The sequence below is a fragment of the Lontra canadensis genome, unplaced genomic scaffold (genome assembly GCF_010015895.1).
Source record: "Lontra canadensis isolate GAN:19392208 unplaced genomic scaffold, GSC_riverotter_1.0 scaffold20, whole genome shotgun sequence".
Lineage (NCBI taxonomy): Eukaryota > Metazoa > Chordata > Mammalia > Carnivora > Mustelidae > Lontra > Lontra canadensis.
In genome coordinates, this window is record NW_022631014.1 from 18362849 (window position 1) to 18481347 (window position 118499).

At 52.5% G+C, this 118499-nt stretch overlaps 1 protein-coding gene across 7 annotated transcripts; it reads left to right on the forward strand.

The window, feature by feature from the left end:
- The first annotated feature begins 12799 nt into the window (after window positions 1-12799).
- SCN5A (sodium voltage-gated channel alpha subunit 5) lies at window positions 12800-107473 on the forward strand. 7 transcript variants are annotated; one of them, XM_032861173.1, is made up of 28 exons: window positions 12800-12963; window positions 29317-29631; window positions 31864-31982; window positions 39224-39313; window positions 40567-40695; window positions 46978-47069; window positions 50248-50478; window positions 52025-52088; window positions 53468-53609; window positions 54138-54335; window positions 55607-55786; window positions 56614-56985; window positions 61672-61804; window positions 62725-62963; window positions 71117-71290; window positions 72538-72894; window positions 76853-77293; window positions 78543-78698; window positions 81457-81577; window positions 82469-82623; window positions 90517-90690; window positions 94051-94173; window positions 96121-96402; window positions 98584-98637; window positions 99152-99289; window positions 99909-100013; window positions 101567-101837; window positions 105114-107473. In XM_032861173.1, the coding sequence occupies exons 2-28, from the start codon at window positions 29359-29361 to the stop codon at window positions 106352-106354; spliced, it is 6054 nt and encodes a 2017-aa protein (XP_032717064.1). In that variant the 5' UTR covers window positions 12800-12963; window positions 29317-29358; the 3' UTR covers window positions 106355-107473. The 7 variants fall into 7 exon arrangements, with proteins under 7 accessions (XP_032717064.1, XP_032717058.1, XP_032717060.1 ...); XM_032861167.1 differs by lacking the exon at window positions 46978-47069 and adding an exon at window positions 46751-46842 and having other exon boundaries at window positions 12857-12963; XM_032861169.1 differs by lacking the exon at window positions 46978-47069 and adding an exon at window positions 46751-46842 and having other exon boundaries at window positions 12857-12963; window positions 78546-78698.
- The last annotated feature ends 11026 nt before the right edge of the window (window positions 107474-118499 follow it).

The following is a 118499-nucleotide window of genomic DNA, read 5'->3' on the forward strand; positions in this document are numbered from 1 at the left end:
GATCTTCGACATATGGTGTAAGGGCTATCATAATAGAAAGCTCCTTTAACTTGTTGTCTTTGTCCAGAGAGTGAACCAAAAGCAGTATCACACCCCTGAGGGAATTTAAAAGACTGGTGCCACCAACAAAGACTTTAAAGATGCAGAAGTAATGATACCTATCACATTCCATTTAACTCACTAGTTTGTCCTGTGCAGGAGGCAAAAGGGGCTTGGAGAATTACTGTGGATTATTGTAAACCTAATGAGGAGGTGGTTTTAATGGCAGTTGATGTTTCACATTTAGTAGCTTTACAGCAATAAATCAACACAGCCCTTGGCCCCCATATGTAGCTACTGACCTTGCAAATGCTTTGTCCTCCATATCAATTTGTAAAGATTACCAAAAAGCAATTTGCTTTCACCTGGTATGGCTAACAATACTATTGCACAGTTTTGCCACAAGGCTAATAAATTTGCATGTTCTATGCAATGATACAGTTTGCAGAAATCTTCATCATATCGACATTCTACACAATAGCATACTTCATTCTTTTTTTTAATATTTTATTCATTTATTTGACAGAGACAGAGAGCACAAGCAGGCAGAGTGACAGGCAGAGAGAGAGAGAAGCAGGCTCTCCACAGCAGGAAGCCCAATGTGGGGCTTGACCCCAGGACCCTGAGATCATGACCTGAGCTGAGGGCAGATGTTTAACAGATTGAGCCACCCAGGCACCCCAGCAAACTTCATTCTTGATATGCTGATTAGATCTGATCAGCTGGAAATAGTAAGTTCTTTAGTTGCCTTAGCAAGACAAATGTGAACCAGAGGATGCAAGATAAACTCCACTAAAAGGAAAGGACATATAACCTCAGTAAAAATTTCCAAAAGATCTGAAGCTGTTGAGATATTTCCTCCAAGGTGAAATATAAATTGAAATTTTAAAATAATTTACAATAGTACCAACATCAAATACTTGGTATAAATATCACAAAATAATGTGTACAGGAGATGTAAATTAAAAACTACAAAACACAATGTAAGAAATCAAAGAAGAAATAAATAAATATTCATGAATTTAATTGTTCATGAATTAAAAGACTCAGTATTACTAAGATGTCAATTCTCCCCTGGACTGATAGGTAGATTCAACACATTCTCAATCAACCTCAGCATCATTTTTTGTGAGAATGGACAAGCTTGTTCCAAAATTTATATGAAGAAGCAAAGAAACTAGAATAGCCAAAATACTTTTCAAGAAAAAAAAGAAAAAGTTGGGAAGTTCTCATTACTGATTCATTTACTATAAATCATTAGTAATCAAAAAGTATAGTACTGATAACAGGAGACAAGTGTAGATTAATGGAACAGAATAGAGAGCCCAAAAATAGATCCATAGCAATTCAATGGAGAAAGAATGTTTTTTTTAAACAAACAGTGCTGGAACAATTGGACATTCATATGCAAAGAAAAAGAACCTCAATCCATACTTTGCATCATATATGAAGATTAAGTCTAAGTGGGCTATAAGCCCTATAAAAAACTATAAAATTCCTAGAAGAAAATCTAGAGGAAATATTTTTCGACCTCAGACTAGGCAAAGATTCCTTAGATACAACACAAAAAAAGCAATATATAAATTATATATATATATATATATATATAGAAAATAAATAAATTATACATCATTAAAATGTAAAGTTTCTATTCTGAAAAAGACATTTAAGAAAATGAAAGGACAATCCACACACTGGAAGAAAATGTCTGCAAAATGGAAATCTAATAAAGGACTCGGATCCAGAATATATATTTTTTTAAATCTCAACATTAAATAATAAACAAATAACAAACTAATACAAAGAATTGGCAAAAGAACTGAACAGACACTTTACAAAAAAAAAAAAAAGGTTTAAGGATAGCAAGTAAGCACACAAAAGGATACTCCACATCATTAGCCATTAGGGAAATACAAATTAAAACTACAATGATATACCATACATACAGAGTTGAAATTTTAAAAAACTAACCAGACCACGTGTTGGGAAGTATGTGGAGGAAGTGGAACTATCATACAGTGCTGGTGGGAATGTAAAATGGTACAACCACTTTGGAAAACAGTTTGATAATTTCTTAAAAACTTAAGTATACATCTACCATATGATCCAGCCATTTCACTCCTAGATATTTTTACTTAAGAAAAAAGCATATATTTATACAAAGACTTGTACCAAGTGTTCATAGCAACTTTATGAAAGCTAAAAACCAAAGACAAACCAAATTGTCCATCAACAGGATAAACAGACTATAATACAACCATACAGTGGAATACTACTCAGCAATAAAAAGGAATGAGATATTGATATATACAACAACATGGGTGAATTTCAAAATAATTATGCTTACAGGAGCCAGACTCCCCCCCCCCAAAAAAGAGTATGGCATGGACCTCTTTTTTTAAATAAACCTCTAGAAAAATGCAAATTAATCTATAGTGACAACAACAGATCAGTAGTTACTTGGTGATAGAGGTTAGGTGTAGAAAGGATCAGGAAGAAAGGATGGCAAAGGGCCATAAAGAAACTTTTGAAGGTAATGGATATGTTCACTATTTAACTGTGCAGTACTTTCATGTATACACATGTAAAAATTTATTAAATTGTGCACTTTTTTTTTTAAAGATTTTATTTAGTTATTTGACAGACAGAGATCACAAGTAGGCAGAGAGGCAGTCAGAGAGAGAGAGGAAGGGAAGCAGGCACCCTGCTGAGCAGAGAGCCCGATGTGGGGCTCGATCCCAGGACCCTGAGACCATGACCCGAGCTGAAGGCATAGGCTTAACCCACTGAGCCACCCAGGCGCCCCTAAATTGTGCACTTTAAATTTTATTCTATGTAAATAGCATTTCAGTTTAGAAAAGAGAACTCATCACAAAATGTGATCCAAGGATCAAAGTTTGAGTTGTCTACTAATACGTAACTCCCTTGCCCAAAACATCATGGGCTTAAAACAATGACCATTTAATTTGTTCATAAGTTTGAGGATCGGGAATCTGGGCAGGGCTCAGCTAGGTGGTTTGCTCCATGTGCCAAGGGCTGGGGTCATTCACCCAGCTACATTCAGCTGGTGGTTAGAGGAGCTGGAAGATCCAAGAAGGCTTTACCCACATCGTGGCATCTTGGTCCTCCTTCATGCAGACTATATCTTTCCACCTGTCAATCTTGGGCTTCCTCACAGCATGATAGTCAGACTTTTTCCATAGTGTTGACGTCCAAGAGAGGGTTCCAAAAGGAAGAAAACAGAAGCTCAGACCTCTTCAGGTGCAGCCCCTTGAAGTTACACAGCATCACTTCTGCTACATTCTATTGGTCAAAGCAAGTCACAGGACAACCCAGACTTCAGAGGAAGGAAAGCATACTTATCCCTTGATGGGGTTGTGCAAAGAATCTGCAGTCATTTTAATCCACTATGACCAGGGAGCCACAGTGACTGCTACATGTTGCCTCTTCCTACCCACAAATCAAGTCACATGTCACGGGAATAATGACAGAGAAAAGCCCAACATCTTCTTGACCATGCTTGCCAGTAGTAACAACCAAAGCATTAGGAAGATGGTTTCTGCTATTCAAATTTCCTAGAGCACGTCTAAATTCAAATCCAGAGTTCAATTTGCAAAAGAATCTAGGAAATCTAGTTTCTGGCTTGGGTAGAGAAAGGTACACCAGAAGGAGGCTAACAAGGAAGCCAAGTGCCTGACCCATTACATCCATCACAGCAGGGATTAGATGGCATCAGGAACCATCAAAAGCATCTTTTTTGCTCCTCATTGTGGACCAACAGGTATGGACTGGGCACGTGAGCCAGGAGGCAGGTGGAAAGCAGCTCCCTGCTCTCTACCCCCAGAGGCCTGGATACAACCATAGAAGGCATGCCTACTAGATGCTTATCTGCTGGGGAAGGGCTTCCCAGCTGGCAGCTGGGGCCTGGGTTTATAAATTGAAGAGATTCCTGATGAGGTCTGAACCCTGGGGACATGTGAGAGCCATTCAATATGAAATTCTGAAAAGACAAAAGCCAAGCCAGTGTTCATCCTTATCTTCCCCTCTGAAGGTCTGCTGATAGATGAGAGTGTGGCCCCTGTGTCAGCCAAGCCTGAAGCCAAGCCCCCTGGGAAGTGTGACTGATCTGGTCCCCAGCATTGCTCTCCTAGAATGGGGTGGCCATAGGGATCCTGTCTTCACAACCCTCAAAAATTACAAGGCTCCTCCATCAACAGATGAGTCCAGAGGAAGGTCACGCTCGTGCAGTGCACATCTGGGGTACTACATCCACAAGCCCCCTCCCCCAGGAACCCCAGCAGTGGCCTCAGCCCTTTACAGGCCCTTGGCAGATCACTGTTCATCCTGGGCCTGGCTCCCACCACGAAAGGCAAGGGACTGGAGTGCTTGCCGTCTCAGCCCTGGCAGCCAGGATGCTCCGAGCCTGTGAGAGTGGGAGGCAGCTCTTCTGCTCTCCTGTCAGCGCTCACTCGAGAAGCTAGCACTCCAGCCCCTGCCTCTTGATACGCTTACAGACAAGAGGCAGCTTTTGTAAGTTGCTGCCAGTTCTGAGCATTTTCTGGCTTGAAGTACTGACTTCCAGTGAAAAAAACAATTCCCCTACAAAGTCTTCTGAATTCTCTTGTCAGGTCTGGCACCTTTGTACATCCACTTCTCTTGAGAGCGTGAGGACGACGTGAGGTAGGCCTTATGCTGGCAAGGGCCACCCTGGACCCACACCACCCAGGGCAGAAATGAGGACAGAAGTCCCCAGCAGAGTCCCTCCTCGGTGCCTGCGGACCTAGGGTCTTCCTTCCTTCCTTACTGCTCACCGAGTATTAGAAGAGGATTTCATCATCCTCAGGCTTTTCTCTTAGAGATAGGGAAACTGAGGCCCAGAGGAGTGTGGCTGTTGTTCTGCACAGCACTAGGGGTTGAATCCATTGGAGCATCTGACCCCCACTCCGCATCCCGTCCTCTTCCTGTTAACATAACATTTTGTATTTTTAGGATGCTGTGGATGCTGGGGTAAGGTAGGTGCTGGGGAGGTTCAGAGGTTCCCTAAGTGCAATGGGGACTCACCTGCAGCCTCCCCCACCTCTTCTCTACCACTACAGAGAGGAAATATCTGACTGGAAAAACACCACCACCATATAACGAAGCATGACCAAAAATCAAACCAAAGATAAACAAACAAAACAACAACAACCAAAAAAAAAAAAAAAAAAAAAAAGGTCTTTTGCTTCAAAGTCCACAACCCCTGTTTCTGGGCAACCAGAGCCTCTAGTTCAGGCTCATATACAGAGCAGTAAAGGTAGAATTCCTGAAGTCCAGTGCCTGCTCCAGCAATCTGGGGCTCAGAACAGCGGCTCTGACCACCGTCTCTTCAAAAATCACACATACCTGTTTCTCCTCCACTCACACATTCCTGAAGGAAGTATCACTTCTGTTCATTTTTATTTTTAAATTTTTAGTTTATTTATATTTTCATTTACACGCAGGCAAATTCATGCTTTTTGGTGTACTGCTCTGAGTGTTGACAAATGCAGAGTCACACCACGGTCAAAAGACAGAATTCCATCATCCTGAAACCTTCTCTCCCTCATGCTATCCCTTTGTATTCAAGCCCACACCTCCCTCCACACCCAGCCACCTAGCAGTCACTGTTCCTTTCATTTTTCCTTCTCCAGAATATCATATAAATGGAATCATAGAGTATATATAACCTTTTGACGCTGGCTTCCTTCACCTAATATCACACATCTGAGATTCATCCATATTATGTATATCAATAAAAATGCTTCTTCAGCAATATAAAAATAAGGTGTGATAGAGAGTCAGTGGCCAAGGACAGTGCCCATCTGGTGACTGAGCATATACCCAGCTCTGAGCATAGTTCACCAGGTCCTCTCTAACTAGCATCATACCCCCAAACAACCACAATCCCATCCCTGCCCCTGACCTGCTTGCTCATCACAGCCCACAGCCTGCCCAAGCCCAGAATTCCCAGCCTTCCCATCACCATCTACCTCCTGCTGATTCTAGTTCATGTGACCATACTGGGTGCTCCAGAGTCCTTGTGGGGCTGCTTGGCCCTCCTCCAGGAAAGAAAGCCTCAAATGCCCGCAGAGCCATGCAGGTAATGTTAATAAACCTAATACAACAAGGAATGGTGGGAACCAAAAAGAACTGGAGAGTGTATGTCCCAGCGAAAGACATTCACAGCAGTATAAACTGTTTGACACACTGTACCTGCCTCTTGAAAAGAAACTACATCTATGGGCTGCATTCAGGGGCCAGGATACCATCAGCCACCTCTGAATCTCTCATATGTTCCTCCACTCACCACTGCACTGACAGGAACCATGACAGCACACAGGACAAACATGTCGCCGTTCTGAAGGAGGCAGAACTCAGAGGGACCACCACGTTCCCCACAGAATGTGATGGGACATGGGGGATCAGGTTGCCTTATGTGGACTTGGAATACTTCTCTGGGATATGCTGCATGCAGGTAAGGCTGTCAGAAAGACCGGCTGAGTGGAAGGGATAGTGCCAAGGAGATCCTGCCCCAGCCACAGCAGCCTGGATATGTACCTGGTGTGCAAAATCCATTGCTGGCTCTTTCCTTACTCCTGCCATGTCATAGCCACCAAAATCAACACACTCCCGGACATATACAACCCAGGGTAGGGGAATGTGGCGAGCTCCCCAGAACCCCTCTTGGGTAGAGCTCCTGTTGTCCCTCCAGCTGCCAGAAATGTGGCTGCTGAAAGCTCACAGCTGTGCCCCTTCCTGATGTCGCCCTTGCCTCAAGGGAGCTGCTTCACCCATGGTTATAGAGGCTCGGCGGGAGCAGCCCAACACCAGGACTGAGTAAAGTATAGGTAGTGAAGCTTGCTCCCTCTCCTCTGGTCTCAATTTTTGGGAAGACTCCAAGGGGGTTATCCAGCTCCAGGGTCTCCTGTGGGCTTAGCTGAGACCATTGCCGGTAACTCCTCCCTCTGCCCAACCCTGCTTCCCTCACACCCTACAGATGTGGTTCCCGAGAGCATCTCTAGAAGCCCCTTGTATGCAAGTCTCCACCTCAGAGTCTGTTTCTAGGGAACCCAACCTAAGGCAAAGGGCAAAGGGGCTTTCGTTAATACAAGTATCAATTTTACCCACGAAGCATTCCATTTCTCAAACAGTTTTCCAGATATTATTTCACTTGATCGTGTCAACAACTCAATGAGGTGGGTAGGTATATAGTTACTCCATTTATATATGAGTAAAGTAAGGTCCAGAAAGGATTTGTGTCTCATCCAAGGTCACATGGACAGTAATAATCTGTTTAAAATAAACTTCGGGCCCTCCAAGCCCGGCTCTATAGTTCCCTATAATGGCCAGAGCTGCTGATGGGAGAGGGGCATCATTTTGCAGGGAGAAGATGGGACAGGCAGTGGTAGGAGCAGGCTGCCCCATACACTTGGGCTTCATACAATCCTGGGGCGCGATGCACATTTCTAGACATCAGATTTTTATCTATCTTCTCTCAACTCTCCAGCAGATGGCAGTCGCGCGACTTGAGGAAGGGGCAGCTCTTCCTCATTTCTAGACCCAGCATCATTTGGGCTAATGGGGAGTCTACAACAGCAAGGGGTGCGCACATGCTTGTGTGTGTGTGTGTGTGTGTGTGTGTGTGTGTGTGAGAGAGAGAGAGAGAGAGAGAGAGAGAGAGACTAGGGCAGAGTGTACATGTGGGAGACAGTATATCCCACCTGGCAACTGTCCTTCAGATGAAAAAGGTAGCCTGTTCATCATTTAGGAATAGGAGGGATCAGGTCACCATCCCCATGGAAACACGTCCTTGACAGTGAATACATTTCTCTTTTTCTCTGCCCCTCCTAAGATAGAAGGTCTCAACTGCTCGAGCTCCAGAATAAAGCAAAATCTCTTCTGAGGAGAGCCCCAGCAACACACAGGGGTAACCTCTGATCACTCCTTACAATCATCTGGGGTGGGAACTGAAATGGAGGACTGCCTTCAAAATACAGCGGAGTGAAATAGCTCTTGCACTGCCATGAAAATGGCAATGCAATAGTTTAAAAAGGCATAAACATCACAAAAACAAAAAACGTGGAAGAGGAAGAAACAATGGTGTCAACCAGAACTTTTTGGAAATTGGAACATCAAATGACTTGGCAGAGCTGGAAGGCTGAGCTCAAAGTGCTCGCAGAGGGAGAGGTGCCAAAGGAAAACAAAGGACACCCTCGTTCCCCCTTGAAGTTCTAGCAAGTTTCTGGGACTCTTGCACAGGCACGGGCACTGGGGATACCTTTGGAAATGGGGAGGAGGGGTGCAGCTAAAAACAAGAGGGCTGGGCAACAGCCTGTACTGAGAGCATCTGGGCTTCCAGATCCCTCCCCAGCAGACACAATCCGGTTCCAACTTCAAAGAGTCAGTCTCACTCATTCACACGCAGAGTGGAAGAGAAGCATGAAGGTGCTGGCTTACAGTTGACTGTCCTTGGCGGCCAACATCTGCAAATCTCCTGGCCTTACCTCCATGTTTGTGCAATGATTTTGTCAGCTCCCAGCATGATGGTCTCGTTCAAGGCAGGAATAAGGAGAAGAAAGCTCTTCTAGCTGCTCCTGTCCTTTTATCAAGAAAGCACATGCTCTCCCAGAAACCATCCCACCCCAGGCAAACTGTGCTCCGGACTCGTGGCCAGTGTCCAGTCATGTGGCCAGCACTAGGCACAGGGGACATGAGAAGGCAGGTACTTACCTTGTACGGCCTTCCTGGGAGAGCCAGGCAAGGAGAAAGTGTGGGGATGAATGTGGAGCAAGCGGCACTCCTTGATAGGGAGGCTTTAGAGGGAGGGTGGTTGGGTGCCCAGGATCCAAGGTCTTTTCTCTCAGGCTGGTCATTTTCTCAGTGTGGAATTCCCCCATCTTTTGCCAGAGGTCCAGCACCTAGCAGGGATAGGGAACCAGGGTCCTACTAGATCCCACTACTCTCAATAAAGCCCCTCACTCCTACCAGATGCCCCTTCCCAGAGTCAGAGATAGTTAGCCACTGATGGGGGAGGGGGACCAGCCCCCGGCTGGGAGGACAGAGAGACACCTCTCGGGGTCTTCCTGGCTTCTGTGTAAGCGTTCCACCAGGCCTCCTGCTTTCAGCCCCAACCTGTACTTCTGCCTTCCAAGATGCCTAGTCCTGAGCGTTTGTGGGTTCTGAACCCCAGATCAGTTTGCATCTTTACCTCCCGGGACCCCAGGCATGAGCAGAGTGAAAACAAGAGAAACACGAGCTAGTTACCGCTCTTCCCACCGATTACCATCTCCTACCCTACCTGTCATCCCTCTCTAGGGGAATGGATAAATAAAGCGTGGTGGGTGCCTAACAGAGAACACACGGCAGCTGTCAGAAGCGAAGAACTGACTGCCCACACCGAAATGTGGCTAGAGCTCCAAAGCAGAGTGTTAGGGGAGAAACACAAGAAAAAGAATGGAAGTTAGAACAATAGCCATTTATATAAATGAAAAGCACATATACACAAATGGCCAATAAACCATGAAAAAGTGCCCAATTTCATTAGTCATCAGGAAAATGCCAATTAAAACCACAATGTAAAACCTCTGCACACCCACTCCAGTGGCTAAAATGAAAAAGATAAAAATACCAAATACTGGAGGATGCTGGAGGATAAACCAGAACTCTCATACAGTCACAGCTGATGGAGTATATATTGGTAGAACCACTTTGGAAGACTCTTTGGCAGTGTCTACTAAAAGCAAAAACACTCTCCCCCAGCAACTCTCTCTCAGAAATGCACACATACGCTCCCCAAAATTCATACACTACAATGCTCATAGCAGTGCTATATGTGGGAACCCCACATTAGAAACTACCGGACACCCATCTGCACTAGAATGGGGAAATAAATTGTGGTATATTCACATGATGAAATTCCAAAAAGCAATGAGAACAAATAGCAATATGGATGGATCTCACAAACTTAAATTTGTTCGAAAGAAGCCAGATACAAGAGTTTCTACTCAATGATTCCATTTTTGAAAATATCAAATCTAGGCAAAACTGTGGTGCCAGGGTGGCTCAGTTATGCGTCTGCCTTCGGCTCAGGTCACGAATACAGGGTCCTGAGATTGAGACCCACCTTGGGTTCCCTGCTGGCCGGGGAGTCTGCTTCTCCCTCTCCCTCTGCCCCTCCCCTGGTGCATGCTCCCTCTCTCTTAAATTAAATTAACTAGGCAAAACTAGCATAGGGAATCCAGTATAGTAGTTAACCCTGGAGGAGAAGCGGCTGTGAGAGTTAGAAGTCGTGGAGGGGGCTTCTGGGATGCTGGTGGTGCCTGGTGTCTTGATCTGTGTGCTGGCTACATAGAGGTTTTCAACTAGTGATAACCCTTGAGCTGAACACCTAGGGTCTGTGCTCTTTTCCATGTGAAAGTTATGAAAGAAAAGCTCAGGGCAATAAAAACAGAAAACACATAAGCGCAAACAACAATATTACACAATTTACATAGATGTGTACGTATTTAAAGACCTGCCTTTTCTCCTACAGAGGGAGCCTGTGTGGGCCAGAGAATGACAGTGAAGTGATGATGGTGACCAAGGGAAGAAAGACAAGGAAGTCATGCAAGAGAGGAATTGTGAATGGATGTGCAAACACAATGTTCTCAACCCAACTTTGAACTGGAAGAGGGGCGGGCAGATAAAGGAAAACACCTCACTTAAACTTTGATTGTTCTGGACTGCTGACTGTATGTTCTTGCTTCAATTAAATGGGGTCTGGGGCCCTTTCCAGCCTTTCCCTGCCCCTGCAGCCTCTCAGACCAGCAGATGGGTTAGCTGAATCTCCACGTGCTCAGAACTGATTCCTCCTTCTCATGGGCTTCCCTCCCCTCGTTTACATCTGGGGTGCCTGTAGAGTCACGCCTTAGCCTACCTACCCCTCTGGCAACATCCAAGTGTCCAACGCTAAGGAAGACAATGGGAACTCCAACTCTGCTGAAGCGAGGGTGCTCGCTAAGATCCCTTCCCCCACGCCCTGGCCCCAGCTGCCTCCGTCCTAGCTTGGTTTCCTGCTTGGCACGATGTCCATTTGTAAGTTTGAATTTTCATTCTGGGGTCCAGAATCTGGTAGTGGAAAACCTCGGGAGGACCCCCTTCTACAGCCCTCTCCTCGCACCAAGGGAAGGCGGTCAGGGAAGGCGGTCCCGCGCGCCCGGGGGCTGCCAAGTTGACACTGCCTGCACTTCCCGCTCTAGCCGCTAGTGGGAGATGCTGGCCAACCTGAGGCCCGCCAAGGGGCTACAGGCCGGCGTGCTGTTTTGTGATTCATCTGTCTGGCCAGGAAGCCATCCCACCCAATCCAGGGCCCGAAAGCGTCTTGTGTCTTAAGACTCTCCTGTAGACGGACTTTCTTACCGATTCCCCTCCCCTGGACTGGCTGTCCTGAAAGCACGGGTAGCTCCTCAGTGTATGTGTAAGGCCCCCAGTGACACCTGGAACCCCACACCCAGGTCTCAAAGGGACAATGGACTCATCATCACCTCTCCAGAGTCCCAGTGGAAGGGCAGGTCACAGTCTCTGAGATCTCCAACCCAGCACCTTGGAGCTTTCTGAGATACCAGCCCCCATTTTGCCCTCCAAGAGCAATTTTTGTATCTTGGGGCTTTGAAAGTGTCAGAAAAGTAAAGAAGATAGCTGTGAGCAGTGGCCACTGTGCAGGGCAAAACATACCGTCCCTTCCAACTATGTTACTGGCCTGTAGGGAAAATCTGGTAGCCCATTTTGTTTTAAAAACCTGCGTTCCTGGACATGTTTCCCTATGGGTCAGCCTGGGTATGTGAGCGATAATTTGTCACTGGTCTGTGTCCCTATGTGAGAGGCAGTGTCTGTCTCAGCATCCACATGTTTGAGCGTTTCTCTGTGTGTAAAGGTGTTGGTTGTATGTGTCCCAACAAGGTGTATGTATGTGAGCATATGTGTGAGTCCATTTCAGGGTGCGTGTCTCTGTATTTGTTGGTTGTGCCCTTATTTCTGGTCTGTGTGAGTGCGAGTGTCTACTATTGTGCAGAATTGTGTACTATCCGTGTTTCTCCAGCAGAATGTGGTCCCATGTAAGTGGGTGCCTCTGTGTCAGGGGATACGAGTCTCTGAGTCATGTATCACTGAGTTTGTCAGAGTGTGTCTGCCTCAGTGTGTGTGTCAATGATGTGTCTGCCTATGTCCGTGTGGGTGTCTGTGTGTCAGCGCAGGTGTGCGTGTGTCGAGTGTGTCTGTCAGCCTCAGGGAATGTCAGCATGGGTGTCTGTGTGTGTCAGTGAGCCCGCATCAGGGTCTGTCCGTGTCCAGGGGGCTGGTTCCCCAATGTAAGGTCCCCAGGTCAGGGAGGATGCCTGTGTGTATTCTCCCGTGTGTGCCGGGATGCGTGCCTGTCCGTGTCCGCGTGGGTGGCTATCTGTGGCGAAGCGTCCCTGGGTCGGTGAGTGTGTACCCCAGCGTGTGCCCGCGTCTGCGTATGTCTGTCTGTGCCCGCGTGGGCGGCTGTCTGTGGCGGGGCGCCCCCGGGTCAGTGTGGGGGTGTGCGCCCCGGCGGGTGCCCAGGGGTTCACCCTCTGAGCCGGCGGAGCGCCACGTGCGGAGTCCGGGGCGCGTCGCTCTGGGGCGGAGCCAGCCGGGGGCCCCAAGCCCCAGGCCGAGCCCAGGCGGGGCCCGCCCCCGACCCCGCCCCCAGCCCGAGCCCGCGCCGCCCGCCGAGCCCCGGAGCCCGAGCCGAGCGGCGGAGCCGAGACGGCGGCGGCGCCCGTAGGATGCGCGGATCGCGCCCCCGGGGCCGCTGAGCCTGCGCCCAGTACCCCGAGCCCCGCGCCAAGCCGAGTCCGCGCCGAGCCTCAGCCGCCCATCCCGGGGCCAGGACCGGGGGACCAGCAGGTGAGCGAGCGCCCCCGCGCCTGGGAGCACCGGCCGGGCCGGAGCCCCCTCCGCCTGCAGCCGCCCAACTTTCCTCCCCGAGGGTAGGAGCCTCCGGCCCCTGCGCACCCCCTCCCCTGCCCCGGGTGCGCCCGGCAGTTCCCTCCCCCATCGCTGCCCCCGAGGCGGGAGGGAGAGAAGAAAGGGTGCAGATCCTCCGGGCTGGAAGGGATTCCCCCGGGGGATGTGGGGCGTCTGTAATCGCCGTGCGCCCCCTCCCCATCCCTTTCCTTCCGGGTTTCCCGGTGCGCTGTCGAGGGCCCGGGGAGGAGGAGCTGCGGCCCCGGCTTCCCGGCCGACCCTGGCGCAGGCTCGGGGAGGGTCTGGGATTGGGACCCGGATTCCCGAGGCCGGAGACCCCAAGGTCAGAGCGGCGACTAGGCGCGCAGTGAGTGTGGTTCCAGAAAGCCGGGGAGCCGACCGAGCAGGGCTGGGAATGGGGGAAGGAGCCAATCACCCCCTTTCTCTGGGCCCCACTGAGCGGTCCTCTAGGGGTGTCTTCTTTGGGACCGGATCGCTGCCTGTCCTGACATGGGAAAGATCTCTGCGCCCTGAGGGAGCAGAGATCTAAATACGCGTCCTATCTCTGCGAGCTTCGAGCCCGAAGAGATCTCTGTGCCCTTTGACGCCCTAACGGGGCCGCATCTGGTCTCTGAGCGCCTTGAAGGAGGAGAGATCTCCTTGTGCTCTCAACAAGGGAGATCTCTGTGCGCTGGGATTGGAGAGAGTTCTCTGCCCTGCTCGTTCTCGCTCTTACCCGGGCAGATCCACTCGCCTTGACGGGAGGGAGGTGGCTTTCATCCTCTGTGTTATTCCATCGTCTTTGGTGGCACGGGGAGGAACGGGAGGAACAGTTGTACCTAGCCTTGTGGAGGCTGGAGGTGCAGAGAGCTGTAGTGGGGGAAATGCTGGGGACAAGGCCCTGGCCAAAGGCCTGCCTTGCAAACACCTGTTGGAGGCCAGGGCACAGATGAATCAGGAAGCCATGGCTGAGGTTGGGGCAGGAGTCAATCTTCTCTCCTTAAAACATTGAGACCAGTCCTAGGAGGGCAGGGTGAGCCGCCTCTTAGGGTCCTTGACTGGCATTTCATCCCCCCAGCTGTCTCCCCACCTCCCACTGAAACCCTAGTCACCTTACTCAGTGAGCCTGAACAGCGCGGTGGGAACAGACACACCATATGACCCCCACCATGCGGCAGCACCTCAGCCTTCTCGCAGATTCTCACCAAGCCCCTCATGATCTAGAGGGACCCCGAGTAGCAGAGGCCCAGGCCACTGGGAGCCCAGGCCCTTGCGGCTGTCCTCAACTCCATCTCCTCACCCTCAACTCCTCCCAGCTGGAATCGGGCAGGTGCACGTGAGTGGGTGGTAATGGAGCTGGAAGGCGGAAGGAGGGTGGCACAGGATGATAGCTCATACCATGCTGCTGTCACAGGAGCATCAGGAGGGGAGGGTCAGGGGACAGCCAGACCATGGAACACAGATTTGATGCTAGAATGTCCCACCCTGTGCTGAAATGAGACCCACTGAACTTTTAATCAAATTCTGCCATCACTGTCACATTGGACAGGAGAAAACCGAGGCCAAGAGTGGGTCAAGGACTTATCCAAGGTCATCTAGAGAGAGTCAGTAGATTTGGTGCACCATTCAGGATGAAGATTCCTTGAGAACTACTTCCTGGGGACCAAAATGAGCTAGGACTGACCGAAGAGGATCTGAGCAGAAAGGAAACAGGCTCTGGGGTGCCGACAATGAGCATTCAGCCCTGTGTGGCCTGGGCAGCTGCGGCGCCTCTGTGGTGCTTGGCCCATCCCTGGTTGGTGATCAAAGCTCTTCTGGAAAAGTTCCAGGATTGACTCACTCAGTATGAAGACCAAGCTCGCAGGAGTGGTGGGAAGCACCAGAGACAGCTGGGAGTTGTGGAGAAGAGGCTAGTGCCCAAGCCATTCCAAAAGGGAGTCCCACAAACATCCTGGGGCAGTGGTCAATGGCAATCTCTGTTCTGTTCACAGGAGGCTAGTTCCCACTGACCTTTGGGAAAGTTATTGGAAGGGTATGCACTGTCAGAAGTGTGACCCCATTGCCCCCCTGAAAGAGGAATAATTACCTTTGGCCAGAGGAGTCAAGAGTATCTCTCTAACAAAAATAACCTTCCTCATGGGTTTTGAAGGATGAATAGGAGTTTTCTAGATGGAGAAATTGCAGTCTAGCCATCAGGACCGGCATGAGCAGTGCAGATTTGTGAAAAACGCCGTTGTTATTTCGGCGACCCATTGGGTCTCATGGTGTGAGGGAGGGAAGAGTAGAAGCTAAAGCCAAGGTCACAGTCACGGGGGCCCTTGTGAGCTCTATACTCAGGAATTGGGAATTTATCCTCAGTAATGGTACTAAAAATAGCTAACATTCACTGAGTGCTTTCTGTCAGCCAGGCACAGCACTAATCACTTTATAAGGCTCATCTCAGGAATCCTTACATCAGCCCGGGAGGTGGGACCCCACTGATGACAATACTGCAGGTGGCGAAACTGAAGGCCCAACAAGGTGAACTAACTCGCTCACTGTCACACATCTACTAAGTAGCAGGTCTTGGGTTTGAGCCCAAGTGTCAGGTCTGCCCATGCAGACCACGAGTGCTATCAGAAGTCTTTCGGTTGAAGGAAAGGAACAGTCAGGTCACCACAGGTGGTGGAACCTGTGGCATCCCAGCTTTCTTCTCTGTTCAGAGACGCGCTGCTTCTTCCATCCCTGACTTTGATTGCTCATTAAATGAGATTCCCCACCACCCCACCACACTGCGAGAGTGAAGTTTAGGTTGGTAAGTTTGATAAAGAACAAAGGAGAAGTGACAGATATTTCGGGGTACTGAGCGGAACCGTTAGTACTTCCAAAGACAGATCCAACCATGCAGTGGTCAGTTGGAGGGGAGGGTCCAGTGTTTGACAGGAGACCGGGGCTGGAGGTGGAAACTAGGAATCATCTGCAGATGCTGGCCATGGGAGTCATGGCAGTGAACTAGATTGTCCAGCAAGAGTACAGACCAGTGGTCCTCAAGCCTGGCCACATTAGCATCACTTGGACAGCTTTTAAAAACTGAAAATTATGGGGCGCCTGGGTGGCTCAGTAGGTTAAAGCCTCTGCCTTCGGCTCAGGTCATGATCTCAGGGTCCTGGGATCGAGCCCTGCATCGGGCTCTCTGCGCAATGGGGAGCCTGCTTCCCCTCTCTCTCTGCCTGCCTCTCTGCCTACTTGTGATCTGTCTTTCTGTCAAATAAATAAATAAAACCTTTAAAAAGTAAAATAAAGGGGTGCCTGAGTGGCTCAGCGGGTTAAAGCCTCTGCCTTCAGCTCAGGTCATGATCCCAGGGTCCTGGGATCGAGCCCCACATAGGGCTCTCTGCTCACCAGGGAGCCTGCTTCCTCCTCTCTCTCTCTGCCTGCCTCTCTGCCTACTTGTGATCTCTGTCTGTCAAATAAATAAATAAAATCCTTAAAAAAATAATAAATAAATAAAAAGTAAAATAAAATAAAATAAAAATTGAAAAACAAAACAAAACAAAAAAACCTATGCCCAGGCTCCACTCCCTCCCCTCAAGGTTCTAATTCATGTGACTCCAGGCTGAGGCCTGGGCATCAGAAATTTTGAAAGCACCCAGGTGAGCCTGATGTGGAGGAGAGAGTGCAAGAGAACAGCTTTGGTCCAGAGCCCTGAGGCACTCCAACAATTGAGGCCGGAGAAGTCTGCAAAGGAGGCTGAGAAGGAGCAGTTGGAGAGGTGGGAGTCGAGCCAGGAGTGGGAGGTGTCACAGAAAGCAAGGAGAGAGCACATCCCAGAGGAAGGGGAGTCTTCTGTTTCTTTTCTTTCTGCTGAGAGTAAAGAAGATGCGTTCTGAGGAGTTCAGGCATAGATCAAGAAGAATGACTAATTTTAAAAAGGAGTGTCCATTAGATTGAGGATGCTGGTGACAGTGAGCACCAGAAACTTCCCTAACACCTACTGAGAGTAAAGAAGATGCGTTCTGAGGAGTTCAGGCATAGATCAAGAAGAATGCCTAATTTTAAAAGGAGTGTCCATTAGATTGAGGATGCTGGTGACAGTGAGCACCAGAAACTTCCTTAACACCTACAGAACGTGGTGCCCAACACAGATGGTTAGTTGTTGAATGAATGAATGAATGAATGAATGAATTGGTGAGAATAGGAGCCAGTTTGGAGTAGGTTCAGAAGTGAGCAGGAGGTGAGGACGTGGAGACAGCCCGTGTAGACAGCTCTTTGCAAGAGTTTGATGGTTTAAGAGGGAGGAAGGAGATAGAAGGGAGCTGGCCAGGGGTGGAGTCAAGGGGGGGATGTAGGGAGAGCCCAGAGTGGACTCTAGGCGTGTGTGTCCATGCAGTGCACCCACGGGCAGTACTTATAGGGCAAATACTTTTCCTGACAGTGAGGGGCCAGAGGTCTGAGTTGAAGTTGTGCCTCAGAGGGGGATTTTGATGGCAGGAATCATGGGGGTGGGGGACAGGAAGGGAAGGGAGATCTTGCTCTGAGATGAGAAGTGTTCCGGAAAGCAGTGTTTGGAGACACATTAAGGTCCTCAAGAGCAGATAACCAGGAGTAGAGGGACTAGGGTAGAAATCTTGTGGCAAACTCTATGAAGACGGCAGAGAGAGAAGGGATAAAGCCAGGGGGCAGGTTGTGGACAGAGACTGGATGCTGCAGAGAGTAGAGCAGGCATGGGGGGGCTACAGAGTAAGCCAGGACTGGATTCCCACTGCCTTCTGCCTCCCCAGGCTGACCTGAAGTGTTGGTCTGAGGCAGAGTTCAGCTTGGGGTGGCGGGAGAGGGCCTGGATAAGACATTCAGCATCTACTCGGTGCCACAGAAGATTCTAGAAGGTGTACAATTCAGATTCAGTAACTGCTCTCATGAAGTTCACATACTATCAGGGAAAGACAGACCGGATACCACTAAACAAATAGATACTGAAGGTAATTTTAGATCATGACCAGGGCTATGAAGGAATAAAACAGGATGATGTGGTGGACAGACAGGAATGACCCTAGACTGGCTGATCAGGGAAGACCTCTTGAAGGAGGAGATTGAACTGAGAACTGAATAACAAGAAAGAAGCAGGGACGCTGGGTGGCTAAATTGGTTAAGCGGGTGACTCATGATTTCCCGTCATAATCTCATGGGTCATGAGATCAAGCCTGGCTCTACACTCAGTGGTGAATCTGCTTGAGATTCTCTCCTTCTGTGCTGCTGCCCATTCGTGGGGTCTCTCTCTCTAAGATAAATCTAAAACAAACAAACAACAACAAAACAAGACAAAACAAAACAAACAAACAAACAAAAAACAAAACAAGGGAGAACCTATCCAGAGGAAATCTGGAGAAAGAATGTCTTAGAAAGAGGGAACTGCAAGTGCAAAGGCCCTGAGGCAGAGACAAGCTCCTGAGGCATGGTTGGCTTCTGTGACCAGAGCAGAGAAAATGAGGTGGAGACGGAGAGGTTCCATGCCTCAGTTTCCAACTGCCACCCTTTCTGTCATCTGCCCCCTTCAGACTGCCCCTTTTGTTATGCACTGCTTATATGACAGCCTGGGGCTGGCAGTGGTTCCTGGGGATGAGACTATTTTTAGACACAACTCTTCTCTCCATGGGCCTAGAATATTCCGTGTCTTTTTAAGATGATCAATATGGAATGGGTGCTATTTATGGAGATCCCACATCAATTATTGGGTCCAGGGACCCTCAAATGGGAGAGGGAGTCCAGGAGCAGACTTTTCTGGGGCAAGTGCCATAGCTGGCACAGCTTTGGCACCATGTGACTCGTGGGCTCTTTGAAACCTGTGTCACCACCCCTGCCAGGTCACCCTCACACCGTTCCGGAAGAGTCACAGCCATGGGCTGGGGAGCCGGGTACCCACAGCTTTCCTACCTCCAACTTCATTTCCTGGACAAGGTTCTGGCATGCCCCAAGCCCCACAGAAAATTTAGTGGTTATTGAAGCCGGGGTCCAGTGGGACAGATCTGTGACTCTCTTTGTCCATTCTTCACTCTGTTTACTACTCTGGTTAGGCAGAAAAGGAACCAAAGACCCTTGGGGCCTAGTGGGTTTACCCCTAGGGCCAGAGCAAAGGCTGCTTAGGACAGAGGAGATGGATGGCAGGAGTTGGGGGCTCAGCATGCTTGCGTGCATGCGTGTGCGCACACACACACACACACACACACACCGGTGGAGGTTCCTATAGCCCAGGGATGCCAGGGGAGGGTACCTGGAGGAGGTGGGATTAGAGCCCAGCCGTGGCAGATGCCCAGAATTGGGAGAGGCGAAAGGGATCAGACTGTGTTCGCGGGCCTGTTGTGGGAAGAGAGCATTTATGCTCAGCAACTGGAGTTCAGTTCTTTCTTTCTCCTCTTCAGTTTCTTCTTCTGACTAAATCTCCAGGGAGGCAGTGGGAAGTCGCGCCCCCACAAGGGTGTTAAGCAAGCGTAAGGACAGAGCCGCTCTGTGGCAGCTGTGTGGGCGCGGGAAGGTCTCTCACCCACTTGGAGATCCCTCCGTTGTCATCCCCAGGGTGTGTGCTCCCCTCCTTACAGCCCTGGAGGCCGGGGGCCAGCTCTGGTCAGCCTCTTGGCTCAAGGTCACTCGGGCACGCAGGTGGTGCTAAGGCCGGGGCCCGCAGTGCCCCGGCCCCACCTCCCGACGAGGCTGTGCCCAGGCAGTCCCCGTGCTTTCTGGGAATGGATTTTGAGCAGTAGAAAGGCTCTTCCTGGCATCAAGAGGGTGGTAAATGCCTTTCTGGCCGGTATTGATTCCTCGAAGTCCTGGGCAAAGGAAGGGCCTGGCTCCAGAGGCAGTGTTCAAAGGGATGGAGGGCAGGGAGAGGTTTGGCTGGAGCTGCTGATTTCAGTCCTTGGGCTTCATTAGCCATGCCTCCAGCTGGCCTGGCTGGGCCATCTAAGATGCCGGGGAACATCAGACCATGGGAGGGACCAGCCCAGCCCCATCAATACTTCTTGCATGGCCATCAAAGCCCCAGCCTCATCGACCTGGGCCAGGAGCAGGGAAGGGGTACAAAGAGCCCCTCTGAGCCAAAGTGCCTGCCCCTGCTGCCCAGCACTGCTGCCTGCCTTGGGGCCCACCCCTGTGAAGAATCCCAGCCCCTGAGTCTGTTACCCCACCCTCAGCCAGAGGACACCCAGCTGCGCGTGCGGGTGCAGGCAGGCAGAGGGGGCCCGCCACAGCCGGACTTGAGGGGAAGAAGGCGCAGGACGGGGGCCGGCCATTTGCAGCGCCAACCCCGCCGCCGCCACCACCACAGTGGTGGTTGGATGCGGCACAGACTGCCAGTTAAATAAAGCGACAGCTAGTTGCTAACAAAAGTGGAAATCCAGGGAAAGCCCCCACTCACTTGCTGAACTGGGTGTCGGTTAGATGTATAATTGCTGAGTTTCTGTTTCAGGAAATGTCTGAGGGAAGGAGAGAAAAATATTCCCTAAGGATCCCCCGGGGGCGGCTGTCCCCAGAGATAGCTGGACTTCGGGTCCTTCCCAGTACTCACCTTTTATGAGCGAGTGAAGGACTTGTCCCCAGCTGGGTCCCGTGTGGTCACAGCGCACTGCAAAGGGAAGTCATATGGCCGTCCCCGGCAAATGCAATGTAAAAGTCTCAGAAGCATTATGTCAAGCAGGAACACTTGACGCAAACAGCCCATACAGTGTGCTTCTATATATGCAAAGTTCTAGAACAGGTCAGACTCATCTATGATGATGGAAATCAGAAAAGCTGACCAGAAGGGGACACTCGGGAACTTTCTGGGGCGGTGGGAATGTTCGCTAGCTTAACTAAGGTGGTAGTTACACAAGTGTATACATTTGTTAAAACTCATTCACCTATACACTGAAAATCAGTGCATTTTCATATATATAGATGTGCCCATTCTGTCTCATAGACAATTTTGTGGCACAGATTTTGTGTGTGGATGGATTGGCTTACCTTTCTCTGGGGGTTAAGGGACCCTAAGCACCCTCAGGCTTCCCTAGGGCACTCCTGTCTCCCTAGTGCACATAGTAGGTACTCCATAAATGCTTTGGTTGCCATGACCTCAGTGTACAGTTCCCCTGTGAAACCATTTTTTTTTTTTTTAAGCCCAGGTGTTGAGAAAAATGAGTTGGAAGAAACGGGGCTAGAGACTTAGGATGCTGATTGCCAGCCATCTCGCAGGCACCTATGTGCTGGTCGGGTGCTTCCTGGGCCACCTTTCTGGCCCAACTGTGTGTGGTGTGTGGGTATAGACGGTACACGGTCTGGGCCAGCAGTGCCCTGGTTGACCGAGCCAGCTGTCTGACTTCTGAGTTTTGTGGTCACATAGTGGATCCTCCAAGCCCCCATCCTGGAGTCCCAGGACCCCTAGGCAGCCCTGGGCCGTGAGTAACATCTCAATGCCTGACATAACGTTCCAGACCCCTGTGCGTGGAGAAATAATTGGGCTTACAAGACAGACTCAGGCCTAGAAGGAAGCGGAAGCCAGGAGCCCTGTGCAGGGGGCCTTGAATGACCTGGGTCGTGTGTGTAGTTCCCCTGACCTGGCACCAGCAATACCAGGGAACTTGAGACGAGCAAGCCCTTTCCAGGCTCCCAAAGGGCCCTATCCCTACTGTGGGGAAGGTGGAGTTTGAAAAAACAGGGACTTTGGCTGAATCTAGGGCTCAAGCCAAAGGTGCCCCCACCCCATTCCAGCTCTCCCCTCAGCTCCCACTCCAGAAGGAGGGGTCTGGTCCCAGGGACCCCTTTTTATTCTGCCTGGGGAATCACTTAGCAAAGCAAACGGGTGGGGTTTTCTTGTCAGCTGAATTAGCCTCGGCTTCAGCCCGAGTGTTGGAATAAATGCGATGCAAATGTATGTAAATGAGGGCATCCCCGGCTTCTGGGGTGGGCGTGTTCGCCTCCAGAAGGGATGGGGGTGGGGATTCTGCAGGACTTCCCCAGATTGCTGGGGGCTGGGATCGGGACTGGAGAAGGAAAGCCCCCTGGGGATCATCCTCCCCCAAAGCTCGGGCTCTGGGCTAGACAGAGTTAATGTCTATGCAGCCTCAGAGGAGCGGAGCCTGCAGGGAGCCGGTTCGCTGAGGCCCTGCACAAGGACGTGCCAATGTGCCTTTGATCTGGGAGCAAGGACCTGAATGCACAGGCCACGAGCACCAGCTGGCACCCCCACTGAGCCTTTGTCCAAGCCGTTACCCTGGGAGAGCCAGGACTGTGCAGATAATTGCCTGGGCTGGAGAGATGCCGTTGACCCCTCCCACTTCCCCCTCTCCACCACCCCCATCCCCACCTGTGGCTCCAGTCAGCACAACCACCCACAAGCCACTGCCCCAAACCGGGGTGGCCACTTTCTGGGCTGCTGAAGACAACTCTCCTTCAACCCATCCCCGCCCCGTCCTCCCCCTCTGCTTCTCTCCCCTCCCCCACCCCAGGGCTAGCCTGAGGCCCAGCCCAAAGGCAGTGGAACTCTGTAGGGGTTTAGGGCCCAACAGCAGGGAGGGAATGCCATCCAGTAGAGAGGGAACGTGAACTACCCATGAGAGTCACATATGTAACTTGAAATTTTCTAGTAGCCACATTTTAAGAAGTCAAAAAAACAAGTGAGATTAATTGTAACATTTCATTTAACCCCAAAAATCCAAAATATTAACCAACATAAATTGTAATCAGTGTTTAAAAGTTAATAATGAAATTTGTGGGGACTGTACCACTCTGGATGGCCACTGGGATAGCCACATTCCAAGTGGTCAGTAGCCACGTGGGCTGGGTGGCTACCCTGTTGGACAGGGCCGTTCAACAGGGCCAGAGCTGGAGATAAAAAACTACTGGGGAATCGTTTCCAATGGGGAAACTGCTGAGTCCCTGGCCATTGGCAGAAATCGGCCAGGTCTCCCTGGGAGCAGCTGCCCACGCGTGGGCACAGGCAGGCCGGCCAGCCAGGCTGCTGAGAGGGAGGAAGGACCAGCCTTGGCTGGACTCCTCATTTTGTAGGGGGGTCACAGACATGCCCCGCCCTTGTCGCAGATTGACCTTACCCCTTCCTCCCAGCCCTCTGTGCCAGCAGAAGTAGGAGGGAATGTGAGTGCCTTGGTGAGACCTGGCTTTCACCAGACAGACTGGGGCCTGCTTACTTAACCTCGAAGCATCAGATTTCCTTCTGTGTAAAACAGATACTAACTTCCCCTCTCCCTAGAATTGTTGCAAGAATGAAATAAGGTGATCACAGCAGCACTTCCAGCAGTCCCAGACACATCATGAGCCTACAACCCTGCTGGATTGGCCCACCCAGCTTGTGGCTGAGAAAAACAAGGCCCAGAAAAAGGGGGCTTTGTGTCGTTCTTCTCCAAGCTCACAGGCTGGGCAATAGGAAGGTTAATCTGGCACTCATTCGTTCATTCATTCACTCATTCATTCACCAGGCCTTTAGAGGCACCTCCACTGGGCCAGACTGTGGTTCGGAAGCTCAGGACACAGCCGAAGGGAGAGGTAGATGTGGAAGGCAGTCAATTAACTGCATCCTGTGATGAAGTGGTATGAGAATGCAAGTGTGCTGAGAACACAGAGAAGGGAAAGCCAGCCAGGCAGGGAGGACTGGGAGTGGGGGGAAGAGGAGGCAGCAAGACAGGTCTTTCAAAGAGGGATCCTCTGAGTTGGATCTAGTAGGAAAAAAGTAGTGACCACAGCAACCACAATGATAAGAGCAACTGGCATTCATAAGATACTTCCTGTGTGCCGAGCATGTGCGAGTATTAATAATCTAAGCCTCAGAACGGCCCTGTGCAGCAGGTACAATTATGACCCCCATTTTACAGATGGGAAAACTGAGGCAGAAACACATCAGTTAACTTGCCCAAGGACATGTGAAAATAAGTGGACAGGACCAGATCCACACAGGCGTTTGAATCATGTCCCTATCCCATTTAGAAACAGAATATCCTGCAGAGAAGGACGTGGGGAGGCCAAAGGCGGAAGCAGAACCAGGCGCAGGTCTGGGTTCTCTGACCCAGGGCGTTTCCTCATGGCCCATCTTGGCAAGGCTGAGTGGAAATGTCCTCACAAGCCACCAGAGTCTCTTTGCTGATGGCTCGTCTTCATCTCCCCATCATCACCTGTTGATTTAGGATCCATTACCTTGGGAAGAAAAGTGTTCTATGAAGTCATTTGTAAGACCGTGTACACAGCGGGTGCTGATTACTGAACCATTCGATTAATAAAATGAGTCTATGAGTTGAGGTGTTAATTAGTTTTAACTCATTCTCCTCAAGGAAGAAATGAATTCACTCCTCCTGCCCTCACTGCCACCTGTGGGGAGTGAGCCCTGGCCTCATGGGCACCCACACGCTCTCCCTGAGCCTCTTGCTGAAGGACTGAGGAGCCGTGGAAGGCGGGGCCATGGGGCAAGGGCACAGGTGAGCTGAGTCTCCAGAGCGGGAGGGAGGAGGGAGGAGCCGAGGAAGCCAGCAGAGATTTTCTAGGAAGCCTGGGAACCACTTCCACAGAGTGCCTTGCATAAATTTACATAGCAAAGAATATTCTTTTGCATGCTGTGTTCCAGAGGCTGTGATTCCAAGGCGACCAAAATGCCAGAGGTGACTCAGGATGCCGGAGCATGCCTGCCTTGGGATCCGGGAGGGGAATGGGAAGGAAGGCTCCGCAAGGAGGGACTAGGCTGGAGTCAGGCTCCTCTTCACCCCTCAGGTGACCAACCTTTCTGGTTTGGTCCGGACCAAAGGGTATCGCCTCTCAGGATGCAGGAATCTTAGTGCTGAAGCCAGAGAAGTCCGGAGCGTCACTCCCTGGCCCTGGACCATACCCACAGCTACACTCTTTTCGTGTTCCACAACCTGGCATGGTGACCACCACGGATTGAGCCCCAGCTGTGTGCCCCGTACGTTCAGGAAAGTCTTCCTTCAGGAAGGCCAGCTGAAGAGACAATACGGAGACAAGTCCAGAGAGCTCCGGTGTCTAGTGCGGACAGTCGCTGCTCTCCCTCATGGCATCTCCACCTTGTTGTAATACCCATGTGTACAGGCCAGCAACTCAGAGGTTTTTGGGCTATTTGGTGAAATCAGACTGCCTGAGAGGCGATACCCTTTGATCCCAAACAAACCCAGGGACTATCAGGGAGCCTTTGTGGCCAGGAAGCAGGCAAGGGCTGGATGCCCAGAGGAGGGAGATCAGCATGGGTGGGCAACCATAGAAGGTGTTCTAGAGAAGGGGGTCGTGAGGAAAGCCTGAGATGGCCCTGCCTTCGCACAGGGCAGGGGCTGTGTTTGGGAAGGGCTAGGCCAGGGAGTGGTGGAACTGCAGAGTGGAGGGAAAGAGGGAGGAGGCCAGTGGCCATGAGGTCAGCATTGTCCCAGCTGGGGGGACAAGGTCTGCCCCTGGGCAGTAGCATTGGGATTGGAGGCTGGAATGTTTGATGGGGCTGGGGGTGTGTAGCCAGCAGGAAAGGATCAGATTGAAAAGGAAGCCTCACAGATTGGGCTCAGGAGCCAGCAGAACTTTGACAGAGAAGCCCCCGGTAACCAGAAACTGATAAACTTGGGACAGGATTGGGTTGGGGTCCCCCGGAGCTTGAGTCCGGCCGACAGAACAGGGGCAACCAGGTTGGGCAGGGTGGTCAGCTGGAAGAAGCCGTTCCAGCCCAGGGAGCATCTACAGGGCTAATGGGGACAAAGAAGCTAGCCTGGACGAGGGAAGAGAGTCATGAGGGTGCTGCTTCTAGAGGAACGGTCTCGGAATCAAATCAGGCCAGGCTTCTCCACACATTGGATCTGCATAAGACTGAGACGTGTTCTTTCCCCAGATTGCTGGGGGCCTGACCTCCTAGGCCTGCAGGAGATGGCTGGGTGTGAGCCTGGAGCGTCCTCGGGCCCTCCCACTCCAGCCCCCCAACCCTGGCATCACCAGAAACCTTGCAGCCAGGGCTCAGTCAGTCTCGGCCGCAGGCAGGGCGTGGGCCCTGAGCTGCTGAAGGAAGAGCAAGACCAAAGCCAGGTGCAGGCAGGGGGAGAACAAGGGAGAAAACGGATCCGTCCTGCCCGCCCACCCTGCACCGCCTGCGGGCCCAGAGACAAAGGACACTCTTGACTGGTTTACTTTGGAACCTGAGGCTGCCTGGCTGCTGGGCAACGGGGAACCTCACCTGGTTTCAGGAACCACAGAGTCCCAAGGATTCAGGTGCTCTACTGGAGCCCACGGGGAACAAGACCCTTCCTCAGACCTAGGCCCCCATTGTCAGTACTTCTTTATTAACATGCGAAATAATAAGATCTGGCAGCGGGTCTGATAAACCTTTTAATTGTGAACTATCAATGAGCGTTCATGATATATGAGATCCTGGGGGCACCGGTCACAGAACGGGAGAATGTCAGCAGGTTCTATGGGTCCCAGCACCGCTAACACAATCGCTTTGCTGCCTGTATTCGTGATTGAGGGAAGTGCTCAGTTGCATTTAAAAGTTAGTAAGAACAAGGAGCATTTCCTCCTACGCCGAAATCTTTCCCACCCATCCAAGAGGGCTTTAGGAACCCCTGAACTCCACAAACAAGGAAAGTTGTCTCTGCCATTAGCAGTCAGGAGAGTGGTCTCCCTTGGCCAGGGAGATAGCTGGTGACTGGAGGGGAATCCAAGTGTGAGGGACAGGTGATAATTTTTTCCTTGACCTGGGTGCTCTTTCCAGCTGTGTTTAGTTTGAGGAAATTCATCCACCTGCACGCTTAGAATATGTGCGCCAATCTACGTGAATCAATTGATTTCAATACACATTTTTTAACACCTTTACTAGAACAGACGGCTACGCAGGTGTGAGCTTGTATGTGCATGCACATTCTCTGTCTCTCTCACATACACACATGCATACACACACACACACACACACACACACACACACACACTCCCCAGTATATACCGGTGAGCCTCTGCAAGTCCATGGGCATACACGTGTCCCCAGAACCCTTGCAGGCATGTGGACACAGATGGATACAGTGAGACAGAGAACACTATTTTTAGGAAAAAATTCCAAGCCAAAGAGGAGGCTTTCTGATTTACTTAAATAGTGATTGCTGATGGTGGAGAGGATTGCCCTGGAAAGGGCCATTGTCATCCTGTCTGGCTTTTTTTCTTTTTTTCTTTTTTCAATAAGGACTAATGACTATTGTTTTTGTAAAAATAATATAAGATCATCCTAAGTAATTCAAGCACTAAAGAAAAGTACAAAAAGGAAAGTGTAACATGACCCACATTTTTACCAGCGAAGGAAAAAAAATCACCATTCACGGGGCGCTTGGGTGGCTCCGTGGGTCAGGTATCTGCCTTCGGCTCAGGTCATGATCTCAGGGTCCTGGGATGGAGCCCCGCATGGCATAGGGCTTCCTGCTCGGTGGGGAGTCTTCTTCTCCCTCTGCCACTCCCCCTGCTTGTGCTCTCTCTGTCTCTCTTTCTCTCTCTCTCAAATGAATAAATAAAAATCTTTAGGAAAAAAAATCACCATTCACCTTTGGCGATGAGTGTCACAGACACCTTTCTTATTCACTCAAAGATGGAAGCTGAACAGGGACACGCTTTTATAACAGGGGAACCTACTCCCTCACCTGCTGTTATTATCAAAGGTGTTCCTTTAACTTGTCTTGAGTGAAACCGAGGAACAAGACCCCGAAGGATGGAGTGGTTCTTAAAGTGCTAGGTCCTAGGACCTCTCCTCTGACCTCCCTTCACACCGGCCTCGTTGCCCTTCCCTGGGGACCAGAGGTGCCCTTTGGAGGCCTGGCTGTGTTATGCTTGCTCACCATTTACCTGTCAGCTGGCCAGGTGCCTACCTCCCAGCCATCCTGGGCCCGGGCCTGGGACCTTTGCCGGCAATGTGCAAGGGTTGGTGCGGCGGATCGCTGGGGTCATTGGTGACGTATTTCATGGGAGTGAGATCAAGGCAAAGCCTGCCTTTGGTTGACGGAAAGGGATTCTGTCCTGGCAGAGATCTCCAACAGGTGTCCGCCCTGCCCCCTTGAGCTGGTGCCCGGCCATTCCTGGGTTTGATGTAGTAATTGGCGACACTGCCTCCCCCTTGCCGGTGGCATCCCGGTCGGAGCTTCTGTGCCTACCACATCCTGTTTTGCTGGGACAGTCAGGAGTACATTCTTTGGTCTCCATGTCATAGGCAGAGCATGTTCGCACCAGGTCCCGGATCGGTTGAGGCCACGGGGGCCCACATTCTTGCAGTCTGGCGTGAGTCCCGTGCGTGTGCTGCTCGGACACCCCTGTGGAGGGTGGTCAGTTTTCCGGTTCTGCCAGCACCTGGGGCAGCCCTCATTTGTTCAGATTTGGGAGGAGGAGGCACGTGGAGAGGTGTGAAGAGCCCATGATGCTCTGTTTGAGCTTCCCGTCTTCGGAAGAATGCTCGCCCTGGGGATTTGGGGCGGGGGACCCTCCAGTAGGACATTACTGCAGTTGTGTACACCGCGGTGCTGACATCTGGATGACAGCTCTGAAGCTGGGCCCCTGCTGTTTCCAAACCCCCTGGCATTTGCCTGGGTCTCATTCGGCAGACACAGATGGCCCTTCAGGTGCCAGATGTTGGCACCTCCTTGCCCCAGGGAAAGTCTGGGCACCCTCCACCTGCAGGCACATGGTGCTGTGGGGAGATAGAGTACCCCCCTCCCACCCTTTGGCCCCACTGCCTGGGCTGCCTCTGCCCAGGAAAGAAGCCTGGGCATTGGCCCAGGACGCCTCTGATCACCTTCCACAGGGCTCCAGGGTTTCCTATAGAAGGGACAAGATTGAGAGGAGGGACGGCACTGGGTACCTTCCCATACCCTTCCCTCACCTACACATTCTTCATCATTCCTTCCATCATTCATTTGCTCAGGACCATCCTTGCCAAGGTCCTGGGACAAAAAGATGACAGGTCCCAGCCCTGCCCCAGCAAGTGTCCCTCCTAGTCCAGAGAGAGTCAGCACCTTTGTAGAAAGTGTATCAGTCGGCTCGGTTCAGGAACCCACAAGTGCAAATGTTCCCTTTTGTGGTGAGTGGGGCAGAACAAAGTCTTCAATGACACAGCCACTCTTGCCTAATTGCCATCAAATGTGCTCACTGGGACAGGAAAGGGACCCTCCTGTGGGTCCCCACACGGAGCCCACAGCCTGGAGGACACTGGGTTTGCCAGCACCAGCAAGGTGTGCCTCTGGAGATGTTGGGGACAGTGGCTGGGACCCTCTCTGCGAACCTCGTCCTTCCCTCCACCTGCACACCCCATGTTCTTTGGCTTCCCCACAGGCCACGCGAGGACTGCCTGGGCCCCAGAAGCAGGATGAGAAGATGGCAGACTTCCTGTTACCTCGGGGCACCAGCAGCTTCCGCAGGTTCACCCGGGAGTCCCTGGCGGCCATCGAGAAACGCATGGCGGAGAAGCAAGCCCGAGGCTCGGCCGCCTCACAGGAGAGCCGAGAAGGGCTGCCCGAGGAGGAGCCTCCCCGGCCCCAGCTGGACCTGCAGGCCTCCAAAAAGCTGCCAGATCTCTATGGCAACCCGCCCCGAGAGCTCATCGGGGAGCCCCTGGAGGACCTGGACCCCTTCTACAGCACCCAAAAGGTGACTGCCGCCCACCTCCCTGCCCACGCCTTCCTGCAGCTCCCCTCTCAGCGCAGCAGACAGGGAGGGGCCTCGCCTCCATATGGGGCTGCGTTTGGGGCGGGCTCCCTGGGCTTTGGGGGGGGGGTGAGTCACTGGGGATCTATATTCCAATCATTTTCATTTTATTCCCGAATAAAAGCCAGAATCACGCAGCCTGGTAATGTTTGGTGTTAGAAGAGAAGGAGCGGGCAGCCACAGTTGAAATCTTGCCTCCTTGGGGAGTGCCAGCTGTGGGGGTCATCTGTAGTTAGACTTTCCCCTCGGGCAGACTCCAGCCATCCTGCAGGGTGTATGATTTGGAGCTGGACCCCAGAGCACAGCATGTGGTCCCAGCTCCTACTAGGGACACATGTAGCCCGGAGGATTCACTGGGCCTGGCTGTGCCTGGGTAGCTCAGGCCGGGGGCCACAGCAGCAGCTCCTGGGCCTTGCAGGCTGGCAGTGGGGCGGTGAAGGCCAACGGGAAATCTCAGAAGGGTGGGGAGAGAGCTTGTTCTGCTGTTGTCCTTCTGAGTGTAGGGAGACGAAGTTGCTTTTGTCCACTAAGCAGGGTGACTCGGGCTCCCTCCCAGCAGGGATTTCCACCCAGGAGGTGGATTCCCCCATCTGGGTGCCCTGCCCCTGCCTCACCGCTCAGACCACAGGCACATGAGGCTCCCACAGAGGCCTGGTCCCCAGCTGGTTGCCCACTCTTCCAGGCCTCGCTGCTGGAGGAAGGCGGGTTTGCATTTGGTGGCAGCTTTTCCCCAGAAGGCCAGGTACAGAGGAAGAAGGTGGCTGCTCTCATTATTGGGGAAATGCCGGAGTGCAGACAGGGTCAGTGCTTCCAAGGCAAGTGTGAGTCCTGTGGGTCTGTATCACTAGGTGCCTGAGTGTGTGTGTGACCGTGCATTTCAGAGACCAAGAGCCTGGGGACAGGTGTGGTTGTCTCCTGTGTAGAAGAAGAGAGTTTGAACCCTGGTTCAGGTGATGCAAGTGGGGGTGGGGTCAGAGTTAGTCTGGAAGCTGGGATCCGTCAGGGCACAGGGGTCTAGGTCATGGTTGGTCACAGCTGGAAGTAACAATTAGGATCGAAGTGAAGGCCAAAGCCAGTGGCCGGTCCTGCTTTCAGTTGCAAATCCAAGTGGCAGCTACGTTTGAGTTGGCTAGGACAGGCAGAAGGCATGGCAGGAGGACCCAGTTGAGGCTGGAGTCAAGGCTGGGCTGGGTCAGGGACACTGTTTTCTATCCCTGTGATCAGGAATACTTGAACCATGGCCCAGGTATGACTCTGGCCTCTAAACTTCTGTCTCCTTGCTCACTCCTGGCGACACTGCCCCAAGTCCCAAGGGGTGGCACAGGCAGCACAGCAGAACTTTTGGTCCTGATATGCCCAGTCAGCTTATCTCCCCAGCTCAGATTAAATAGAACTTTGTCTCACCAGCTCAGCCTTTGGAGAAGCACAACCCCAGAGCTGTGCTCCCTCCACTGTTCCAGCCTTAGCCTGGGAAGCTGCGGTTGCACGGGGCTCAGCCTCCCGCACATACCGTCCACCCCCATGCCCCGCTGTACTGTGTGGACAGCATCTTCTGGAAGCTTGGGGAGAGGGTCCAGTTTGGGCTGCTCAAGATCCTCCCGGGGGAGATACTAGGTCATCTCCTCTGGGGTGAGGTAGGGCTGACACTTGTCCTGGGCCCCGAGACAGGGCCTCAGGGAAAGCTTCTCTCTTCTGGGCTGAGATCTCTGTTTTCCCATCCCTACTTCTCACCCATTAGTCTTCTCCACTGACCCAGCTCCCTCATTAGTGCATCACCACCAGCGGGCAGGGGGAGGGGGTCAGAAGGGAGCAGGGGAAGGAGCGGGCATCAGCCAGGTCCTGGCCTCTGCTGTGGAAACAGCTCGGCTAGAATCATGAGAGGCCCCTTCTTAGGACTGTCATTTTGAAACTGAACTAAGTCCCACCCAACCTGACATTCCCTTAAAGTTGACGTTATCCCACTATAGCCACAGGCACTGCAGCCACAGGCAACACCATAAGGGGCCACTGACCTGCCCTCTCCATGCCCTCCGCCTTTTTCTGTCCCTCTATTCCTTCCACTCCACCCCTTAGGCAGGGTTCTAGGGCTCTGAGTCAACCACTGCCCCCCAGAATCCTCCTTGTACAGGGGCTTAGGGGCCACCACCCCAACTTAAAGCCACTCTCTGTCCACAGACCTTCATCGTGCTGAATAAAGGCAAGACCATCTTCCGGTTCAGTGCCACCAATGCCTTGTATGTCCTCAGTCCCTTCCACCCTGTCCGGAGAGCTGCTGTGAAGATTCTGGTTCATTCATATCCTTTGCAGTGAGACCCTGCTGGGTGTCTCCTCTGGGCCCTACGCGGGGTGGGCAGGGTGTTTGGGGCTGAGAGTGGTGCGGGTCTCTGAAGACCTAAGCATCACGGTCATAGCCTAGTGGCTGGTCGGAAATGTAGGGCCCTTGGACCCCACCCCGGACCTGCCAAATAAGTGTCTGCATTTCAGCAACATCCTGGGGGATTCTTGGGCACGTGAAAGTTTGGGAAACCCAGCTTCAGCAGAGAAGCATCCTGGCAGCCAGGCTACTGAGGGTCCCAGAAGACAAGAGTTCTGCCAATGTCCCCTGGCTCTGCTTTGGCTCCCAAGTCCCCTGCCACTGCCTCCACATCCCTGCGCAGGGACCTCAAGCAGGGCACCAGGGCTGAGCCAAGGAGAAACCACTTCCCAGTAAAGAGGCCTCTGCTTGATTCACACGTGGGCACCCTTCTAGGGAGGCAACACTGGCTTTTTGATTAGGTGTTGACGAAATGTTTGCAGTTTCAGAGTTCTCTCAAAGAACTCTGGTTAGCATTAAATTATATAAACCACAGCCTAAAAAAGCTGCCGGCTGCGGAGGAACACTCTGGGAGTGCTGCAGTGTGACAAGGGACAGACTGACTGGCCTTTGGGCCCGAAGGGGGCCTCATTCAGGCCGCGTGGGATGTGGGACAGGACGCCAGCACCCAATCACGGCTGTTCAGTGGACTTCAGAAAGGGGGCCCCACAGATGAGGAGGCAACAGTGGGGAGGGTGGGGAGGCCGGTGTCCGGATGCAGTCAGAGGCATCTGTGTCTCGTGGTGCCGGCCTGGTCAGCCTTCCTTTGGCTGGCAGCTGGCTGGGCCATTAATCGAATCAGTGCTGCTGGGCTCTGCAGAGTGATTAGCCGTGGGCGCGGCAGGCTGGCCTGATAGAGCTCCCCAAGGTCCCCCCTCCATTCCCCACTCTGGGTGGACCTTTTCTGAGGCTGAGGCAAAGACCCATTAACCTCTGAGCAGGGCCGGAGGCTTCAGGAAAACAGCTGCCCCGTGAGGACCTAAGTCACCGAGACTGATGCTGACAGCTCAGGGGCTTTTCCTGGCCAGGCGGGGGTGAGGGATGCCCGTTCCAGGCTCCACTCACCTGTGCCCCAGTGCCCAATCCTCACCCCAGGGGTTAATTGGAGGAGTTCAGTGCCAAATCTGTTCTCTGCATGCAGACCCTTTCTCCCCGCCTCCGGCTCGCTCCTGCCTTTCCCCCAGGGTTCACTAGATGTGTGTGTCCAGGCAAAGTCCCATGTACAGCCACAGCCGTGGCAGCCTCGGAGAAGTCTCTGGGGTGGACAGACACCGAAGGGAGCGGTTCCGTTCAGGGAGCAGCCCGCCCTTCCTAGCTATATCTTCCTTTGTGAGGCAAGGGTAGTTCTGGATTGAATTTTGGGCCATTCTGCAACTGTTTCTAAACTTCCTGGAGACACCCAGCACTCTGCAGGGCACCCGGGGTGCATGGAGCTGAACAAGACCCTGTCCTTGCCCCCTTAGGAATTGTACCGTCCCCTAAGACTGATAAGACAGCTACAGGAATAGTTGTCATTCCTGCCAGCAGGTAGGCACGGGCTGGTGAGGACAGCACAAAGAGAGGAGGCAAGGCCGGCCTCCGCTCCAGCTCAGAGCTGGTCTCTGCCTCATTCCGTGGCCTCCCTGAAAGCATGCTCCAGCTCCCACCTGGGGCTTCTCCTCCAGGTATCTAACCAACCCAACACTGTTTGGCAGCTGGGGCGCCTCCAGGGATACAGCGGCAGGCCCAGGATTCCTGCAGGGCCCTGAGCTGGGCCCGGGGTGGGGGTGGCCAGATGAGGCTAGGGAGGTGGTTGGGGAGCACTGGCGCCCACAGCCTGGCCAGAGGGTCCCTTGAGCAGTGACTGAGGCTGTGCGATGCTGCTGGTGTCCCCCCTGCTTCCCCATCCCCACCACCACCCCCACCCCCACTCTGGCACGACCGACCCTGAGGCCTCAGAGCTGGCCTGTGTCCCCCAGGGCAGCTGCCCCAGGGAGGTGGCTTGCCATGGTTGAGGCCCTGAAGTGGGCTCCCAGGGGCTGCCTGGATCCTCCAGCTGCCAGGGATTGGAAGCACTCCGATGGCCCTCAGTAGCGCCCCTTAGTGGGCTCGGGGGCAGTGGGGAGAGGAAGGGTCTAGATCTTCGAGGTTTGGGAGCCGCAGCCCCTCTGTGCCCTTGAGCCTTGCCATTCAGTGTGGCACACAGACAAGTAGCAGCAGCACCATGAGGATCTCATAAGAATTGCCGAGTCTCAGGCCCCACCCCAGAACCTGCATTTTCTCGAGGGCCTGGTGATCCGTGCACACAGCGCCCTGGACAGGTGTTTCCAGGTGTGGGTCTCTGAGGGTCATCTCAGGCTCACCTGGTAGTTTATTCAAAATGAGGATTCCGGGCCCTTTCCAGACCAGAAGCTCCAGTGTGAAGCCTAGGAATCCACAAACTCTCCGTGTATTTCTTTTTTTCTTAGTTGAAATGTAATCCACATACCATACAACGTATTGTTTTGAGACGTCCAACTGAGTGGATTTTAGTATAGTCCTACAGTGGTACAACCGTCCCCGCTATCCAATTCCAGAGCATGTCATCACCCCAAAAAGGAGCCTCGTGCCCCTTAGCAGTCACTGTGAATCTGCATACAGATTTCGTGTTCTGAGTAGTGAACTTTCACTCTGCTTACATTCTTTTCTATTGTAGTGAGAAAAAAAAAAACACAGAACATAAAATTCACTGTCGTGCCACGTTTAAGTGTAGGGTGCAGTGGTGTTTATGTGGAGTAGGTTTATGTGTGTATTGTCTTGCAGCAGAGATCAAGCATTTCTGCCAAACTGAAACTCTGTCCCATGCTTGGCTTATGTTTTCATATCCACTCAGATACCTCTGAGCCACCCATGGGTGCCCTTTGGGGCTCGGCCCTTTGGAAAGGGCCAGGGGACAGAGATGAACAAAGCAAGGGGCAGGAGGGTGGCCCCTGCTCTCAAGGAAGAAAACCCACTCACTAGGAATGAGGCAGGCATTCCCAGCGATCTGCTAGCAAGTGCCCCGTAATTCCACTCAGCTTTGCTCTGAGCGCCACGCTTGTTCAGCATCCCTGGGAAGTGGCCTAAAAAGTAAATATGGGTATGTAGAATTATTTTTTTTCCAATGTATTTTTGTTATAATCCTGCAGAATGTGTTCCTGCCAGGATTAAATAAAAGAAACCAACTGAATTCCCAATTCTACTGCAGTCACATTCAGAGAGGCATCACGTTCACACCGAGAAGCTTTCTGCCTTCCTGGGTGCACAGGGTCTGTTCACAAAATCCTCCCACGTTTCTCTTGCAGATTCAAATGGGCAATCAAACCACATGTTTGTGTGTGTTTGTGTGCGTGCGTGTGTGTGTGTGTTCCCTGAATGGCACAGATATATGAAAATGCCCCTCACAGCATCCCTTCTGTTCTCGAGGTTTCGTTGTTGTTGTTGTTGTTGTTTTTGACTCCTCGGGATCCAAAGACAGGCAGGCCAAGTTTAAGGCATTCCCCACCACCCATGCAGGCAGTCCTTGCTGGCATTTTAATCATGAGGCTGGGAGTGGGTGTTTGGGGACAATGACATGACAGGATTGAAGATGTTCAGCAGAGCTCAGACCTAGAGAACTGGCCTTTGCCTCTGCCCACACATGGGGCCAGCACAGTCATTGGCCTGAAACTGCCAGGCAGTGCAAACAGGTGTTCCCGGGGCTGGAGTGCACTTGACTCATCTCTCCAGTATTGGCTGCCTGCCGGGCTCCATGGGGGACCCGGGGATGCTCTGAGCAGAGTCACGTGGACTGGAGGCACCTGTAGGCAGGAAGAGAACACACACATACAGGAGTGATGGAGAATAATGGAAAGGTCCTCAGGTTTGGGAGAGCCAGGCAGGGTTTCCAGTGGTCAAGCAGCTCACAGTCTAGGGTTTGCTGCACCTTCCCCTAAGCCGTTGCCTTTGGTCAAACAGCCAGAACCCAGGCAGGCAGCTCCTGTCATTCCCCACCATGGGATGCAGACCGTGGCTGGCAGCACTCCAAAGAGCAAGCCGTCTTCTCTGGCTCTTCCCTAAGTCTTGATGACAGAGTTCAACTCACCTGAACCCTAGCTGAGTCTTTTGGTCCAAGGCAGCCTTTCCACTGCTGTTCTTGCCCAGGGGCCTTTTCTTCGCTCTAGTGAGAGCTGTTGAGGGGGTCTCCCCAGGCAGCCCAGCTTGCTTCACCATGACCAGCAGGCTGATGGATTGCTAAAGGAACCCTGTCCAGCCTTGGGTACCTGTCTAAACGCCTCCTCGAGGAAGCCTCCTGCCCAGCCCTAGGCAGGCCCCGTTTCTCATAATGTCCCATCTGGGAGCTGTTCCCTCCCTGTCTCCCACCCAGGGCCAAGCACACATGCTCTTTAGGTCTCTTCTTAAAAATGACAATTTCATCCCCTAACCCCCAACCCGGCAGGGTGGCAGTCTGCACACACTTTACAAAGCCTTTCACTCATTGGTTTTACTGCCCTGTGGGTGACAGAGACCAAGTATGAGGAGCAATACCCATGAGGCAGTGTGACTTGCCCCAGGCCTTCTGTCTGGAGGCAGCAGGATGACCCCTTCGTGTTCTCATGCAGAGACAAGGCTCAGAGTAGGGGGCCCTGCGCTGGGCAGGTGGGGGCTTGGAGCAGGGCCAGGCCATTGACCGGCTTTGTACTGACAGTCTGTGTCCCCTTCAACAAATCACCACAAATATAGTGGTTTGAAACCACAAAATGTAGCATCATACACTTGTGGAGGTCAGGAGTCCAGAAGGGTCTCACTGAGGGCGTGTAGGCGGGGCTGCGTTCCTCCCTGGAGGTACCAGGGGAAACTCTGGGCCTAGTCTTTTCCAGTTTCTAGAGGCTGTGTGGACTCCTTGGCTTATGATAGCCCCGTGTGTGAAGTCAGCAACCGCTGGTGGGATTCTTCCCACAGACAAGGCTCTGCTGCCAACCCCCTGCCTACCTCCTTCGCTTAGAAGGAGCCTGTGCTGACACTGGGCCCGTCCGGACAGTTCAAGGTGATCTCCCATCTCAAGACCCATCATTTAATCACATCCACAAATCCCTTTTGCCATATAAATTAACACTTGTGCTTGTCCGGGATTCAAATGTGGTTGTCTGCGGGCTGGGGAGGGCTCTTATTCTACCAGCTGTAGGAATCTCCTGCCTGACCTTGTGCCTCAGTCTCCTCGGGCATAAAATGCAGACAAAGTCCCTCCCCTCCACTGACCCCGCATAGGGTTGTTGGGAGAATTGAATTAGTTAATGGTTACAGAGAGCAGAGCCTGGCACCTAGGAAAGGCTCAATAAATATTTACTCTTAGGGTCATTACTTTCATATTTCAGGAATCACCTGGGATCCCCAGTAGTGGATCAGGTGGGAGGTTGGTGAATAAAGCTGGTTGAGGGGCAAGTTAACTGTCTGCCCAATAAGGACAGCCTTGGCACAGAGTCTGGGTGTGGGGAACATGTGCATGTGTGAGGGTCAGCCAGGGAGACCTGCCCACAGGCAGAAGGATGGGCAGCTCTCCAGCGGAGGGACACCACTCCCCCTACTGCTCCCTCCACCCCACCCCCAGCCACACCCCTTGCCTGGAGAGGTGTCCTCCCACCAGCCAAGAACCAGGACTTCCTGCAGCCATCTGCTTTAACTGAGGGAGGTTCCCAAAGCCTGATCCTCTTTCATCTCAGGTGAGAAATTGGAGAATTCATTATAAACTGGGGGTGGGGTTTGGCAGGCTATTTCCTAATCCCCTCAGTTCCCTAGAAGGGGAACTAGAAGTGTGGAGGTCTCACGCCTGCATTCTTTGAGAGGCATCACTCACCTCTCCTCCCTCCCCAGCTGGGGCAGTCCTGCACTCTCCCAGAAGTCAGCACCCTGACTTGGCTGACTGCACTGGTCTCCCCCTCAGTCCTGAGGCCGGGCCAGGCCTTGAAAATTGGAGGAGCTCTGCTAGGAAGGAAAGAGGCAGGCCCCTAGGGCTCAATTACTTCAGCTTCCTGGCAGCCAGAGGGAATCTCAGGTGGGCAGCTGCTGTGCACAGGTCTGGGGCCGGGCGCCACGTCGCCATGAGCCTGGGGGCAGCCACAAGGGGCAGGAAGCCCAGCCTCTCTTCTTGGGCTGGGGAGGGAATTTGTGAGAGCAGCCAAGTGTTCCCCGTTCTGACTCAGGCCCCTTGGGGGTCCCCTGCCCTAGTCCCTCCATGGCCCCAGGGTCTGCCCCTTGCTCCCTTGTAGGTCTTGTGGAGGTGAGAGAGGCCAGGAGGTCAGTCAGGGCTTCATTTGGCGTAAAGCAGCATAGAAGGTAGCCAGAAAGTTAGGGATGAGCCAAGGTCTGGGGCAGTTCAGTTCAAGGCCAGGGGCCCAGAAGGATGCCCAAGACCCAACATCTGAAGAGCTCCCCTTCTGATGGAGAACAGATGGGCATTACCGCTTAGGGGGCAATGGCACATTTAAGGAGAGGTGCCCCATGCCCTGGGGGTGCAGTCCCCTAGGAGTGAAAGCAGGCTGCTCAGAGGGGGTGCTCCTGTTCAGAAGGGGTGCTCCTGCTCCGAGGGGTGCTCATTCTTACTCAAGGCGGGGAGGACAGGTGCCCCTGCTCAGAGGCGGTGCACCTGCTGAGGAGTTTCTTGAAGGATGGGGAGGAGAGCACTGGGTGGGGCACGCGCAAAGGGCAGGAAGCAGTACGAGGAGCCATCGCCTGCATCCTCAGGGTTGTTGGGACAGCAGAACCTTTCAGAGAGGTCCTAGACCAAAGGTAAAGAGCCCCCCGGGGAAGTAGGGGAAAGAACTGGGAGCCCCACTGCCTGGGCTTTCCTCTCCCTGCAAGCAAGTGGCCCCTGAGGAGCAGTTTCCAAATCCCATCTCCCTCCCACGAGGCTGTGGGTCAAAACTTCTGTACTCTGGGGGTCTTCCTCCCTGCCCTCCAGGATGGACCCTACGTGGAACTCTGCAAATGGTGCCATGTCAGCTGTCTGGTCCCTGAAGGGACTGCAGAGCAGGGCAGGGCTCCTGCTGCAAGTGCTGAGGGGAGAGGTGGGCAGGGCCTGGGCCCTGGATCCCCCGCCTTGTTGATCTGGTAGCAGTGGTATGGCAATGACAATCGCAAGGGCAGGACCCTCGGGTGCCAGTGGCCTGCCGGCCCACTGCACGCAGCTTTCCTTGACCTCCGCGCCATGCTGTTCAGTATGCTGATCATGTGTACCATCCTGACCAACTGTGTGTTCATGGCCCAGCACGACCCTCCACCCTGGACCAAGTATGTCGAGTGAGTATCTTCAGGGCCTCTGTGGCTGGCCTCTCCCTCCCTCCCTTTCTGTCCCATACTGTGGCCCCGAAAGTCACCCCAGAAGTCCCAGGCAGGACTCGCCCACATGGAGGGTCCTTGGCTCGGCCCCTTCCCTCTCTGGCCACTCTTGGTCCCACCAGCTCCTTGCCTTGAGCCATGTCCACAAGGGAGGAAGCTCTCCAGGTTGGCCAAGTGGGAGATTCCTTCCTGACCCACCCTAAAGAGCACTGAGCTGGCTGAGGAAGGCTCTGAAATAAAATCCCGACTTACCGAGCACTAGGTGTGTGCCGGGCGCTGCCGTGGAGCAGTAAACCACATCTCCTCTGACCCTCCGGGCGGCGCCATTGGATGGGGACAGCCACTGTCCCCCTTTGACGGACAGGAAGCTGGAAATTGGAGGCGCACCTTGTCCAGCAGGGCATGGTCCAGGGGTGTCCCCACTTCACTACTATCTCTGCTACCTCCTGGGACCATTTGCTCAATTTCAGAAAACAGCTTCCAGTCCATCCTTCTCAAATGAGAGTACGGTACCCATAAGTTTCAAACAGAGCCGATAGCCCCTTGGGGCGCTTGGTGCCTGTTTTCAGGGAACTGACGGAATGTCAGGGACAGCCTCTCTTACCAGAGCGGCTTGCCTTGTGGCTCTCTGCGTTCGCCCAGGACTGCGGGGATGAAGGAAGCAGCTCATGGTCCCGGCATCTAGGCATCACGATTCTTCACCCCACCTAGCCTCAGGCATTAGAATCTCAGCCCCCTTCCCGAGTGCACTGGAGACAGCTGTACCCACCCACCTGTAGGTAGTTAAGAATAGACCATGCTCCTGTCACTAGTTGCTGAGGACCGACCAGCAAGGATGAGGGAGTGACATGATCTGAGCATCCTTACAGGGTAGACCCAGTGACCACCATATGCCCATGTACATGGCCCCCAGGGCTGGAGTGAAGAGAGAAGTCGAGGGTCTTCTTACACCAAGACAAGAGGGAACATGGAAAGTTCAAAGGGGCACATGGTGGGCGCTCAGCAATGCTGAGTCATCACGTGCAAAGATGCCGTAATTAGTCCCACGTTTAGACCAAGCCTCCAGCTAGGCCAGGGGGCATGGCCAGGGGTCTGGCCTGAAGGCTACTTAAGAGCAGAGCTATCCAGGGCTCAGGCATGCACATGAGGAACCTGGCCAACCTGGTCTGCGGGCTGCAGCCTCCCTGAAAAACCTTGTGTGTCTCTCCTCCCAGATACACCTTCACTGCCATTTACACCTTTGAGTCTCTTGTCAAGATTCTGGCTCGAGGCTTTTGCCTGCATGCTTTCACCTTCCTCCGGGACCCGTGGAACTGGCTAGACTTCAGTGTGATCGTCATGGCGTGAGTACCTTGCTCTCTGCGCTGTACTGTGTCTTGCCAGGCCGTAGTCAGGGACGTGCGCCGCCAGGCCCTCTCACCCCCTCACTGCAGGCTGCATATGGCTGGGGAGCAACCGCCTCACTGCTATGGCAAGAGGAAGACAGGATGGAGGCCCCCAGCCCCTCCTGGTGGGCCATGGCAGTCAAGCCCGCTGGCTCAGCAGTGGCCCTGTGCAGCCCTGGGCTCAGAATCCATTAAGATTCTGGCTTAGCGTCCTCTGCCCCCTCCGCGGTGGGAAACCAGTGTTACAGCCCCAGATCTCTGGAGCACTGTGATCAATGACCTAGATTCCAAGGTGATTAAGAATGAGTCAGCAGGAAAGACAAGGAGCCTGTAGAAGTGACCGGGCATCCCCAGGAGCCCACGCCGGACACACCAGCACCTCCGCTCTCTCCACTCACGGACTCCATATTTGGCACATTCTAAGGCACCTGGTCACTGGCATGATCCAGTGAGGTATCCTGGATGGAGATTCCTTGTCCCCATTTTACAGATGACAAAACAGATGCCAAGGACCCACAAGGAGCCTGCCAGAGAGTGAATGGGAATATCCCCGGCCTGCTGCCACGCAGCATCCTTGTCTAGAAAGAGATCCTCGCTGAGGCTGGGTTGAGGCATTCCCCTCGGGATGTGTCCACAACAGAAGCTGCATTCTGGAGGCAGTGACTGATTAGGGTCGGCCTCCCGGGTGGGAGCTGTGGCCTGGGCTCAGCCATCAAACCCTTTCTGGAAGCCTGATGTGTGTGCAGGCCTGGGCACCACACCCTGGCAGGGAGCGGAGCTGGTGGGCCCAGTACTTTGCCCTTGCAGGGCCCCTGTTCCCTGACTCGTGGAAGGATAGTGCTGGCCTCGGTGGTGTTGGAGGTTCAGTTCAGCGCCTGCTTTGTAGGATTCTTGGATTCACTGAACGCACCTGTTCATGCTGGACAAGGTCCGCCTCACCCGGGACGTGAGCAGCCCTGGCTGTGAGCTCAGCCATGCTATGGGGAAGAGAGGGGAGAGCTGGCAGCCAGACCCTGCTGATGGGGTGCTTTCCGGTGAGAGGGAGAGTCTGCTGGTTAGAAAATGCATCAGGACATCTGTTTCTCGGTACTCTGCTTGTGAGCTGACACCAGCCCACCGCCTTACAGGCGGGGAAACTGAGGCTCCGAGAGACACTGCCATTTGCCCAAAGCCGTTGTAGACTTAGGCCTGGGCAGAGCCGAGTGAGCAAGGGAGAGTGTAGCCAGAGAGAAGGCAGGGTGGGGGACAGCCCTGTGGCATTGAGGGCCGTGAAAAGAGCCATCAGGGGTTGAAAGGCAGGGAGTGACGAGACCTGAGCTATGTATCATAAGTTTGCCCATAAGTTTGCCCATAAGCTATCTATCATAAGTTTGCTGGGGGGCTATTTTCCTAGCCAGGAGAGAGATGGTGGCAGGGACTGGGGTTTAAGTAGAGAAGCTGAGGGACATGGTCAGATTCTGAATGTACTTTGAGGGTAGGGCTGACGGGAGACCCCAAGGTGGGTTTGGCTTGAGCAGCTGGGTGAACAGAGTTCCCGTTTGTTAACATGGAGGCTGACGGGAGGAGCTAGCCGAGGGAGGAAGGAACTCAAGCACCTAGATTGGAATGCATTAAGTCTGAAAGCATCCAGGGTGAGATGCGGAATAGGTAACTGGATATTCCAGTCTGGACTTCAGGAAAGAAGTCCGAGGTAGGGATATATATTTAGAACCCATCAGGGCGCAGATGAGACTGGCAGCCAGGAGACCAGATAGATGAATGAATCATCTAGAGTGAGCGTGGCCAGAGAAGGGACGGCGCCTGGGGACTGTACCTCAGGATGCTCCAACATCTCGAGGTCGGAGAAGAAGGGGTGAGCCAAGGAGTCTGGAGGGCACCGCTATGGAAGGTGGAGGAAAATCTGGACAGGGGACTGGCTGAGTGTGGCTACCCTTGAAAGATGCCCTAGGGAGGCTGAAGAAATCCAAGGCATAGACCATGGCAGTCCGAGACGTGACACCGCCTATGACCTTGATGCCACTGAGATGACCGTGACCCTGCTGATTGCCTTGACCCGACATGGGGGTACAGACAGGGCTGATTAGACAGGGCTCAAGAGACTGGGGCAAGTATAGACATGCACTTTGCAGGGTTAGCTGTAAACAGGACTGAAACTAGGATGCTGGGAGTGGGGAAGACGGGCAGAGCACCACTGGAGGGGTCTTTGTAAAGGAGATGTGGTGCAGGGGAGAGGGAGGCCTGATGGCGGAGGAGGGTGATTTGCAGGAGCAAAACCCTTGAGCTGGCCTAAGGGCCAGGAATTTAGGGCCCACGTGGAACTCTGGCCGTCAGCAGGGAAGGAAGAATTTCAGGTGGGTTGGGAGAGTCGGTGATGAAAGAAGAGAATTTCTCTTCTGATTGCTCGTATCTTCTCCACGGTAAGAAGTGGGATCATCAGCTGAGAACATGGAGTAGGGAGGCTCCTGCTCTTGAGGAGAGAAGGAAACCTCTCCATGCCGAGGAAGGACATTGCACTGACTTTGGAAGGGGGCAGGAGTGTTACGCCAGGCCCAGGCTCCGGAGTGCCTTTAGGAGGGGAGAATTACTCTTTGAGCCACTGGGGGCCTGGTGTCACAGGAAGGGGGCTGTGACAGAACAGGACACAGCATCTACCTGTGTCTTTCCTACTTCCCATCCTGGAGCCCGAGCAGGACTGTGTCCACCGCAGGGATGCTCCCAGACCCTGGGTCCCTTACCTAACCGTAGGTCTTTGGAAGATGTTCTGAATGACCTCAGGCCCTTAGTGAGTCCTGCTGTCTTATCCCATGAGAGAGTCTCTGTCTCAGTCCCCATGGGAGTCCACAGGGAACTGCTTCTTCCGCTTGGAATCACAGAGCAGGTGTGCTTTCCTCACCAAGGCCTGTCTGCCTGCCTTTGCTCTGAACCAGAACCGGGGGTGACAAAGCAGAACAGAGCCTTAGAGGCCAGCACACCATTTCCAAGTTCCTGAGCATCTCCGGGAAACGGCACTTGCTTCCCCTGGGGCGCAGGGACCCACTGGAATGTCAGGGATCTGCTGTGGGCTGGATTGGCCTGGCAGCTCTGATTGGTGGTGGCCCTGCCTTCGGAGAACAGTGGTGCCCTGGTAATGCAGTGAAATGCATCCTCCTATGGTCAAATGACTCTGTAAGGTGTTGGGGCAGGGGCTTCTAGAATAATTGAAGGAGCCTTGGATGGCAGAAGTGGTTGATTCAATGAAACTCCCCCTCCCCCATTTTACAGATGGGGAACTGAGGCTCCGAGAGAGCCTACCTCTTGCCCAAATTTGTGCAATGAATCAGCAGCCATGCTGAAACTAAAACAGGTCCCCTTGCTCAAGAGGCAAGCCAGGTCTAACGTTCCCACCTGATCCCCCCTCCCACTCAACATAGAGACTGTAGGAGGGTCTGGGTTGCCAGGAGGCCTGCCAGGCAACCCTCCAGCCAGAGTTCTTTCCAGGGCCCCTCCCCGGCTGGGCATTACCTGCCCGTTAGCACAGCCTCCCACCTCTTGGGGTTGTTATGGAAACCGAACCTGGAGGGGAAAGGAGGCAGGGCAGAGAGGAGAGGGTGGGCTGTACCTCTCTGCCCAGCAGCCCTGGAGGCTCCTGCTGTATTGAATAGGAGGGCTGCACAGGAAGATGGGGGTGGAGCAGGAGGGGGTCTGCCCTTCCTCCAGGTTCCTCTGGCTTCCAGAAGGGCTTCCCCTGCCCTGGGGCTGGTGTGCAGAAGTAGAATGGCCTGGAGGAACATTTTGCCAGCCTCACAGGGGCAGAGCTCTCTCTACCTTCAACCCGGCCACTCCCGAACCTGGCCCTTTGCCAAATACAGGGTCTCTCTGGCCACACATCCTGGAGCCCCAGGAGAGGCCTCACTGGGGGGTCTAGGGCCCCCATGTGGAAAGCAGCCAGGCCAAAGTCTCGGAATCAGCTGAAAGGGGAGGAGCCTCCATGTCACAGGCATGGTCACGGACACACCAACACTTCACCCAGCCCTGTGTCTTACCTTTGAGACTTCCTTCTCCTCAGCATTGCTCTCCCACACGTGTCCTGGCTTCATGGGTGACCACCAGCCCTGCTCCCATTCTCAGCCACTCAGCTGGCCTTGCAAGCCTGCTAGGAGCACACACCTTGGGATCTTGGCTCCTCTGTGCTCAGTACCAGCTGCTGAGGAGGCGGACCATGAATGGAGGGCAAGCCTGAGGGTGTGGGAAGGCGAGTTCTGCCGTGGGACAGGCAGAGACAGGCAGAGTCCAAGCTTTAGACAGGCAGGGCTTCCCTGGAGTTGCGAGGGGACAGACAGGGTCTGTGAGGGACAAGAAGGGAGAAGCAAGGAGCGTTGGTTCCCTCTGATCTGCACAGTGTTCTACTCACTCCCTGGGACCAGAAGAGACACTCTTGGAACCAGTGTTCTGAGTAGAAAGACTGTTGTCCCAGGCCACACTTACTGGTCCATCAGCAGGAAATGGGGCCCAGGAACACTGCAGGCTGGACCCATGGCTTTGTGTCTCATGGCAACATGAGCAATGTTCTGAGATAAACCTGAAAGTCTTGTGGCAACACCATATCCAGATGGAAAGTAAAGCCTGAAAGAAGAATGTGGGACAGAGGTTTGAGAATCTGAGTCATCACAGAGGATGGAATAGCCAACAAAAGCAGAGAGGGAGCCTGAACCAAATTAATAGTTGTATATGGGCCAGAATAAGGGAGGTGACATCTACTCCCCATCGGAAGTTTACAAGCTGAAGTGAGTCCAGGGGAAGGAACAGAAGCCACACCACAAAAAGGATCTGGTGTAGCCAGAAGAAAAGCTCTGAGAATGTGTCTGCTGACTTCTCATCTCTGCAGGGCTGTGGTGAGTAAGGAGGGAGCAGGCATGGTCCACAGGGCCCCATGAGGAGACATAGAGGAATCTGGCGTCAGCCCAGTCAGAGAGCTGGACAAGGCAGGACCCGGCTGACTCCAGGATACTGAGTCCCTTGACATAGCCTACCAAGTCCTTCCCCGCAAATAACCACAGCTTGAAAGCAGATTCAGAAACTCTGAGCGGAATGGAAGGTCCTGGAGGTCCAGACTGACTAGCAGTGAGTCCAGCTGCACTATCAGCCCACCCTTGGCACTTGTCCAGCTTCATCGGTCTGCAGTCCTGGGTCTGATGTCACTCAGACACCAGGTCCGACACACTTGGTTAAAAACCAGACATCCTGAGTCCACTGTCCTTTGTTAAACATCAGACGCCTTTGCTTAAATGTCAGGTACCCTGGATGTGAAATCTTTGGTTAAATATCACAAGTCACTTGCCACTGTCCCGATGGTCCTGGTCACACACTGTCCACCCAGCTCTTAGACATCCTAGTCATGTGGCCCATCCACACACACCCTCACACTTGCTTGGGCAGTCCTCTTCTCCCCTTCCTCCTGTGCCTGTGAAGACCACAGATGGGTGACTGTCCCAGTTGTAGGTTGGAACGTCTCGACCACTCAGCTCTGCCGAGCGTCACTTGGGCCCAAGCCGACCTAGAGGGCTGCTCACTCCTGAGGTCCCTCCTCCTGTGAAGAACTAGGACCATCCTTGGAGGTCTCCGGAGGTCTTGGAATGAGACTGAGTTGGGGTACTCGGCCTTCAGAGACGCTACTACACCTGTGTGAGGCTCTCTACCAGAGACCGGGGCAGCCAGGCACGAGTTGATCACAGATGACAGAAGATGCAGAGCAAAGCTGGGACCAGAATGCCCCTTGGCTCCTCTGTCACCCGGCCATCAGGAGCACCTCGCAGAGAGAGCCGCCTCCCGTGTGGGGGCTTCCTGTATGGACATCCTTAAGTCATCTCACCGAGGGCCCGATGTCAGGAAGGTGGAGAGGAGGAAGAGAGCCTGAGGGAGCCCTGGGCTGTCGGCAGCCCTCCGTGTGGGAGGGGGAGAAGGGACTGGGCGGGTCGGGGAGGGCAGGCTGAGGTGCTGCTTTGTAATTCCCAATAACTGTGGTTTGATTCTGCAGGTATGTATCAGAAAATATAAAACTAGGCAATTTGTCGGCTCTTCGAACTTTCAGAGTCCTGAGAGCTCTAAAAACTATTTCAGTTATCCCAGGTAAGATGCCCAGATTTGCCTCTCAGATCTCAGCTACAAGTGACTCTCTCTCTGTCTCCCCTCCCCCCTTCCCCCATCGTGTGTCTCCTACTGGCGTGTTGTCACTGTCTCGTGTGTGACTTTCCCTTGTTACAGATACACAACTGAATTTGTGGACCTGGGCAATGTCTCAGCTTTACGTACCTTCCGAGTCCTCCGGGCCCTGAAAACTATATCAGTCATTTCAGGTGAAAAATCAGGTTAAACGCCAAGGCCGGAGGGACACGCTCAGGCCTTCCCAGCCAGCTGGGCCCAAGGCGGCCCTTGGGAAGGTCCCTCCAAAGGTGCCTGTCACCAGAATACGTTTCCCAGAGCTCGGCTGTGGGGGCTGTCAGCGGCGGACATGGCTGTCCCCTCAAAGCCTCACGAGGGGCTTCGGGCTGCCCTCCCCATCAAAGCCCACCCTCACAGATGCCAGGGGGCACACAGCTCCCACGGCAGGTCCTGGATTGAACCCCAATTCTTCCCAAGATGGTGAGGTCCTTCCCAAACTGAACTCAGCGCTTTGAAGAGCTGAAAGCTTATATGTGAATTGCTTTGGCCAGAAGCATCACGTTCTGATAAGGAAACCAAAGAACTGAGTTTGAGGGAAAACACAGGCCCACAGGACTGAGGGCCCAGTCCCTGCGTTGGGCCCCCTGTGGTGACAAGGGCACAGCTGCCGCCGCAGCCCCATTTTGTGAAACAGTGTACTCTGCGGACAGGCGTCATCGGGCCTTGGCGTCTACCAGCCCTCGCTGCATGGCGCGGTAGAGGCGTAGTGGACCGTGCATGGTAGCCTCGGGAAGCAATTCTCCTTGACAGATGTTGGCAACTGCACCCGGGAAATCCAAGCCTGGGAGGCCTCTCTAGAAAGCCGGCCTACCCCAGCCATCCAGGAAAGCTCTCAAAAGGCTTATGATGATTTCACAGCCCACAGAGCAGTGCCCAGAGGTTCCTTCCAGAGTCTTTTCTGAATGCAGCCACACTCAGAACAGGAGAAGGCCCTTCTTTGAAGAAGGCAGCTGGAGACAGGTTGGGTATGCCACCGATCTGGGGAGGTGTCAGAGCCGAGGGAAGATTTAAGTGAAGCTGATTGTTGCATCCACTCCTGATGTGGAAAGCCATGGGTCCTGGGCCCTTCATCTCCATATAGCTGTTGCTGCCCCCAAAAAGGCAGGGGCCCTGCTCTGGAGGAGTTCAGTCTCTCCCCTGATGGGGTTGTCTTGGAAGAGGACCCCCATCCACTTATGCTGTGTTCAGACCGAGCCTCAGAATGTTCCTCCTGGCCTCTGAACCCCATAGGATGTGCTCCCTGCCAGTGCCCCAGACCCCTCCTAAGAGTCAGTAGCAAGTGAGACAGTCTGCCCCCAGTGCACACAGTCACCTCCTTTGAGACAGGTGTTGTCATTGGCCCGGGTGCACACAGACATGCTTAGAAGCCTCAAGGTCTGTCCTCTAGGGTCCGAGGGACAGCCTCACATCATCTGCTCACAAAATTAGAGAAGCACACTGACCACAGCAGTTGAGAAAAGGCAAGTTTCAGTCTGTTTTATAAAAAAAGGCTAGCAAAGGAAAATATTTCTCGGAGTAAAGGAGGAAGCCTGCCAGCCTCAACCCAGGCCTTCTTCAAAGCTGTCAGCAACCCAGTGAGGAAGCAGACAGTAGACCCTGAAAGTGGTCATTAGAACAATGCTGTGGTCAACATTATGGAAGTCTTCCCAGAGGAGGTGTCCCTTGACCTGAGGCTTAAAGAGTCTTGGCCTTCTCCAGACCTCGGTCTCCTCTCCCACAAAATGAGAAGGAAATCAGAATGGTTGCTTTCCAAGGGCTCTTTGCCCAGCCTGTTAGAATTTCGGTGGCAGGAGAGTTTCCCAGTTGATGCCCAGGACCCTTCCCTTCTTGGGTCTTTCTTGAAAAAATCCTGTTACTTCATTGGACTTATTCTTGCCAGAAGTTAACTCTCTCATCAGTATGAAAAATGTTTAAAGGACTAGGTCTGTGCTCACCAACTGATTGTCTCTGTGGACACTATGTCCACAGGCCAGGAAGGGCTTCACGGGGGCCTAGAACTGGTTGCTAGTTGAGGCAGAGTTGGCCGCCCACCACCTCTCGCCTTGTGCTCCCTGCCTCATACAGTACGGGCCAGGTCTCCAGGCCCAGTGAGCAGAACCAGAGTGTGCTCACTGAGGGGGTCCTCGAACCTCTGCTAGAGATGGGGCATGCCGGGCTACAGAAGGGGGATCCCACCGCCACCACCTCTCCAGGCCCAGACCCCTGCAGGTTCACACCTGCCCAGGGCAGTTACCAACATCTGCCAGGACAATTTCTACCGAGTACACTGAGTGCCTCTGAGCTGTGGGCAGGCAGCAGTGCTGGGGCACAGTGGGAGGACTTCATCCCCAGTCCCATGGTTGCCCATTGCTGCCTCCCTGTCTCGAGGTCATGGGCACAGCAGCTGTGGACACAGCCACCACAGGTGCTCCTAACACATTAACCAGCTGGACGATGGATGGATGGAGCTTAATCTAAGATCTGGCCGCTTGATTGGGGGGTGGGGAGTGGAGGCAGGAGGCAGGGCTCTGCTGCTGGCAGAGAAGCCCTCTTCCTCCCAATGCTCTGCTTAGACTTGTCATAGGACAATAGCTCAGTGTCAGACCAAAGGCGTCTACACGTGCTTTTCTGTCACTTTGCTGTGTGATGCTGGCTTCTGCAGGGAGCTGGGCCGTGCAACTAACACGTCATGGCCTTGGCTTTTGGGAATGGGTTGGAAGGGGATGGGTCCCAGACAGACAGGGCAGGGGAGGAAAATGCAAAACAGGTCAACCCCTCCCCTGCCCTTGAAGCTTTTCCAAAAGGAGGTCCCTAGCCAAAACAGACCCTTTAGAACATTACCCACTGTGCCCTTGCCAGACCTCCTGATTGCCACCCCAACCGTCCTCCAAGAACACACCACATTCCTCTATCAGGAATGGCTTGTCTCTCCCCATTTCAAGGATCAAGGGAGATTCCATTGCCTGAGAATGGGCCTGGACTTCGGTGTCCTTCCCACAGATTACATTTAAAGGCCTACGTTGGGACCAGCCAGATGGGGACAGGCTTTGAGCGTTTTCTTCCTCAGGAAACCAGCATTTCCCATTTCATATGTGGTTAGTGGAGAGCAAAGAGGCCTGGGCCCTTCTGACTGTCCCTGGGAGAATCAGGACGCAATCACAGTGATGGAGGAAATGGGGGCTTTGGTCTGGAAAACCTGAGAGAGGCCTCCTTCACCTGCCCCCACCTCACGATTGCCCATCTCTCCCAGCACCCCGTCAGGCCCGGCCCCACCCAATGGAGCAGGGAGCACGGGGCCTTGGTGAACCCCCTGCTCATTCTTGCCTTCCCCAGGTCTGAAGACCATCGTGGGGGCCCTGATCCAGTCTGTGAAGAAGCTGGCCGATGTGATGGTCCTCACAGTCTTCTGCCTCAGCGTCTTTGCCCTCATTGGCCTGCAGCTCTTCATGGGCAACCTGAGGCACAAGTGTGTCCGCAACTTCACGACGCTCAACGACACCAACGGCTCTGTGGAGGCCGAAGGCCTGGTCTGGAAGTCACTGGACCTCTACCTCAACGACCCAGGTGCAGGCTCACTCTGTGGCCTGAGCAGGGTTTTATAAGGCCACACGAGCCTCACTAGAGGTCAGACCTCCTCCCAGTGGCCGTTCAAGCCCTATCTGAGCCCCTGGAGACCCAGAGGTTTGCTCAGGGATCCCAGCCCCTACCCTTTGGAACTCCAAGAGAGGACAGAAGGGGAGCAGACTTTGGGCCTGCCCTCAAGAGTTCTCAGGCTAGATGGCCAGACACTTGAGGAAAAGGAAGGATGGAGTTAGCTGGAGAGGCAGACAAGGGATGGCAGCTGCTGTGGCTAGAGGCGGGGACGGACGCCAGAGAATCAGACATGGGGAGAAGACCAGCTTGCCTGCCTGGGAAGGAGTGCTGGTGGGAGAAAGGGTGAGACATGGTGCTGGGGTAATCTGTGAGGCTTCAGAGGGCAGGCCCCACCTGTGGGGCACGGGATAGTTCACTCGGCTTCCATGTTCCTTGCCAGAATGTTAATCCCATGCACGTGCCCCCTGGAGCCCCGAGAGAGTCAGAGCAAGCTCAGTGATTGTACAAAATCACATGAGCTGCTCCTGTCATTTCACTGATATGTGGTTTTCTGCTTTCCAGGCTGATGGCCAGCACCTCTCTTAAGTAATGCCATCAGTCTGATTCAAAGGTAGCCAGTGGTGTAAGGCCAGATTCCAGGCCAGGGACATTCTGAAATTAGGGCTTCTTCCTTACAACAGCAGTCCACGCTGGAAAAAGAGATGGACCACAACTCAGGGATTCCATTTGCTTATGGCTCAGCTGTGGCCCAAGAGCGGTGGTTCCAGAACTTCCGCGTGTACCTGGAATTTAGCACATGTCACCTGAGGGCTCCAGAAAGCACATACTGCTGGGCGGCACCACCGGGGTTCCTGAGTCAGTAGCTCTGGGGCAGCATTCGGGAAGTTACTTTTCTCAGCAGGTCCCCATTGATTTCCTGCTGCCGCTGGGCTGGGGACCACAGTTTGAGAACTGCTGCCTTAAACTAAGGCAGGTAGTGGTAGGTGATGACCAGAGGGGAAGGGACAGGACTGGGTGTTCCATCCGTCACCGAGTCCAGCCCCAGCCCTGTGTGAGCAGACCACAGTATCACCACAGTGACCATAGTGTGTATCTCTTGCACGAAGAAGTGGACCCAGACAGAGCTGGGCAGTAGCCTGCCAAGACCATGCTAGGACTCAGTAGCCAAGCTGGGTCTCTGCCTAGACCCCTGCCTCCCGGTTCAGGGCCTCTCTTGGCCCTGGGTGTCCTACTGAGTGGCTCAGGACAGGGTACAGAAGCTCCCTGTGGGGACTTCCTGAGTCTTCCGAGAGTTGGGGGGATGCTGGCAGCTGAATGTCTGAGGGGGAGCCGAAGGCAGGCTGGGGAAGCAGCTGGAATTGCATCAGACCTGGCCAGGTAGAGGATAGGGGTCAGGGCAGGGGCAGAGAAGAGACCACCAGTAGCATCTCTGCCTCCCCAGAGGCCTGGGCACAGCACGGGAACCCCGGGAGTCTGGGCCACACATGTCCTTCACCATCGGTTGTTCCTCTTTCAGGAAATTACTTGCTGAAGAATGGCACCTCTGACGTGTTACTGTGTGGGAACAGCTCTGATGCCGGGTATGTGGCACCCGCCCCCCAGGGCCACCTCACCCAGCAAGGGTGAGGTGAGGTGAGGGCGGCAGGTTTAGGGCCTCCGCTCCTCAGTGCTTTCTCAGCTGACTGTGCTTTCAGTTTATGCCCTGACCCCAGACCTTCCCCTGCCTCTGTTCCCTGCTGGGGCCCTGGCATCTTGTCACCCCACCCCCACCACAGGGGAGGCAGCTCTGAGGCAGTAACAGATGAGGGCTCAGATCTGCAGGGAGGGGGACAGAGCCCAGTGCCTCCTGCCAGCCCAGTCCTGGCTTTTTTCCCTCATGGAAGTCCCCCAGGGCTGCTTCCTCCCACTCCAGTCTTCTCTCCTTCCCTATGCATCTGTCCACTGGGTCAGGAGTAAGTGTGGCTTTCCCCAGCAGCCTAAATTCTCCTCAGGGCCAGCACAGCTCGTACCTGCAGCCTGAGTGGGGTGCCCAAAGATGCCCCATAGTCATGGGCAGCTCCCAGGGCCCTGTACAGATGGGGTCTGGATCAGTGTGACCGTGACACAGTTCAGGGAAGGGCGGGACCCACAGACTCACCTGGAGAGGGAAGGGCTCTGTGGGGCTGCAGTCCCACATATCTCGGTAGGAAGTTTCAGCCCTTCTTGTAGCTGAAGAGATTGTCTGGAGGGTCTTAGGACATGAGCAAGGCACAAAGGCTGTGTCCTCCCGCTTGCCAAGTCCCCTTCCCCAAACCTTCTGTCTCTCACACTCGTGAATCCAGCCCAGTGGTCCATCTTTGGAAGAGAGGCTGTCCCATCTGGCTCTGTGAAACATCAGTCCGCCTCACTCCGCCTGTGTGCACCGTCGTGCAAATGGCACATTCTCCAGACATGGCCAGGCCCCGGCCCATCCACCACCGGCCCATCCACCCCCACATCATCCTTCAAGCCGGTGGCCTGGCATTTGCCCTGGTCTCCATGCTCTTCAGCTCTGTACTGTTCCCCCAAGCCTCACTGTCCTCTCTGCACCACATGCCAGCTCTGTGCTCATCTCCCCGTGGGGTAAACAGCCAGAGGAAAAGACCGTGAGCCAGGCCCTTGGCACTTCCTCGGTGAGGGAAGAGGTCATTCACATAAGCAGCAGGGATGGGTATCATGTGGGCGGAAGGGAGATGGATTAAGGCCTAGATGAATACAGATGGGTAGAGAAAAGACAGAAATGGTGTCCCAAGGGGGAGGCACGGCAGGAAAAGTCATGGCCCCAGGACAAACAGTGTGGGACTAAGTTCGTGGAATTCAGCCTCACGAAGCCTTGGGGCATGTGCTGGGCTGCCCAGGGATAAGAGTCAGGCCCAAGGGGCATCTTGGCGGGGGATGGGGCTCTGACAGCATGGAACAGAGTCTGTGTGTCTGACTGCAGGACATGTCCTGAGGGTTACCGGTGCCTAAAGGCAGGGGACAACCCTGACCATGGTTACACCAGCTTTGACTCCTTCGCCTGGGCGTTTCTTGCACTCTTCCGCCTAATGACTCAGGACTGCTGGGAGCGCCTCTACCAACAGGTACATGGGTGCCCGGGCAGCAGAAACACCAGGAACAGGCTGGGGACCCACATCAGGGACCAGGATGCACAGGTGATTAGCCAGAAGTGGCCCCAGCAGCTTCTCCACTGGCAAGAGCTGGGGGAGACTCAAGGAGAAAGACACAGGGACCTTGTGTCTGAGGGATGGGACACAGCAAAGAAACTTTGCTGGTAAACAAGTACTCATCCCTCTATGTGGGACACTGTGCTCTGGGAGTGCAACATTTCACCCTATGTGATGGCATAGTCCCCTCTATGCATGCAACATTTCCTCTGTTGACTGGAACACTCTGCCTCCCTCTGTGGGTGTGACACTATCCCCTGTGTGTAGGTCGTTCTGCTCTATAGATTAGGACACTTACCTCTAAAGATAGGATATGCTCTACTCCCTCCCCAGGCTGTGGCCATTTGAACCCTTGGCATAGGCAGACTGAACAACTTAAAATTCCATGACCATGACCTAGAAGGGGTCCCAGTGAAGATAACCTCTATCGCCTTACTCCCCCAGACCCTGAGGTCTGCAGGGAAGATCTACATGATCTTCTTCATGCTTGTCATCTTCCTGGGCTCCTTCTACTTGGTGAATCTGATCCTGGCTGTGGTTGCCATGGCCTATGAGGAGCAAAACCAAGCCACCATCGCTGAGACCGAAGAGAAAGAAAAGCGCTTCCAGGAGGCCATGGAGATGCTCAAGAAAGAGCATGAGGTGGGTGAGCACCAGCCAAGGAGCCTCTAAGCCAAGCCCTTTCCTAACTGTGGGTGCCTATAAACCTGCTGGGCAAAGCTGGTGCTTATAAACCTGGTGCATGCTGGGTAAAGCTGGTGCCTGCTGGGTAAAGCTGATACCTGTAAGCATGGCATCTGCTAGATAAAAGGCAGGTCCTGCTGGGTAAAGCTGGTGCCTATAACCCTGCCGCCTACTGGGCAGAGCTGGTACCTGTAAGCATAGTGTGTGCTGGGTAAAGTTGGTGTCTGCGAATGTGATGCATGCTGGGTAAAGCTGGTGTCTGTGGGTGTGAGGCATGCTGGGTAAAGCTGGTGTCTGTGGGTGTGAGGCATGCTGGGTAAAACTGGTGTCTGTGAGTGTGATGCATGCTGCATAAAGCTGGTACCTTTAAGTATGGCATCTGCTAGATGAAAGGCAGTTCCTGCTGGAAGCTGGCATCTGCTGGGTGAAGATATTTCATGTGACTGTGGTGTCTGCCAGGTAAAAATTTGGAACCTGGGTAAAGACAGTGCCTGTTCATGAGGTGCCTGCTAGGTGAAAATGGTCCACACTGGGTACAGGTGGGCACTGTGAGTATGGGGCCTGCTGAGGGAAGTGTTCCCTCTGACCATGGTGTCTTCTGAGAGAAAACAGTGCCTGCTGGGTAAAGGTGGTAGCTCCTGCTAAAGGAGCCTAGTGCATGCTGAATAAAAGAGAACCACCTGTCCATGGACTGAGTTTATCCTAGTCAAGGGATACCTTCTGGTAGCTTGATGAGGAAGGTCCAAGTTTGGAGGCCTGAGCCAGCTCAGAAAGTAAGCATGGCAGCACTGGTTGCCCATAGCCCCACACACAGGTGCTGCAGGCTAACTATTGAGCCAGCTGTTAGACATCCACTCTCTTCTCACTGCCCCAGGCCACCACCCTCAGCACCAGTCTGGGCCAGCAGAAGCTTCTAGAAGATCTCCTGCCCTCCAGTTCTATCACTTCCTCTGCTTGTCAGCACTCCCCCTTCAACTGTCCTTCACACTCCCCTCTTCCAAGAGCTACCCACCTCAGCCACTTATTTCCTCTTCCCTGGACTTTGATTTTTGTCAAAATATTCTGGGTCTGTTTGAGCTCATGTCTCCCTGATACCCTTGTCGGCGGTTAAGTGTGCAAGTCTACTTCCTGATGGGGAAAATGAGATACTGAGAGTTGCCTCACCTGCCATAGCCTGAGGCTGCACAGAGTCTCAATGACCAAAATCATCCCTCTTCCACCTTTTCCAGGCCCTCACCATCAGGGGTGTGGACACCGTGTCCCGCAGCTCCTTGGAGATGTCCCCTTTAGCCCCAGTAAGCACCCATGAGAGAAGAAGCAAGAGGAGAAAACGACTGTCTTCGGGGACAGAGGAGTGTGGGGATGACAGGTTCCCCAAGTCCGACTCAGAGGATGGTCCCAAAGCAATGGTAATTCCCAGCGGTGGCTCTGGCCCTTTCAGGGTGGGTTTGGCATCAAAAGCCCATTATGTTGGACCCCTGGTGCCATCACAGCCCCCCATGGTTGCTCCTCAGGGAAAGTCTCCTTAAGCCCACTCCAGGCCCTTCCCGTTTCCCATGACCGTTCTTGGAGTGGAGGAGGTCTAGGCAGAGAGACGAGCTAGGTTTGGGCATTGTGAAGTCCCCAGCACTAGGACTGGGGTTGGAACTGGGGGACACCCTGTGGTGTGGATTGGGTGCCCAAGGACATGCCCATATGAGTCAGATGCATGGCTGATGGCCCCCAGTCCTGCTCAGGCCAGGCCTGTTTGTACCACCAGGAGCTTTCCTGTCTCCTTCTCCACCCTGCCCAGCCATAGGCACATCTTCAGGCCCAGGCAAGCTTGAGTCTCAAAGCCCCAGACGCACAAGCTTTAAGGGAGCAGAAGTCCTAGATGAGGCAGGATTGTCTCTACCCCCTTCTCTGAACACAGCCTAGCTCAGCAGTACCCCCCTCAACCCCAGTTCCTGAGTGGTCGACAAAAGCCCTCAATGCTTGGGGCACCTGGGTGGCTCAGTCAGTTAAACATCCGACTCTTGATCGCAGCTCAGGTCTAGATCTCAGGCTCATGAGTTCAAGCCCTACTGGGCATGGAGCCTGCTTCAAAAAAACAAAAAACAAAACAAAACAAAACAAAAAACAACTCTCATTGCTGTGAGAGAACTTCTCAGTCTCAGTCTCAAAGAACACCACAGGGGACAGGCTGCGAGCACATGAAGAGCTGGCTTGGTCGTGTGCCTTCTCCCTGTGCCCCCAGAATCGTCTGAGCAGCGCACATGGCCTCAGCAGGACGTCCATGAAGCCGCGCTCCAGCCGCGGGAGCATTTTCACCTTTCGCAGGCGAGACCTGGGCTCAGAGACAGATTTTGCAGATGATGAAAACAGTACAGCGGGGGACAGCGAGAGCCACCGCACGTCACTGCTGGTGCCCTGGCCTCTGCGCCGGCCTAGTGCCCAGGGACAGCTCAGTCCAGGGACTTCGGCTCTCAGTCACGCCCTCAATGGTAAAAGGAACAGCACCGTGGACTGCAACGGGGTGGTCTCCTTGCTGGGGGCAGGCGACCCCGAGGCTACCTCCCCAGGGAGCCACCTCCTCCGCCCTGTGATCCTGGATCGCCCCCCAGACACGGTGAGCCAGCCCCACATTGCAGCCCCAGGCCAGATCTGGTCTCCCAAACTGGTCACCAGTGACCGGTCCAAAATTCTCACCTAGTATTTACTGAGCACCTATTGTATGCCGGGCTCTGGCGGTGAACAAAAAAAAAAAAAAAAAAAAAAGCCAAAAAAATTCTCTGCCCTTGTAGAACTTTCTTGATAATGGAGGCAGATGGGCAAACATCAAAGAAGAAGAAAAATAGGCATATATATCTATACGGTGTATAATGTTGATAAACAGGGAAGAGAGTTAAATATTTAGCAACTGGTAAGGCCCGGGCACTGAGATGCCACCGTGGCACAGGACTGGTATCCTGAAGGCCCCGTGTGTGCCAGGGGTTAGCCCGTGGAGTTGCTGGATCTTGGGCAATGCAGGGGCTTCTAGGAAAGAGGCCAGAATGGCCAGGGGATACTTAACGGCATTCTGGACAACAGTTATTCATCAAGCCTAAATATTTCAGTATTTGCAAAATGGTAAACATTAGCACAAGTAATGAGTGCTGTGGGAGGGCACGAGTAAGGGTGGGGGAGCGGGAACCCTTACCCATTAGGAAGCATTTAAACAAAGACCTAAAGGAGGCAAGGGTGGGAGCCCAGGCTGCTTTCTGAAACTGGGCGTGGGGGGTGATACAGCACCCAGATTCTAAACACAAGCTGGATTTGAATTCCAGCTCATAGTTTACCAGCTGGATGGCCGTGGGCAAGTTGCTTTCTTCCTCTGTGTGTCTGTCATCTGTAAAATGAATTAAAAACACCCATCTCAGATTGCTATCTCCTATGGGTACAGCAATCAGGACATCATGAGTATGTTGATGCTGTGATAATGTTATAATTATACACCATCATTGTATCATCTGAGGGAAGCATGTTCCAGGCCTCAAGAGCACCCAGTGCAAAGGCACTGAGGCCCTGAGAGTGCCCAGCCTATTGAAGGAAATTCCATGAGGTCAGAATGGCTGGAACCCATGGAACAAAGGTGAAAGCTGTTGGAGTTATCATCAAAAAGGCAGCAGAGCGACAGGGCAGAGCGTGAAAGGCCAGCCAGAGCTCAGATCACTCAGTCAGCCCTGGAGTGTCCTTGCTGACCCCTACCCCCAACACAGTGCCCAGAGCAGCCCACCCAGGGAAAGGGCACATGCGTGGTTTATACCCAAGGCCTGCAGGAGACAGAGGAGAAGAGACTTCCAGAGGAAGCTAGAATAAGACAGGGAGCCTTGGTTGGGAAGGTGGGGCTGAAGAGAGAGGGCTCACAGCCAAATGGGCTGTTTTGCTCCAGCTCAGATGGACTCTGGCTGCGGGACTTGGCACAGGTTAATGAATCGCTCTGTGCCTCAATTTCCTCATTGGTTAAGTGGAAATGAAATTAATATCCACGTCAACAGTTTGCGGTGAGGACTAAAAGGGTTAAGACCTGTCTGGTGATTAGACTGGTACTTGCCTCATGTTCGAGTTATTACTGTTATTATCTGTTACCCTTTATTACTGAGGAGGAAGGAGTAAAGACTCCTGGGGCAGTCACAGTCCTCTAGAGCAGGGAGTGAGAGAGAGGGTCCTGAGAGAGCACTGGAGGCAGACTACCCCTTCCAGGTGCACCTGGAGGGCCCTGGCTGTCACCTGGAGGGTGGGACGTCTGGCCTTTCAGGAACACTGAATCCCGGTGGCCTAGGCCCTCCTGCACATCTCAGCCGTGTGGAATCAGGTCAGCAGCCCAGAACACTAATAGAATTTCCTAATCTCATTAGGGAGAAAATCATCTCATTGTGCTGCACATGTCAGAAGGAATCCAAGTTCAAACACTTCATTACCGGACACTCTGACTTCACCCTTTCTCACTCCTGTGGGGCCCACTGGTAACCTCAAAGGGATTAGCGGGCCAAGGGGCTTATTTGCAAACTTAGAGGAATTATCAGACCAAGATGGAGACATTGTAAAGTTAAAGAGATTAGCGGGTTGTAGGCCCCGGGGAGTGCCTTCTCTGCCTCCACCGGGTCCCCAGTGAGGCCTGTCTGCCCACTTCTAAAACTGAAGGCAGGGCGTAGTGTGGGACATATAGTGGGCACTCAACCAAGAGGGGGGAAGAAGGGCCAACCCACCAGACAGCTCATGTTTAATTTATCCAAGTCAAGGGGGTAGAGGGTGAAGCTTTCCTTTGTCTACCGGAGAGCATGTGGCCCAGAAGGCCAGATGGGGGTGGGGAGCAACAGCCTTCTCCCTACCCCCCAACCCCCATCTAGCTAGTTAGAGGCAGGGCTAGAGCTTAATCCAAGCCTTCTGATTCTCAAGTAATTATCCATGCAACCAACATTTGTCCAATGCCAGCCTGCCACATTGAATTGGAGGCTACAGGGATATCGTGAACAGAACAGATGAGCGCCAACATCGTGGAGTTTACTTTGTAGTCAGGAAGACAGATGGCAAACTGGTCAACGTTTCCAGGTTAGCAGTAAGGGTCATGGGACAGACAGTTGCTAGGGGGAGGGTTGGGGATGGCTCTTAGAATCCTCTGGAAGTCCTTCCAGAGGAGGTGACATTAAAATTGGCAGGCATATTATTTGAGAGAGCCAGCTACAAAGATGTGGAAGAACAGTGTTGCAGGCAGAGGGAACAGCAAGTACGAAGGCCCTGTAGGAGAGGAGGCTTGGCATGTTCGAGGCATGAGAGCCAGGCAGGGTCAGGTGTGATGGAAACAGCTAGGAGGGATACAGAAACACTTTTGGTGAGTTAGGATTTGGACTATACAGTGCCTCGTAGGTTATAAAAGAGTTTGAATTTACTCTGAGTTAGATGGAAAGCATGGGGAGAGGAGAAGCGAGGATTATCGTGGCCTGATTTCCTTTTTAAGGGAATCCCTTTCTGCTGTGTCGGGAAAATGGAAGAGAAGATAGCATGCAGTAGGGCAGTGTAACAGCCAGCTCCTGCTCCATAATGCTGTGTAACGAACACTTCCAAAGTCAGTGGCTAAAAATAAGCCTTTATTCTCATGCTGACTTACCTTCCCGATGCCCGTGTTTTGGCTGGTCCAGGTCGGGCTTGGCTGGGCAGCTCTGCTTCTGGCTGCACGTTGGCTTGGCTCCTCACCATGGGTCAGGCTGAGGGCTGCTCTGAATGCCTCAGTGCTGAGGCTCAGGTCGAACATATGGCAGATACCTGGGGAAATTGTTTTCATAAATGATTACTGGAGCCAAAGCCAGTGTGTCATTAGTGAGACAGGGAAGTGTGCTTCCCCACAGTCGGAAAGCAATGAGGAAATATTTACTAAATAGTAACTCAGACTATCACCGTCGAGGAGGAGGTAGACTGCTTGAATACTTCCATGACCAGGAGCTCACTTCCTCACTAGGCAACATTTCAGGGCAGTCCCACCAATGGCAAAGATTGACTTTAACTGGAGTGCATATCAATTTGGTGACCACCCCAAGTCCTGACTCTGCCTCCCTGGGTAACCCAGGCCCCTCTGCCTTCTGACCTACAGAGATCATAGGGCCTCACACTTGCACACTGAACAGCCCCATGCCTTCTGCAGCCCCAGCTCAGGCTCTTGCACTGTGGTCACAGAGGGCCACGCTGATGGGAAGGCTTCATGCCCCGCCCTTTCCCCCCCACCCCACCCACCCCCAATACTGGGAGGCAGGGCTCTGAGTAAGCCTAGACAGTTCCTGCCACCACCTCCTTCTATCAGACACACCACATCTCTGTCTGCAGATCTGGCTCTTTTGCTTACAGAAATGATGCCAGCACATTGACAACGAATCCCACAGTGCAGAAGCGTACAAGCACAAGAAGACTTCTCCCTCTCCTTTGCTCCCCCGCCCCGCCACAATCCCATTCCCCAGATATCCTCACCTTGACGGTTCCGTGTGTATCTTTCAGGGCTTCTGCTTGTTTTTTCATCAAACTGTTTGTCTCGGAGGTGCTCCCATGGGAACGCACATGGGACTGCCTCCTCTCTTTATGTCTGTATTAGGGTCCAGAGTCGGACTGTATCCATAATTGATTTTAATATTCTTTCTATTGATTGGTTTTGTTTTTACGGGAGTAGGAACAATGCTGCAATGATCATCATTGCATATATATTTTGGGTGCACGTGTATAATTATTTATGAAGTTAGATGGTTAGATGAGGAATTGCTGAGCCAATTTAAAAATTTTCTTTGTAGATAGAGCCAAACTGTCTCCACAGCTGCTCCCACCAGCTATGTCTAAGCATTGTGCTTTATGCTTCTATTAATGTCACCTCAGAGCAGGGTAGTTTGTTTTTTCCTTTATGTTTCTTTATGTTCTTGACTCTAGAGAGCTTGTGGTCAATTAAGACTCCCAGACTGTTTTTGCATGTACTAATGTACAATGACAGCATCTGGTTAATAGAAGTTGGTACATGTAGTTTCCTGTCCACACTCAAGAATTACCAGTGATGAGAGACAGTGAAGAAAGGAGGATGGAGATGATGATTGGCAAGAGAGATGGGGGAAGTTATGAACAGGGAAGGAGTTGGGAGCTGAGAAACCCAGCATCCGTGTCCCATTAAGACCCCCATCCTGTCTCTCCATGACACCCCCCCCAATCCCGAGTCTGGGACTGCTGTTCCAGGCCCAGCAGCTGCCCCAGGTTCAGGAGGACCCCCCCCTTCCCAGGCTGATGCATATCTTCTGGTTGCTCCCAGACCACACCGTCGGAGGAGCCAGGCCGGCCCCAGATGGTGAACCGCCAGGCTCCATGCATGGATGGCTTCGAGGAGCCGGGAGAGCGGCAGCGGGCCCTCAGCGCAGTCAGTGTCCTCACCAGTGCCCTGGAAGGTCAGCTTCCCCTGATGTCATCCAAATGAACTCCTGTCCCCTCCCACTTAACCTGACCTGAGCCAAGCATCCCCCAGCTTCTAGGTTTGCCTCAGACATACCCACAGTGGGCCCAGACTTTCCGGTCTCTGTTGCCTGTTCATCCTCCCAAGCCATGTCTGTGTTTCTTCCAAACATCCCCACAGCTGTCCTGGCCTGTTCTGGGTGCTTCCCAGTCTCACCCTGTCCTTTCCCAAGCATCCTCATGCCTTCCCGGAACAATCCTGGCCCAGGCATGCCAACTCTAGCCTATTCCCACCCATTCCATGCCCACCACAAGCTATTCCAGCTGGAATAGCCTATGCCCTATTCCAGCAGGCACCCCACATCTGTCCCAGCCAGTACCCCCCCAAGGAAGCCCCCAGGCGTTCCAGTCTGAACTTGGCACCACCACCCCCATCTTGTTTCCTCTTGTCCCATATGTGTTCACATCTTTTCTGGCCTGTTCCAGGCACCTGCCATCTGTCCTAACATGTCCCAGATGCCCACGTCTGTTCTTGTTTTGGGTGTCCTTAGATCCAAACTTGCCTGTCTCAGATGTTGTCTTGTCCTTTTCAGCTTGTCCTCCCTGGGTGTCCCCATGTCTGTGTGAGACTGTCTCAAGAGAGCCCCTATCTGTCATAATCTGTCTTGCCCCAGTTGTCCCCACATCCATCCTGACCTCCTGCCCCTGTGGCCCTCTCCTATCCTATTTCCAGAGTAAGGGGCCAGGTCATAAGCCACACCTTCCCTTAGCTTTCCCTGTCCCTTTCACTGTCCCCCTGTCACAAAGGAGCCCTGCCATCTCCCCAGCTAAGTCATATATCTTTTCTGGAATACCAAATTATTTGTGAGTCAGTCCACAAAAAACAAACCAGCTCATTGGCTGCCCCTGCCCCTAGAGCTGGAAGAGTCTCACCGCAAGTGTCCACCATGCTGGCATCACTTTGCCCAGCGCTACCTGATCTGGGAGTGCTGCCCACTGTGGCTGTCCATCAAGCAGAAAGTGAAGTTCATGGTCATGGACCCATTCGCTGACCTCACCATCACCATGTGCATCGTGCTTAACACACTCTTCATGGCTCTGGAGCACTACAACATGACAACCGAATTCGAGGAGATGCTGCAGGTTGGAAACCTGGTAAGGGCTGCCAGCAGTTGACTCAGATGGGCATCCTGGTGTAAAGGGCTCTCGGCTAGCTGGCACAGCCTTCATGGGTAGTGAGGGGGGATGGAGAGCACAAAAGGATCTTCTGAAGGGTGGGAGTCACCGTGGAAGAATCTTGGAACAGGAAGGGTCAGGATCAGGTTTTAAGGAGATGAGAGCTATAGCTGGGAACGAGATGGGGATAAAGATGCCCAAGGGCTGGAAAACAAAAATGAGTTGAGGGTGCACTTGAAATGTGCAGGGATGTGCGATATGGGAATTAGTACTGGGGGAGGAGAGTGTATGCAATAAGAGGCAGTTTTCTCAGGGGAAGGATGGATGGACGAAAGAGGATGGATGGATGGATGGATGGATGGATGGATGGATGGATAGTTGGGTGTAGTTAAGTCAATCAGGCAAAGCCAGATTTGAATTCTGACTCAGCTCTTACTAACTATGTAACCTCAAGCAAATTAGTTACTCTCAGTCATTGGCACAATGAGTATTTGTTTAATTTAATAAATGTAAAATTAGTATGACAATTGCAAGCTCATAGGAAGCTAATGAGAATTGAATAAGATAATGTGTATAATGGGCTTGGCTCAGAGTTTGATAAACAGTAAGCACTCAAAATAAATGATAGCTGTGGTCTGTGGTGATCGTCACTGTTGCTGTTATTAAAGAGGCTTCCCCTGGAAGTCAGAACGTCTGGGTTCTGATTCTGATTTTTTTTTTTCCTTGAGATCAAATCATGTCCTACCTCTTTATTCTAAAGATGGGAAACTGAGGCTCAAGAAGTGACAGAGTGGTAACAAAGCTGGGCATGTGACTACTGTCTCCTGAGCCTAAGAAACAGGGCCCCACTGGCTCTGCCCAGCTAAACACAGACAGCCATTCTCCAGGGGATCCCAGGTCAAGCCTGGCAGAGAGCCCAGTGGCTTCTGAAAGGAGCTTCCGGCACCCTCACTGAGGTTGGGTGGAAGAGAAGGCTATTGCTAAGAGAAGAGGAAGTCCAAGCTTCCTCTTACTGCAGAGCCAGCCCTATCTTGGTCCCTATGGTGCAGGTGACCCCCGCCAGGCAGGCAGGTCTCCTATGCTGCAGAGTGTGAGGATTTTTTTCCTTTATTACGTTCCATATCTAGAAATCTAGATCATTATCTCGGGGTCTATTCAATTCTTTTTCACAAACCAGAGTCCATTTTGCTATAAATCTACTTTCTTTCCTTCTATATGCAAACAGAATGGAAAGCTCTATTACAGTCTACAGGTGTCTCATGGCACAATTGTGCGGGCCTTGTGTGGGCTGGTCCTTAGGTGGCAGCTATGTAGGGTTGCAATTGAATGTGGTTTTATAGGAATGTGACCATTGGGTGGCATTGAGCAGCAAGTCAAGGTGATAAAGATCTCCGGTGGCTTCCCTGGATCACTGAGCTGTGACTGAATTGAAGTTGTGTTAAACTTGGGGTTCTGTTGTTAGTAAGAGGTCATGTCCTTGGAATATAGCTTTGTTTTGTTTCATTTGGAGAGCTTTATTGCTACTGTGTAAGGTTTTGATTGTCTTGAAGTTAATATATTCTCCATGGTTTAAATGTTACATGTAAAGAAACAAAACCACAACAATAAGCATGGGAAAATAATCTTGGTAGGGGGAAAAAAACCTTTCTAAGCATGTCATTAAAGACCACTTCCATAAAAGAGAAGATCAGTAAATTTGAACTTTAGCCCATCATCTGAAGAACAAATGCAACTTCTATTCCTAACATTGTGGGCCAAAAAAACCTGAAAAGTCCCCTACTAGGAAGCAATTAAAAATACAGCAAATGTTCTTTGAAATGCATATCGAAGCTCATGAGAAAGTAACAAAAATTCCGTAGTGCCAGAAACAAAGAGGAACTTAAAAACCATAGCAGTAAACATGTGAAACGGTTCTGTAGTTGCCCTGGTGGGAGCCAGGAGCAGGTAATATTGCTGATTTGGGTAATCTGGGGACTTGGATTTTAGTGAAACTACAGAGACAAGGCAGGTCTTTAGACAATGTGAGTAAGGGTTGGAACTGAGTAGCCCCATAAGAATATAACCCTATTTTCAGTAGAATGGTTAACCAGAAAAAACTCCTGACACTGAAATTGGGAAATGATAAAGGAAGCTTGTTATTCTCAGCCAGGGCTGAAGAGGAGGGGAAAAGTAACCTCTGGAAGCTTGTGACTGTGAATTTGGCCTTATATAGATATGGAGTTCAAATTTATAGCTCAGTGTTTCTGGACCAGTGCCTAAAAATTTAACAGATAAACGGATCCTATGATATCTTGGGGTCCCTGCAAGAAGTAATCACAAAACTTCTCTGGAAAGACATACTTTTAACCCAGGCCAAGCATATTCTCCAAATTACAAAACACACAAGGAAATAAACCACTATGAGGAAGAGTCAGCAGACAGATGGACATAGACACACACACACACACACACACACACACACAGGCTTATCTTCTTAAGAAAGTCACATAATATAACTGTCTAATACAGATTATAAAATAAGAATGTTCATAATAACTAAAGACATAGAAGAAGGAATTAAACATTAAAGAATAATACAGCTTTGGAAAAGAACCAAATCAAATTTCTAGAAATGGAAAATATAGCCACTGAGATTAAAATCTCAATGTATAAATCAAATAGCACATTCATATAACTAGGGAGAGAATCAAATTAATATAATTTTAGATCTAAGGACGTTTCCTAGAATATAGAGAGATGAAGAGATAGAAAATATGACATCAAGGTTCAGAGACATGGAGTCAGAAATGAGAAGGTCAAGCAAACAGCTGATTGGGGTTCCAAAGGAAAAGGTAGGACAAGGAGGGCAAAAGAGTGTTCAAGAAAAGAATAGGTGAGAACTGATCAAAGAAATGAACCCTTAGATTCAGGAATTACATTACATCCTCACAGGATAAATAAAATATCTAGACACCATGAATGTCAAAAACAAAGACATCATACAGCAACCAAAACAAGAAAGATCGCCTACGAAGGAACAACAGTTAGATAGATGGCAAACTCTACAGTAGCTTCAACAAAAATTCAGAAGACAGTGGAATAATCATTCCAAAGTTCTGGGAGAAAACAGTGGACACCCTAGAATTCTGTACCCATTGTCCTGCCATTTATGGGACACTGATTACTGAGAGTCTACACACACACAAGGTACACAAAAATCTGTACATCAGAAATAAGTAAAATGATTGCAGAAACAGGATTTGAGAAGAACTTGAAAGGATTAGTAAGAATGTGGGTAAAGCTAAGCAAGCATTGACTGTAAATACAAGAATAAGAAGAGTGCTGGGGCGCCTGGGTGGCTCAGTCGATTAAGCCTCTGCCTTCGGCTCGGGTCAAGATCTCAGGGTCCTGGGATCAAGCCCAGAATCGGGGCTCTCTGCTCAGCAGGGAGCCTGCTTCTCCCTCTCTGATTGCCTGCCTCTCTGCCTACTTGTGCTCTCTCTCTCTCTGTCAAATAAATGAATAAATAAAATCTTTTTTAAAAATTTAAAAAAATAAAGAATAAGAAGAGTGCTGATTGGAGGGTATAAAAAGTAGGAACTAAAACATTGGAACCAAAATGTTCCCCCACTTCCTGGGAAGCCACCATCAGCCCTGCTCAGTGGCCCTCCCTCCAGGAGTAGCATATAAAATAGGCATGGAGCAGGGATTGGAGGTAAGACGGGCTGAAGTTCGTGTACACTCTGAAATATTACCTTAGACATTCTTAACTCAAGCCTGATTGTTAAAACTTTTAGGGTATTCTAAGAGGATAGGAATGGGAAGTCTTAATTGCCAAGCCAGAAGAAAGGAAAATGGAGAAATTTTACAATTCAATCTAATAGAAGAAAACAAAGGGGAAAAATACAAGATACAAAATAAAATAAAAATAGAAGTCCGAATATGCCAAGAATCATAATAAATAGAGGTAGGGACTACAGACACCAGTTAAATGACATATTGTTGGTTTGGTAAAGAAATCAAATGAAGCTACATGTTTTTTACAGAAGATACCTGAGTATATTTTGGGATCCAGATTCCTAAAAGGGATTGAAGAAAAAGAGATGGGAAAAAGATAGAACAGGCAAATACTTTAAAGAAAATTGATGGAGTTATATTAATATAAAACAAAATAAACTTCAAAGAAAAAGTATTATTAAAGGATAAAGAGATCCAAAACATGAAGATGAAAGGAACAACTCACCAGGAACATATCATTCTACCTGAATGCACTAAATTACATATCTTCCAAATATATAAAGCAGACAAAAAGATCTATTTAACAAGACCACGATCTTGGTGGGAGACCACCCTCCATAACTCACGGGTCAAGCTTACAAAAGATCACCAAGGATCTAGAGGACTTGGATAACAGAAATGAAAAGCTTGACTTAATGAATGTACAGAACACAACACCCAGTAGTTAAAGAAATCACACATGGAACATTTACAAAATGACCACATTTAATGCCTCAAAGCAAGTTGTGGCAAAGATAGGCTATTGTGCAACCTTCAATCTGCAGCCATTGCGCAATTAAAATGTATGTATCAGAATCTCTAAAAATGCTCATTGACTGTGCAATTCCATTTCCAGAAATTTATCCTAAGAAAAGAATTGGACAAGATGTTTTAAAACAAGTATGTGGAAGGATATTTATTATGGTAATGTTTCTAATAGAGACAAAAGAAGGCTCATCACAGGGAAATACTGTGGCACATCTGCGCAGTGGAATATTCCACAACTGTTCAGGAAGGAAGGGGAGGGAGGGAAGGAGGGAGGAAGGGAGGAAGGAAGGAAGAAAGGAAGGAAGGGAGGAAGGGAGGGAGGGTAGAAGGAAGGAAGAGAAGGAGGGAGAAAAGAGATGCCATAGATCATTTTTAATTGGCATTAAAGGATGTTCCCAGGAATTAAGTTGTAAAAGCAAGTTTACATTAAAGATATTAAAGAAATATGGTCAAGGAGAATTCGAAGTTTCCCAAAAGTACCCCCACTTCCTGGGAAGCTACCATCAGCGCTGCTCAGTGGCCCTCTTGCCCAGAGTCAGGGGAAGTGGGTCCCCACCCTCCAGTCTCTGCCTGCCAGATCCCAGTGAGCCTATAAAACATGCAGAGTTGTTTGAAGGCAGCCCCTGCCTGAGCCTGGCACTCTTGGCTTCTCACATCAGTTATAATAAATGCTGCCATGGTAACAATAATGGGCCTGTGGTGGGGAGCATCTGCTCTGCATCCATCAGCTCTAACTCTTAGTAACTTCCTGTGGAGCTGTCCTTATCCCCATTTTACATATGAGGACACTCAAGGCTCTGGGAGATGAGGAAACTGGTCTGAGATCACACAGCAGCAGACCCAGCTTTGGAAACTGAGTCTGGCCACCATTCTCTACATGTCTTTAACCCAACAGGCTTTGATCACATGGCCTTAGAAAGCCTGGGCTGGTCCTTTGGAAGGAGTCTGGCACGTAAATTTATGCCCTTGTAAATCAGTGGTTCGCAAGCTTAGCTGCATACTAGCATCACCTAGGAAATTAAGAACAAAAAACACTCAATTCCTGGGCTGTTCTCCAGTCCAATTTAACTAGAATCTCTGGGAGTGGGACCCAAGCAACTGTATTTTTAAAGCTCCCTAGGTGATTCCAAAGTGCACCACATTTGAGAACCAATGGCCTTTCTCAAACTTCGAATCTGGGCATCTAATCAGAATACAGGTTCTGCTCGAGCAGGGTCAGGGGTCTTCAAGATTCAAGCATCCGGGTGATGTTGGTGGTTCCTTATCACTTCCCACAAGAGGCATTCCCCAAGAGCTTCTGCTCTCTTGCTCTTCTGACTTCCAATGCCAACTAATATGTGCTCTCTTACTGCCAAGACAGATTTGCACTTGGGCAAAGGGAGGCGGGATCTCTCCTGAGCACTCACACTCATTCCTGTCCCAGAAATGAATGTGAGCTCTCATGGGTCTGCTGAACTGGCCTTGAGAACACACCCACCCTGGGATGCTCAGGTGATGAGGGAGACCAGAGGGCCGGCAGGGGTGAGAGGAAGGGGCTTCACAGGCCCCACCCTTAGGGATTCTCAGGGAGACCCAGGGCAGGGAGTGTGGCTGACAGGACACAGGACACACAGGAGCTGAAGGTCGGAGGCCCAGCTATTTGCATGTTTATATTCAACAAATATTGGGTGGTTGCCTACTGGCTGGGCACCATTCCTGTAACAGTAAGACAGAAAAGGTCCCTCCTGTGGAGCTTACAGTCTAGCCAAATCTGTAGCTACATATACAGTTTGTTACATGGTGGTAAGTGAGGGAAAGAAAAATAAAGCAGAGAAGAGGGAGGAGGAGTTTGGTGGGAGGGGGCCATAATTTTAAGCATCAGGAAGCCTCATCCATTAGGTGGCTTTTAAGCCCAAACCTGAAGGGAGTGAGCCCTGTGGATGGGGGGAGCGGAGATAGTTCAGGGAAAGGGAGCAGCAGGTACAAAGGCCCTGAGGAAGGAACAGTGAGGAGACAGGCTGGAAGAGCAGCAGGGGATGGAGTCAGAGGGATGGAAAAGTTATGGGTACAGAACCCCGAGACAGGCTGGGGTGCTGAGGAAATGGGAGAAGAACCCCAACCTCCCCACACAGGAGGGAGCCCAGGCATTGGAGCTGAGGCCGAGAGATGTCGCAGGCCCTCCTTTCCGTGAGACCCCAGCTGGTGGGAGAACAGTTCTCTCTGGGCACCAGCCCTGAGTGGATCCCTGAAGTCACGAGGGCTGGCTGACCAGTGATGCCTAGTGTGGCAGTGCCGTGGTACCCCCCCCACCAGCCATCCTGGTGCACTGCCCCCAGGCCCATAGCAATCCCTGCCCCCCAGCCCACCGCCACAGGGCCTTATATGAGCAGAGGAGGAAAGGGCTAATGTAGGCATCCCTGCTGCCCTCCCTTCAGCACAGAGCCCCTGACAGGGGTTGCCGAGGCCTGGGTGATCACCCCTGTTTGCCAACCCCAGCAAGCTACTCAGCCTTGCTGTCTCTGACCCCTCCTCCCTCACAGGCCTGGTGCTGTCTCTAGGGATGGTCTGGCCCTCTGACCTCAGCCCTCACCCACAGAAGACCTCAGTGACTCCTCCCCACCCTCACAACAACCCACTGAGATCCAAGAAGGCCTCGTATGCAGGCCCAACTTCCTGCCAGCCACACCCTCCTAGGGCGTCCCCTCCTCCAGGAACCGTGGGCCCCTCCAGGCTATTGGCCTACTGAGGAGCGGTTGGAAATGGTCACAGCTGCATGACCCACCACATGATGGGCTTCTTGGCCACAGGACTCTGCTGGCCCAGGCTGGGGGGCTCCAAACTGTGTCTAACAAATGGAGGGAAACCCAGCCTTTGTCTTAGGAATGTTTCCAGAAGGCAGAGGGTGTTGCTCTAAATCTTGAAGGACAACCCTAAGTTCATTTCCTGGTTCTCAGATGTACCAGCTACGTGACTTTGGGCAAATTATTAACGTCTCAGTGTCTCAGTTTCTTTCCCTGTAGAATGGGGACAATGATACTTTCCTCATGGGGTTGTCGGGCATAGGCACAGCATTCTAGCCCAGGACTGGCACGTGGTCATGCCCTCAAGAAGAGTTGGGTGATTGTTATTACAGAGATAGGAGTTCAGTGTGTGGACAAGATGGAGCAGGAAGAGCATGGGCAGAGGCCCTGAGACACGAAAGCCATGAGTGTTCATGGGAATGCATGTATTTGGCACATAAGGAGTAAGAGTGCTTCCTGTGGAGACAGGGGCTGGAGGGTGTCATGCTGGGTTGTGATACCCCCACCTCAGCCTCCCCTGCCCCCAGGTGCTTCTTAGAGCTATCAGTCTCTGCAGGGCCTGAGATGGCCCTGGCTGTTTCTGAGGGCCATGCTGGCAGGTCATGGGTGGCGAGCCGAAGAGGGAGTGGGGACATCAGGCTGCATATGTCCCCGGGGGCCTGGTCCATGGCTGAGCAAGCACCCACTGGGAGCCAGGGTGCAGTCAGAGCTGGCAGCCCAGGAGGGGGATCCTGCGGGAGCAAGAGTCAAAAAGCAGGGCACCCCTCCTGGCCCAATGGTCTTTCCAGCCCAAACACTGGGAACCCCGATCTCTCTGTTCCTCCCCAGGTCTTCACGGGGATCTTCACCGCAGAGATGACCTTCAAGATCATCGCGCTGGACCCCTACTACTACTTCCAGCAGGGCTGGAACATCTTCGACAGCATCATTGTCATCCTGAGCCTCATGGAGCTGGGCCTGTCCCGCATGGGCAACCTGTCAGTGCTGCGTTCCTTCCGCCTGGTACCTAGCTGGGCCCTCTGCGGGGGGGGGGGGTGGGGGCCTAGGGTACTGAGGCAATGCCCTCTGAGGTCACCACTCAGTCACCCCTACTGTGATCCATCATGCCTTCTCCCAACAGCTATTTGCTGGGTACCCCAGTGCTGGTGATGTGGGTGGTAGAGAGGGGGTCAAGAAAGGAGATATCCCTCTGGGAAGCTATGGGGATGGCCATCCTGATGACTTGCAAAGCCCTTTATGGCTCACCATGCCCCCTTTAGCCCTCATAGTATCCCAGGAGAGGAACTAGTATTACTACATACCCATTCCACAGATGAGGAGACTAAGCCCCAGGTGAAATGAATTTCCCAAAAGCCACAGGGCAAATAACAAGTGGAGCCAGGCCTGCCAACAGCTCTCCTGGGTTTCTGCCTGCTGGTTTCAGAGTCAGCACTTTGGAAACTCTAATGCGCCCACAAATCATCTGGGGATCTTGTTAAACTGCAGTGCCTAACGTAGTAGGTCTCGAGTGAGGCCAAAGCTGTTGGTCTGTGGAGTGCAGAATGCCTGAGAGGTCCACACATGGGGCTGGAGGTAGGTCAGGGAAGGCTTCCTGGAGGAAGTCTGGGCAGTGCTGTTGGGTTCACTGGGGGCTTGAAAGGCAGGGTGGTAGAGGCAGTAGAGAAAGTCCAAGCTATAGGTTCTAACCTTGACTCCACTGCCATGAACTAATGGACTCAGATAAGTTACTCCACCTTTAAGGGCTGGCTTCTTCACCTGCCAGAGGAGGCAGTAACAATGCCGACCCCATGTGGTTGTCGGAAGCTCTGAATGACGTGAGCATCCTAGCACAGGCCTGGCACAGCAGGTATTCAATAAATGCTAAGCATCTGCCCCCCTTTTCCATGATAACTGAGCAGAGAGAAGGTTGGAGGCAATGGGGCAAGTCAGAGATGGTTTGACCTGATGAAGATGAGTCTGGAAGAAAACGTCTCTGGGAAGTTCCTGGCAGTGAGCCTGGGGCGGGTAGGAAGCTGGTATGGGGATGAAGAGCAAGGCTGAGTTGGGGAGGTGAAGCTGGAGATGTTGACCTGACTCAGAGCTGAGCCCAGCGGAGCTGCCCTCGGGCTGTAGAGAGAAAGAGCAGTGTGTGCTCCTGGACAAACACGTGTCCAAGGGCCCCCTGGGTTTTCAGATAGGAGCTAGCAGGGGTGAGGGTGTCCATGGGCGGCGGGAACTAGAGCCCCTCACAAGGACACCTCCCTCCCCAGCTGCGGGTCTTCAAGCTGGCCAAATCATGGCCCACCCTGAACACCCTCATCAAGATCATCGGAAACTCGGTGGGGGCACTGGGGAACCTGACGCTGGTGCTGGCCATCATCGTGTTCATCTTCGCTGTGGTGGGCATGCAGCTCTTCGGCAAGAACTACTCTGAGCAGAGGTACCGCATCAGTGACTCAGGCCTGCTGCCCCGCTGGCACATGATGGACTTCTTCCACGCCTTTCTCATCATCTTCCGCATCCTCTGTGGGGAGTGGATCGAGACCATGTGGGACTGCATGGAGGTGTCTGGGCAGTCACTGTGCCTGCTCGTCTTCTTGCTTGTTATGGTCATTGGCAACCTCGTGGTAAGTTGGCCAGTGGCCCCATATACACCACACACACATTCACCAGCCCACCGGTCATCCCTCTGTCCATTCACTTAACTTCCTTCCATCCATCCACTCATTCACTCAGTGAGCTATCGAACTGTCCATTTATCCATCAATCTCATCATCCATCCACCCATCTACCCACCTATTCATCACCCATCTTTCCGTCTATCTACTCATCCATTCATTCGTCCACCCACTTATGCACCCATTTACTCATCCATCTGTGCACTTATCACCATTCCATCCATCCACTTACCCACTGATTCTTCCATCTCTCTACTCATCCATGCATCTTCCTATCCAGCCATCGATCTACTTATCAGTCACCCACCCGCCAATTCACCCATCCTTCCGTCCACCTCTCCATCAATCTGTCTACTCAGTTACCAGTCCTCCTCTCTATTCACTCACTCACCCAGCCATCCAACCATCAACTCCCCACTTACTCATTCTCATATCCATCCGCGCATTCATCCACCCATCCATTTATCTGCCCATCAACCACCCATCCGTCAACCCCTCTTCATTCATAAACACACACACACACACACACATTCATCCATCCATTCACTCATCCACCAAACCATCTATCCATTCATTCATCACCCATATTTTTATTCTCTTATCTTTCCCTCCACTCACTAATCCAGCCCCACATCCATCCGTCAACCCACAATCCATTCACTCATTCACCAGTCCTCTTCATCTACCCATTCATCCATCCAGCTCTCTACTCACTCACTCGTTGACCCATCCATCCATTCCCATCACTCCCCATTTGCTCCTTCATTCATTCACCCACCTAGGTACATGTTCATTATATACTCATTTCATATCCATTAACTTATTTATTTACTCATCTACCAACTACTTCATTAGTCACTTACTGTCAATGATTTTATTACATGGGTTTTCAGTTCAGCTTCACAAACACTTCCTGTGCCCCTGTTGCATGCAAAATATTATGGCAGGAGCTGCTGGGAATACAGAGGTGAATGTGGCCCTGCCGTGGCTTACCAACTGGAGAGTGGGGAGGTGGAGAGTTCTAACAAGCCTGAAATAACTCTCAAGCTGGTCAGAACGACCAGAGGCATTAAGGAGTGTCCCTTGGGTGCTGATCCCTACCATCAGGGGAAATCAAGGAAGGCTTCCTAGAGGAAGGTTTGGGGCAGACCTGATTGGTGATACTAGAGTGGGAAGGAACAAAGGGAGCAAAGCACAGATGCCATAGGTGTTGGTCCAGATAAGGCAGGATCCATGGGAACTTGTATGTCACGCTGGGTAGCCATTGGGGAGTCCCAGCTACCCTGTCACAAGGGACCCGGCCTTGCTCCCATGGCCATCTGTGCATCCTAGAACAGGTACCTCTTGCCTTGTATCTTACAATGTGGGGAATTCTGCAGTTGAGAGAGATCAAAAACCCCAATGTCCTTCCTTTCTAAAGAAGGAGCTTTCTGAAGCTCCTTCTTTGGAAAGCTTCAGGTGGAGGCAAGTGAGTGGTTCAGGAAGAAGTCGTGTCCACTATGGATGTGGAGCTACCCGTCTGGGCACACAGGTGGTCCACACATGCTCAGACCTCACACCTGCCTGATCTGATTCTTGCCAGTGTGGACAGCATAGACTCCCATCACCTCACAGAGGCCTCAAGTACCATGGGCTGCAGTTTCCAGACAGACTGCTTCCCCAAACCTCCTTGGTTCTCCTCCAGATGTGCCCTAACCATGCAAGGGCGGGCCCAGGCCAAGTTGGGGGTCAGTCTATCTCTAGCCCCACTTGTGGGGCCCAGAGAAGTGGCAGGGCATCGGTGCACAGTGCCAACAGAACCCAGCTCTTGGGCTGCACCCTCTGCCACGTCTTCAACTGGCTGCCCCTTGGGCTGGAGCCTCATTCAGCCCTGGCCCTGCTCCAGGGGCCACCAGACTATGTATTCTAAGGAGGCTTGTGAGTACGCCAGGCTCTCAGACCAGGGCCAGGCCCGCTGCCCTCATGCACACAGCCCTGCCATTTCCTAGCGGATCTGCCTGGGGATGAGAAGATTAGAGGCTGCTGGAGGAGGGAAGCTAACACAGCCCATGCTGCCCCCTCCCTGGTCGCCTCAGGAATTGGGCCGCTGTCGGGCGTAGGTGGAAGCAAGATTGCCATTAAAATGGGAAGTCATGATCAGGCAGAGGCTGGGGAGCAGCAGCCTGATTGACGGGGAAAGCACTGGAAGAAGCCAAACCTGGGCACCAGGCCACAAGGGAGGAGCTGGTGTTCTTGTGGGGGCGGACAGGGCTGCCCACGCACCACTCCCCTCCACCTTACCCCCTAGCCAGGGCCCAGATACCTGGATGTGAGGCATAGGTGAGGGCGGAGGAACCAAGGTGGGCAACTGGGAGCAGAAGTAGGCCAGGCCCAGGCCAGCGTGGCCCAGGCTGGGGGCTGGGCCAGAGATCAGTGTAGACAGCAACCCTGAATCATGTCATGTGCCCTGCCAACCAAAGATGACATTTTGACTTTTGACAGGTGTCAAAAGTGATCCTCTCCCCATACGGAATGCCAGATCCTGCTTCTTCCCCTTGCCATTCTGTCCTCCTGAATGTATATTGCTTCTTAAATCAAAGGCGTGTTTCTGACTCCTGGAGCTCCAACGTTACCACTGCTTTCCTCAGAATTCTCATCCCTAGCTCTTTGACAGGCAGGAGGTGCATCTTCGGGGCTCGTGAGAAGCCGGAGAGGGGCCCAGAGTGGGTTCCCAGTGAGAACTGCACACCTACCCTCACATACCTCCCTGCCGTAGGGGTCCCCCTTCAAGGGAACTCTCTGCGGGGGCTGGCTGGGTGAAGGAGGCACCAAGCCCAAGGTGGGGAGGGGGTGTCTCTGGCCTGTCAGCTCCAGAGCCCGTCTGACCCATGTGAAGGAACAAGCCTATGGTCATTTTCATTTACCCTCCACGAGGCTGGGAAGTGGACCCACGGCCACCCTCTTGTCACTCCATGAAAGGGCTCTTTCTTAATAAAAGCTAAAGCTTTGCCCTTCCAGGATGGTTTAACAATAGCAGTAGTCCAGAATTCTGCAGAGAGAGATGAATTTTGCACACCTCCCTTAAAGAGTCTCAGATCCCTAGCTCCTGATAAATAGTTTAAGTACTGCCCTTCTGGCACTTGGCAACCTCAGCCCCTCCCCTGACTCCTGGCAGCTCCGACCCAGGTCCCTCCACCTCCTCCCCAGTTGTCTGGTCCCGTACCCAGCGCCCATCCCAGCATCCCTCACTGCCTAGACAGCCACCTCTCCATGTTCTGACCCCGCAATTAGTCCCAGAGGCCCGAGGACTGCCCTTGTCCCTTCTCTGCTCCATCCCCCACATCCCTCACCTGGAAAGCAGAGTCAGACCTGGGGACACATGTAGAAGGTGCTAGATTTTCAAATGTTGAGACAGCTCAGAGGCCCATCACAATCCCCTCTTTCACCAATAGATGTAGGAAAGTCCTCAAGAATTCTGCATTGCTTCTGGGTGGGATTCTGCCTTATTCCTGGTGATCTCCGGTTGGAGCCCACTTCCCAGGGAGCAACCCCGTGCTCATTCTAATCCCGCTGTCCGCCATTACTCCCAGGCAGCAAGATCCCATCTGCAGGCTTCATCCCTGGATGAACCAATGCTTCTCCCTTAGACCCCGGGCCAAGACTCCAGAGATCTGAGGCCGAATGCCCTCAACCCAGACTGCATTTGAGCCCTTGGGAAAAGGGATGAGAATTGGTCTTTCATTTTATAGCGAAATTCACTATATTCAAGAGAACTATGGGGTGAGGATGAGGGCCCAGGGTTCGACCCCAGAGCTGTTGGCCATCAGCACTCCTTAAGGTCCCCGGGCCTCAGTTTCCCCATAATGGCCCCGAGGCTAGCTGCCCCTCTGGTGCCTGCCTTGATGAGCCTGATCCCTGGCCTCCACAGGTCCTGAACCTCTTCCTGGCTCTGCTGCTCAGCTCCTTCAGTGCAGACAACCTCACAGCCCCTGACGACGACGGGGAGATGAACAACCTCCAGCTAGCCCTGGCACGTATCCAGCGCGGCCTGCGCTTCCTCAAGCGGACCACCTGGGACTTCTGCTGCGGGCTCCTCCAGCGGCAGCCCCAGAAGCCCGCAGCCCTCGCCAGCCATGGCCAGCTGCCCAGCTGTATGGCCACCTCCAGCCCCCCACCACCCCCGGAGTCAGAGAAGGCACCTCCGGCCCGCAAGGAGACGCGGTTTGAGGAAGACGAGCGGCCGGGCCAGGGCACCCCCGGGGATGCAGAGCCTGTGTGTGTGCCCATTGCTGTGGCTGAGTCAGACACGGATGACCAAGAGGACGATGAGGAGAACAGCCTGGGCACGGAGGACGAGTCCAGTAAGCAGGTGACTGCCCCACCCCCTGCATATATGCAGCACCTACCTGTACAGGGCCCGAGCCTGTGCTTGCCAGGGCTCCCAGCCTCGTTCCAAGTAGCTGACCCTGCCACCCTCAAGAGGCAGCCTCACAGTGGGGTGCTGAGACCAGCTGTCAGCCCTCCATTCCCAACCCAGCCCAGAGGAGACCTTGGAAGGGGCTATTGTCCATCATTTGCCTGATACTAGCCAGGAGCAGCGAACTGTACAGAAAGGGGAACTGAGGCATGGCAAGAGAGAGACTTGCTAGGAGTGCCTCGCACACCTACGACAGAGCCAGCACTCCTACCCGACCCCTTTCCCCCAACCATTGTCCCCCTCCAGTACTGATATGGCGGAATGTCTTAGGGAGGGAGGAGTGCAGTCTCCTGACCTCCCGACTGCCCTTTCCCCTCCTCCCAGGCCCAGGGCTAACTCGGAGATTTAAAAATAAGCATCCCTAAGATGGCAGGTGTCAGAGACAGCACTATCTTATCTCCCAACCTGTTATTTTTAACACTTAGGACCAGAGTCTGGACAAAAGAGTGCCCCCAACCCCCTCAGTTCTCCCGTGGCCTGAGCCAGGCACAGATGGCTTCTCCTTAGGTCTTTAGGTCAAACAGTGAGTGGTTCTCTGTCTGACTGGGCCCATCCTCACTGCTTGCTGTGGGCCTGCTTCGGCTGGGTCTGCTGTGAAGGGACACTGCTCCCCACGTGGGGAGTTGCTTCCACATCGTTCTGCCTCCCAGTGGTCCCAGAGGCCGGCTTCCACCCCTTCGGTCAGGCTGTGGACAGGGACAGTGTAAGCTGGGGGAGGGCAGTGCTAGCAGTTGCCAGACCACGGCTACCAGTTATCTCCAGGATGCTCCCTTTCCTGCTCCTCTCCTTCTCTTGAGCCTGTTGGCTCTGGCTCCCTGGGGCCAGTGTGTGTGCATGTGTGTGTCTGCATACGTTTGGAGGGTGCCATGCAGGGTGCCATGGGAACTCATGGGGGAGGTCTGTATGTCCCTCCTAAGTGGAGTTGCCAGCATTTGGGAACTGGCCGGTGCAGCCCAGCCTCACCCTTCTGGGGAGTGGGAGGAGGGGAGACTTAGGCCAGGCTGACCAGGATCCTCCCAGAGGGAGAGATCTTCAGTGACCTGAGGTCCCATGAAGAGGGCAGGAGGCAGTGCTCCAGTTGCTTAGGCGGGACCCTGGGAACACTCTGGCGGGGGAGCTCATGGGCTGGGGGTCTCTTCAGCAGGAATCCCAGCCTGTTTCCGGCAGCCCAGAGGCCCTCCCAGAGCCCAGGGCCTGGAGCCAGGTGTCAGAGACCCCCTCCTCCGAGGCCAGTGTGGCTCAGGCAGACTGGCGGCAGCGGCGGAAAGTGGAGTCCCCGGCCCCAGGGTGCAGTGAGGTAACACACGCCTTTGTCCCTGAAGCCAGCGGGGTGCCACACTTGGATCGGAGCCAGTCTGAGGGGTCCTCGCACACGCCTGCATTTTTTGGTGGGAGCCATAGCCACGGTCACAGGCAGTGTGGGAGACCCGTCTGCACAGGGGAACACGGGCAGCCCTGCCCTGACAGGGGTGGGGTGGCATGGGGCCCAGAGCTTCTGGAAGATTCTGGAAGCTGCCAGCCCAGGCCCCTGAGGCAGGACTAACCCTACCCCTCCGTGTGCTCATCCCTCCTCACTCAGTTCCTGTGCTTTGATCCTCTTTGGCAAATGTTTGTCCTGTGAATTACCCCATCCCAGGGGACTTGGGGGGCCCTGAGAACAAGTTCCTGATGCATTGGCCACCAGCAGCTTCTCTCCTGGACTAAGGCCAAGGTCTCAAACGGGAGGCCTACTCTAGAGTTTTGTTCTGGCTACAGAAGGATTTTAATTTGAATATGCTACTAACATTAAAAACCTGGTAGCTTTTATGTAAAAAACAAAAAACAAAAAAAACAAACAAAAATATGCATTGAAATGTAGAAAAAAAGTAGGAAAAATGGGGGAAAAAAATTGGAAGAAGAACCACCCCGCCGGAGACAAGTGATGACCACCTCCATGACACTGACTAGAACTCCCTGGTTTGCCACAAACCCACCTAACTTCATTCCACGACTTGCAAGCATTCCACACCTGTAAGCATTTGAGTCTGCAGTCCCTAAGCTAAAGGACTGCGGCATTGCTCATGCTCCCCAACCCCACACAGCCACCCTCGCTCACGCCAAGCATCGTGCAAGGTAGAGGGCTCGTGTTCAGAGACAGAGCAGCCTGACCCGAACCCTTGGTCCAGCAACTGTGACTGGCTTCGACGGAACGTTGTACCTTTTGCCCTATCCCTTTTGTGCAATGGGTTTATGGGAGGCTTTGTGATCATGATCATCTCTGGAGCACGAGCACCTGCTGGAATCTTCATCCTGACAGTACAGGTCACTCTTCTCCCCTAGAGGGTCTGACACAGAGGCATGTGGGAGCAGGAAGATGCAGGAGGGACCCAAAGTCATGGAGAGGGAGGGTTTTCATACTGGAATGATGACACTTCTTCCTCTCCTCAAATCAGTTCACGGTGGGACCCATAAAAGGGAGAGAGAGGTAGGTTGGGTGTTCCTGGACAAGGACCCCTCATCCCACCTGCAGCGGGTTCCTGAGAACCTGTCTCCAGCCAATGCCTACTTTGTGCAGCTCCAGCATCTGAAAAGCAAAGTCGTGCGGAGATCTCCTCTGGCTTGTGCCTTTCCCAGCTCAGCTGCCCAACAAAGCTGGGGGCAGAAAGATGAGCCCTCAAAGCCACGGGGACCCCAGAAGGGCCAAGGCTCCACCCTGCACCCAGGAGCCCTCTTGACTTTCCCATCAACGTCCAACCCTTCCCCATCACAAACGCCAAAACTGAAGAGGACTTTGAGAAAGCAGCAGAGTGAGTCACGGAAAGAAGGGAAAAGAAGACGGCTTTAGGTGCAGAGGCAGGCCAAGGACTCCAGCCAGCTCATCTCCAAGTGGAGCATAATGCTGAGCTACCCAGGCATGCCCACTTAGCTGGCACCATAGACAGGATCCAAGGCCACCAAAGGCTTCCCTTCCCTCTCAGAAGCCTCTTGCCCCTGCCACGCCTTCTGTAGGGTGGGCTCCTAGGAGGAGAGACTGAGACGGGTGTCCTGTGCCCCCAGAGGGAGTGCCCCCAGAGAAGCTGATAGGGAAGAGCGAGAAGCAGGATGAAACCAATGAAGAAGCTTCGAAAGGCCCAGTCCTGGATTCAGGCCTCAGCCTGGTCCATTGGGGAGCCCTGGGGCCAACACTGCACGTGGCATTGTCCCACTACCCCCTCCCCAGGCAAGGGGCTGGCCTCACGTCTTCCCACATCAGTGCAACAGTGGGTGTCAGCCACCTGTGGCTTGAGTTGAAACCCACAAGCTATTACGGGGCTCGGCCACTCCCTGGGTACAGACCATGTTCGGAAGAAGGGGCCAGCCCCACGGTCAGCATTCATGGTGCAGTGGACCTACCAGAGGGAACTGGGCCGAGCACTGGCAGTGACCACTACTGCTCCCCGCAATGACCGCACCCACATGTGACCGACAGACACTCGCAGTGCCGCATGCACACGGTTCTCTGTAATCAGATTATGCAAGGGCGGGCTGGCAGAGCCCTGTGTGGCCAGGCAGGGCAGCCTCCAGGCTCTTCTTGCTTTGACTCCGGGCTCTGCTCATCACCCCAGCACTCATGAACTGGGCAAGAAGCGTCGGTTGGGTGGCTGGCCCATGCTCTGCATGTCTGATCCCACACCTGTGTGTGCCTGTGGCCTGGTTTGGACTCTGTTCTGGGTGTGGGGGACATGCCTGTTTCCACTGCGTGTGCCAAGCTGCCACTGTGTGTCCTTGTCTGACTGTGTGTCCATGTTGCCACCCATGTCTGTCTCTTCCCAGCTGGATGCATTCCCCAACCCCAGTGCTTTCCAGTACCCCCATCAGACCAGAGCCACACACCCAGGAGCCTCTGAAGTCCAACCTCAGTTCAACCTGGGGCAGGTTACCAGCCTCCCACCTTGGGCTCAGATTTCCAGGTTATGCGGTGGGAAGTAGTCTGGGCACCTCCCCCTCAGGGAGCCCCTGGTTGCCCCAGACTCGGGGCTCAAGGCTGGAGCTTCTACGTGGCCCTCACCCATCCCATCCCACGCCCCTGCCCACAGACTCACGAGGACAGCTACTCAGAGGGAAGCACAGCAGACATGACCAACACTGCTGACCTCCTGGAGCAGATCCCCGACCTGGGTGAGGATGTCAAGGATCCGGAAGACTGTTTCACTGAAGGTACTGCCCTGAGTGGCCCTTTGCCAGAGCCTCAGCCCCATCTGGGGCCGGGGGTGGGGAACAGGACAACCAGCAGCTCCTTGGGGCCCAGGGCCATGTTGCACCCAACCCTGACCCCAATGCTTGCTCTCCCTCCCCATTCCTCATGGCCCCCTCCTTCTACCCAGGACCTGATGACACCCCTGCCCGTGGACTGCTGGGCTGGGCAGCTGTGGGTCAACCGCATGGAAGACCCATGACTCTGCATTGGTAGGATGACAACACGAGTGTGTGACCCCCAGCAGCAGAGGCTCCATCCTCTTCCCCCATGCCTCTAGCACATGGTGCCTGGCCCATTGCAGGCCTTCTGTAAATACTCACGGGTGGTGACATGTGCCCGTCATCAGCATCTGTGGCTTTTATGAATTGGTGGTGAATATTCAGAAGGCAACTGGGGATAAAATGAGAGTTTCTCCTCCACATGGCATGTCCTTTGGGGCTATCAATGAGGGCTTTGCCCTTGCCACGGCTCAAAAACTGCAAACGTGGAGAAGACCCAGTGACCAAGTATTCCGGGAGTTCTGGAATATCCCCCCAGGGGGAGAATTTCCCAGGTGAGCAGAGGAGAAACTGGTGCCCAGCCCAGCCCAGCCTTCCCTCTGCTCAGATCTGCCAGGCCCTTTACCCACTCACTGGATGCCTAGTCCATCCGGCCTTTCCACAGAGTTCTTGCGAGCGTGGGCCCCTGAGGACAGCACCGCAGCGCTCCCTGCTGTCCCATCACACCTGCCCACCATGTCACCCCGTTTACTGCTCCACGTCATAACCTCATTCTCTCGGTCACCCCTTCCGAGGGGTGGGCGTCTGCAGGCCCCGGATTGGGCCTGACCCTTCCTTCCCTCCCCCTGACAGGCTGCGTCCGGCGCTGTCCTTGCTGCACCGTGGACACCACGCAGGGCCCTGGGAAGGTCTGGTGGCGACTGCGCAAGACCTGCTACCGCATCGTGGAGCACAGCTGGTTTGAGACGTTCATCATCTTCATGATCCTGCTCAGCAGTGGAGCCCTGGTACCCTCCTGGGGCTGCAGGGTTGTGCAGAGAGGGATGGTGGAATGGGGAGGGCAGGGCAGTGAAATCTGCCACTGGGAGCTAGGCCAGAAACTGGGGCAGAGCCTCTGCTGCAGCTGGGCTTCCCCCGGCCCCTGGCATGGGAGTCAGCTCACAAACTCCCATCACCACAGCAGGAACGGAAGTCAGAGCCAGAAGGGCTCACGGAGGTCATCTGGCCAGTACCCTGGGTCCCGCCAGAGTGGGACAGTTGGCCTCATTTCACAGTGTATAGCTGGCACAGGTCACAGGTCACTAGCCTCCCACCGCCAAGTGCTGGGGACACACCCATCTGCACCTTGCGCCGTTAGGCCATTTCAGTGCAGTTAATGATGCCGCCTGAGATTCCACCTGTAGCTCCCTTCATTCCAGCTGAACGTTCCAGGGTTAGAGGCCGGGCTGTGTAGTTCACACATTGTCACATTTGATCCCAACAACAACCCTTTGTAGAAACATTACATAACCTGCCTAAGGTCCCACCACTTGCAAGCAGCAGATGTGGCAGTCAGATTCTGGAGTCCTTTGTCTTGACCTTCCACTTGTTCAATAGGTTTCTTCTAAGTTCTCCTTGTATCTAGTCCTGTGAGCCATGGGGAGCAACAACAGGAGGAGGAGACACCAGCCCCGGCCTCATTGGCTGAGAGTCTAGCTAAGGAAACCAGATTCAGTAGGTTTGAGGTAGTCAGAGATCAGCTCATGAGAAAACATTGAATAACAATAAATGACTGGGAAGTCAGCGGAACTGGAGCAATCAGGAAGACTTTCTGGAGATAGCAGGTAAAGCTGGGCTATGCAGGACAAGGAGGTTTGCTGAGACCAGGAGTAGCAGGAAGGCCCACCTGGAATGCCCTATGTGGTTCCCAAGCACCCTATTCTGATCTCTCAGAGTCCTTTTAAGAGGAGGTGGGATGGCACTGGAGAGGGTTCTAGAAGATGCTGGTGAACGGGGAGATGGGTGGTCAAGAAGACAGAGGAGATAATCACTTTCCTGACCCAGGGGAGCAAGCACTTGATATCGTTGGGGAGGTGAGAACCTCATGTTTGAGCAACTGACAGGAAATGCTTTGAACCCCAGAGCAAGAGAGAAGGGCACTTTGACCCAAGGCTATGTGCCTCCACTCCGTGTCACCTCCTGGGCTCAGGCCATGGGGAGGAGCCGTGGCTGTCACCCCTGTATCTCTGGGCCTCTCGTCCCATCCTATACTCCCCTCCCCTCTTCCAGAGTGGGCCTAGAGCCCTGACTTACAGGCCGCATGTTTTACCATTGGCAGCTAGAGCCAAATCTCTGTAGGCTTCAGAGAAGGATGATTTGACAATATGTTAACGAGTTTTGTTTTTAAACAGCCACAAACAAGGGCAGCCAGAGCCATGTAGTCTGGGCTGAGGAAAAACTCAGCCTGGCATAAGTGAGGAGGAGTTTTGGCAAGCAAATGGTGAATCTAATCAGGGTAGACAGCCAAGCACAGTTTAAAAAAAAAAAACACGTCGATGATATATTGAGAAAAAGAAGTCTGAGTGTGTTATTTAAAGTTATAAACTCGGTTAACAGAAAGCAAACTATATATCCCTTCCAAATTGTTGAAGGGAATTTTCTTTTAAAGAAAACAGAGCTCTTACAGCAGAAGTTAGGAGAAAAAAGAAGGAACAAGGAGACATTAAACAAGGAAACAGAAAATAAGGTGGCAGAAGCAAAAGCAAATATGTTTTAATAATAATGTTAACTGGATAAAATTCATCTTTTAAAAAAGGAAAGGGATCTGAATGGATTTAAAAAACAAAAAACAAAGACTACACCTATGTGCTCTTAAATGACAAACCAAAACACTGTCACTCAGAAATAGTAAAAGTAAAATAATAAGATATATCAGGCAAATGCAATCATGACAAAAATCAGAGTGTTTGTGTCTGTTAATACTAAGCAAGGTTGAATTCAATGTAAGAAATGTGAGATAAAACAAAGCAGGTCACAGCTATAATAAAAATAAAACTATTGGGGCGCCTAGGTCACTCAGCAGAGGAGTCTGCTTCTCCCTCTCACTCTCCCTCTGTGCTCTTGCTCACTCTCTCCCTCAAATAAATAAATTTTTAAAAGTAAATAAACTATTATGAATATATTTTTGCTTGGGATTGCATAGCACTTATATCAAACAAGAACTATTAGGGAAAAAAAGAAAAAAAATGTGACAATGATGCAATAGTACAGGGAGATTTTACCACATTTTTACTAGTTCCTGACAAATCACATAAAAAGAACAAGACTATGAGAGATCTAAAATATATATATATATATATATATATATATATATATATATATGTAATTAACAAGTTTGATCTAGCCTAATAATAAAAACAATAACATTTAAATAGCACCCACTATATGCCAGACCCTGTTGTAAGCATTTTACAAAGATTAATGCATTTGATTCTCACAATAACCCTAAGAAATGAGTCTGTTATTAAGTCTATCTTACAGATAAGGAAACTGCTAGATTTGGCAAAAATAAAAAGACTAAAAAACAACAAAAAAAAAATCCTTAGAATTGTAAAAGTCATTCTTAAACTGTGGATCAAACAGAAAATAGTTGGATGTTACATTCATGGGTGCTCGTTATATTAAAAAGTAAGCAAATAAATAAGATACAAAGGCTACTCATGGGCCAAAGATGACTGTGTTGTAAGTCAAAGATTATGATTCAACCAATTCTGTCCACTTAAGCTCTAGAAAAATAAGAAAGGAAAATTAGAGGTAGAGAAAAAAAACTGGCTGGGGAATAAAAAACTAGAAAATAATAATATTGAGAGTACCGCTTGTAGAATGCAGCCAAAGCTGTAATAAGAGGAAACTACATAGGGGCGCCTGGGTGGCTCAGTCAGTTAAGCATCCCATTCTTGATCTCAACTCAAGTCTTGATCTCAGGGTCATGAGTTCAAATCCTATGTTGGGTTCCACACTGGATATGGAGTCTACCTGGAAAAAAAAAAAGGAGAATTCATAGACTTAAACACTTTTATTAATAAATAGAATGCAAATTAATTATTTAACTCAAGAAATTACAGATATACCAACAAAATATTCTTAAGGACAACAAGAAAATAACTAATAAAATTTAAAAAACAAATTAATCAATTAAAAATAAATAATAAAACTGATATGAAATTCCAAAGCTGATGCCTTGAAAAGTTAATAAAATAGATAAACCAGTAGCGAATTCTGATCTCTCACATCTCCAAGGATGGGTTCTTTTGCATTCCCAAGGAAGAAAATAATTCCAATCCTTTTTATAATGTTGTAGAGTGTGAAGAAAGTTGGAAAGTCTGCACATCCTTTTTATGCAAGCTAAATAATGCTGATTTTTAAAACCTCAGGTATACCAACAGGAAAATCGTGGATTCGTTTTTATACACCATACTTATGAGTAGTGTTGCAAATATCTGAAATACATGCAAATAAGAACCAGCAGTATATTTTAAAAATTAAATAAGTCATACCAGGTATATTCTAAAATGGCAGAATGGTGCCATACTAGGATATCTATGTATATGAATAGGACAGAAATGAAAAAAATATAATTATCTCAATGCATACCTGGTTTTTAAAACTCTAGTAACAGTAGAAATGAAATACATTTCCTTAGTGAAAAATTTGTTCAAATTAACTTCTATTATATCATTAGTAGTAAAGCACTTGAAACATTTTTATGAAATTCAGGAGTAAGAAAATGTTGCTTTAACTATGTTTTAGCTGTAGTTCCATTATTGAATAATAATCTTGAAGTACTAGCCAGTGCAATTAATCAAGAAAAGTAAAAATTGGAAAATAGAAGTATTAATGTAAATAAAATATAAAATCAGTTAAAATAATAGAAATACATAGAACTGTAGCATTACTTGTAGATAATGATTGCTAGAAATATTTTAAAACCTATTAAAAATATTATGTGGCCAGTTATAAAATAAATACCAAAAGAATTGTTTTTGTGGTTGTTTTTATACTATCAGAAACAATTTAGTCATAAGTAACTGGAATAGTCCTTACTTGCCAGACATTGTAAACACAAAATAACAGGGAATAAATATGACATGAGATGTTGTAAGAGGTACATGCAGAAAACTCTAAAACTTTGCTAAGCACTGTAAAAGAAGACAGACCAATAAGTATACTATAAATATACTCTGGTCTTGGGTAGGGGAACTCCATATTAGGTCCTAATGCAGTTAATAAATTCAGTGCAATAACAATAAAATTGCAACATTTTTAAAGGGAATTTGACAAAACATGGCTAATTTTATCTTGAAAATTACTAAAAATGGCCAGGAGAATTCATACTAATTCAGGAACAGAGGGTAATAAAAGCACACAGAGAGGTCCAGTGGACTTAAGTAAGTATAGAAATGTATTTTATATGGTAAAGTTGACTTCTAATCCATTAATAAAGTGTTGTAACGATGACAAACTACTCTGAAAAAAAAATAAAATGGATATTTGCTATTCACCAAAATATATTGGATTTTTAAAACTGTAATATAAAATAATGAAAGTTCAAAAGGCTAAAAAGAAGAAAAGAAGCGTCATTTTTTCCCTCTAGCCTTAGACTAGGTAAGGGCTTTCTTAACATGACACTGAAAGTTTTACTAGGTGAAAATGATAATAAATTATGTAATTCTATTAAATAATATAATAACAAGTGAAAATCCAGTATGGTAAACAAAAGTAAACAAGATTTTTTTTTAGTAGGTTGAATTTATTTAATTTTTTTTCTTTTCCAAGTTTTTATTTTATTTTATTTTAAGATTTTATTTAATTATTTGACAGAGAGAGATCACAAGTAGGCAGAGAGGCATGCAGAGAAGGTGGGGAAGCAGGCTCCCCACTGAGCAGAGAGCCTGATGCGGGGCTTTATTCCAGGACCCTGAGATCGTGACCTGAGCTGAAGGCAACTTTTTTTTTTTTTTTTTTTTTTTTTTTTTAGTTTTGGCTACAGTTTATTACAGTAAAAGGATACAGATTAAAATCAGCGGGAGAAAAAAAAGGCACATGGGACACAGGCCAAGAGACACCTACTCTCCTTCCCAGTGGAGTCACAAGGACAATGTGAATTCTCCTAGTGACAATGTATGACCGTGTACAAGGGGACTCCCAACCAGGGAAGCTCCTCCCAGCCTTGGGCACCAAGGCTTTTCCCGGGGGTCAGTCACAGGGGCAGGCCTTAGTCTCCAGCCCCTCCAGAGGTCAAGCTGATACCTCCTGGCCCAAGGCCACAGGTTAAACAAAAACACTCTTAACAGCCAGGATACCCCAGGGCTTAGGGGTTGCCTCCCAGGAGCCAGTCAAGGGCCCATGCTCTTTTGGGAACATGCAGTCTGCCCATCCCAGGCCTGCAGTTAGCCCTTCACGGCGCACCCATTAACTCCAGAAGTGGAACTGTTGTCAAGGGCCTGGTTTGAAAGGCCAGGACCACCAGGTTCTGACATCCAGGGAAACTTTACACATTTACTGGCCTTATAGTCAGAGAGTTTCCAGGATTTAAGTCATAGAGCCAAAAGGCAGGGTATAGAGGAGAGGAGGCTGAGCCACCCAGGCGCCCCTCAAGTTTTTATTTAAATTCCAGTTAGTTAATACACACTGTAATATTAGTTTCCGGAGTAGACTTTAGTGATTCATCGCTTACATACAACACCCAGTGCTTGGCACACCCCCACCTTCATACCCATCCACCTATTAAGCCCATCCCCTGCCCACCTCCCTCCATCAACCCTCAGTTCTCTATCATTAAGAGCCCACTTCCTGGTTTACCTCTCCTTTTCCCTGCCTATGTTTATCTGTTTCGTTTCTTAAATTCCACAAATGAGTGAAATTGTATGGTATTTGTCTTTCTCTGACCGACTTATTTCACTTAGCATAATACTCTCTAGCTCTGTCCACATCGTGGCAAATGGCAAGATTTTGTTCTTTTTGATGACTGAGTAATACTCCATTGCACATACATACCACATCTTCGTTGTCCATTCATCAATCGGTGGAAAAAGTAAACTAGATTTAAAGGCACACAACTGGCATGGAGTGTATAAAACAGTTAACATCTCTGATTAAACCAGATACTCAAGTAAAAAAAAAAAATTAGATGAAGAGGCACAGGCAGTTTGCAAAAGGAATACTGCAGATATCCAAGGAAATGATGTCAGCATTACTAATAATAAAATAATTAAAATGTAAAAAATACAACTCTCATTCTTTAGCCTGAGAAGAGTGACAAAGGAGAAACCCCACCATAGTCAGGGGAGTGGTGAGGAAAGAACCAACTTGGTGCACTCCGGAGGGAGTGTCTGTCAGTATCCCCAGGCGGAAATCCTATTCCCAATCTGTACCCAAACTACACTCTTGACCTGGCATCCCAGTTCTAGAAATTTATCCCGAACAGATAATCAGACACACTGCTCACTGCAGTGTTGTTTCTACTAGTGAGAAATCGGAAACAACTGAAATGTTCATTAGTAGGAGTTTGGGCTAAAAACACAAGGGTATATGCAAATAATAAAATATTATGCAGCCTTTTAAGAGAATACTACATATCACATGTGTTCACATTATAGAGCAGATAAACACTCAAAAGATTGTTTAGTGGAAAAGAAATTTAAAAACAAAATAGTTTATCTTAGGAAACTGTGTCCTCGTATACACACACAAATAGTGTCAGAAAGAGTTTTGCCCTAAATATTAGCAGTGGTTACTATAATGTCATGAAATCAGAGCTACGTTCTGTTCTTTTTTATAATGTCTATATTTAATTTTTTGTGCATACATTTTTATAATGAGAAAAAAAGACCCACCTACTTTTTGTCTTGAACAACTCCCACAGTCTATTTTAGGAATCTGAATTATCCTGCCTTGCTGTCTACACTGACTGATTAGCCACACCTATGCCTGGGTAGTGCACGTCAGGGCTGACGGCATGGACCACCCAGGTCGCTGGCTCACGCGGACCCTGCAGGCTGGCAAGGGAGGCCCATAGTGACAAGCAGAGGTGACTCCCCTGGGCCCCTGGTGACGTGTTCAGTTGCCTAGCTGGGGAGTCTCCAAGCACACTGTGTGTGGGGAGAGGTGGCTTGAGAGGCCCAGGTACAGATCAGGACAGGAGGTACCAGAGGGCACTTGGGAGCCGGGAAAGTTCCTCTGTTGGCTCCGGAATTCAGGTTGAGGCAGAAACGAGGTGGAGAAAAACCCCTCCTAGCATCTTAGAAACTCTTGACTCCTGGATTCTGAGGGTTGCAGGAGCTTTGGGCTCCCCAGGATACCTGGTCTTGTTCTTACTGACAAACTGCCTTTGCTAGCATTTACTGGACATTTTGCTTTCGGTTAGCTCTCCCTGGTTTTTGTGTGTTTCGATAAATACATTGTAAAGGGGGACTTTTAATGATTGTTATCATTGGACACCAATTTTGTGTCCTATGAAAATTAGGTAGCTGCATCAAGCACATAGCAAAATGGCAACAAAAGGAGGGTTGCTGGGGTTTGCAGCAGGAAGCCCTGAGCTGCTCCTACACACAGCCTCCGTGTTAACACAGGAGATCAGCACGTTTTCGAGAGATGCACTAGCTCAGAACTGAGCCTCACTCTCCAGCATGAAGCGTTCTCACCACACACTGTGCTTTGTTGTCCTCATACCGTGTGAGATCATTTCATGAGCCAGGAGAGCAATGCTGTTCCAGTCCAGTATGACCTCCGAGAGGCCCCTCCACCAGGGGGTCTGCTCCCACCCTCCTGGGCAGCACCTCCTGTAAGAGATGAAGTTTCTTGAAGGGTAAGATGGGTGGTGGTTGGAACGTCATGTCCCCCTTGTCTGGCCTGATCTGTAGGCCTTTGAGGACATCTACCTGGAGGAGCGGAAGACCATCAAGGTTCTGCTCGAGTATGCTGACAAGATGTTCACCTACGTCTTTGTGCTGGAGATGCTGCTCAAGTGGGTGGCCTATGGCTTTAAGAAGTACTTCACCAATGCCTGGTGCTGGCTGGACTTCCTCATCGTGGATGTGAGTGCGGCCCAGAAACGGGGAGGGGTGGGGAGACGGGCTGCCAGGGCAGGAAGGAGCTGAAGCAGAGGCACGGGAGGACGGAGGGACAGGGCGGGTGGGGGTCAGCAGGCTGATGTGAGGCACTCAGCTGGGCCACAGAGCATGCAGAGGGGAGGGAGGCCGCCATCTGGGGTCACAGGAGAGCCCCAGAGCCTGCCCATAAGGTTTCTAGGCTGGGAGGGATAGGAACCTGGGTGTGGCCATCAGAACCCCAAATTGGAGAGACAGAGGAGCAGGGGGAGACCTAGGCTTCTGGGGAGACGTGACTCACTACAGGGGAAAGTGAGGAGCAGTCCAAGCAAGAGTGCCCCCCCACGCCCACCGCCCCCTCAGGATGGCCAGAAGTCAGGGAGCAGACTAGCCTGTATCCCAGCACTGCCCATGTGTGTCATGAAGTGTCTGTCAGGGCCCCCTAGACAGGTGGCCATTTAAGAACCTCTGTGTCCACACAAGGTAGGAGACTGTCTGTGCAGGGGAGAGAGGGAGCCGAAGGCCAGAGGGGACAGGGCTGGTGAAGGGATCCTGGGCAAGGAGGGGCAGGATCTTCTGGGCTCAGGGAGAAGGTACCACTGGGGGAGGATGAGAGAGGGGTGCAGTCACCTGTGACTAAGGGGCTCTGGGTTGCTCCCCTGGACAACTGGGTAGCTGGCACAGCTTTCCTGCCTGTCCAGGGAGGGTCTAGGACAGGAGGTGGCATGTCCTCTGAGCACCCAGTTGGCAGATAGAATGGGAGGCCTCTGCCCCACAGCCACCCAGGCCCCAGGACACTGCTGGGTGCCAAGCAGGGTGAGCGCAGGGCCCCACGGGGCTCCTGAGCACAGGTGAGTGGGAGAATAACTGGAGGGGAAAATGAGACCAGAGTGTGGAGCGGCCTGGGATCTGCTCTGCCTGAGAGCAGAGGGAACAGGCAGAGACAGAGGGCTTCGGTGAGGCTCACTGTCTGGTGGTGGAGGGTCCTGTGGAATGGAACGTGGGTCAGCGTCTGCAGACCCAGAAGGGCTTTCCAGAGGGCACCCGTGGCTTCCGGGCTTGGCCTCAGGCTCTGCCCACCAGCAGGGGCTGTCCTTCCCATGGTTGCACAAGAGGCCCAAGCCTCTGTTCAGCCCCCACACCCCACTCAGAGGCTAAAGGGAGGAGGGGCTCAGCCCAGGTGGGAGGTCAGCCCATGGGTGGCCATAGCAGGAGAGGCTCCTTGGGCTAGAGCGTGCATGGAGACACAGATCCAGTTCCTTGGGCCTCTGGTTCAAGCCTCTTTCTATCACCCCAGTGACGGAGAGGATGCTAATGTTGGGGGAAGGGGTGCTAGGGGGCAGAGAGAGCAGGAGGGAGGTCTAGCTGCCCTTACAGCCTGGGGTCCTCAGAGCCTCCCTGAGAGGAAGGAGAGGACCCAGAAGCCTCCTGCCCTGGGGCTGTGAGAGGGCCCGGGATCCTGGCAGCTCTGCCCTGAGGCTTCTCACCCAGCTATTCCGGCAGCTTCTTGAGAAGTCGGGCCTGCTGAGCCACTCTCCTCAGGGAAGGCAGGAGACGGTTTGCAAGGACTCCGGGGAAGCCCCCCAAGACACCCCCTTGAGGAACTCAGGGCAAAGGGGACCGTCCAGTGCTTCCCGTCCAGTCCCAGAACTGGAGAGTGAGCCTGTGGAGAAGGAAACCGAAGTTCTCAGCAGAGAGGGGCCTTGCCCAAGGTCGAGGAGAAGGAGAAGGAATCCAGCTTTCCTGATGAGGGCCGTGCTGCCCCCTCACTTCATGGGAAATGCCATCTTCAGGCCCCAGGGTCTGGTGAAGGCTATTTCCAGAATCAATCCCTGCATTTTTTTTTTTCAATAAATACTATTGGGTATCTACTATCATAGGTGCTGGGGATCTCGGGGACCAAAATAGACTAAAATCTCTGCTTACACGGACGAAGGCAACCACGAACAATAAATGTACCCAGTAAGCCAGCTTTATACTCAGAAGCTGGCGTGTACCAGGGAGAAACAAGATGTGGAAAACGAAAGGGGATTAAGAGGGCCAGGACGCCCGCGAGGGGAAGGTATAGATGACAACTTTAAATAGGCTGACCAGGTTGGGTTCACTGAGATGACACTGGAGCAAATGTGAAGGAAGCTGGGGTTAGCCAGGTAGAACCTTCCACACAGAGGTTGGAACAGCAGTGCAAAGGTCCTGTGGTGGAGCATGCGTGGCATACTTGAGGAACTGCAAGGAGGCCAGAGTGGCTGGAGCAGAGTCAGTGGGGAAAGAAAGAGCAGCAGATGAGGCAGGACGGCAAGGGGCAGAGCAGGGCGCCACCTTGGAAAACCGTGGGCTTTTATTTAGAATGAAGTGGGAAGGCATTGCGACACTCCGAGCATGAGAGTGGCATGAAGTGACTCCTCTTACTGGAGGAGCCCAGGGGGTGGGGGTGGGGCACCCACAGAGGGAGGCATAAGAGTCAGGAGGCTGTGGCGGCTGTCCAGGGGAGAGAGGACAGCGGCCTGGCCAGGATGGTGGCAGTGGCAATGGTGAGAAGTATTTGGACTTCTGATGTATTTTGAAGGCAGAGCCAACAGGAAATCCTGCCGGGGTGGACGGAGGGTGTGAGAGACAGAGAGGAGGCAGGGATAATGCCAAGGCTTGTGGCCTGAGCAGCTGGAAGGATGGAGTGGCCCTCAGCTGAGATGGAAGGGCTCTGCGTGGGGCAGGTGCACAAGCTTCAGTGGCACAGACAATGGGGGCGAACTGCTGGGAACAAGGGGACAGACTGGCCAGAGCTGGTTGCTGGGCCGCAGAGTCCCTGCTCGCGTCTCCCACCTTCCAAGATGTCTGATGTTGCAAAGTCCAGCTTTAGGGGAGAGCCCCAGGATTGTCTGTCCGCTCACAGTCAGCCCAGGCCCGTCCTTCCTTCTCAAGAAGAGACTTCTTTGGGGGAGGGATGGGCAGGCCCAAGAATCTGACTCGAAGGAGGGCCGGTGGGGACCGAAAGCCCAGGCTTTGTGTGCCAGCTCCTCCGTGCAGTGGCTGGCTTGGGAATTCGGGTTTCTATCCGTAGAACAGGGAGAATGCATCCCAAGTCCACGGGTTAGTGAGTGCACAGGGCAGGCTCTCAGCAAAGATCTGAAGGCTGGGACACACTAGTCTCACCCCCAGGCTCCTTGGCCCCAGGAAGGCCAGCCCAGTGCGTGGCGGCCACAAAGCGATGCCACTGGAAATAGCACAGACTAGACATGGGGAAAGCCTGCTGGCTCTTCACACTGGCCCTGCTTTAGGTGGGCTGGGAGACCCACCACCCGACTCTAGAGCTGTCCCCACGGCACTCATGCTCACCTTACGCTCCCACAGGTCTCCCTGATCAGCCTGGTAGCCAACACCCTGGGCTTTGCCGAGATGGGCCCCATCAAGTCGCTGCGGACGTTGCGTGCGCTCCGACCCCTGCGAGCCCTGTCACGGTTTGAGGGCATGAGGGTAAGAGGGGCGACTGTCTTCCTGCCAGGGCAGTGGGAGGTGACTCCACTGAGACAACCTGGGTCCACTGGCTGACCGAGAAGCCCAGCCCAAAGCTGGGACTTTGGCCCCCCAGCCTGTAAGGGCAGGGTGCAAAGTCTCTAGGAGGAGTGCTGCTGGGCTCGCAGGCACCCAAAGGGTGGAGAGCGGTGAGACCCCTCCCCCTAGGCCTGCCACCTCCTGCTTCCGCTATGGGGCGGGGGGCCATCTGTGTGTGTGCTCTGCCTCCACAGGCCGGCCTGTGTGCCCGCCTCCTGGCAGACACAGGCTGTCTTCTTGGTCTGCCATGGGCAGCACAGCTGTGCCAGTCAAGGTGAAGGAAGCAAGGAGGGAGCAGCTCTACCCTCACCATCACACAGCGGTTGGCATTTACTTAGCAAACTCTTTCACACTGATTCCTAAGTGCAGAGCCCTATGCATTTTTTAAGTCATCAAATTTCACCAAAGAATATGTGCATATAAGGCAACTTTAAAAGCCCCACCAAGGCGCCTGGGTGGCTCCGTTGGTTAAACCTCTGCCTTCATCTCAGGTCATGATCCCAGGGTCCTGGGATCAAGCCGTACATCAGGCTCCCTGCTCAGCAGAGAGCCTGCCTCACCCTCTCCCACTCCCCTTGCTTGTGCTCGCTCTTGCTCTCTCTGTGTCAAGTAAATAAATAAAATCTTTTAAAAATAAAATGAAATGAAAACCTCACCAAGAAAAAACATTACCCCATAATACGTAGCAAGAAAACAAACACGTGTGTACGTTTGTATGCACATGTGTTTTTTGTTTTTTTACAAAACCTGCACAGTTCTGCTGCAGCTTCATCAGCCACACCTGTGTGTCTCTTGCTGCCCCAGCAGGCCCCATCCCACAGCCCCCATTTTGTTGATGGTTTCAAACTTTGCCCACACCCCTAAGAGGGAAACAAGTCACTTATTCCTGGTGCGAAAGCATTCACAAATGAATCATCCCACCCTAAGTTCAATGTCTCTTGGGATTAAGGGCATTTGATTCCCAAGGGCTGTGGGGGAGATGCTAGTAGCCACGAGTGCCTCTGCTGGGGCTGTCGGCCATGGAGCCACCTCATGGTTTCCACCCTGTTCATCATGCCTGCTGGGGACAAGGGAACCCTTCTCACCTGCACGTGTCCACATCACCCATCCCAGCCCCATGCTCACCACATCGCCCCATACCAGCGTCACTTCCAATCAAACACCGTTCTGACTCCAGGACGGCTGGACACTCGGCCCTCAGGGGAGCAGAGCCCACCGTGTGCCTTTGCCAAGGAAGCCTCCCCGAGTTGCTCTGAATTTCGATGACAAACCAACACCAGGGCTCCACGGGGTCAGAGAGCTGCTCACGGGAAGGCGGAAGCCCAGGGAGCGCCCACACCACACCATCCCCCCCCCCCCACCCTCCACCCTCCCAGCTGGGCTCTCACCACATGTTGGAGAACTGCTGAAGCCCCCGCCAGACACGCCTCACAGAGGTCCCCGGGGCATCCTTTAGGGAGAACACCCATCCTTCCTAGTATCAGCAACCTCAAAATAAACCAGAAACTTAGCTCAAATATGTGTCTCTGGAGGCCCTTTCCCATCAGACTGCTGGCATACTTAACTAGAGAGACCCTGTTGAAAATTCAGTGTGAAGGTCATGAATTCAGGGCAGGACCAGAAAAGAAAGGCAGAGTTTCTGGAGTTGCAATGGACATTAGTGTGCAAAAACAACAAAAAGTGTGTGTGTGTGTTCTCTACCCCAGCCCCACCCACCAACCCCCCATCATCTCTCCTTTTATTCCCCATCAGGGCTTCCACGCAGGGTGGAGTTAAGTGGGGGAAGTAGGGACGTGGGTAGGCACATCTTGAAAAGGGCATATGCTCTGGGCACTCCCAGGAATGGAGCCTCTTCTCTGTCCACTTGAGGTTGTGGTCAATGCCCTGGTGGGCGCCATCCCGTCCATCATGAATGTCCTCCTCGTCTGCCTCATCTTCTGGCTCATCTTCAGCATCATGGGCGTGAACCTTTTCGCGGGAAAGTTTGGGAGATGCATCAACCAGACTGAGGGAGACCTGCCTTTGAACTACACCATCGTGAACAACAAGAGCGACTGTGAGTCTTTCAACGTGACTGGCGAACTGTACTGGACCAAGGTGAAAGTCAACTTTGACAACGTGGGGGCCGGGTACCTGGCCCTTCTGCAGGTGGTAAGTCGTGGAGGGGAGGGACTTCCTTCTTCCCACTGGCTGTCCAGCAACAGGCACCTTCACCCACAGTGTGGGCTGATGGGGGACAGTGGACCCCCTCTGGGTCCTCACAATAGGGTCACACTGCCCAAAGGAAGCTAAGGATACTCCAGAGACTTCTTGGCTCCTTGGTAAATCCCTGGATTTTCTATTCTAGAACAAGTGCCACATTCTCCAAGACGCATGGCTTGGGGGTTCAGCACTGAGGCAGACCCAGCTCCCCAGCCAGTGGCCAAGTTGACAGCCTCATGCTACCAATTTGGTGGTGTGATGACACAGGTTAAAAATCAAAGACCAGAGACACACAGAGACTGAACTGTTAGCCACACAGTGACTCCAGCCTTCTGTTATGAAACACACATGACCCCACCCAGTCCTTCCAAAGTTTCCATTGATTTGTGAGAGTGGAGGCTTCAGTGAGCATGATACAAGGGCATGAAGTTAACCTACAAGTAGCCTTGACAGCAGACAGAGTCTTAACACAGAGAATCATAACTTGCTTCACTTGCTACCCCAGTCTTAAGCCCAGAGACCTGTCTCTAGTCCCCAAAGCAGAGGAACACTCAGTGGGCTCTCATCTGAAAATTTAATGCACATCTACTCGCTCCTCCAGCTCTCCCTTCAATCCCAGGGGTAGCTTTTTCCAAAGACTCCCTGAAATACCTCCTAGAGGGCAAGATTAGAGCCAAATCCAGAGAGCCTTCTGTCCCAGAGACCTCCCTCTAAATGTCAGAACTTGGAAGGAAAGCCCATTCCGACAGAACGACATAGTGGCCAGAAAAGCAGTCACAAGCATCTCGTCACCTTGGGTGCTCTCCAGCAGCTGGTTTCCAGAGCACGCCCAGTCCTCTCTGCACCAGACAGGGCTTCCTGGCACGGGGAGCTGAAGTAGCTTGCCTGGTCTGGGGCAGCCTCAGTTTCCCCATCTGCCCTGCCTGTGTCCGAAGAACTCTCAGACATGAAAGTTTGTATGGGCAATTGTACCCTGAAAGGAGGCTTGTGGCAGGATTGGCTTTTGCCAAGGACAAAAGTGAGACACCCTGGACAGTCAGCCTCACCACCAAGCATGTCTCTCAGGTTCTTTCAGAATCTTCATAGCAGCCCAGGCTGGGGCGGACAGTGCAGCCAACACCAGAACCCTGTGGCATCTGGCCGCCTCCTCTGCTGCCTTGGGGCAGCAGGCTTGTGTGGGCTCATGGGAGCTGATTGTTGCATTTTCAGATATTTTGTAAGCCGTGGTTAAAAATCAGATTTTATAAACTTACAATTCATTAAGTGATATTAAAACAAAATCAGAGGGTGGCTGGCCGGCTCAGTCAGAGGAGCATGCCACTATTGACCTCAGGATTGTGGGTTCAAGCCCCATGTTGGGTGTAGAGATTACTTTAAAAAATAAAATTAAAAACAAAATTCACTATTACCATCTATTATCATCTATGCCCCTGAGGTTGTTCATATGTGCTGTGTCCGTACAGTGGAGACTACAAAGCCCCACTCCTATGTGTCTCTTCCCACATCTGTGTTCAGTAACAGCCTGTTGGTAACTTGAAACTGACCATGGCGGGAGTGTTTACCCAGAGAAACTGGCAAACACAACAATCAGGGCTTTGTTTTCTTCTTGAAAACTGTTTGTTAGCCACTTACCAACACACCACTGGCAAAAGGACCCCCCTTAAGTATAAGGGGAGGTGGGTATGCTTCAGGGCCATCCTGAGAGGCCACAGAGCAGAAGCCACAGGCTGCTCTGAGGTGCACGACAGAGGGGACCAGGTCAGGACGGGGGTCCACCTCTCTGTCGCTGACACCTGCTGTAGGACTGCATCGTTTTAGAATCTGGAATGAAGGTAGATCTGATAGGCAGACCTCCTTCAGTCCTCCTCAGTCGCCTAGCCAACTTCGAGAAACTTCTTAACCTACTCCGTGGCCTCCTTGGGGTGTAAGCTCAGCCAGCCTCCCCTCCACCTCCAGCCCTGAACAAGGCCTTTTCCTGACCACACAGCCACGTGGACCCGGCCAAAGGGAGGGGCACGATGCTTGCTTCTCGTAGGAAGCTGTTGCCTGACCTCATCTGTCCGGACAAGAGCCCCTCGTAGCTCAACAGATGCAAGTTCACTGATTCTTACTCTTGTCTTTTCCTTCCAGGCAACATTTAAAGGCTGGATGGACATTATGTATGCAGCTGTGGACTCCAGAGGGGTAGGTAACCATGCTGGCCTCTCCCACCAAGTCAGGCACCTGAGGCTCCAGAACGCTTGGCCACTAGTGCCTCAGTGCCCACACCCAAGAGCCCACCCAATAAGGGCCAGGGGCCTGTGTCAGCCTGCAGCTGAGCCTCTCTGGAAGGCCCAGGCCAGGCCCTGGGCAAAGTTGCATGATCTCCCAAGGAACCCCAAATCCTCAAATATCTTTCCAATTAACTTCACTGTAATTTACGTGAATCTTAGTCTTACCCAAGAAGAGACCGGGTGGAAGGAATAAAGATGCAGATCAAGTTTCTTCTGTGTTCTTATACCCCACCCCGTCACAGTGTCAGCCCCCAGCCATCACTCTTCGGAACTCCGGCCCTGTCCACCCCGGCCCGCTCTGCACGCGCAGACACACAGACACGCAGCCCTGTGCTGGTGCCCTCGCTCCAGACACACCCTCTCTCCCAGGCAGCCCTGCCCCATTCCTGCCAGCCTGACCCCCATGTCTGGCTTCTCCCCCTCAGTATGAAGAGCAGCCCCAGTGGGAATACAACCTCTACATGTACATCTACTTCGTCATCTTCATTATCTTCGGGTCTTTCTTCACCCTGAACCTTTTCATCGGTGTCATCATCGACAACTTCAACCAACAGAAGAAAAAGATGCGTAGAGCACCTGCTCCCTATGGGCCAGCAGGGGAGGGCTAGGCACCAGGGGACTGAGGAGCCATTCTGGCCCTGGCCCCATTCTGCCTTCCTGCTGGGGACAACCGGTCTTCCTCCTGTGCTGCTGGAGTGGGTGGGAGAGGGACGTGTCCTTGACGTAACAGCACCCCCCAACCCGTAAGAGTGGAAGGAGGGATGCCATGCCTGCCCTAGCCTACCTGACCCGGGAGGCTCCTGAGAGGAGCTGGGCTAAGGGTTGGGACTACTCACCCAGTCCACAATTGAGACAGTGGCCTGAGGTCTCTCCAGCGCTACCAGCTAGGCAGAGAGAATGTCCAGGGTGGCTGAGCTGGAAAGAGGAGAGGGTGGGGGATGGGGACTGGATTTGCACCTCCCAAAGCCAGAGAGGCCTCAGAGTAAAGGGAGACAGGGATCCTGCAAAAGCAGATTTGGGGAGGACTCTCTGGTGCAGGATAGGGACATACTCCTCTCCACCGGGAGAGGAAGTGAGGAGGAAGCTGGCCAAGGCACCCGAATCAAGGAGGCAAGATCCCTATATGCCCCATGCCAGAGCCCCTGAGAACCCCAAAATGAGTCTGGTGCTGTCTCTCTGCACTTAGGGGGACAGGACATCTTCATGACCGAGGAGCAGAAGAAGTACTACAACGCCATGAAGAAACTGGGCTCCAAGAAACCCCAGAAGCCCATCCCAAGGCCCCTGGTGAGCCAGCTTCTGATTCAGCAAGAATGGAGGGTTGGGCTGGGGGGGCCTGGGAAACCCCAAACCCCAGGACTACTGAATTTTCCAATGAAAGCCTAAGTGAGCTTGCCCAAATTGTCCACTCAGATTTGTCTATTTCCTTAATAGTAAAAATTCTTAAAGATGTACTTTTCAAGTTCATTAATCAATAGGGTTTTTATAGGATGATATCACTGGAAGCAGTTTTACACTATAGAAAATGGAAATCTGCAAAGTTTGGGAAAGTTGCTCCAAGAATGTATTAAGGAAAATAACACAGGATTTGACATCTTGTTTATCCTTTCTCTATGGTACCACAAACAGTTTGCCGATGTCAGGAGTGGGGTTTGGACCCAAAAGGCTAGAAAAAGTGCCAGGAAGACCACAAAGAAGACTTATCATGCTTTTGATCTATTCAAAGAGACTGAGGAAGGGTTGAAAACAGGGCTGTGAAAAATCAATATTCTTTAAAATATGATATATGATATTTTCATATGAACATATGGGCATTTTTAATCTGATGGTATTTAATGTAAAAGAATGAAAGAACATGAAACTGCTCCAAAATTTAATCCTCCCCCCCCCCCCCGCAAAAAAAAAATCAGTCAACCAGGGCCATCGGTCAGTGGGTCAGTGCAGGGATGGAGGGGCTCTGTCAGGCATCTCAGACTCCTGGAGGAAGTGAGGAAGGCATGGGCAGCTGTTCCAACCAGGAGGGCTCCCTCCCACGGGAGTCCTTCTCCTCTGAGTGCGCCCTCTTCCCCTGCCAGAGTGTGAGAGCAAGACAGCCTCTGTCTGCCCACCCCCATTCACAACCTCTTCCTTCAGGGGACGGACTCAGCCCGAGTCCCCTGGCAGGAGGTGCCAGGAGGGACACTCAGTCCCCTGTGAGACGGACTCCCTTGCCTGACCAAGCCATTCTTCAAAAAAGTGGGGGGGAGGGGATCAGTACTCAAAGTAATTAGGTGACATAACCCAAATCACTAGCTAGGAAGTGACTGTACCAGGTTTTTAATCCAGTTCATCAATTTTATCTAATTCCTACCCTTTCACCATGCTTTGTTTTATGTTAGGTGTGTGTGTGTGTGTTATTTATAGTTTTCTCTCTTTCCCCAGATAATCTGAGGTGGCTAACGATTAAAGACACTTAAATATAGTTAATTGAATAAACAGAATCAATTCCATAAAGGATGGAGAAAATTTGTTAACCTGACGACCAATTACTAGGATTGAACTTTAAATTTGACCTTGAGCCATCAGACAGTGGGTACAAAAAAGAAGCACAGTGAATGATGATGTGTTAGGGAAGGTCTGGATAGGAGAAATCTTTCCTGAAGGTTCAGAAAAGACTTCAGGGAAGAGAGAGCACGAGGGCTGGGCCTGGAAGCAGGAGAGCCAAGCTGTTTCAGCCTCCTGACCTCCTCTCACCCCAACGGTCTCACCAGAGTGTGGAGAGGCAGAGTGGATGGTCTGGGCTGAGGGGCAGCAACAGGCCTGAGGTCCCAACTGAGCCCATCCTTTGCCCCTCCTTCCAGAACAAGTACCAGGGCTTCCTGTTCGACATTGTGACTAAGCAGGCCTTCGATGTCACCATCATGTTTCTCATCTGCTTGAACATGGTGACCATGATGGTGGAGACAGATGACCAGAGCCCCGAGAAGGTCAACATCTTGGCCAAGATCAACCTGCTCTTTGTAGCCATCTTCACAGGCGAGTGTATCATCAAGATGGCTGCCCTCCGTCACTATTACTTCACCAACAGCTGGAACATCTTTGACTTCGTGGTTGTCATCCTCTCCATAGTGGGTGGGTATGCAGGCCTTTCCTCCAGTCCTGTGTCTGTATTAATGCCAAGTGTACTAGACTCCTTTGTTGTTTTCGCTGCATTCCACACCTCTCCCTGTCACACACACACATGCACACACACCTCCACAGAGAACTTGTCTGGGAAGGCCCACTCAGGCCAGGGGAGCCATCCTGACAGAGGAGCCAGCACACCCTCCATGGGATTCTCTGTGAGAGCTTTAAGGATGAATCTGGGAAAGGTAGTGGGAGCTGGCTTCCCGGCCTTCCCAAGGGAAAGGTTAAGGGAAGAAGAGGCTTTCTTAGGGTGAGATGAGTCTCCAGGGATGGGAATAGGTAGCCCTCTAGGGTAGAACTGATGCCTGGAGATGGAAAATTCTAGAGTTTAGCCACGAAGATGTGTGCCAGACTCTTTCAGACATCACTTGCCTAGTGCAATTGAACTTACAAAGTCTACCTTGAGGCAAGGAGATCATCCAACTAGGAACAGAAGAGATAGGATTCACACTCTCTCTGTTCGGGCTGCTATAACCAAACACCAGACTGGGTAACTCATAAACACCAGAAATTCCTTTCTCACAGTTCTGGGTGCTGAAGGTCCAAGATTAAGGCACCAGCATGGTCATGTCTTCTTGTGAGTGTCCTTCCCCTGGTTTATAACCAGCACCCTCTTGACTATGTCCTCACAAAGTGGAAGAGGCAAGGGAGCTCTCTGGGGTCTCTTTTATAAGGCACTGATCCCACTCATGAGGGCCCCAGCCTCATGACCATAGCACCTCCCAAAGGTCTCACCTCCTAATACCATCATCTTTGGGAGTTGGAATTTCAACATACGAATTTGGTAGGAGAGTCAACCATTCAAACCATACCACACGTCCATGTCTGACTTCAGGGTTCAAATCCTCTTTTATTTTTGTTATTTATGTATTTATTTATTGAGTGAATGAGAGAGCAGGATGGTGGGAGGGGCAGAGAGAGGGGAGAGAGAATCTGAAGCAGACTCGCCACTCAGCGCAGAGCCCAACACGGGGCTCCATCTCACCACCGTGAGACCGTGACCTGAGCCAAAATCAAGAGTCGGACGCTTAGCCAACTGAGCCATCCAGGTGCCCCCCCTTTTTAAATAGTAACCTTATTGAGATACAATTCACATAACTTAAGATTTACCTTTTTAAGTTTATGATTTAGTAGTTGCTAGTATACTCACAGAGTTGTGTGACCATCACTGCTACATCTCATCTTAGAATATTTCCCTTGCCCCCAACAGAGACTCTGCACCCTTTTAGCAGTCACTTCCCATTTTCCCTCTCCCCAGCCCCTGAAACCACAAGATTTTGAAGGACTGCCAAACTGTTTTCGAAAGCAGGTGCCCCGTTCTACATTCCCACCCTCAATGTAGAAGGGTTCCAGTGACTCCACATCCCCACCAACACTTGTTACTGTCTATAATTTCTTACCACAGCCATGCTGGCAGGTATGACATGATCATCTCGTTGAGGTTTTGGTGTGCATTTCCTTCCTAACGATGCTGAGCATCTTTTCATGTGCTAATTGATGACTTCCCATGGTGTGTCTTGGTCTATAACAGGAGAAATGTTTTAGAGACTGGTCTATTCAAATTCTTTGCTTATTTTTTTAATCAGCTTACTTATGTTTTTATTGTTGAATTGTAAGAGTTCTTTATATATTCTGGACACCAGCCCCTTATCTGATACACAATTTGCAAATATTCTTTCCCATTCTGTGGGTTGTCATGTCACTTTCTTGGTGGTTGTTTCTTGGAGCACAGAATTTTTGTTTTGATTAAGTCCCAGTTCATCAAAGTTATTTTTCCTTTTTGTCGCCTGTGCTCAGAGCCCAAACTCTCGGCCCCTCCCCCATGAAACTCTGCTATGGGGTGGCTGACTTTCCTCTTTCTGCTGCCCATGTACATACAGCCCATGCCTTTGGTGACCTCAGAGGAAAACGCGGGGATTGAGGCAGGGGCTGCCATATCTGTGGTGACAGGGAGATGGTTAGAAGCTGGATGCAGGGTCAGGAAATGCTCTGGGAGGTCCCAGACAGGGGTGAGGGTGAGCATGCCGGGTGGGACTAGAGAGAAGCTTTAGAGAATGCAGGATGTCAGCAGCTGCAAGGAGCCAATGAGGGGTGGTTGTGGGGAGCTTTGAGACAAAGTGCAGCATGTACCTCAGAAGCACCTACGGGTCCTGGTGCCTGGCCGTACTGGAAGGGCTTGGCTAACAGCTCCACTTGGAGCCAGAGGGTCTGAGTCGAATCCCAGCATCTCACTGACGAGGTGACAGCTTAGGTCAGTTACCTCACTTCTCAGTTCCCTCTTCTGGAAAATGAGGACAAGGGTATCCGCTTACCTCCTCGGGTGACCGGAAGGGCTAAATGGATGGATATAAAATGCTCAGCCCAGTGGCTTATTGACAGTAAACATGACCCATGACAGCTGGTGACATGCTTACATGAGGAATCTAGAAAGGTCACTTGGGCCAATACGAAGAGTTTTTTTCACTCTTTCTCCTGTAACTTATATGCCTGCTTCTTGAAACTCCAAACCCAGAGTTGTCAATAGAGACCAAGGGGAAGCCCCGGAAGCTAGCAGGGCTGGGAGGATGACAGTAACGATGGCAGAAACGCTGAGTTGCGACAGGCATGGCGTAGTGGAGAACACGGACTTGTGGGCCGGTGCTTCTTGCCCTTCCATGAGCACATGAATCATCTGGGCTTATTAAAACGCAGTGGGACTGCGGGTGAAACTGAGAATCCATTTTCTGGATTCTGATAATCAGCCCAGGAGATCCCAGGGCTGCTGGTCCTCGGACCACACTTTGGGTAATGAAGAGCTAAAAAGCCTGAGTTCTGATCCAAGCTAGGCCCCCTTGAGGCCTCAGAACCCACAATCTAGAAGATGGGCCCAGTATGTCTTTACTGTGCAGGTGTTCTCAGAAGGCTAAGGGACCAGAGATCTGGGAAGGCACTTTGCAAAAGGTGTGGGTACTGTGCATCTTGTTTTCTGGATCATAAATGAGAAATGGAGCCCCAGAGAGATGGGAGGATGCAGGGTCCTTGCATACCCTCATTGACCTGGTCCTCCTGAAGGGGCCTCCTCCCCTTAGCTCCTTGCCATACAGAGACACCCTCATTGACCTGGTCCTCCTGAAGGGGCCTCCTCCCCTTAGCTCCTTGCCATACAGAGACCCATCCAGTGACACAGGGCGAGGGTGAGGACAGAGGTGCACAGGTGGCCATGGTCTCTGTTTTTTCCCACAGGTACTGTGCTCTCAGACATCATCCAGAAGTACTTCTTCTCCCCAACACTCTTCCGAGTCATCCGCCTGGCCCGAATCGGTCGCATCCTCCGGCTGATCCGAGGGGCCAAGGGGATCCGCACGCTGCTCTTTGCCCTCATGATGTCCCTGCCTGCCCTCTTCAACATCGGGCTGCTGCTCTTCCTCGTCATGTTCATCTACTCCATCTTCGGCATGGCCAACTTCGCTTACGTCAAATGGGAGGCTGGCATCGACGACATGTTCAACTTCCAGACCTTCGCCAACAGCATGCTGTGCCTCTTCCAGATCACCACGTCAGCCGGCTGGGATGGCCTCCTCAGCCCTATCCTCAACACAGGACCCCCCTACTGCGACCCTAACCTGCCCAACAGCAACGGCTCCCGGGGCAACTGTGGGAGTCCAGCCGTAGGCATCCTCTTCTTTACCACATACATCATCATCTCCTTCCTCATCGTGGTCAACATGTACATCGCTATCATCCTGGAGAACTTCAGCGTGGCCACAGAGGAGAGCACCGAGCCTCTGAGCGAGGATGACTTCGACATGTTCTACGAGATCTGGGAGAAGTTCGACCCGGAGGCCACCCAGTTCATCGAGTATTCGGCCCTGTCTGACTTTGCCGATGCCCTGTCTGAGCCGCTGCGCATCGCCAAGCCCAACCAGATAAACCTCATCAATATGGACCTGCCCATGGTGAGCGGGGACCGGATCCACTGCATGGACATCCTCTTTGCCTTCACCAAGAGGGTCCTGGGTGAGTCTGGGGAGATGGATGCCCTGAAGATCCAGATGGAGGAGAAGTTCATGGCGGCCAACCCGTCCAAGATCTCCTATGAGCCCATCACCACCACACTCCGGCGCAAGCACGAAGAGGTGTCGGCCACCATCATCCAGCGGGCCTTCCGGAGGCACCTGCTGCAGCGCTCCATGAAGCACGCCTCCTTCCTCTTCCGCCAGCAGGCAGGCAGCAGTGGCCTCTCTGTTGAGGATGCTCCCGAGCAAGAGGGCCTCATCGCCTACATGATGAACGAGAACTTCTCCCAGCGCCTCAGCCCGCCCTCCAGCTCCTCCATCTCCTCCACGTCCTTCCCGCCCTCCTACGACAGCGTCACCAGGGCCACCAGCGATAACCCCCAGGTGCGGGTGTCCGACTACAGCCGCAGTGAGGATCTCGCGGACTTCCCCCCGTCCCCAGACAGGGACCGCGAGTCCATCGTGTGAGTGGCAACCCGGCGGGCCAGGACGCACCGGGGGGCAGCCTGTTGCTTCGCAGCTCACATGACTGCGGCCACAAGCCAGCATCTGCTGGGCCTTCCTTGCTTCGGGCTCGGGGTGTGAGCGATCGGCCTCGGCCCCGCGGCTCCACAAGGCAGAGTTCGGTGGCGCCCACGCGGACAGCCAGAAGCAGGTGGCCGAGCTGACCATCCGGGGAGGCCTGTCACTGGAGGCCCTGCCCACGCCGGTGGCCGGGGCCAGTCAGGCCACATCCTGGGGCTCTGAAAAGCTCTACCATCCCAGCTGCTGAGAAGAAACACAAAACTGAGACTGTAGATGTTGTGAATGGGCTTTCATAAATTTATTATATTTGATATTTTTTTACTTGAGCGAAGAACTAATGTTTTTTCCGTGGACATCAGCAGCAGTTCCCACTGCCTTTTCTTAACTCCCAACGCGAGTGTCTGTGGAGCTGCCCGAACTCTGTTCTCAAAGCGAAAGTACAGCCCAGTGTGGCTCCCGCAGGCCCTCCTCACAGCCCCGGGGCCGGAAGGGGTTCCCCTGCTGCATGGGCTGTGGCACCGGAGGCGCTGAACTCCACCCCTCCCCCAGCGTCTGCACAGAGTCCACACACAGAGGCCTGACACGGGCCACACGCAGCCCAAGCTCCCCTCACACGAGCCTCTGGCAGAAGGGTTCTTGTCAGTGGAGGCTCACTCTGGCCTTCCCTTGTCCCCAGGGTCCTGTTTGCCCCCTGTGTTTTTATGCAGGCCATACTGGGGTCATTTCTACAAGAATACAAAGCTTCCAGAAGAGAGTAGTCGGGGTCCCAGGGCTGGTCCTGGGCGCTGACGTTGCCTTTTCTTCCCAGGAGAACCTGGCCTTCTGCGCGAGTATTAACATTAAAGGGAAGGGCACGAGGGAACGAGCCCCAAGCTTGGCCTGGCCCCCAGCTTGTCCTTGCTCCTGAACCTGGCAGACCCCGCTGCACAGGCCAGGAAGAGAAGTCTGAGCCCCGTGCCACGAGGGCTAAGAAGTTGAACAGCCCTTCACTGTGGGACCCCAGCGCATCTGAAGAAGGGAATCTGTTGTCATGACCGGAGCTCTTTCCAGACCTTTCTGCCTCTCACCATGTGTGCGGGTGGGGGGTGGGAGTGGGGGGACTCCTGTGTGATGCCCAGCAACTCTCCAGACAGAGCAGGGAGGGCAGCGTGGGCCCTGTACCAGGAAGGAGCCTTGGGAGGGTGAGACACTTCCTTGCCCTGGGAGGGGAATGGACTGTGGGCAACCTTGGAAAAGGGAGCCGTGTGGCCCTAGAGCAGCCCCTCTGGGCTCACAGCCTGGGGTCCCGGAGGCACCAGCCGCCGGACAACCTGGGGCAGGGTCCAGGCCCTCCACAGGTCTTGTGAGAAGGCCTTTTCAGGGAAAAATACCTTTTCTAGTCCAGTTACCCCCAGGGCTTCTTGAGCTGCTGACAATCCTATTTAGCATATGCAAATCTTTAAATGCAGAGACCTGTCACCCTGAGAGTGACAGTGTTGGCTGGCGGAGCCTGAGCAGGCAGGGGCTCAGCTGCCCGCCGGTCCCAGCTCTCCAGCAGAGCCGCCACCCGCCTCTGGGCAGCCCCGGAAGCTGGAAACGCTGCTCCTCACCTACCTCACGGGCTGGACGTTCGTGAGCTCGTGGCAGTGCCGAGGGGGCATTGCCAGCGAGTCAAGTATTACGTTTCTTTCTGTTGCCCCGAATTCCCTTGGTGGCCACCCTAGCCCCCGTCCCCCCACCCACCCCAGTGATTTCTCTTCTCCCGTGTTTCCCCTGAGACCAGTGCGGGATGTGGTTCTGACGGTCCCAGACACACTTCTCCGAGTGGAAATCTTATTTTTGTAGCTCTCTGTGCTTTGCTCTCAAGGCTCGGAGCGGTGTGTGCCCCTCCCTGGCACTTGGTGCCCACTGCAGGGGCGGAAACACAGTTTGGGAGTGCAGGCCTGCTGGCCGCCCAGCTGGCCGGAAGGGGGCTGTGGTTTCGAGTGTGTGTGTGTGTGTGTGTGTGTGTGTGTGTAAGGCCTGGGAGCCCTGACACAGGTGCCCAGGGCTGTGGCTGAGGCTGGGTAAGCTAGGCCTGACTCCTTAGCTTTTAGCGTGGCTCTCATTTTCTTTTTCCCAGAATGGCACGATGACCAGTAAGAGGGAAGAGGGTAGAAAAAGGAGGGAGCATCAAGTGCCAGCTGTTGCCTGAGCTAATTGAGCACTTCTCACCAAACTCTGTGTATAAATAAGATACATATTTTTAAAACAAACCAATAAATGGCTTACATGACCTGGCCTGGGCTTTGTTTTTGTGATTTGACAAGGGTGGCGGCAGAGGCCCACCGAGCCTAAGAGGAGATCTCCCCATGAAACCAGCCAGGGGGACGGTGGTGGTGCGAGGACAGGGGCAGGATAAGACCCCAAGAACCACGTGGGACTTGCCCTCATTTTCTCAGGAGAACAGGTGGGAGCGTGGCTGGTCCAGGAAAAGTGGGGGTACTTGGGGCCTGCCTTCCAGGAACCCTTATCTGGGGCACTGTGGAGGGCGAGGGCCGCCATTTGAGGCTTCCATAATGGAGAAGGTTGGGAAGAGTGAGGCCACAGAGGACAGACAGGTGGTCTGTCAGTTAACACAGGTGGACCTGTGGCACCTTCCTCTGGCTCCTCACTGCCGCCCCAGTGCCCCAGCGCCCCACCAAAAGTGCTCCACAGCCAGCAGAGGCCTCCTTGTGGCTGGCTCTCTGTCCTATCCATGGGTCTACTCCATGGGCTCTGACTCAGCAGACATCAGCCCCCTCTGGGGGTGTTGTCCAGGCTTTCCTCCAGGCTCTGGCATTGCCTCCTTCAGGGGACACATCCTCTGGGATCTGACTGACCCTGCCCCGCTTCCAGGAAGATAGAGCAGGAAACACCCTCTGCCCCTCCCCACTACGCACCCCTCTTGCAGCCACGCTTAGAGTGGAGCCTTGATCCGGAGCCCAGTTCCTACCACTGCACCCCAGCCTGGCACGTCCAGCTGCTTCCTGGGACACCAGCATGGCGTTCAAGCCCAGCCACCCAACACTGGGCTGGTCAGTCTCAGCCCGAGTCCCACAGCGGACATCTTCAACTGCAGAATCCTCCTCACCCCCCGGCCAGCCCAGGCCCTACCGGCCTGCCTTGTCTGCGTCTTTCACTCCTGCTGTAAGGGACTCAGGGGCTTCCCTTCCTTCCTTTCCTTTCCCCTCAGCTACCAGAGTGATTTCATCCAAGATGGCTGCCTCCTGGATGAAACCCTTTGCTGGCTTCCTGTTGCCCTGGGATCCAGGCAAGCGGTACCTGGGCCTCCAGCCCCACCAGCCTCTGTGACCACCTCTTTCTCTAGCCCTCAGGGACCCAGGCTCTTCTTCCTCGAGACCCTACCAGCTGCTGTTCCCTGCACTAGGAACACACTGGCCTCCTCTCCACTCAACCCAGGGGACTCATCTTAACGTCGCCTCCTCTGGGAGCATTCCCTGACCACCCAACCCCCTTCCCCATCACCTGCCCCCCACTCTAGTTACTGCCCTTGTCACAGCACTGAATACCACTTATTGCAAACACCTGCAAAGCCCATTTTATTCCATTTTATTCAGCAGATGCAATCTTGCCCTGACCCTGGATGAAAACAGGGCTGACCCTGAGGCCAATTCCGTGGCCATTCGGTTCCATCTTGGATAAAACAGCAGCCTGCAGCCACGCTGTAAATATGATCTCAGCCTGGGCCCAAAACTGCCCATCCCATGGACAGGGACAGGGTGGCTGTGCGGCTCCTCCTCTCCACACCAGGCAGGCAGGTCAAGGGGACCCTCCGGCAAGGAGGGGTTCTGTGGGATTTTGGGGGACTCCTTGCTGAGCCTTCTCCCTGCAGTTTCCTCGGCCCAGGAGGTGTGCTGTCTTCCAGGGACCCCTGAGACCCTTTCCTTTGCCCATCATGGGCACCCATGAGTCCAGCCACAGCCTCTTCCTCCACGCCCTGCGACCCACCCCCAGGCGGCTCTCCTGTGGTGGCACACAGCTGTCCCTCTCGGCCACCTGCCACCTCTGGTCCAGGAGAAGCACTCAGAGTATCTGCCCCCAGACACACATACATACACATGCTGGGGTGCGGCCTTGCCCAACCATAGCCTGTTTCACAGCCACCACCAGAACAGGGGGCCCACAGCTCCCCTCTACGTCCCATGCGGTCAGGCCTCGTCACCTGTCCACCTGAGTTTCCCGAGACCCAGTGAGGCCCCATCCTCCTTGTCTCCAACATGTCAAAGCTCTCCAAGAAGGTCCCCCGTGGACCTGGGGAAGAGCTTCGCATACCCGACACAGGCCCACACCAATAGAAGGCCACACGGGGTCCTGGAAAAAACAAGTGATAGTTCTTCCCAAAGAAACCCTCCCACAGCTCCCCTCAGCCCTCCACTTTCTTGGGCCCCTTTTTATATTCTTGATGTGACTGTGAGGTCCCAACATGCAGCACCACTTCCCTTGAAAACCATCTGCATATGAGAGACATGGGGTTTGGGACCCTGAAAGCCTTGGCGTTGGTCCCTTGGTCAAAAGTGGGGCAGAAGCAGGCCACCCTCACCTCCTGTGACACTTGTTTAAACATCTTTCCCCAACCAGACAGAGGTTTTTCAGAGGGCAGGCCATACCCCAGTGTTGTGGGCTATCAGCAACTGTTGTAAAAAATGTCAGAATTTGAAACAGCAGCATATCCTATGCAGTAAGGATGAATGTTGTCATGTGAAACCACTGTTTCAGAGAGATAGATATCTTGGGTGGGCACCCACATGAACAGAGGGAGTGATGGAAATGTGCTTCCCATCACAAGAAAGCAGCCTGAGGATTGGGTTCATGGCTGGTCTCGTCACCTTGCACCTGGAACCTAGCTCAGGAGCGGGCATGGCAGGAGCCCCGCACGTGTTGGTGGAGGGAGAAAGGCCGGGCCCCCCACCCTAACCTGGGAAGGGTCAGCCTCCTCTCTGACAAGCTCCAGGACACGATGGCTTGGTCTGGGCCCAGGCTGTGGCTTCCCCATCATTCTCAAAGCCCAGGCTTGGCATCTGGGGTTCCTGATCTCCTTGTTCAGGGTCTGCCCCAGCTGCCTGAAATGGACCTTCGCCTGGCATTGCACAGGGCAGGCTCCTCTGGAGGGAGGCCCAAGTGGGGCCACAGCTGTCATCAGGCCACCGTAGGGTAAGGCTGGGGTCCAGGCAGTGGGTGGCTCTGAGGGATGGATGCCGGCTCCTGTGTCAGAGGGAAGGCATGCGGCCCAGAGAGCTCAACCCTTGGCAGGGAGAGAGATGCTCCTCAATGGACGTCAGCTCTCACCCTGGGGCCATGGCTTTGGCAGCCACCCTGCCCCTTGCCAACGGCTCCCCCGCCCTCGGCCCCGGCAGCCACGAGACTCGAGCCCTGGTGCCCGGAGGCTGGGAGGGCGGGAGGCATGGAGACGGAACTGGGACAGAGCCGGCACAGCGGCCGCTGGCTCAGGGAGGCTGCAGCACCGTGTCCCTGAGGCGAGCACCGTGTCCCTGCGGCAGGGGCTGGGGCACCCAGCCCTGAGTGCCCCAGCCTATGGCGACCCCCATGCCTGCGCCCCCGGAGCAGGTTAGTGGGACCCTTTGCTGAATTCACCGGTTCCTCTCCTGTGCTTGATTCCTTCATGGCCTCTGCATTCCCTGCCCCTTTCTCACAGGCAGTCCCACCTGCAGCTCTGGGTTCCCTTGGCAGGTCAGGCATGGGGCCGTCTGACATCCTCACCTACATGGAGACACGGCAGATTCACACACACACATGTACATACTCGTGGCGCTGTAAGCTGGGTCTCCACTCTGGGGCCAGCGGCGTGACATCAGGAAGATGCCTGAAATGCCAGGGATGAACCTCAGGCTTCCTGTCCCAACATCCCCTGGACCAGGGGCCTCAGGACATTCCCAGGACAGAGACCGGCAGACAGGCCAGAGAGGGTGGCCAAGGGACTTTTTTTCAATACTATGCTCAAAGGCTGACACGGCCAAGTTCTGTCTGGGGACCCCAGGAGGACCACAGTGGCCCTGCCGGAAGCACCACTCTCTTGCAGGTGTCCCAAGTCAGCCTGAACATCAGGGGTGGGGGCTGGGCCAGTTGGAGCCCAGCACGTATAATGACCACCCTGACAAGCACTTCCTCCCATGCCAGCTCACGGGGCTGGCATCCCCGGGCAGCTGCCAGGCACCTGCTACCGGGGAGAAAAGCCCCATCATCCCAGCCCCTGTGGAGAGACAGATTGGCTCAGATTCCAGAAAGACGTGCAAGTGAAACAGAGCCCCCCCTCCCCGGATGTGGGCTGGCGGCAGGCGGTATGTCCTGTCCTCCAACCCTGCTCTGTGCCCAGCCTCTGTGGGCAGAGCCTCGGGGAGCAGGATTTTAGGTGCAACCAGCCAGGGGGCTGAGCTTGCCTCCAGCATTTGTTCTTGGAGGAGCCATATCTCCTGGGGGACCATCTGTCTGCCACTCACCCTCTCAGGCTGTACCCCCTCTTCCCAGAAAGCCAGGCATGGGGCTGACTCTGCGTGCAAGGCTGTGGGAAGGGCTGCGGGACAGCTAAGGGCCGTGAGGGTTGACCAAGATGTGAGGCTGGCTTCACCGAGATAATTGGGCCTTCTGTATCCTGTATCAATCCATCACATTTATAGTTTTCTCTCCAGACAGGAGGCAATGAGGAAATGACAGAAGCCAATAAGGCTAATAAATAGAGAGTAATAGAATAACCAGTATGTGCAGCCCATCCCCTGAACCCCAGAGCCAGGAGCAGGGCTAAGCCTCTCCCCTCCCTCTCTGTCTTGACTTTAGCCACAGGACGAAGTCCACAATTGAAACCAGTCCCTAGGGGGTGGGGGGATGAGGCAGGGGAACAGCTGGATTTCCAGCTGCTCAGGCCAAAATCTTGCCTCCTCTCTCTCTCTCTCTCTCTCACACACACACCCCACATCCAGTAGGAAATCCTGTTGGCTCTACCTTGAAAATATATCCCAATCCAACCACTTCTCAGCTTCCACGGCCACCCCTGGGCTGAGCACCGTCCCCTCTTGCCTGGATTCTTACAAGTGCCTCCCAGCTGGTGCCCCCTGCAGACCATCACGGCAGCCAGTTGGACCCCACGAACGCTCAGCACAGAGGCCCCCAGGGCCCCCTTGCACTCGGACAACAGCCTGAGCCCCACGCAGCCCTGTCTCTTACTCTGTTTCAGCCATCCCCGCTCCTTGCTGCTTCATCTCAGGCTGAGCACTCCTCACCACGGGACCTCCGCGCTGGCTGTCCCCTGCCGGTCACCTTCTTCCCCCAGAGACTAGCGCAGCTCTCCCTTTCTTCAGATTTCTTCTGTCACTTTTACAACGAAGCTGCCAAGATCATCTTATTGTCTACCCTCTGCAGCCCACTGCTTCTACACTTGAATCAGGGTTCAGCGAGGTATCATTTCCATACCACGAAATTCACCCCTTTACATGCATGGCTTGATGAGTTTGACAAATGCACAAGCAGTAGGGCCACCACCAACATCGATATATTAGACTTTCTCATCACACCAGGGAGGTCCCCCACCCTCGCATCTGGCAACGGCTGAGCCTTTTCCTGTGCCTGTGGATCCGCTTTTTCCAGCAAGGTCATATAAAAGGAGTAATACTGTACGTAGCCCATCTCTCAGCGTAATACATCTTAGCCTCATCTGTGCCTTAGCTGGAGTGTTAGTTTCTTGCCGCTGGATATATTGCATTACAGTTCATTGTGCGTGCAGTGGCTGATGGACATTTGGGATGCTCACGGCGTTTTGTTATCATGAATGAGGTTGCTAAGAACATCTGTATACAGGTGTTCGTGTGGACCCATTTTTTTAAATCTCTTGGGTAAATACCTAGAAATTGAATGTCAGGGTCCTACGATTAGTGCACGTTTAACTCTACAACTTAGCAAATGTTTCCCAATGTGCCTGCTCGGTGTTCATCCCCACCAGCAAGGAGAGCTCTGGTGCCTCCATCTCCATGCCAGCATTTGGAACTCTCACTCTTTTTATTTTTTTCTTCAACTGTGGCCAGTGGAGTGGGCGTACCCATAATTTTAATTTGCATGTCCCTGTTGACTGATGATGTTGAGCCTCTTTTCATGTGCTTATTGGCCCCTGTTCTCTTCTTTGGTGGAATGTCTGCCATTGTGGGGAAGAGCTCTCAACCACTGCTTTATATGCTGACGTCGCCATCTGAAGGAGCAAAGGGCCCGTGCAGGGTGATCACATCTCATTGCTCTGCATGGGCCTGCTGTGTGGTCTGGAGTGTGGTCTCCCTTTCCTCGTCGGCGAGACAGGTGTAACAGGAAAGCAAAGGATGGGGTAAATTAAGACATGGGAAGAGTTTACAGCAATCCCCAGTACACAGTAAGCGCTTCGTAAATGTCCGGTGAGGCGATGACGAGTGTTGTCACTAACCCCTGGGTGACTTGCTCCTGTCTATCCCATTCCCCTCCTCACAGCCCTGCGTTTTCTGAGTGGTTGGCCCCACCTCCTGCAGTAACGTCCTCTGGTTTCAGGAGTTGTTCCGTGTACCGACACACCTCTCTCAGGTCCCTTCCTCCACTCAGGGGCACCCCTGACAGCCATGCAGCCCTGGGACCCTCATCGTACCTGCAACGCTGCACCATGGCCTAGGGCCAGCTCCTCGGCCACCAATGAGAGGGACCATGAGAAACAGGAAGGAGTCTGAAGAGTAGTTGGAAGGCTACTCAGTTGGAAGATGACACCAGACAGGACCAAGAGAACCTGAGAGTCTGGAGAAAAGTGGTGTGGCCTTGCTGGGACACCACCCATACCCACAGTGGCTCACATGCTCCCCCCACCCCGCTTCCCACCCCTGCCCTCTCCCTAGCTCAGTACCGTGGGTGGGCTGCCAGGCCTCCCTGAGCCCCACTCTGGCTCCAAGTGACCTCTGGAGGAGAACTGGGCCCCCTCCTGAGGGAGGGAGTGGGGACGGGGAGGGAGTAGCAGGAAGGCAGCCTGCACAGTTCTGGGGCCCAAGCCAGGGCGCCATGGGGAGTGAGGAGGAGGTGGTGAGAGGAGAGCCCAGCAGGCCCAAGGACTGCCTGCCAGGGCGGTGACTGGGGAAGCTGCGAGGGCTTAGGGGCTGCAAGCTGGGGGTCCTGGAGGCCAGAGCAGGGGAGGACAGGAAGCTCTAACCCCCCACCCCCACTCCCACACGACCCCAGTCCTTCACTTCCACTAGGCAACTCTTCACGCTCATTGTTGCCTCTGCCGTAGGCAGTCCCACCCAGCCTCCCCAGCCACTGGCCGCCACCAAGACTGCCCTGGCCCGCCCGTGCCCTCCTCTCCCCGGGGTGAGTCACCACCTCAGAGGTTCCCTCACCACGTGCCTGCTGTCAGGCCCCAGCACATGTCCCCATCCCCACCCCCCATGTCATTTCTCTGCTCCCAGGTCCCAGCCGAAAATCACTCAGCCCAAGGACAGCCTCTCCAGGAAGCCCCATGCCAGCCCCACCTGGGACATGGCCAAGCCGCCCCCACTTTCTCCTGTGGAGACCACCGTGTTTGCAGGATAAACAAAAACTGAGCAGTGGCCAAGGCCCTGCCAGCAAGGCTGATACCAGTGATTCACGCCAGGAGGAAGTGGCAGGAGGCCTCTGAGCCAAGGGGGTCCCCTTCCTCACTCACTCCCACTGAATGATGTCAGCCCACACAGAGGACCAGCTGGGGAAATGGTGGCATCTGTCCATCCTTCCTTCAGCAAACACGTACCACGCATCTTCCAGCTTCTGGAGTTCTAATAAAGGGCAAAAGCAGACAAGGCCCCTGCCCGCGTGCAACTCGCAGTCATGCTGGCAAGGCAGATGTTTTCCTTAAGATCTACAAACAAGGGCTGCTTCTAGTCCCCCAAAACGGGATAGGGGAGTGGGGGCAGCAGTGGGGAGCACCAAGGGCCATGAGCGAGAATGTCCAGGTGGTGGAGTCCAGGGGAATAAGGATCTCCTGAAGACACGGCATTTTTGTTTTCCTGAGACGGATGCTTCCAAGCAGAGGGAAGAGCAAAGGTGAAGGTCTTGATGTAGAAGGAGGGGGCCCATTCCAGAAGGAAAGTTGGCGCCCGGGGTTGGATCCAGGGAGTCCTTCCTGGGGAAGGATCCAACATGAGCCTGGGGCCCTGTGGGACTGTAGATGAGGTTTACTATCTGTCCTTCGTGCTGTTTGGGCAAGGACAGGGTTGCTGAATGGGTTGGCTGTTGGTAAGACTCTGCCTCCTGCTCTGAGGACAAGATTTGTGGGAGACAAGAATGAACGGGGATAATAGGTCAGGGGGCCTCTGTCAGGAGAAGTGATAGTGACTTGAACCAGAATGGGGACTGTGGAGAGTGAGAAACATGGGAGCTATTTCGCATGCAAAATTGGAAGACTGAGCACCCAAGGATAGGTGAGGAGGCTCCTCTGGGCTCTGGCTAGGACAGTGGGGAAGGAGCCACAAGGGGTCTCCTTGGGTCCCCTCCTGGGCTGCCCCTCAGTCCTCTTCCTTCTGCTCCATTGATGGATGATTTGTTGGGGGCTTATTGTATTTAGGAATTAATTCTAGGCCTTATCCTTCCTAATCCTGTCCTGTGTCTACCATAAGCAGCATGAGCTCAAAAAGACCACAAGTTCCTGGTACCTGCTTGAGGCAGTCATGCATTGCCGGTGACAGGACAATATCTGCTTCTCTGGTCACTGTGAATGCACCTGTATGAACAGCCCCCTTGTGCGTGAACTGCCCCACAGCACAGAGCACAAAGGTGGCTTTGGGCTGCTTTGAATTTTTCCCATTAACCAATTAAGAATTTACATGACATACCCCCTCTTGAGGGGACTTTGCCTTCAGCTTGAATTACTTAAAAAACAAAACAGGATTTGGGGTCTACCACCACATCACTGTGAGGACACCCAGACACCTCACGGGTTCCAGCCCAGGCTACCAGAAGACAGTACCGTTCTTCAAAGTCAAGGGCAGCCTGGTGGGAGCCCCTACTTTGACTCCTCTCTAGGTGATGGTCCTGCGGATAAAAAACCCCAGGCCCCAGCCAAGAGCACCAGCAAACTCTCAGCATGGTGAAGCCTCTAGAACTTCCCACAGCCGCTTCCCTGCATGCTGAAGTCAGCCCTACCCCATGACACAGAGGCAGGCCTTTGCTGGAAACCTCAGCCGCCACCCCAGACTTCTGTTTCCCTTGGGCTAATTTCATTGTAGAAGGCTGTGGCCCAAGGACCTTATGGTGCGTCCCCCACTCTACCCCAACAGATCTCCTCCTTCCCTTGCCATCTCAAGAAGTAGCAGCTGGGTATTTTCTTCCCTTCCTGAAACTTGGGCCCCTTCTGTAAATTGATGCACTTCCTCCAGGGACCAGCTTTGCATACCAGGGATCCCAGGGAGGAGAAGACTTGGATCGAGTTTCAAAATAGTTAACTAACTCTAAGTGGGGCACCAAGGCTACCTACTCACCCTACATTTACATAACTGAGAAAGTCAAGTGGACTCCAGGCATTTTCCTTTAAACTCCAACTGTACCTGCTACCTGCAGACACAGCAAGTAGGCTGTACTGGGCTGTTAATCTTCCCTGCAGGCCCCAGAACCTTGAGGAGGCTTATTTAAAGAGCAGATCTCCAACAGTGCCCCCAAACGAACCTCAGCACAGGCTTGGGTCTAAGTGCTTTTCATGCAGGAAAAAGGAAAGTTTCCAGGTGGAAATCTTCCAAATGTGTCTTCCCCAATCACCTTGTCACCAGACTGTTCTAAGCAAAAACTTTCTCATAAATTATCTTTGCCTTTGGCTGTTCACACACAAAGGTCACATAGTTGTCTGCCTCTGATATCACACACGTAGCTGGGGAAACGGTTTCAGAGGTTCCCACAGCCGGAATCTCCAGAGGAATTCTGACCAGGAAAGGGCAGATGAGGTCATGATGAAGAGGGAAAGAAGGAAAGAGAAGGCGGACAAGACCCAGAGAGCTAGACAGGGAGAGAGGACTCTCTCCGGGTTATGTCGTCCCTTTCCCCCTTCCACCTCTAACCTGCAGCTTCCTCAGCATTCCCCCCACCATCCCAT

Excerpts from the sequence above, each read along its gene's own strand:
- SCN5A (XM_032861173.1), top strand. The coding sequence starts at position 29,359 with ATGGCAGACTTCCTGTTACCTCGGGGCACCAGCAGCTTCCGCAGGTTC. Across the intron at positions 29,632-31,863 it reads CCTTCTACAGCACCCAAAAG|ACCTTCATCGTGCTGAATAA; the intron begins GTGACTGCCGCC and ends CTCTGTCCACAG. Across the intron at positions 56,986-61,671 it reads TGGATCGCCCCCCAGACACG|ACCACACCGTCGGAGGAGCC; the intron begins GTGAGCCAGCCC and ends GGTTGCTCCCAG.